This window comes from Ruditapes philippinarum, unplaced genomic scaffold, assembly GCF_026571515.1.
Source record: "Ruditapes philippinarum isolate M1 unplaced genomic scaffold, ASM2657151v2 ctg2301_1_1_1_1, whole genome shotgun sequence".
In the NCBI taxonomy this organism is placed as follows: Eukaryota; Metazoa; Mollusca; class Bivalvia; order Venerida; family Veneridae; genus Ruditapes; species Ruditapes philippinarum.
In genome coordinates, this window is record NW_026857389.1 from 1 (window position 1) to 143,086 (window position 143,086).

Consider the following 143,086-nt stretch of genomic DNA (forward strand, 5'->3'; position numbering starts at 1 on the left):
ATTACCTTTCCCAAAATTTTAAAAACAAACAGACTATATTCATGTTCTTCTGGGAGCCCTTCCTGTTAGCTTGCTAGGGGGATGAAAAGACTAGTAAACGGTAATAAGTTCTAAAACAGGACAGTATTTAAAGGGGTTTTAGAGGGCTGTTATTTAATATCAACAATATTAAAAATATCACCGGCTATTCCCAAAACCAGTGATGGAAATCGGATGAAATTTTGTCCCAATCGATCATCGGTTTCAGTCGAATAAGACAAAATCGGTAAACTTTTCGGATTAAAAGTCGAGTTAAAAAAAATAGGGAAGTAACGTTTCCCTTCCCAAGGCACTTTGGACTACAACTATATTCAGTAACCCATGAACTTCAATTTAGCAATTTTAAACAACAGTTTTTTAACCTTATATAGTCATAATTTAAAAACGAAATAGAATTTTATTTTGCAATGGATGTCAAATAATAACATTCACACAACAATTAATATTTTTTCCTATTGTTTTAAATCTCTTATTGATCCTGTTTTCAACTTCCAAATTTGTCTCTGAGATTATTTTTTGTGATCAGCGAGGTGTTTCCTAAAAAGAAAAATTACCGTCCAGAATTATTCTCTTTGATACTTTTAAAACATCTTCGAACGACGTCACAGAACAAATTTTTTTGTGAATCGATTATTGTCGCTTTTACATAACAGTAACTAATTTCATCGGCGACTTGCGACAATCGGAACATCACTTAATCCCAACATTTCAATTTAATATTGATTTAAACAACTGAAGAATATTCAATACAATTTAAAACTTCCCTAATTCCCTGCCTTCTGCAAATTTTCTCTCTATTTAGTCTCGAACAGGGGTCATTCTTCCGCCACTCTATCTCGATACTTGAACCCCTGAATGTCTTTTAGTAATCGTTAGTAATGTGATGACTTATACAAGCATCCACAACACCATGATGAAGAAGTTTATATCATATATTCAAATGATTTCCATTCAAATAATTTCCACTGCGCTATCTATTTTCATTTTCAAAGATTGATATTTCGTTGATATTTGGCTATCGATAAATCCATACAAAATTATCCATCAATGACAGCCCTTAGATATAAATACATATGGGGGAATAGAGAATATAAAAGTGCAGTGTAAGTATTATACGGTACCTCTTTCACTACTGATCTTAGCTAGTAGTTTCTCACAATGGTGAACCAACTAAGGACAAAATTTTCGTAAGCTGATCAATATCTGTTACAAGTTAAGGTACAAACAATCTTTAATCACACACCTGTGCCGATTTTGCGACTCCCTAAAAATGGTATTGCACGGCCGTCAATATATTTTGACGTGACATCATTAGCGATATACAAACATAGTGTAAAGACGCGCTAAATGTTAGGGTTATACTATAGGCCCGTGCAATAAATTCAGTATTGAACTTACACTCATTCAATATCCTCTATTTATCTTATCTTGGGTAATTACCTCTTTTTTAGTCTGACCATGCCATAGTCAGAGCTACATATGTTGACAATTACTTTATTTCTCAAGTGTCTTTTCAACAACCTCAGTGTTGTCAGTGATTTTTGCTGGTTTCTTGTGCTGTACCACAGCAGCAACAAACACATAGTTCATTTATGATCTCTAGAACAACATTTAATAGCTTAGCAGAGGAAAACACAAAATAATTTCTGAAACCATTAGCCAGCAAGATTCTACACATACAACCAGAGCATACCAAGATTAACATTCATGTTGTCTGATCACTGTCTGCACTGTTTGCTGTTCAGTCCATACTTATTTAAAAAGTTATTTTGAATTTCTCTCTAATTTGTGGTTTTTGATTGATTTAATTCTGTGTGATTATGTTTAATTTGATCATTAAGTGCTCAAATATTATTACAAAAAAAAATTATATTTGTATGTGAAGGTACTTTTCAGTGATAAACATTTGTGACATACTGATCCTAAACATATGTATAGTCAAATACGAGATCAAAAACAGTGTAACAGTCATGCTACATGCAATTTTTAAAAAGTCGGCCATTTTTTTTAATGGTTGTCACCTTTCTTATGAAATCATGACACACATATTTCTTTTTTCAGTTTTTAATGTTTATCACTTTGTTCAAGGGAATAAGCAATATGGTAAAATGGTCAATTTTGATTCCTTAATATTTCATTAAATTTGTCAATAATGATAAAACATTAAAAACAAAATTAATGTTGGCAAAAAATTGACAAATGAAAGTTTTCTTACAAGACATTACCTTGATAAATTAAGAAGCATGATCAAAATAAAATCAATATTTTCATAATTAATTTACAAGACTATATCAATGAAGCACAATGCTATCTGTTTGTTATGTTACAAATAAGGGGAGGTAAAATCAGTAAAGGGATGGACTTGAAAGTAACTTTGACATTAGTCAGTAATGTAATATGCAAGCTTATTGAAGGTTATTCAAATATTAAAACGGATAGAGACCTACTAAGTTATTATATATTGGGTGTGAATATACATTTATGAGATATAACAAGATTGCAGGTTATCTATACAATAACACTTCATTATTGATACAATGTTCTATTTTAAATTTAATAGAAATATTTAAAAAAATGTAGAAAAATAAAACCTTTTACTAAACATTGTTTTACCAGGATCATACTGTAAGATATTAGAATAATGAGAAGAAAGCTCACTAATAAACACTGAAATATCTTTTGCTTTGAAGGGAGTCGCCGTTATATCAATATTACAAAAGTTATGTCCTCTCTTTCAAACACCCTAAACGATCAGAACAAAAAATTCGAATAAACTTTATTTCTATCTTAAATCTTCTAAACTAAACATCTACACATGCAGATAATAAATTATAGATAAGTCAGAAAGCATTTCTATAGCCGCTAAAATCAGAAAATGGCACTCTATATCAAAAGTTTAGAAAAATACAGACAGTTTTAATTTTCTAGGACACTAATTCAAAGGCAACAGAAGTAAGAAGCTACCTTATAATACCCCCTGAACAAAAATAGTTGAAAAAAAGGTTCACAAATTCAGTAGATGAGTCCATTTCCAGATACTACAATCTTTACTTCTAGCTTTAATTGTGAAGGTAACAATAATTCTTTAACTTTAACTTATTCAGTACTTGTTACAAAGATCTTAATACTTATTCACTACTCTTTGCACATGATTGTAACTTGTGGACTAAAACATCTGCTGCAAAAATTACTACATCATGCCATATGCTTGAAATTAAAACATTTGTTTTGGTTTAACTAGAACAAATAAAACAGTAAAAGCTTTTTAATTGATATTAATTAAGCAATTTTTGGAAGTATTAATTTTGTACACAAGGAGCTGAGTTAGATCTAGTTGTGGTTTATGTGAGATATATTATTGTGTGGTAAGGAAGATGCTGACAGACATGTATATGTACTACAAGATTTACCTCAGTACTACTGATCTTGTCTAAGAGATTGTCAGATGGTGTGCCCACCAGTGATAGTATCCTAGTTAACTGATCTATGTCTTCACAGCATTAAGGAAATTGTTCAAATACCAATTAATCTATTTTCTTCCCTGTATAAGCTACTTTAAGTACTTATTTACATTATAAAGATATGCAGTACCAACTTGTTTTGAAATACATCACACAATAAAGTCCAAAATAATGAGGAAACCAAAAAGCCAATAGAGGAAGTATAACAAGTATTTGGAAGTTTTTTTTTCTAAAAAAAAAAAATGAATCACGATGCATTCTAAAATCTACGTGTGTATTATTCAAATCTTCTATTTCTTCATTAAAATTACTAAATGCAATTATCATAGTTGCAAGCAATCCATAAGTCCCCTAACCGGTTAGAACCCCAGCAACATTCTGATGGGCCATTGGCCATTCAATTTTTACCAGTGAATGAATGACATGAATGAACTTAAATCTTTTTTGAGTTCTAAGTTTGTCTATATCAACAGTAATGTGTTATGTTTCCCTGCCTAAGTAAGGAAATTATGTTTATACAACCTTGTTCATTTATTACCATGTGGGATTTTAAAGTAAATCCTATAAGGAATGAAGAAGTTGGAGTAAAAAAAAAACCAATTCTCGAAAAAAAAAATCTAAGTACAACGGGGACATAATTCTGGAAATAGTCTTGCTAGAGTATTTAACCTTCTCAAAAAAATGTTGAGTGATAATAAGAAACATATATATGAAGTTTGAAGTAGATACATTAGGAAATAAAGAAGTTATTTAAAAAAGACAACTTTTTTTTCATAAAAAATTCTAAGTTCAAGGGAGGTAATACTGATAATTTTTTTTGTGCCAGAAGTTGTAAACCTTGTCAACAAATGATGTGGGTTGATGACCAGAAACTACTGTTTATTTAAAGTTTGAAGTAAACACCTTAAGAAATAAAGAACTTATAGTGAAAAAGCTGAAAAATTTAAATCAGAAATCTTGAAATTCAGGCTATTTGTTGCCATAGCAACCAGAATTTTCAACATAGGAAGAAAAAGAAAAGGATGTGCATAATCTCCATACTGCCATCTATCCATATATCAAGTTTCATAAAAATATTTTTAGTACTTTTTGCGTTATCACGGGATCCAGTTTTGTGGACGGACAGACTGACGGACAGACAGACGGACGGTAAACCTAAAGTCCCCTCCGGTTAAACCGGTAGGGGACTAAAAACTAATTATCTAAATTCTTCAACAGGTAATCTTTATACTGTACTAAATTTTAAATATTTGATTTTCAAACTGATCCGTATGTTAAAAAACCTTGTGACATTTCATGAAATTCTAAAATCATATGCATATATATCAATGCGTGTATGACTATAATAAGTTTAAAATATAGTGTGTATAATAGGATACGATCTGTGCCAGGAAACAATGGTCTACCAGTCAACATCTCTGCCATTATACAACCCACTGACCATACATCAACTAAAAATATACAATACATATGTCCATTTCTCCCCAGTGTCATTTACAGACATAAAATGTGTTAGATAAAAATTCTACGTCCATGTATATAACCATCTGTTTACATTAACAGAACAATTCAATATTGCAGTATCTCTGTGTTATATAACAATTCTGAATATTCTCCATACATAACTTTCTCTTGACATATTCAAAATGATTGCATTTTACAAGAACTTTCCCAATTCAGGTGAACTTTACTACATGCCACTATAAATATATAAAAATATTAGGTTCTGTGGTAGAACAATGCCTTACTAAAAAACTTCAATGAAATAATTGTGATTAGTCTGAAACAGCCAGACAGACTATATCATTAAATAAGATGAACTAGAAGATACCTGTTTGATTATAATGCATCCAATTGAGCATTAATTTCTGGTGCTCGATACCAACGTGTAGCCACATACCCTGTCATCTGATCGTCTGTGTGAACGTGCCAGCCCAAAATCCAATATCTGTCCAACAAACATGTCATATTTGCATATTCTTAATAATATATATTTAAGACAATGAGGATATTTGTTCGTTTGAGTGAAATATGGAAAAATGTTTTCACGAAATATGAGCATGTGATTTCATTTATTTTTCATGAGTCAAATCAGCGAGTGAAATATATTCCATATTTCTCGAAAACAAAAAAACAACATCTAATTGTACCTTTGAGGAAAAAAATTCTTTACAAATACACGTATTTGCTACGCAGTTGCAATTGTACAGCATGCGGTAACACATTGGTTGAATATATGGTGTCATCCATGTTATGCGGTTTGAATTCAATACACAATTTATCACAGCCATCTTTAACCATATTGAAAACCATAAGCAGATAATTTCTGATGATGAAATGAATAGCTCAAGCCATTGATGGCAACAGAGAAACTTCAGAGGAAGTAGTCCCAAAATAAATACAAGTTCCCCGCTTTCATATTTATTTTTCATATTTGTTTTTTTCTCTCACAAATATGTTATATATTTTGCTGATATAGCACTTTATTTCATGAGTAAAATTAAATATTTGATAATATTCAATTTTATCACTTTTATTCAACATATATGCAGCATTTTTGATTGTGTTACCTGATGCAATTAACAAGTGACAGTGTTTAGTTTTTCATTAAAAACAACAAAGAATGTTGTGTAATTACCAATTATAATGTAAAGTAAATGTTGTCTGCCTCATACCATTTGTGTAAAAAAAGTCAATATTAACTTTACTTACAAGGACATATATTTTGACTGAAAACAACTAATCTATGTCACTATAAGCAAGATCATTACCTTTAATTCACAATCTTCATTCACAGCTATATTGGCTTGGTTTTAAAATCCTGAAAGTAAAAAGTTACTTATATCATAACAAATAGCCCGCTTTAATATGATAACAATTGTCTCTAATAGTCAGACCTGTAAAACCAACCATGATTTGATGCTTTTCACATTATTTTACTGCTATATACTACGCTTTTATTATAGATGTCTCAAGTTTCAAAAATGTAAAAATTCCTCTGGCCCTTGATCTACTTATCCATCAGACTGAAAACAATTTATACAACTTCTTGAGTGGACCACCTAAAAATAATTCCTGTGGTGCATGGTCAAAATCCATCTTTTTTGGTCAACCACTGTTTTATGTAACAAATGTGAAGAGAGCAAACTGGATCCAATTATGCAGAAGGAAAAAATTTAATTATTGTTGCTATAAGGCAGAGTTGAATAAACCCTGAGAAAGTAAGAAATATCAAAACATGTTGAGGAGCATAATTTTGCAAAGTACAATATCTTCAATCTTGTTTTCTTGACTTCTTTTCTATACATTTAAGTTCAAAAAATTAGTAAATGCTTACCCTGTGTAATAATTTTCCTGCTGAATGGATATACTGAAATAAAAAAAAAACTTTTGTTAACTTATCATACATAATGTAAAGCATCGTTTCATATTGTAAGAATTGAATTAATAATATTTTATGATGACGTGTTTAATCAGTGTATAAATCTTGTAATAATGACATCAACAAATAAATGCTGCCACACCTTATAACAAGCTTAATTGGGCCCGATTTGTTTCCAAACTTATCTTTAGTGTGTTGCATTTTTTATGGTTACTTCACCTACATTTTGTATCTAAATATAGAACATCAACAGTGATTTTATTGCATAATAACACATGCTTTGGATCCTTAGAGAAAAAATGCGGGTCATGTTTGAATGTTGCATTTTGTTCTTTATGGCATTTTTCTCTAATTCAAATGTCATCATTTAAAAAACAAAATTAATTAAAATGACACTGCTATATGGACTTTACACTTGGATTTTTTCCTCAATAACATTCACATAGCAATTGAAGGTATGATATCACCTTATTTATGTGTGCCTTATTTCTGGTGCCTCTCTGAAAAATGTATAAAGTTCCGGGGTTTTCTTATGAACTTGATCAATGCCAAATCAATTTGCATAATTTCAAATTTTTTATACAAGTTTCTGGCTATTGCCTCGGGTTATATTTATCTAATTAAGGCTCTATTCTCTCATATATCACCTCAGCAACTTTTATAACAACTTTTAATGTATTTCTTTCATACAGGTTTTTTGAATAATTCTTATTCAAAATTCAAACAATAATCACAGGCATCAGTTTTATATTGCTTTATACACTTAAAGCATTTTTCATAGATTAACTGTACAAAACAATATTGAATTTACCTTCATTGCTCGCAGCACTTGATAAATAAGAAATTGAACATGATCATCGCTAAGTCTCTGTGTTTTTATAATATTGTTCATATCTGCACCCATTAAAGCTGTCACCATGTACCTGAAAACATAGAAGCAATATTTTAATAGTAAGTTTAGGAACACACAACACTATTTCTCATATTCAAGCTAATAAAGAACCAAAATAGTATGTTTTTCTATGGACATATATAACATATATATGCAGGGTTGTCATTAACATTTTTTGCAGAAGGTTTGTTTTGAATTTGAGGCGGTCATTTCTGTCTTTATCATGCATAACAAAGAGTGTTTTCTTAGTTTTGAGGCGGCCCATAATGCATTTGAGACAGGCATTTTGGCCTCCTGCCGCCTCTTAATGACAACCCTGTATATGAATTAAAAATAGTTCACAAATACACACAAATCTCAATTTTATAAAGTAATGATGACTCAAAATTGCCCCATCTGAGATTCCACTGTTTCGAACAAAGTCGCAATCCTTCAAATTTGAAAATAGATCTGTGACTCATTCATGTTTAGAAGAATCCTACAGGCAATGCTACATACCAAATATCTGAGCTATAGGTTGAGCAGTTTCAGACAAGATTTAAAATTTATTTTTCCATTAGTTTCCAGTCTACGTACATGAAAACCAAGTGACCCGTAGGAAAATTCTATAAAAATTATGCAGTATCCTATATACATGTATTATGATTTATATCAAGCTTTTATTTCTTTTTAATTTCTTTTTCAAAAAAAAAAAGGTGTTTTTTTTCCTCCCCACTTCTCAATGTTGATGAAAATAAGATACATGCAAAAATCCTAAGCCTTGTTGATTCTGAGCAAAAGATGTTTTATTTCAGTTTCCTGAATAACTGATTAACTCAAGTGCCCATGGGTCAAAGTCATTTTTGATCCAAGGGCAAAGGTTCGTGTAATTTATTATTTAGTAGACAGTGCCACATACCAAGTATTTACACCCTAGGCCTTAAGCACACACAAGCAGATTTTTTTCTATACCTGTCTGAGTAAAAATAGTGACTGAAACCTAGTGCCGGATCAATTTTGGCTATTAAGACAAGGTTTATTTAACTCTTGAAGGTGATGCTACATGCAAAGTTTGCAAGTTCTATGTATTGCAGTTTTGGAGAAGAATTTTAATGTGTGTTCCTTATACAAGTCATTGTAACAATCAACCTTAGATTGAAATCATTGATATAACATTTGTAGAGGGCCACCCAAAAATATTCCAATGAAAATATTATTAAGTCAAAATTGATTCAGGAGACATTGTGAATTGTGGATAACAAGAAACGTATCATGGCAGACAGCATGCTATTACAAAACCTGACCTCTGGACACTATGTACTCAGGTGTGCTCTTTACAAGTACATTATTAAACTACTTGTTTAACTATTATGTATATCATACTAAGCAGAAGAGACTAACTTACACTTCATCAAAATCTTCAAAAGTCTCTGTTGGCGTGAAAACATCTAGCAATCCAATAACCTTGAATACAAAAAAAAAAATATAGAAAATTACTGGCTGAACATAGACCTTAAACTTTTGTCTTGATTAAGAAGTAGAGGACCTAAAATGTGAGTTATCCATCTCATGTTAATGGGATAAAGTTAAGTTGATCAAAAGATTCTAAGCAGAAACAACACTGCCAGTTGTAACATTCAACATTGGGCATATAGCTAGACCTTAAAGTTAGGCACTTCAAATTAGGTTTCTGCAAATCAAACAGATAACAAATATCCTTCATGAGGTTCAAAATATATGACAGAATAAAGAAGAAATTCTTAAAATGTATGTACAAGTTGTATTTTTTGAATTTTATATAAGAAGAAAAATTTATAAACACTGCCACCCCATTATGTCACACTAACTTAATTAAAACACTTATGAGGAGGGGGGGTTGGCTTCACAGAATATATTCAGTTACTCATTAATGATTAATGATTATAAAGTACCGAAAAGATACTCACATTTTCATGCTGGATACTCACATTTTCATGCTGCATATGTTTTAACATACGTAGTTCTCTGTATGTACGTTTTGCATGTATTGCAGATTGAAAGGGCCTTGACAACTTCTTTATAGCTACTTTATGGTTTGTCTTTTTGTCCACAGCAGAACTGTAAATGTATTATAAAAACATTTATATATCTAGTAAGTAAAGCATGAATGTTATGTTATGACATTTCTATGCTCTAATGGAAAAGACAACAATTTGAAATTTGAATCCCTTTAGCTACAAAAATGATAAGAGCAAAAGGTAGATCAAGTTTTTAAAGTAAAATTATAAGTTTATACAGGAAATTTTTACAAATTCAAAATTGGCTCCAAACTTCGAAGAATGGAACCAATATAATACGAATGGCTCCAACTATAGCCAGACTGCCTGGTGCTCATCTTATACGACACAGCTGGGGGCCAATTTTAATTTGTCAAAAGATTTTGTATATGGAGTAAATTAGAGCTAATTTTGATTTTTTTTTTTTCAAATCGGCTTATGTTAAGTTTTTTTTATATTTATGATATATGATAAGTACATGTGCTGGGATCATTGACAAATATGCATTTTATTTGGATTTTAGAGGCGTTTTAAGCTCCATACCCCTAGTGTCTGTGGTGGCATTCAGACGATTTGGCGTATTTTTACCCTTTGTCTATATATTATCTATACAGATTATATTTTGTTCTAGACTATCCCAACACTGTGCCAAGTCCCTGTGGTTGTACTCAGTAAGTTTATAACAAAGCATTCTCATCTTTCCTTTAGCTGATTAACGATTCAAATTGACATGCAACATGAAGGCACCTTGTTCAATTATTTAATCTTTCACTTATTTTTACAAAAAAATAAAAATCTGACAAGTAGACTTACCATACTTGTCCGTATGCGCCAGACCCTACTGGGCTGAGAAACTGGTAACGATTTGGAACCTCCCAAACAGTTTTGTTTAGTTCTACACGGTAAAACCCGTCCTTTAAATGTTGCCTACCGGCCATTTAGTCGTGAATTGTATACGCACAACACAATGACAGTTCAATGTTGCAGCAACACAGAGTAAAGTTGGTTTAAGTTTTAACTTAATTTTTGTTTCGCCTTTCCTTAAACTTCCGGATTTTGTTCAAGACGAACGGACAGATGTGGACTGGGTATTAATACTTTGTTTTATAACACCCTCTCGTTCTATCAAAATACACACCAGTCCAACAGGCTCTCTTGAAACACAGCAAATATAGAATAATACCACAAAGAATAGTAAAGACACAAAAAGTCTAGAAATATAGCTCTCATCCTTCTTATTTTTAGAGTTGGTATATTAACTTTTTTCAACATATCTTCATAAGTAGAATTAAAATCATGATAGACAAACCTAAGAGATCTTTCCTGCAGTTTTCCATCTTTTTAGTATTATTTTCTGAACAAAAATGCCATGACATAGGACAAAATTAAAGTTAGACAATATAAAAGAATGAAAGACTGTTAACCTATTTGTTTGGTCTAAGTTGTGGCCGATTCTTTTGAGGATGTTTAACTGATGAGCATTTTTTTTACATATATTGCTTATATGAAAATTAAAATTTAAATATTATACTTCATTTGCATACTCCATTCTATATTTAATATGACGTCATCCAGTCCATAAATCGCATAAAGACCGGTGTAACGTTGTAAAGTGACCCCATAAAATAATGAACCCCGGTCAATATTTTATATAAAATAAAACCCCCCTTGCGGTCATAATATTATGACTCCCCTACACGTTGAAAAATGACCATAATGTTCATAGAACAATGACCTCCGGTAGAATAACGACCCCAATTTATAAAGGACTCTTTCAAAGAAAAACTGTCAATATAATTATCCTCAGATGAGAAATATGGTAATGTCACTTGTCAGTGCGTGTGTCCGTGCAACCTTTTCCCTACTATTGGACGGAATTGTTTCTAGCTACTAAAATCGAAGCCTAGCCTCAGTGTGCATTTTCTACAAATGACAATTAACGGCTAGGGATATGTCATTCGACTGCAATCCTTATTTGTTCTTATTAGCTCGACTGTACGAAGTTTATTGACAGTTGCTCTGCGTCCAGATTTAAGATTAAAGTTTTGGTGCAGTAAATTATTTTTCACTATAACTTTTTCATTTCTTAAAGTATCAACTTCAAACTACAAATATATGTTCCTTTTATCATCAACCACATCTTACGTGACAAGGTTCATCATAACTCTAGTACCAATATTTTCAGATTTATCTCCCCTTGAACTTAGAATTTTCCTTAAAATATATTATTTTTAATGTTGCTTCTTTATTTCTTAAGGGATCAATTTCATACTTCAAATATATGTTCCTTGTCATTAACCACATCTTATGTAACCACGGATTTACATAACTCCGTGATGTAACAATGTTTATATAACTCTAGCACCTATATTGCAAGAATTATTTCCCCATGAATTTTAATATTCTATTTATCACACACCCAAAATAAAGACCGCTTAAAGTGAAAAAATAGTATTTTTTTTACTGATACGCGTATACTGTAATGCTAACATTTAGCGCGTCTTAAGGTAGTACACCCCTAATGGGCACTATAAGGAATTGTAAATTTGACAACATAGGACACTTATATGCCTTAAATGTCACCTGTATGCAAAATTTAAACAAAATTTACCGTGTGGTTAATGAGTTACGGACATTTTTATGAACTAAAACTTTGCCATTAGAAGGGATTTTTTTCAGACATGAGGAAACTCTAAATAATCTATAATATCATCATTATGAAAAATGTAATCCTTTTGCTCATTGTTAAGAAATAAATATTGACATTTAGGTAACAAATTAAACAAGCAGAATTATTGTTTTTAAACGAAATGTTTTTAATATGTATAAAAATGTAACCCTACCACCCACTTTTAACACTAATTTGACCATTTCCCTATATAAAAAGCCTTATTTAAAATATCCCTAAAATTTTCCAAAATGAGGGGCTATTTTCAAAGTTTGCCTAAATTTTCTTTAATGTATATTGGTTGGTCTTGCAAAATATAAAATACTTTTACCGTTTAGTTTTTATTTTATTAAACTTTGAAAATATCTGGTATCATATTTGCTATTAAATTTTGCATTATTTAGTAAATAAATACCTACAATAATTATATAATTAAAATAAAACACTTTTTTCTTCCATAGGGGGTCTGAGAGATTAATAAAAAATGTTAAAAAGAAAAAAAAGAAAGAAAAAAATTGCCTCTTCTGGGGTTTGAACCCACGCCCCCTCAGTTACAATACACTTTACAGTGATTTTAGCCTATTTGAATACTCTTCAAAGTGGAGACATTGCATTAGGGGTGTACTACCTTAACACGTACTATATGTTTGTATAACGCCAAGTCGTGCAATACCATATTTACGGAGTCGCAAAATCGGCACGGGTGTATGATAAATATTTCTTATAATTACCCGCATGTTGTGTGACAAGGTTTATGACTCTAGCGTGGCTATTTCCAGAATTATTGAATTTATATTAACAAATGTTATTTTTTTACTATAACTTCTTGTTATATGGATAAGAGTTATAAAACGCAAGCTCCTGCATTCCTAGAATTATCTCCATGCCATTTTTTAAACTAAGAATTCATTTGTAAATTGAGTTTTTAGTATTATCTTCTTTATTATAAATGTTATTTACTCTAGACTTAAGATAATTAATTGTTTTTTGTCATTACTCACATCATGCATGACTCATAACTCTAGCATCTTTTTAAAGAGCTATTTCCTTTTTGAACTTATATTTTTACTTTAAAATATTCAAAGTCTTTTTGCTCTTATCAACTTTTTGAAGGGATTGACTTCACATTTCAAATTGCTGTCTTTTCCATTAAAGTTTAATTTCCATTAAAGTTTAACATTTATTTTCAAGATCATATGCATATTATGTTGTGCAAAAATATAGAACATTTGAGTGCTTTCTTGATACTGATACAGAGGGATATTTCTATCATAATTGATTTTTCTTTCATAATGTTGTGTATAAAAGGTAGGAGGCAGTCACTTGTGATGCTTGTGACAGATGGCAACATAGGAAGTGTAATACCGGTGAGTTACTTTAATTGACAAAACTTATCAGGAGTTTAAGTTTAATTATTAACATACTTGAAAACATATTTGAAAAATTATTTTCTTGTTCCTTTTTTTTTCTACAAGTACTGTTTGATATGCAGGCTTCATAACCTCAGATCCCCTTTCAAAATTCCATTTTATTTAGTTCCGCCCATTGTTTTCTCGTTTAGGGCAAAAGCATTTTTTTACTTGGGGACCATACGCCGCTTTTCATGGAATGGCACTACTGTGTCACATTGAAGGTTCCATGATAACCGCCGTATGAACACATCTGCGGATGTTTCTAAATTCAAAATTTCACCATTTTCGTGTTAAATGTTGAATTCTGCTTAAGCCGGTGCTAGGGGGCGTGGACGGTAACTTGCACTTTCCAGTACCGTCCATGAACAAGCTCAATCAAACCGAGCCTGCAACATTTTCAATTTTGTTGTGTTGGGACTTTCTTTAGGGATTCTGTTTTTCTCTATGTTATTTGTGCCGTGTGGCGGCTGTAAAAAGTCTCCCCGTACATTTAATCAATGATGTTATATTTCCGATCCTTGAAGATCGTTCAGCACAACATTATTGTTGTGTATACATGTTATGTGGTACTTTTAATTTACTTTTCTTCTATTTGGCCATTTTCAACTTGGGTGGTTCCAGTATTCCTACTTGAATACTGTATAATCACCCTTACGATATGTTGCCTGCTTTTTAAATTATCTGTGATATATATATATCTCATAACCTCAGATCCCCTTTCAAAATTCCATTTTATTTAGTTCCGCCCATTGTTTTCTGCTAGGGGGCGTGGACGGTAACTTGCACGTTCCAGTACCGTCCATGAACAGGCTCAATCAAACCGAGCCTGCAACATTTTCAATTTTGTTGTGTTGGGACTTTCTTTAGGGATTCTGTTTTTTCTCTATCTTAAACAGTAATTGATCAGGTAATAAAACAGTTATTGCAAACGTGATTTGGGAACACTCAACCAGTTGCCTACGGCCTTGGGCAACAGTTCAAAACACTATCCCCTCCACCCCAGGCCAAAACCACATATGAAATAACTGTTTATTATAGTAGAATTCAATTAATTGATATTTCTACATGTGTATTTTCTACATTGTATTAATTTGCATAATATTGATGTTTGTACTATTCTTTGCACATGTTTTGTTTAAAATAATAAATAGAGGCCATACCTTATAGTATGGTATTGCCATTAAACACCATTTGATAGTTTGTTATTTCCCACGTGGCTAGATAATGCTAATATGCCCACTTAATGAGAAAGCAGGGAAAAACTTGGAAATATCAACAACAGCATCAACCGAAGTCTGTATGGCTCTATTTCATAAAAGATGCGTTATGTTACCGCAATTCAAAGAAAAGTGTATTAATTAAGGTATTTTGCTAGAACCGACATTATAATGATCAAAAAATAAAGAAATATATTGCACTGATGTTTTGTATTCATAAACAGGGACAACTTTCCTTTATTTTTATTAGCAAATGGCTTTTTTGTACAATGAATGACACATTTAAAAAGGCTTATTTTCTTAGGGCTTTAATTGTGAAAACAACATTCGAGAGCCCTTAACATAGATATTAAAGTAAAATGACTTGTAAGGCGAAATGTCATTACATGTATTTATGACGGACGTTAAATAGGTTTGAAAGTTCGTGATTCTTTTAAGTTTAGAGAAGTACCATTAACGATTTAATTGGCCGATGGAAAACTACAAACGACTAAAGCAGGTTGTTTTTGTTTTTTTTTGTCACATTGTTTGATTATATCATCCAGCTTATAAGAACAGTATTTAAATTTCGAACTTGCTTTTAAGTGCATTATTTATCTGAGTTTATATCAGAATCATTTTGAATAGCATGTATTAATTTCCTCTTTTTTAACAATATTGATTCACTTTTTTGGCTTGATAATTAAAGTCACTGCTTGTCGTTTGGATGCGCATATCGATCATTTCACTCGGTCTACGCACTCGTGATATAATTCCTCGCATTCGGACTCTAAACAATGATATTATTTAGCGATAAAATCATTGTTGGGGATATATTTTAGAAATAAGGTATATCACAAACAGTGATTTTATCGCTCAATATCGCAAAATCACTGCTTGGAGTGTGGATGCGAGGAATTTTATTACGAAGACGTAGCCCGGTTGATACAATGATGCGCAACCGAACGACAGTCATTTTATCAAGCGATAAACTCACCGATTTGGATATATTATTTCGATTTAGTTTAAACATATTTTATTGCATTAAATACATGTTTACAAACATATTATACAAATAATGAGTATACATGTATATCAAAATGCAAATGGGTTAGGCAACAAGTTCTTACAACATTAGATTGTAAGCCCTTCCCAGAAATTAAAATTACAGAAGAAAATACTATCAAGGCAACAATGATAACTTTTAACAGGCATATAAACTTTAAAATATGTATTTGACTTTAACAGTTCATTTATTCATTAAAATTTAATGTACACTTTTGATTTTGATGTGCGATCCAATGATCCATCCACTGGTTGCCATCCTGATCTCACTTTTGTGTAGTTTGGTTTTTGGGGAATATTGGTACATTACAGTAAGGTAGATTATCTAGAGCAAATAAGCCCATATAAATTAAGGTAGATTACAGCAAAGAAGCCAATATATAATTAAATGACAAATTTTAGAATAAAAACAAAATGAAAAGTAAAATGTTATTAAAAAGAAAAATATGTTTCACTTAGTGAAAAATAATTTTTTACAGTGAAAATACGGACAATTAAAATACGCATTTTATTTCAATAATATTTCACTCATAAGTATATAGTAAATGCATGTATTTATAATACTGCAAGGTTTTAATGTCGCTATTTATAATACTGCACGACTGTAACGTCGCTATTTATAATACTGTACGTTTGTGATGTCACTATTTGAGCTGTGTCATGACAAAACCAACATAGTGTGTTTGCGACCAGCATGGATCCAGACCAGTCTGCTCATCCGCGCAGTCTGATCAGGATCCATGCTGGTCGCAAACCTACTATGTTGGTTTTGTCATGACACGGCTCATTTATAATACTGCACGTACGTTTAATTGTGGTGTCGGTATTTATAATACTGCACGTTTGTAATGTCGGTATTTATAATACTGCACGTTTGTAACGTAACTATTTATAATACTGCACGTTTGAAACGTTGCTATTTATAATATTGCACGTACGTTTAATTGTGGTGTCGGTATTTATAATACTGCACGTTTGTAATGTCGGTATTTATAATACTGCACGTTTGTAACGTCGCTATTTATAATACTACACGTTTGTAACGTCGCTTTACATTGGATATTCATTACGTTTATATAGTTTTATTATTTGTTTTGGTCGTCAGACCAAACAAATAATGGTACCGAAATTTCAGAGTCTAATGCTGTTAATTGCAAATGCCTAAAGTAGTCCACTTTTTTGAAGCGGCTACTTCCCTTTATATGTACACTAACGCCGAAAAATTCAGGAGAGATCAATGTGTAACGATTGTCAAATGACAGGCGCATTAATTTTCAAGCAAAGTAGTTCCTGAATTGTCGAAGATTTCTAATATTGTTTCATTCTTTATAGATATACATGCTTACAGTAAGCTCCATGATTATTAACATCTGTGTTAAACATCTACAAACCCTAATATCTACAAACCCTAATTTAGAATAATATGGTTTTCTTATAACTTCACCGTGGCCGAGGGGTTTGCAGGCTCGCTTATGAATCGAGAGGTCTGGAGTTCAAATCCCATTTGAGGCAACTCATTTTTTTTTTTAAGTCAAATAAACATTGAATTGACCAATATCAGTGTTGCAATTAGTCTTATAGCCAATTTACTACAGTTAAAACACTGGAAAGCATTGATGGCACTTTACAAAAACAAATTGGTTTATAATCTCACAACCTTCACCTTTCTGACATTCTGAGATCCAAACAAATCCAGCGCCTTCTATGCTTTGATCTACAATGCTGTTGTCAGTTTATTAAGAAATCACATTTTCTCCATAAAAAAAGAGGTTTGCTGTATTATTGTTAAGTCCAAACTTCGAGATCAGTTCATCCAAAGATGGAAGATTGAAGTCCAATCTGTAAGCAAATGTTATATAAATCAGACTCTGTATTCGAAGACAATTTTAACATACTAGTACCTTCGGCAACTGTCTTCAGCTTTGTTAAAATTTTGATGAATCATAAAATGCCAATTGTGAAAGGTAGATTTCTAAATAAAGAGAGAAACTTACGTATATGTACTTTATGTGAGTCAAACATATGTGACGAATTTTACTATTTTTTTCAATGTTCACAATTTGTTAATAAATTTAATAAATTTATTAAACCGTATTATTATAGGTATCCTAATGCATTGAAATTTGAAAATCTTATGAATAGTAAAAACACATCACATTAAAAAAACCTTGCTTTGTTTTGTAAAAAATAATTACAACATGCAAATAATAAAGTATAATATTGTATCATAAGTAAATTTTGCCAAAGCATTTTTGGACATATCTACATCTAGAATAACATTTAAAAGAACATTGAATATTTCACTTGAAAGTTGTCCAATAGTTACTGACAATTTTATACTTTGACATATATATAGCAGCGTAGTAGATAAAGAAGAATCTCTCTTACTCAATTTTGCAATTCTCTTTAGTCTATCCACAAATATAAATCGGAATAATCCCACAACATATTAAATGGTTGTGTTGACATTTGCGCGAGCTCTTTCACATTTTCGACGGCGCAAGCACCATATCATTTCAATAAAACATGTTAGGCCGAGTGCTGAATGGGTAAATTTCTTTTCTGAACACATATATTATTTTTATGAGCATTTAATGAGTAGGTGAAAAAAGAGATTTATCATTTTGTTAAATATATTTTATTTATCTATTTCTGTATATAAATACATTCCTTGTTAACAAATATTTACAATATTAACAATTTGTCACATTATCACCATAGAGCCTGAACATATCAGTGAAAATAACAACTATAAACATTATAAGACAGAAAAAAAATTGTGAAAAAAATGCTATGCCACTGCATTAATATAACAGAAGTACAGTAGATTTTTTGTTTCTATACACTTGTTATAAAAAATTTGAATACCATGTATAAAAGACATTCAAATATAAATTGTTTCCCTTCAGACATGAGGATTTTTTTATGTTTTTACATTCTGTACATAATGAAAATCAAAGACCCCACCCCCCTGGGTATGGCCAATTTTGATCCCAGGGCTAAGCCTATGATTTGAACAATCTCGGAGTAGGTCTACTTCACAATTATTCCATGCCAAATATCTTACCTCTAGCCTTTGTCAACTCAAAGAAGAAGATTTTACTAAATATATATAAGGAAAACCAATGACCCACTGGGAGGACCTACAGATAATATTACATGTATATACCAAATATAAAAGCTCTATCTGGTGTGATTTCAATACAAGAGCTCTACTGAAGCAGGACAATATACTGTATGCCCAATGGCAAATTTACGAGCATAGACATAGTGTAAAGACAAAAATACATTTAAATGATAGACAGCAAATTTACTACATTTGTAGACATTGTAAATAACACAGATGATGTGTATTAAATTTAAAATATCTACAGTACATTGTACTGAAATGTTATCCTTACATATAATCTTTCAAAAAGCACAAAAAATACAGTAGTTTGTATCATTATTTTTAAAATATTTAGAGATAAAAGATAATTTATCTAACTTGATTTCATTTTCTCTGAACAAAAAATTAAACAAAAACACTAAAACTGTTCCAAGATCAAGATCAATTATTTCAAAAATTGCCTTCAAAGGACATAATTAGTAGTTATAATCTTTCAAAAGGCACATGTACTGCAAAAACCTAGGCAAGCAATAATTTCACAGAAAATTTTGCATTATTAGGGGCATTAACTCTACTGTTGACTGTGTAGAAAATAGAACTTCATTTAAGATATTATACAACATTATCATTGACATACCAAATACAAGCAGAATCCTTCAAAAGTTGTCATGTAGAAACAAGAATTTAACAAAATCAACATAAACACATTCATTGAAATCCTTTAAAGCTCCATGCCTCTAGATAAGTCAAAACATCTCAATAAAATCAAACTTGAGAAAAATGTACTAGAATTTTAGGAAATATTTTACATTTTATGTGTGATTAATGACAACTATACAACTTTATTTCTACTGCGTTACTTACACAGTAAGGGCTAGTCATGTATATTTTGACCACTTTTTGATGATTAACGCGGGTTGTAAGCGCCACTGATAATGTGTATATTACTTCCTTTTGGTTACTTCACAATATTATACATTCAAATACATTTTCAAAAATTTCATGAAAATTAGAATGAATCTGGAGGCATGCTGTTTTAATTTACAATGTATCTGGAGGCATGCTGTTTTAAGTTATCCAAATTCCAATATTGCAATTGTTTACAAACAGACAGACAACGTGACTGATGACAACACAATACTGTTATAATACAATTTAACAAATGTGTGTCCTTAGACACATCTCTGGATGCATAAAAAGAGTCTGTTAGGTTTATAGCTTTCATATATCTATACAACAATAATAAATACATGTATGTTGTTGTTTTTTTTTTAAATAAACTCTTTTCCACCTACAGTATATATATATAAAAACAGTAATGTTAAATGAACACAAGTAACATCTTCAATTCTATGTGTAAATTAAAGCTCTTCCACATTCTAATTAGTATAAGTAACTGATTACCAAGTTCATAAACAAGTAATAATGTACAAGAAATAACAGGTTAATAGGAGCTGGAACAAAATCACACATTAGCTCCAACATTATTATGTACAGCAGATTTTAGTTTGTTACATGGTTCTTGTTTTAAACAACACAATCTGATAAATCCGAGCACTTTTTTACGTAGCATTAAGCCAAGCAAACATATCACAAACACACTACAAAGTACAGTTAGTTTAGTTTGATAGTCATCTCCATAATGTGAACCACTCAATCCTAGGAATGATTCTAGGCCAAGAGAGTTTTCATTCTCTAACCATTTTTCACCCATCTCTCCTAAAGGGTTCGGAATAAACACTCTAGGTAAGTTAAATGGTCTATGATATGGCTGAATTATCCAAATTTGATCAACAAGTTTATTATTTGAACATTCTCTGACTTCCCAGTGAAGATGTGTAGCATTGAAAACTTTCAAGCGTCCAAAAGATTCTTTCCCCGTCTCAGACAAGACAAAGGCTGACCACTGACCACCTACATTTGTACTCTTGTCTGTCATGTACACAGAGCCCAGTGTTCCTATAGTGATGTGTATGGGAGCAGCTGGCTCCCTGTAGTTGTACTGCACAGCTTTCTTGTTATAAACTGGCCAAGTTCGTTCATAGTAATGTTCATGGCCAGAGATAATCAAATCTACACCTTCAGCATAAAACACATCTTCCAATGATGTTCTTACAATAGAATGATCACGTTTACAATCTTCATGGAAATTATCTACTGAGCAATACATAGGCCTGTGACCCATTGCAATTATCCAAGGTCGAGCTGAACGTTGAGTGTTAGCTTTGTCTAAATCTGCTTTTAACCATACAAGCATTTTTTCAATATTAACTTCATCATAGAAAAAAACTTCCGTTGAATATAACACAAAATGAATAGGTCCAACATCTAAACTGTACCATAAATTGTCGGACGGCATTGGCCATGGCAAGTTTGGCATTGAAAATCTGTAGCGATAATGCAAAAACTCATCATAACGTTCATGATCTCCTGGTACAGTCATATAAGGAGTTCTAGCAGCAACTTTTTCAATCTTTTGTAAAAATTTATCACCTATTTGTCCCTGTCCTCTGTTCAAGTCATATGCTATATCACCGATATGGAACACTGCTTCATATTTTTCATTCAATGCTTCCTGAAGCAAAAACTGTATATTATGTGTTTCAGTGCCCAAATCACCATACACCATGAAGGAATGCGTGTTACCTGCCATCACTGGAGGCATTGTGAAACTAAACTGATCACTTAAAGTGTCCATACTCTCACCATGAACATTGTAATAGTATTTAACTTGAGACTGCAAACCTTTTAAGCAGACTCTATGCAAGTATTTTGCTCCATCTTCATTAGTTGTCTCAAGTTTCATTGTTTCACCTTCAACTTTAACAGCTTTCTGTCTATCCCCAGTGTGATACTCAACGACGGATATATCATGTGCTCTTGTAGCCCACATTATAGTCATGTCTGTTGCCGTGTCACCTAAACTGATATGTATCTGTTGTGGTTTCAGACTTGCCTCAGACAACTTCAGGTTTTCTCGGTTAGCTCTTAGTTCCACTTTCTTTCCTATTTCTGCAGCTGAGGCAAACAAACATCCAAGATATAACAGGAATGCAAAGCACATACTGTGCCCAGGAGAAAAACTTTTCCATGCCATTTTTTTTGTTTCACTTATTGACTTTTTTGATGGTTCAACTCACTGAAAAAAAAAAATAAAAAAAAAATAAGACAATCAAATATATTGACCATGCTCAGCTCTCAAACAGCTAAACAAAAATTGTCAAACTATGAGGAATAGAAATATCAGTTTCAAATATTTTGCCTCAAAGACTTTCTCTCAATTGACCATTGACAGATCCAAGGACAGAGGTCAAAGTAAGGTACATGTAAATCAAAGTCAATCTTTCTCAACAAGTAGAAAATCTATTTCTCATCTCAGTGATCTAGACTCCATAAATAATTGAAGGATTCCCTTTAACTGAAGAAAACTATTCTTTTAGTATATTGATGCTATCCCCGCAAACCACAAACCATTTCTTTTTAGAGTTCATCAAGATCTGCAGTGTGGTTGAGGAGATATTGTTATAGTCTTGTTTCTATTTTACCTCTGATGGCCATCTTGTTTAGCAGATAAGAACAAATAAAGAAATGTTTCACTCAACGATAAATTCATTAAAACTGGATCATTTAAACACCAGTTAAAATTCAAAGAAAGAATTAATCTATTTGTGATTGGTAAATTCTTGTTTTGTGTACTTTACTCACAACTTTAATATCAAATATTTAAAGACAAATGATATACACATGTATACACATGTAATTAGGATTTAGATAAATGGAAAATAACATGCATTTTTGGAAATCATAATTTTTTATTTATTTATTTTGAAAAGACGGACCATTTTAAGTTCAAAGACTGACTTCAGTCCATTTATAAATGAATTTTAGTACGACCATATAAAGCAGAATTCTGGCAACAATCAGTACTTGAACATCTAACTAGGAATAAAATAACATGTCAAAATGAATTGTCTTCTTGTCATTGAAATATTTGGAATATGTCCTTTGTTTTACATCTAGTTATGTTGGACCACTGGAATCTGATATCAATCAGTAAAGCACAATTCTCGTGTATATAAGAAAATTGACTTGTTTATCTTAATAAAACACATTTTTATAAAATGTCATTTTATTAATTCATTATAGATACAGGTATAGGGGTGAATTTTTGTAAATACACCAGAATTGTGCTTTACTGATAAAATTTCAGATTCTTATGGTCAGACTTGAATATGTCTTGAAGATGTTATCAGACTTGAAGATGTTACACAACCAGCCAGTTAGCTCTGACAGTTGGCAGACCATAAGCTTGCAAGCCTGGGGAATCTGGGTTTTACAACTGCAATTTTTTCGCTTACCAACAGTCAATTCAGGAATTTCAGGATGAATATATGTGAATTTGAGCAGCTAGGCCTAAAGTAAAATTTTATTTGTTTCCCATTCCCTACCTACCCAACAAATTTGCCCCTACCCAAAAGATTTTTTCAGGTTCTTAGGGGATGTAAGTATTTTTTTACTTTCAGAGTACAATAGGTACAATCTAATCTGATATTTTAGACAGCTAGCATAGTTAATAAATTGTTGCATATGTCAGTTGTGAATATGGTAATGCATGTACATATACTATTGCACTTAATAAATTAATTTTAATAGTTCATTATACATATATGCAGATTATTTATTATTATGCACATATAAAAAAATGAATTTCTTACTGTTTTTCTGATATTGATAACATCTGACAATAAATCAAGTATGGCATTCCTGGAAGTGTTTAAGTTAATACAACAAGTGACTTTATGTACTTTAGTCAGACATGACATCAGCACCACAGAATTAAGAATGTGTTTGAATTTAGGTTGTGATTAAAAATTGGTTGTTTCGGGATATATACATTGTATATAGGCAAAAATAAATAAATTAAAAAAAAGAATAAAAATTTATGCCTCCCTACATACCCTTATTTTTAACAATGTCACTGGCAACATACAATAATCTTTAGGACTTATAACCTCTTGTCTTTGAATTTTGTTGTTACCACTTGATTCAATGATTGTTGACTAATTTGATTACTGCAACCACTTATCCAATCAAGCTGTAACAACATACTATAGGTCATGTCAAACATGAACACTGAATTATCCCTACAGTATATGATACTACAACAAAAAAGCTGCTGAATAGACAAAGACCGAAACGTCCAGGAGTTGAAAAGACCACGGCCGAAAATTATGTCATGAACGTGAAACGTTCTGATAGTGATACCCTATGATTATGAATCAATGAGTATGATAGTCCAATATATTAGACGTTACAGGCTTGTTATAGTTTTTGTCGGTCAAGCCTGACGTCTAATAGTTATTGCTCAAAAACGCATAGCATCATAAAAAATTCAAAAAATGTCTATTGTCTTGCCTTTCAAGCTTAATTCAAAAGCTTATCTTCTTTTCTTTCAATTTCATGCTCAATCATACACAAAAACTTTCAAACAATGTACTTATCAATTTGAAATAAAATATAAACATCAATCTATTTTTGTCTATCAGCCATACTGGTTAAGTAAGGTGCTTTACAGATTGATTCCAAATTTTTGAACGGAAAAATATATTCGAACACACTGACGGTGCATGGGCAATTATTTCGTTAAAAAAATATTCCGTTAGATTATTCCGACTCAGTTAAACGCTTGCATTTGAATTAGCCAATCAGATTTCGCGCACTTTACGGCCGCCATTTGTTTATCGGCTGTAAAAGGAATTTAAATACACGAGAGGTTTAATCATGATTTTTCGGATGTGACAGTTTAATTATTTTGACAAAAGGTTTAAATTTTTTAGTTTTGTTCATAAATACAAATAAAAATTATGCAAATACACACTGTCTTCATTGTTTTTCGTTCTGCCTGATTTTCTGGCGGAACATGCTATGGGTTTTTGAGCAATTTCGATATGACGTTGCTTTGCCCAGAAGCAAAAATATCTCAAAGCGACGTCATATTTATAGGACTATGAGTATGACAGCCCTACTTTTTTGTTGAATGATCTCATTTATTGATTCGATTCCTCTGATGTAACATGACTCTTAGTAATAAACAGGCGCGTAGCTAGCCTATAAAGAATGTGGATTCAAAATAATCTAGGGGGGTCAGGGGGCATGCCCCCCTGAAAATTTTGAAATAAATGGTGCAATTTGGTGCGTTTTGGGGCCTCCGGAGAGCTTTCTTGACCAACGAAAATCCATTTAGTTTAGCATAAAAATGGAGATGAATAGCTTTACTTTCGTTTATTTCAACTAGTCTACATTTCACAGCAAGTCTAACTTGCGGCCTTTGCTGGCCGCAAACTCGTTAATGATATTTTTTTTTTGGTCAAAATAATGTGGATTCAGCTGCGTACTCGCGTATAGGCAGCTACGCGCCTGATAAATATTATTTTGTTTTCAATTCATCCCATATGGCTTTAAAAATTATCTGGAGAACGGTAAATAATTATTTGTAAGTTTTCTGTTTTGCGATATCCGATAACTATAACACAATGAAGCTTTTGCGTCCATGCCGTTCACATGGTTCTCTAATATGAATTCTTAAAAAATTAACTAACCAAAACATAATTCTTCCATTCTCTTCTTCTAGTATTCTGCTATCGACTGTATACGAACAGAAAATTCAAATTAAGTGTTTTAATGACAACTGCGTAAACAGCCGCCATTGTTTTTATAAATTATTATCGAATAAGAATCATTTTATCGTTTTCGTCACCCAGGGAAACAAGTTTTAGTATTTTATTTTGTAACATCAAAGATCACAAGACAATAACATATGCATAAAAAATTTGCAATTTACAATAAGATCTATCTGTTTAAATTAATCAAATTGTAGAATATGCGTTGTTAATAACATGGATTACACACCTATGTTGTCTTTAAAGCAAACATGGATACATTTATGACGAGGGTAATATATAAAATTACAAGCAAGAAAAGCACATATATATTCTTAAATAAAGTAGAAAGGATATTTATATAAGAAACATTTTTTCCTTGTATTTACAAACATGCACAATTAACCAACATCGCTTTCTATTCTTTAATTTGACCGAAAAATGAGATATAGTATACACGGAGAACAAACCGCATTTCATTAAAGTTTCCTATTTAAAAAAATAAACCAGTGCTATATATCATGTCTAACAGATCAAATTTTTCATTTATGGAGAAATTAATTAGTCACAGGTGTATAAACCTTTTTATGTAAACGAGTATATGCGGTCACTTTTGATCTGTGTAACGAAAAATTGTTTTTGAACAAGGAAATATTTTCAATAACTTTTCAAAGAAACCATTATATACACGCAAAAAATGTGTCCAACATTGTACATACTAGTACATTGTATTATTTCCCATATATTGCACCATCTGTTAAATTACTAAAAGTTATTTACGGGTGTGCTATAATTCCTGACTCACTACGTGCATACGTATAGTTAGAAGGAATAAAATTTTACGATCGGATGATTCCCGTATAAATTAAAATTAGATGAATAAAAAAGCAAACCCATGTCCATGTTGTACTTTAAATTAAAAATGACCGGTATGTTTATATGGAGCATCGTCTTTTACAGCATACATTTACAATTCCTATTTGGAATAATACCTTATGTCAGATATGTAGATCTATATCTCTGTTTATATTAATTAATTATTAAAACAATCATGCTGAGATGTATATAGATTGATAGGCGGCTGGTTTCATGACCATCACAACGAGAGAAAATTGCCAGTGAATGATAATATAAATGAACTTACTTGCACAAATTACTACATACAATGATAATTCTAATAGAATAAGGGGTTACATCAGATTTACTTAATATCAATTTACATTTATACTAAGATATAAAAAAACACATTTTTAAGAACAATTCAATACTGAAGAGAAACGATTGCTTAAATGGATATAACGGGAATTTAGTCCACAAAAATATAGTCGAAATAAACAAAAAATCATCACATTTTGATATTTGTCAATGTCTTACCCATACCTTACTTACCTCTGTTTTAAAGGCAATGAACAGTCGGGCATACTTCCTGATCGGGAAACAAGGGGATTCCCCTTCAAGGTTTCCTGATCAGGCAACAAACGTCAAAATCTTTCCCGATCGGGAAGTTTTTTAGGCCTTTTTTACGTAGTTCAAGAAAAATGGCCGGTGCATAAAAATTTTCAATCCACTTCAATATGAATATTACATTTTAGTTCAGAAAAGATACATCTAAAATCCTACCGAGTCATTTTCTTTTTAAATGTTTACAAGTAAAATAATCTGAAAGTGAACTTAAGTAAAGTTTTTAGATTTTACCAAAAACTAGCCACTTCCCGTTTTGGGAACATTGCTTCCTGATCAGGCATCTAGCAAAATATTCATCACTAAAAGTTTAAGATACATTGCTTCCCAATCAGGAAGTACCTTATATTTGTAGTAGTACCTGGCCTTGATGATTAGAAATTTCCAAGCCATGGTCAGTTTTTAAAGACATGTGGCACATAATTCAATCACGGCGAGTAGAATATATCTGGCGAAACTTATGTTCTTGTTAGGCGTAATAATACCTATCAAAACATTAGCTATACTTGACGGACAGTACAAAAATCATCATTACAATACAAACTTTTTAAAAAGTTTCAACTTTTAAAGTTTTTTAAAGCACATTTTTGAACAACATTGAAAGAGGTGAAAATTTTTTCAAAAACAATTAACCTTTGCACCCCCAAAAATTAAAGGGTTAAAAATTTTTGGACTAGAGCTCACATAAAAAAAATTTTTTTGGCTATAGCTAAAGCCCTTGTTTCCCATACTAAATGTGTTTGTAGTAAAACTGTGTCATATTTTCCTAAAAATTTTAGGGGGTTTTTTAAGCTATATATTTTTGATGCAAAATTTTTAATTTTTTTTTTTAAAAATTTTTAAAAAAAAATTATATTTTTTCAAAAAGTTTTTTATGAAAAAAATAGGGAAAACGAAAAAATGGGAAAGCAAAAAAAGGTTCTTTTTCCCCTAAAAAAAACCATAAAAAAACCCTAATTAATATACCCAAAACGTTTTAAATTGTTTTTCCTTTTTTACTTACAATTTTTTCATTTGTATTTAAAAAACAGAGATATTTTATGTAACATTACTTTTTCAGGAGTCAACCATATAATGGAACCAGCATAATTTTGCTGTTAATAAATTAAAATTTTATTTAAATATTTCATAAGATATAGAACATACCCTTTAAGCCACTTTAATTTAAAAAAAATGAATAAAATATAAGATAAAATAAATAAATAAAACAAGAAATATCATAATGACATATATGCCCCCCTGTCTAGCTGAAATTGAATGAAATCTATCATTAGTAAGTTAAACAAAATGGAGAGTAGCTTGAATAAATTATATACTATCATGTAAATGTAACTATGAGCATCTACTTTGAACATTCAAGGTTATTGTAACCTTGTCATCTGACCAAGTGACCTCAAAATCAATAGGGGGCCATCTACTAGTTATGAACAATTAAAATGTGAAACACGAAAACTTGATAACGGGTACTTTTGAAGATAATGAGTAGAAACCATTCTGACATTTAACGTCCTTATTACCTTTGACCTAAATACCTCAAAATCGACAGGGGTCATCTACTTATTATAACCAATCAATATGTGGAATATAAAAGATTTAGTGATAAATAGTTCTCAAAATAGTGATTAATAGTGTTCAAAATAATGAACGCAAACCATTCTGACATTTAAGGACCCTGTTACCTTTAAACTGGTGACCCCAAAATCAATAAGGGTCATTTACTACATATGACTAATCAACACATGAAATAAAAAAACTTTGTGAAAAATACTTTTCAAGATATTGTGCGGAAACTATTTTGACATTCAAGTCACTGTGACCTTGACCTTTGACCTAGTGACTCCAAAATCAAAACGGGTCATCTTTTAGTTACGACCAATCAATATGTGAAATATGAAGACTTTCTAATAAATAGTTTTCAAGATAATGAGCGGAAACCATTCCGAAATTTAAAACACCTGTAACTTTGACCTTTAAGCTAGTTACCCCAAAATCAATATAGGTTATCTAATAGTTATGACCAATCAATATATGAAATATGAAGCCTTTTTGATAAATTGTTTTTAAGATAATCAGCAGAAACAATGTGGTCTAACGACGGATAAACAAACATACTTAAGGTCCCTGTGATATTGACCTAAAGACCCCAAAATAAATAGGGTCATCTATTACTTACGACCAATCAATATGTGAAATATAATGACTTAGTGATAGATAGTTTTCAAGATAACGGGTTAAGACCATTCCGACATTTAAGGCCCCTGTGACCTTGACCTTTGACAAAGTGACCCTGAAATCAATAAGTTTCATCTACTATAGTTATGACCAATTAGTATGTAAAATATGAAGACTCTGTGATAAATAGTTTTTAATATAATAACTGAGGTCTACCGATGGACTGACCGACTAATATTAACATATAAACATAGCATAACATATATTTAATTCAACATACAATTGTATACATACAATTTATAGTCATACATATATTGTGTGGACATTAGCAAATCAATACACACACTCTTCTTCGAAGTGGGGCATAATAAAAATAACTAGGGCCGGGAGCGAATAAGAACATTGATGTTCGAATATTCGTTTTTCCATATTCGAATATATTCAAATATTCATTTTTACAATATTTGAGAATACACCACCTATGATGCTATCATTTGTATCTGAACTGCTGGACACTCCAGACTTCAAAACATTCACACCATGACTCACATGTTGATTTGTTGCACAGATAAATTTATTTGCTGGTGTTGTCCCAAGCAATAATTCCAGAATAGAACGCGCTAACTTAAAGAATAAAACTTCCCAAACGGGAAACATTTAATGGTGAATATTATGCTAGATGCCTGATCAGGAAACAGTGTTTCCAAAACGGGAAGCCGCTACTTCTTAGTAAAATCGTAAAACTTCACTCAAATTCACTTTCAGATTATTTTAATTTTAGACATTTTAAAAGAAAATGACTCGGTAGGATTTTAGATGTATCTTTTCTGCACTTAAGTGTGATATTCATATTGAAGTGGGTTGAAAACTTTTATGCACCGGCCATTTTTCCTGAACTACGTAAAAAAAGGCCAAAAAACTTCCCGATCGGGAAGGATTTTGACGTTTGCTGCCTGATCGGGAAGCCTTGAAGGGGAACCCCCTTGTTTCCCGATCAGGAAGTATGCCCGACTGATGAATAAACCGAACAACGCGCCTTTGCCGTTAATGGAACGTAAACTATTTTGATCTTTTATGAAATATCGACAAAGAGCAAAAATGCTTATTTACTGCACACGTTTTTAATTGTTTGGAAAGAAGCATTTCTTCTTGAATATTTAATTTGTCTTTGCCGTGCTTGTAAAGATGATGTATAACCTTTAAGAGTACTATACTTGTATATTCTAAGAAATTCGAAAAATATATTTGTCCATAAGACCAACATGGCATGTACTCGTACATTAAATTATCAACGTCATAACTAGAATTAATAATAATAAAACATTTCTTTTTCAACTAATCAAATACGTCTCCCAAGAATTTTTTTTTTTAAATGCATTGCTGTGGCATTCTTCACAAAATTATTAGACTTATTTTTTTTCTGATGGTATATAATTATCTTGCTTTAGTAACTGCCCAGTAAAATCATAAGGACATGATTTATGAAATTAACACGCACGCTTATAGTAAGTAGGCTTTGTTCTTAGCTGTTTTTTCTCATTGTCTACTTTCGTGCAATAATGGCTTGGCAACATACATGTAGCTTGTTCACTTTTTCTGATGTTTAAGAATCATATATAAGTCACTGCCATTGCTTACAAGTCACAATATACTGCGACTGATCTAGCTAGGCTGTTTGATTTAACACGTATCACGACTGTGAGTTTTTCATCTATTGTATAATTGGTCATGGATTGTAAACCACTGAATCCATTTATTGAAACAAAGGTCCGAATGTGGTACCGCTTGCATAATAAGAAAAGAAACGGTTTCATGAGTAGAAAGGACTTTATAGAAATGGCTGACTCATTCATTGCAGAATTTAAACTAGACGCTGAAATGGCACATGAAATTCGCTCCTGGCTTGTGGATGGATGGTCAGGACTGATCAAGTTCATGAAAACAATCGGTGAAGGTACGAAACCTAATATTCCAATTGATAAAATACCAACGGTTTTAATGGTAGCTGAAAAACTGTCAAAAGATGGCACCATAACAGAAGATGAATATACTAAAGCCTACGCGGAGTCGTTACAAATTCAGCCAAGTCCATTTCCTGCATGTTTTTCTGAGATGCTTTCATTCTTCTTCAAGATATTTGATACCGATAAAGACGGATTTGTTACCGAAAAGGACTTTGCAAGGGGATGGAGATGTTTTGGCATAGAAAATTCCAAAGCAGTAAAAGCAATATTTGCAGAACTAGATCCATCTGGAACTGGCAAGGTTGACAGGGATACCTACGTTGGCGCTTGGTTGGAATACATGACAGGAATGGATAAAAACGCTCCACTCGCCAAATATTTTACCCCTGACATTTTGTAAGGTGGATTGAAGAGAACACAGCGTTCGTTGGTTTTCGTGTTTTATGTTGTCGGAGGTCTTCTATGAACAAAATATTGGAAAAGCAAACGTATTATTTTGTGTGACATTTTAAGAATGTGTTAATGATTTTACAAACTTTGCTATGATATTTCATTCAGGTACAGTTGTTTAGTGGCAAGAATTCATATTTTTATATGACTTAATTCTTTTTGATGTTTAGGCGAAATGTAATTTAGATTTTGCAATTAAGAATTTGAAAAGACAAAGAAAAGCTAGTAATTGATATATTAAAGTTAACGAAGCTAAATTTAAACTTGATGAATATATGTGCAATAGATTTATAGCCTTTATGTATGTTTATATGTTGTGACTAGAATGTAACAGTAAAACTTGAAAAGTCATTTCTTTACATTTTATATGATAATTATTATGATACATAGTATTTAGTGTGTTGGATAGGTTATAGTGATGTTAATTGCCAGATCAGTATCAAGTCATTATATGGATTGTTATAAATGTAAGTTGACAGTCAACACATAATAATTACAGAATGGTGAGATTATTTTAAATTATTTTATCTCATCTGTTTTGCATCAAAGCTCCGGCCTTGTGTATACAGTATGTATGGGAAAAGAAAAAAACAAAACAAAATTATTGAATGAAAAAGGGCAAATTTATTTATTTAAAAAGTTAATAAGTATATATATGATATATTTGTCCGTATCTGGTCGACGAGAACCGCCTCAAAGGACCAGGGAAACTGGTCTGCCGTCCAGATACAGTAACACACCGGCAGAAGGTGTGATGAACTGTACATAACCCTTAAGAGGGAATGAAAGATCGATGAATTTCTTAAAGTAATGAATAGTTATGCCACATTGACTTAAGGAAATAAGTTTTTGTTCTTTCCCCTATAACACTTGTTACGTTTTTGGGTGGAGCATTAGTCTGATCAGGGTCTTTCAAATGTAGATTCTATTCTGATCACTCTAAGTAATTATTAAGTTATGATATATTAAGATATAATATAAACAAGTTTTAAGATGTGCAGATGGCGAACTCATTGTTCTGATATATAAAAGACGTCTTCATTACTATGTCGGAAACATCTGACTCCCAATTATTTAAAGTGAATCTCACCTCTGCGCCATAGAATGTACATGTCGGTACATGCGGTAGAAACGTGGGAGGAAGCTACATAGGTAGGGGAAAATTCGTGCGATTTCTCCACCTTCCTCTTAAATAATGGACAAAGGGCTTTTTGACGAACACTTTAACGATCATTTTAACATTTTCTATTACTTTTACAATTTCATCTAATTTGTATGGTGAAAATTCTAGAAAATTCAATCGTCCCGCTATATTTTTATCTTATTTTTTTTTTTTTTTTTTGGAAAATCGAAGCTTCTTTTACATGTCGCTTACCCATCCCTAAGTACACGTTTGGTGTATGGAATGCCTTCTAAGCGATTAGGCTAACGTGAATCGTGTATTACATATTTGTTTAAACTCGATTTCTAGCAACTTATATTAATCAATTTCGAGTTCGCTTTCCTCGAACCAACCAGTACTGGTGTCATATGAAGAAACATGATCGTGCTCCAATTAGAGCTCGAACCCATGATACCTGAGTTAAGAGGCAGACACCTTAACCATTAGGCCACCACTCCCCTGAGATAATATTTAATTTGCAGTTATTGATTTTCATTTTCAGTCGTTATTTTTAACAAACAATACACTAGAACGAAAGTTGGCGAAACCAGAACAGTTATGATGACAGAGATATATAATTTTTATAATGATTTAGTTGTTGTCATGCCAAAGAAGAACACAATCTGCACCCATTAGTAGTGATTTAAACTTTTCATTAATGTTGACTTCATTGCTTTTAAAGAACTGGCAGTTTTCATTCACAACAGCAGGATATGGAGCGGCAAAATGTTGCACCGAACTCTTCTCAGTTTTTCCCTTTATCCTCCGGAATCATTAGTGCCAATACTTACCATGCAGTGTTTACGGTACTTAGGGGCGTTAAAGACGTTGCACCTTTCAATTACTACAAGTCTAGCTGCGATGGCCTCCATCTCCCTTTACCGTATAATAGTTTGAAATGCTGAGACTGCTTTTTATTCACTGCATAAAACCGAGGAGATGCTGAACTTTTCTTTTCCTATAAGCTTGATTTTCAAAGCATGGTTTATTCACATTAAAAGTGTTACATTCTATTTCAAAATGTTCTCAAACAGTTAAAGTTATTTGGCGATGATTTTACTCCAGGGGCTTCCCCTGAAATATAAAATAGCAGTTAGGGTATGGTATGTCTTGTTGAATGTAACGTATCTTATTTCATGTAATTCGGTGTAAGCCTACACAAATTACGTTTTTGCTAATTTTATCAACGTTTTAAGAATTATATCATGCGTATCATCGTTGAAAACTGACTCATTCCAGATTTTAAGAAATATCTCTAAGCATTTCGCTTTACAAAATAGTGAATTAACTTTGGTCGGATAAAGCACACATTACATATATTAGTATATACTACTGTACAGTAACAGGTATGTTATATGTGGTTATGTTTAATCGTATAACGTTCAACTTACTTATATTATCGTAAATTTTGTATGTTTAGACAATGTTATAGTTAAAAAAGGCTTTTGTAAAGTATTTTCTAACAAAGAAGCGGCGTATACAAAATTGTACATAAGGTTAGCCTATTACGAATTACAATGCCACAGTGACTAATAGGTTTTTAAAATAAACGGAATCATAATTTGTCATATGTTAAAACTTTGTTATAGTGAAACTTGCTCCATATAAGACTTGGTAAGTCATGAATCGCATTTTCTTTTTTACAAATGACACGAAACAACATCGTCTTTTATTATAGTTAAAATCACACTGCCATTTACCTTTTCTCGACATTTTTTTCCGCTTTCGATGAAGAACAATTTAAAAGACGTTATTATTTGAATGCTGACCAACATTGAAATATTTGACATTAAAGGGCACACTTATTATACAATATATTAAATAGTATACATGTAGGTAAGTTTAGAGTACATATGGCATTATGTGACCTCTCAATGGGAAAGTTGATATATTGAATAGATTCCTATGTTTCCGTCGAGGGTAAAAACAGAGTCTTACTTAAGATAACCATCATTCGTTCTTAACAACGTACATATCTATCTATCCCAGAGGGATTCGGAGTTCACCGTCTATCAAAACTTCCGTCTATTTCAGACCATCCTTATATATACAATACAATGTATATATATATTGTTAAGATCTTTTTTGTATATATTTAAGTAAAAAGAAGAGAATCTAGGCTCGGCAATAAATGAAGGAAGTAGACAAGGAGACAAAACATTTTGTTTAAAGAAACAACTATCCTTTCAGCTAAAACATCTTTTTTTCAGTACAAATTGATTAAGTTTATATAAAGTTGTACATTACAAATATTCAGCAAATAAAATTTTATCTGATAAGATTTTTTTACAATGGGATGGCTTTTAATCAGTATATTCAGTTTTCGATTCTTTCATAGTTATAGTTTTCTATATACACTAAATCATTAATTTCATTTGAATATAAGTATTTAAGCCGTGTCGCGACAAAACCAACATAGTGCGTTTGCGACCAGCACGGATCCAGACCAGCCTGCGCATCCGCGCAGTCTGATCAGGATCCATGCTGTTCACTATCAGTTTCTTTACTTGTAATAGGGTTGGTAAGCGAACAGCATGGATCCTGATCAGACTGCGCGGATGCGCAGGCTGGTCTGGATCCATGCTGGTCGCAAACCCATTATGTTGGTTTTGTCATGGCACGGCTCATTTCTTTCTGTCGGGTTTTGAATTACCAGTCCCTGTGGTTATCACTTTCAGAAAACATGATGCGAGGTTACCCGAGTTGACTTATATGATCCTTTTTTGCATTTTCACGGTGTCTGTATGGCAAAAAAGGAATTGGATTAATTTGTTAAGTTTCAGTGTATGGTCACGCCTATATCTTGCGTGCTTGATATCTTAAACTTATTAGTGTCGTCGGAAAATAAAATTAATGTGTCCAATTTTGATGAGGTTGACATAAAACTGTTAAAGAAACACGCAAGTTTTCAGCACTTGCAACGGAATTTCTCTTGTTCTTTATTATAAAGAAGGATTGTATCAAATTAACAAGTAAGAACATCATAATTATAATATGATTTATATGAAAAATCATCACACTTTTATATATTTTATTAATATAATATGCCTTGCTTCTGTTGTTGTTTCATACAAGCACGCCCTTTATCGTGTAACAACGGTATGAGGATGAAATTTATATGATTTTTACATGTTATAACATTGAAGTTTTTTGTCCTGACTCTGACGTCATGCCAACCGGGTAACTGACACTGACGTCATGCTAACCGGGTAACTGACACTGACGTCATGCCAACCGGTTAACTGACACTGACGTCATGCCAAACGGGTAACTGACACGTCATGTCAACCGGGTAACTGACACTGACTTTTTGCCAACCGGGTAACTGACACTGACGTCATGCTAACATGTTATGTTGACACTGACGTCATACCAACCGGGTAACTGACACTGACGTCATGCCAACCTGGTAACCGTATGTATATACTTTTGTAATAATTGTTGGTCTCGTTTTATCCGTATTTTTCAAGGGGGATCATTTTAATAATATGATAATTAACTTTAAGATATGAAAATCATATAAATATTATTTCTTAAAACAAAGAGGTCATTATACAACATTTATAAGACAGCAAAAATATACTTAGTTGTCTTATATTACGAGGTTATCATTGATCATTGTTGAGTACCTGAGTACAATACTGAATTCTATTGGACGAGGCGCTAGCCGATTCTGATATAGGTTTGGCAGCTGTGTACAAGCCCGATAAAATCAATATTGTAATCAACAATGTAAAATAACCTCTTCACTTTATTTTGACATTCTACAGAACTTTGTTACCTTATAGGAATCGATATGAATAATTTTAACCTGAAAATGTTAATGAGGCTAGATGGTGTATGATTTGCATTTGATATAGATATTTTGAACTCTGTAAATATAAAAAAAGCTTTATGAGGTGCGATATGCATTTGATATAGATATTTTGGACTCTGAAAAAAATGTAAACGAGGCTATATTTGATACGATATGCATTTGATAATTTATCATTTGATATAGATTTTTTTGGATTCTAGAAATGGAAATTTCTATTGAAACATCACGTGAGTCAAACGCTGAATGTTCATTGGTTATATATTTTATAAGGTGTAAAATAATATAAGTGATATAATTTTTTACTGTGAATAAAAAAAGACTATTAGTTGTATATGTGTTGTTTTTTTACAATATTTACAATTCAACAAGTCATTAGTTGTTATATAACCTTTAACCTACTCGCGGTAACCAGTGCGGACCACTGTCACCTGGTACCGCGTCGCTTCTCGGTCAGTAAATGTTCCCTAAAATGATGAATAGTTTTGTCCAAACTAAAAAGTGGACAAGTCCATTTAAGATATTAAGCGTGGTAAAGCTTGTTTTGTAACATTATATCAGATACTGAATACAAACGACTCAAGCATTAAATTAATTCCGTTTTAAATTACAAACATGAAGTACAGCTTTCAATGGTTTCCATGGAAACTGATAAACTATATGATAAAGATATTGTGTAGGAAGTAAACGGAAAATGAAATTTAAAAGAAACACATGCAATTTATAGATATATTATGCTCATATTTGATATTTGAAAATATTGAAAATTGCTACACTGTCTCTTTTGTAAATATAAAATTAACAAGTCAATGTATATATATTTTATGCTTCAAACGTATGAATCTAAAGTGTCATTAAAAACTGGCAGTTTTTTAGGACCGACTTTACTTGACTTGTAATAGGAAATGCAACTTCTCAAACATAGTTTTTAAATCATATTATTTAATTTTACCCATGAAATATGGTGCTATATCAGTCAAATATATTTCATATTTTTTAAAAATAAATATGAAATATAAATATGAAAGTGGGCGGAGTCAAAACTCATATTTATTTTAAGGGACTTCTTTCGCCGTTTTGTTTGAAAAATCTGATAAATACAAAACAACTTTTTCTTGAATATTGTTTTGAAAACTATCTAGCATGATAGAAAATGGTCTAACTAAGAAAATTAATTCGAACACCAATATCTTTAATTCAGTAATTAACGTTGTACAGACGTTTGAAGAGTTGTTTACATGACGTCACAATGTAGCGCCAAACAGCGCGTGCTTACGCATAAATTACTGCGCTCTGTACAGTTGCAGTTGGTAGCAAGCAAGGGGATTCGTTACCATTTTCTTTGATAATGAAATTAAATAAAAAGGTTATTTTTTCGTTTTTCGTGAAATATGGTATATATTTTCACTCAACATGATAAAATGCCACATATTTTCACTCGCCGTACCGGCTCGTGAAAATATGTGGCATTTTATCATGTTTCGTGAAAATATATTCCATATTTTACGCAAACGAAAAAATATCTTCTTTTTATTCAAATAAGACATATTCAGTAAAAGCTTCATAGATATCGGTCAAATCATTTTACTCATCGATGAGCATATAGTAGATCTATATCTTTAATCATGAAAACACATACAAGTTAAACAATATCATGACAATCATGATTACATTTGTACAAAAATCATCTAAACGCATACAATAAACATGACTAAACACATACAATTATCAAGAGTAAACACATATAATACTAGTAATCATGTCTAAACACATATGATAATCATTGCTTAGTACATACATGTGTAAATATCATGACTTTAAACACGTGTAATAGTCATGTATAAACGCCTTTGTAATCATGGCTTAACACACATGATAATTATGACTGAACACATGTCTGATCCCATGCAGTAATCATGACTAAACACATACAATTATCAAGAGTAAACACATATAAAACTAGTAATCATGTCTAAACACATATGGTAATCATTGCTTAATACATACATGTGTAATAATCATGACTAAACACATGTAATAATCATTTATAAACGCACATGATAATCATGGCTTAACGCACATGATAATTATGACTGAACACATGCAATAATCATTGCTTTATAAGTGGATTATGTTCCCAAAGGACTGCCATCGGCAGCCGAACTGTATTTGTGTAAACTATAACAGATCACAAGCACGAGTATCGGACATGGGAAGAAAAAATATGACCAGATTGATAAAAAAAACCTTTGTTCATCCCCCCCAAAAGAAGCTAAATATAAAAAAGAATATAAAAAATAATTGTGAAATATGAACCCACTTATGTTAACTAATAGTATATTTATAAGGTGGCTCATATTTCACCTTTTTTGTGTTTGTAACATTTAAGATGAACACAGGGTGTTTTTTATCAATCTGCTCATATTTTCATCCCAGGTGCCTATGTAACAGTTTTGCCTATATTGCCTAGTCTCACAATGTATCAATACGTTACAAAGGTTCACGTACTTTTACGTTTATAATTTCCGAGAGTCACTTCCTTTATGATATCTGCAGCTTAGTAACGTGACAATCCTTACACTATGTTATATATTATGACTGAACACATGCAATAATCATGGCTAAACACCTAAAGAAATAATGATTAAACCACGGATTTATATTACATGTAATATAAATCCGTGATTAAACACAAAAAATAATGAATAAACACATACATGTCAGATTAAAGACATATAATAATCATTATTGAACACATACAATAATCATTAATGGACAAATGCAGTAATGATAATAAAACACATACAATTAGTCAATAATCATTATTAAAGACATACATTTATCATGACTGAAAACATACAATAATCATGAATTCCATTCTGAATTATAAAATCGCATTGATTTTGATTACCAATGTCGATTTAAAGTTTTACATTCTTATATATTTCTTATATATGTTTTTTCATTTTTTTTATTATTTTTTTTTATTTTTATCTTTTTGAGATGTATACAAGGGTCAAGGATGGGTGACCGTAAGTGTGTAGTCATCGCCCACTTAATGTTAACTGTCAGAAGATACTTGAATATGATATTGAGCGATCATCGCTGCTTTTTCTACTTTTTAAGTGGATTATGCTTCCAAAAGACTGTCATCCCAAAATTTCTCCAGACCCTTGGTGGAGCATTACCTCATCCTCGGCAGCCGGGCTGTATTTGTGTAAATTATAACAGATATTGCATATTCTCACCATGTATCAATACGTTACAAAGGTTCACGTACTTTTACGTTTATAATTTCCGAGTCCCTTCCTGTATGATATCTGCAATTAGTAACGAGACAATCCTTACATTATGTTATATATTTATCTTAATTATGGAGAACATGGGATAAACATAATGGTTTATTCAATATAAAAAAATAAATGGGAGTTTCACAATTTGATGTTAACATCACTTATGTTATATACTACTTAGGGCTGAACTAGACTGTTAAAAATGTGGAAAAATTTAAAGGTGTATATTTCGTAACACCTTGATCTCATAAATTATAAAATTCTTATTATAATTATGTCACCCAGGATTGAATGCTTTTATTTTTTATACATCTTTATTCTATTTATCTTTTATTTATTTTGGCAAATCTTGTTGCTAAGTTGTGACTGGTGTTTTGATGTTGATGCCTCATGATCATCTATTGATCTTTTATTGTTGACCTTTTGTTGTTAATGATCACTTGGTGACCGTTATAATTGATCTATCATCATTATCATCATCATCATCAGCAGCAGCAGCAGCAGCAGCATCATCATCATCATCATAATCATCATCATCTTCTTCTTCTTCTTCTTCTTCTTCATCATCATCATCATCATCATCATCATCATCATCATCATCATCATCATCATCGTCATCGTCATCGTCATCATCATCATCATCATCATTATTATTCCTAAATTAGAAATAAAATATACGGACATGAAAATGATATATATTGTAGCAGCGAGGAGTTTTGTGAAACATTTTCAACATTTGCCACCGTACCTTCACAACAACCGTCAACAGTTTTAAGTCATTGTTTGAAACCCAGTCATAAATCCTTATCACAAATATATGATATAGATGTATCTTCATTTGATATCAATTTAAATTATAGGCTAATGGTGTATGGATGATGTAGGATTTTGTTAACAACTTCATGACGTCGTACAGAAAACGTGAAGTGTCTTGTTTATAATACGCTAGGTCGGCTGCCGAAATTGAGCAGACGATAAACATGGCCGAGGACAGCCAGTTAATATTCAGAAGTATGTATTTATAATTATACATGTATATTTTCATTTGAACCAAAGACTGGACAAATCAGTCATAAATCGCACATTATAAGCAAACTATTACTTGAATCTTGAAACTTTTCACTTTTCCTTACATCTTAGTAATTTTTTCTCAAATTTGATTTTATTGAAATATTTTGACTCATCTGGAGGCATGTAGCTTTAACAAGTGATAGTCTGAGAGCTACCCCACCTAAAGCGACTCTGTTTATAGCCGGGTTGCATAATCTGTAAACTATTTATAAAACATCAAAATTTTCATAAATAAAATCTACATGTTTTATAAATATAAAAAACAAAATATGCATGCATGTTTTAAACTATAATTAAAGTTTCAAGTAAAATAATAGGCTTATTTAGAAATCTCATGTATTTGTAGGAGATTAGGAAAGATCTAAATTTATCATACCTGGTCTTCACTATATTATTTACAGCTACATAACTCCAGATGAGCCAAAACAAACAAAAATAACCTTAAGAAATATGAACATGTACTTGGTAGATTTTATAAAAAGTAAAATATTTACAATTCATGTAATAATTTACATTATACATGCAATGGAGATCTGACTTTGTATTATTATCATTATATTCCTACTTCGTGACCAACGCAGTAAGAACGCTGTTTTTGCATATTCTGACATTTATTTGTAATTTACGCGGATTGACAGTGCCTTTCTTTGTTCTTTTGAAAATATTTTACTTTTTGATACTTTTCATGAAATTTATCATTGAAACATTCTGCTATAAGGGCATTGTCATGTTTGTACATTTTTGTATTTTGGTCGCTTAAAGTTTGCAGATTTATTCAAGTTTGATGTTTAATGGTTGCAGGAACATGTGAGGTATTTGAGTTGAGGACATGTAGAAACGTCACGATCCTGAATCAAAGGTTTATGGACCCGTGTGATTGTCAAAACTATTACCAATGTAGTAATAATTATGAAATGCTTCATCAAACATGCGCCGAAGGGACAGCCTGGGACTCTGAGAAGTGTATACATTCCGAAGATGTTTTTTTTAACCAGAATTGTTCACCTTCCAATGTGTGGACTAGATGCAATGTCACAGGTATACACTTCTTATATCACTCATTCTCTGAACTCTTTGAACATAAAATATATATTAAAATACATCATGAGGATCAATAAATTGTAACTATGTCATTATGCTATACTATTTTATCATGCAAGTACAATGGTTAACTTAGTAGTTAGTGGAAATTGATTCAGTGGAGTTTGTTATCTACATGATGTCACGCTGTATTTTCACGTGCCATATTATTATTATTATTATTATTATTATTATCATCATTATTATTATCATTATTATTATTATTATTATTATCATTATTATTATCATTATTATTATTATTATTATCATTATTATTATTGAGATTGAGCTAATAATGGCCCTTTGTTTTTTTTCCCTTATGTAGAATATATAGTGAACAATTTCTTCTGTGCGCAACTCCTCCTACATTTCTCAACGGATTTTGACGAAACATTCACAGAAGTTTTTTTCATAAATTGTCCTGACGCATAATGTCTGGGTTTTGTGATTCCATATTTTTTTACCTAATTATGGCTCATTGGTTTTTCCTTAAATGAAATATATAGTAAACAATTTCATCTGTTCTTTTCAAGGGATTTTGACAAAACTTTCATAGATGCTTTGTCATCAAGTCCGTCCGGGTTTTGTGATTCAATAATTTTTTACCTTATTATCGCCCTTTGTGTTTTTTTTCTTATATGGCATTATATTGAACAATATTTCTATGCAAAACTCCCCCTATATTTTCAAGGGATTTTGACCAAACTTTTACAGAAAATTTGTCACGCGCATATTGTAGCAGTTTATGATTCCATATGGTTTGATCCAATAATTAATGACCCTTTGTGTTTTTTTCATAAATGTATTATATAGTGTAATATTCTTTTAATCACAATTACTATATTTAATCCAACTTTATATAGTTATTGAATGGAATCCATATGTCTTTTCACATAGTGTTCTGGCCCTATAAAATTCTGACCCAAATTTTTAGTGTTTTACGATTTAAACAGATTTTACAGAGTTATGGCCCTTGAAAACCTGGTTTCCTCGCATTGCGATCATACTTGTTGTTATTATTATTATTATTACTTGTTATTATTATTATTATTATTTTGTTCCTTGTTAAGGGCCTAATGGAAGATTGATATGTTGTTCAAATGAGTTCTCTTGTTAAATGAAGTCTTTATTATTATTATTATTATTATTATTATTTTGTTGTTGTTGTTGTTGCTGTTCTCGAATTATTGTCCGGCTAATTGGGCATCAATCTTATATAAACATATGTGTGTTGTGTTGTTTTTGTTTAAGAATCGCGCCTGCTTGAACTTCAGTCAATCTGCACAAATTCAACAACGACCACGCCGACTGTAACACCATCCAGTCAGCGCACTCCAAGTTCAGACAGTAAAGTTTCCGGTAATACCAGTCCCGGTGTTATAGTTGGATCCATTATAGGTGGCGCTGTTATAGCGGTAATAATTCTAATAGCAGCGTTCTGTCTTTATAAAAGGAGAAAACAAAAAAATAGGTATGTAAATTTAATGATATAATATACTTAATATGACATATCATCAGGTCTTATTTCCATTTTGTCCCCATTTCCATTTGTTCTAATTTGCATTTTCTCGGAAATAACTTTTTTTCTCTTTTTCATCTTTATGTCTTATATTTAAAGGATCTCCACTGAGGCCCAAATGCCTAAACACATTGAATTTGAATTTCCTATATAGATCAACTGGGATACTTTATACAGAATGATATGCAAAATGTAATTAAAAGATATTCTCAAAATCAAATTGAAAACATATTTTTGTGATATTTTTATCCAAATTTGTGCGAAAAGCGTTGCAACTCGTTTCAATTTTGGGTCATTATAGAATAATTCTCCGGAAAAATACAACGGAGTCAGCGAATGATCTGGAATTTTACACACAAATTATTGGTCTAGACCATCATATGAAACATTAATCTCCAAAATATATTTCCAGTCATGTCAAAAACCTCAGTGGAGTCCCTTTAAAATATACCAATGAGAAAATTAAAAACTTCAAATGTAAAATTATCACTGCTTATATGTAAAATACCGCACATGTCACAATACAACAAATATACAGTCAAACACTTGCAAACAACAACAAACGTTCCTATTTTGTTCTATAGTTCTATAGTTTTATCATGTAATATTCGTTATATTCAAGGTGTCTTTTTTTCAAATGCATTTTCGTAAGGAAATACTTTTTACCTGACAAAATACTTAAAAGACCTGTGATTAGGGTATGTAACACCGCACATTGGGGTCCAATTTTGACCCCAAAGTGCGTTAAACAGGTACATATGCATTTTTTAACATCAGACAAACGACCGCACTTTGGGGTCATAAAAAGTCAATCAATAAAAATGAATGTTCATGATGTTTTAAAATTTAAATGATATACATGTATTGTAATCAAAATGGTAAACAAAAGTCAAGGTATTAAATAGACGCAAAACATGTGCTCTGAATTATAGTATAATCAAAGGGATTTTAAATTATCTTGATCACAGTTATTGAAGAACTTTCATCAAATAAAGAATTTGTTTCAATCAATAATTCTCACATTTTCCATTTATTTTAAAAGAATGTACACCTTTCACTAACTCCATTGTTTTTACACATTTTATAGAAATATGAGAGTCTTAGCAAAGACAAAGGTATAATCCTTGATGTGACTTAATATACTAACAAATCTAAATAAGACATTTCAGTAAAAAATTGTGCCCGATAAAATGTTGAAAAGTATTTAGCTTATCTATATGTGATATAAATATTTAAACAATATACGGGAAATCTAAATAAGCCATTTCAGTAAAAAATTGTGCCCGATAAAATGTTGAAAAGACCATCTATTTAGCTTATCTATATGTGACATTTAAGAAACTTGACTAGGTGTAGATGCGGCCTTAAGTATAGTAGTAGTAGTAGTCCGTGCAAGAGTAAAACTTTGTTAGTATATTAAGTCACATCAAGGAACATCATAAACTTGTAAAGTTCTCATTGAGGGGTCTAGAATGGATGGTGAGGTGTCAATCGCCTCGAGATTATAAAATTAACGTTTTAAAGGCCCATTATGCTTTTATTTGTATTTCTTAAAAGCTTTTTAAGTTTGGTGTACTTCTATAGTATCCAAAAAGTTACTCATTGGCCAATTACCTGAACCATCTTTTCCATCTGCTGTTTTTTTTTTTTTTGGCAATGAGTAGAGTTATAATGAATAAGTATTTTATATGGAAGTACAATTCTACATTGTTTACATTTTGTTACTTTTATGACAAATTATTTCACATTTATCGTTAAATTATTCAGGTAACAAGCATCTTACATTTCTCTGATACCATTATTTAAACATTATAAAATTCATGTTTGCCCTTTGTAAAGAAGTATGTAAGATTTCCCATTTAAAAAGCCTCTGGCGAACGGTTGTTACGAAACTTACAAACAAACTTAAGTTTGTTGATAAGCTTAATAATGTATTTGTAAAAATCACTATCGAGAAACTTGATATTTCACCAGAACATTGAAATAGAGTATATTTATAGTTCTTTGGAAAAAATATTAACTGCATTTTATTTAATTGCATCATATTTAAATAATATCAAGGTATTAAATAGACGCAAAACATGTGCCCTGCATGAATTATAGAAGAATCAATAGGGATTTTAAATGACCTTGATCAGTTAGTGAAGAACTTTCATACTTAAAATGGGGCTCAATGTGGCACCAAAAGTTATCAAGTAAATGACTGACAGAACATGATATTTTTCGCAGCATCTTTTAATTTTAGGAATTCATTCACAATTTAAGTACTAGAGTACTTTGTTATATGGACACAATTTTCAGAGTGGTAAAATTAATGTAACTTTTATCACTTAAGCATCAAACAAAGTATCGACCGTCATCTTGAACTCCTTCTTAAATATTTCAACGGTTAAGGTCGAAAATAAGTCAGTACTTAGTATCCAAGCAGTACTCAGTTGACACCTTCAGAACTCTGGAACCCAAAGTGCGTTAATATATAGCAAAGTGCGTTTGACCCCAAAGTGCGGTGTTACACGGGTACTTTTTCTGCTTAACATTTGCTACATACTATTGTTATGCGCTAAATTTGTAGTTCTACTGAAGGTGGATTGAATTACAACACAATGTTCCGTTTTATGTTTTAATGTTTCTTTCTTGGTGGAATACCACAGATAATATATAACATATACACAGGCTATCCTGATGTTTACAAATTAATATTAAAAACAGTAACAAATATTGCTAGTGGAAAGCCACAATACAATGTAATCACTTGGAAATCCAAAATCTAACTGACCCTAAATTTTCTACATGTATCTTTACAATATTTCTAAAATTGATTTCGTTTTAAACTGACCAATAGAATTTTAACATTTTTGTGTCTTAAACAAAATCACCAATCAGGTTTCAATACAAAATAATGTAACATAGCAACATAGAATTTATAACAACAATCATCACCTGGATATTTTATCAGTCATAGGGCTTAACAACATGATAAGTACAGACAGCTTAATTGACCTTATCACCTATATATTATAAAACTTTTAGCACAGTTGATTGAACAAAGAGGAAAAGTCGCATTTTAATCTTCCAGTTACATAATTTTAAATTTGACATCTGTTTTAGAAACATATACTATTTGTAACTTAACATATTTGAAATTTCACAAATTTTGTTTTGAAAATATGACCTTTTAGAAAATGATTATATATATAAATATTTGTGTTTAAAAGAAAATCATCATGCATATTTATTCATTTTTTTTTTTGTAAATGAATTGTATCATTATTCGGCTGCACAACACTCAGTTACATTATTTTAAATTTGACATCTGTTTTAGAAACATATACTATTTGTAACTTAACATATTTGAAATTTCACAAATTTTGTTTTGAAAATATGACCTTTTAGAAAATGATTATATATATAAATATTTGTGTTTAAAAGAAAATCATCATGCATATTTATTCATTTTTTTTTTTTGTAAATGAATTTTATCATTATTCGGCTGCACAACACTATTATAATTGTCGAAGAAATAATTTATTTACAGCCAGGGCCAAAAAACCCTTTTTTGTAGAGGCCGAATAAAGGCTGCTTCCCCAACCAAACTAGCCTCTTTTTTCCGCAGTTAGGTCCTCAAAATTCCCCAGTCTTTTGAAATTTCCCATATAATTTAAAACAAAATTAAATGATGGTGTTGAATTAAGGTCTTTTACTGCCTTATTAGTATTTCCCAGTGCTTTTTGCTTTTCTATTTTGAAGAACTTGTTATAAGTTTGTGTTAAATTTGAGACCCCTTTTCCCAAAGTATGCCAAAATCACGCATATTTTCCCCAAGAAAAAGGCTGAGGCCCCTTCCCCAAAAATGGTGTTTTGGCCATGACAGCCGAATCCTTCATGCTTCTTGCAGCACCATAATTATAATTATAATGTTACATGGCATGGCGACATTGATGGCAACGTAACACTGAATATGTCAACAAATATCGACTCAGGTTAAATAATCAATAAACTTAACACCGGCCATGTCAGTAAACAACCGTCACGTTAATTACTGAACAGCGATCATGTTACTAAACACCGAACAAATCAATAGACACCGGTTATGTAAATAACAACGACCATGTTAATAAACTAAACACTGGCCATGTCAATGAACACCGGTTACGTCAATTACTATAAACACCGGTCATGTCAATAAACACCGGCCATATCAATAAACACCGGTCATGTCAATAAACACCGGTCATGTCAATAAACACCGGCCATATCAATAAACACCGGTCATGTCAATAAACACCGGCCATATCAATAAACACCGGTCATGTCAATAAACACCGGCCATGTCAATAAACACCGGTCATGTCAACAAACACCGGTCATGTCAATAAACACCGGTCATGTCAATAAACACCGGCCATGTCAATAAACATCGGTCATGTCAATAAACACCGGTCATGTCAATAAACACCGGTCATGTCAATAAACATCGGTCATGTCAATAAACACCGGTCATGTCAATAAACACCGGTCATGTCAATAAACACCGGTCATGTCCATTACTAAACAACGACCATGTTAAAAAACTTAACACCGGCCTTGTCAAACACCGGTTATGTCAATTAAGGAACATCGGTAATATCAATCCAGCAGCACATAATTATCTTGATCATAATCACAATACTATGATAAAGCCTTTCCGTCAGTCTTCTTATGAATAATAGCCGAGTCGTTCCGATTGAATACTATGTAGAATAAACGTAATGTTTATTCTACATAGTATTCAATCGGAACTTATAGTTCTTATAAGTTGATCTATGTTATATAGATCAATCACATTTGGCTCGGCTTTGCCTTATTAAAATTGTTCAAAAATTAAAGTCAGACTCAGTTTATACTTTTTTGATTGGCATGTTATCATTCTTTAATATTTGGAAAATTGGTATTTATTTTAGCATTGACAAGAAAAGAGGTGGAACGAATGCTCATAATCCTGAATATTTTGAAGGTGGTCACCTGGACGACCCATACGCTGTTATAAATGACGCCCACGTGACACACGATGCGCAGATGGTAAGATATGTTTGTTTAAACTAACACAAGCTTTTCTTATCTAATAATATGGTTTTAAAATTTGAAACATTGAAATTACCTTAATTTTTTAGGTATATTATATAACCTTGTACTTTCAAGAGATACATTTCAATGCGATAGTAAAATAAAGTCATGGAAGAGCCTTGTTAAAAAAACACATTGTCTCATAACATACTATCTAATACAGCTTTGAAGTTGTGATCAAATAGACAAGTAAACATTAATTTCTTATACATACTAACATATGTAAGCACTATTTTGGTATCATTTAAAGCAGCACATCAAGACTTGGTAAGGTAAATGAAAGCTACCGCCCTCGCCACCTAGTATACACCGTGAAACATGAAATTTCCACCCCGTTGAAAATTGACCACATAGGTCATTTTTCAATATTGAAAACTGAACCTTGGTCATTTTTCAACGTTGAGAATTGAAATGCCAAGAATTCAACATTAAAATGTTGATAAAAAAAGTCTGCATAAAGTAGCGTTAAATGTACAATAATATGTTGTTAAGGTTGCAAAATATAAACAAAGTAATATTTTGGCTTCCATACAAATTATTAATTCACTATAATTATAAATACTGTATATTTTTGTAACAAGATATCAAGGAAAAACGTTTAGAAAAATGAAATGACAGCATATCATTGCACAATTGTTGTCTTGCAGAACACTTTATTATTTCAAGGCGTGTAGATAAACTTGTAAAACGGTTTTCAAAGATGACATTATTCGGTTTGGTGACTTTCATTCAAGTTTGTATGAAATGATTTGTGTTGAATCATATACATTTATACAAAGGAATCGATGCTGACAACGAGTTGCTTTAAACATAAGCTGCTTTGTCGTTGAACTACTTTTTTTTATTAAACTATTATCTCTTTTAATATCACAGTCTGACCCCACATATAACGGTTCAGCATTAGGATTAGGAGGGACGATGAGTCAACAAAGTGGAGTTTTCACAAACGCTGGATTTGATGAAACCGCTGAAGAAACCGTGTATGACAATTCTAGAGCACCAGTTGTCCGAGACGGATATACAAGCACCTTACGCCGCTCTGCATTAGGAGGGACGATGAGTCAACAAAGTGGAATTTTCACAAACGCTGGATTTGATGGAACCGCTGAAGAAACCGTGTATGACAATTCTAGAGCACCAGTTGTCCGAGACGGATATACAAGCACCTTACGCCGCTCTGATCGCGAATATGAAACCCCTTTTCGAGCCCAATCAAGTAATGAATATATAGAGTTCGGTGGAATCCAGACTGATGAGATGTCTGATAATCGGACGGATCTAAATGGGAACCAAGCAAAGATGCTTGAACATGCCACCGCTGCATCGGGTACAAACGTTGATAATACAGAAAATTCCCCGCATGATTATTATACCTTAACAGAGGAGGACCACAAATTGTAAAACTTGTGAAATACTATGCTTGAAAACATGCAATGGTAATATTATGTTATAGATATAAAAACAGTGTAAATATGCTTTTAGTGTCAGCATACTGTGTGTATTCAAAAATGTTTAGTTATTGCCGAACATGGCCTTCAATATTGTGTACGTTTAATCAGTTAATGTGTTGTATTTGTGACATCACCAGGTGTCTAAACAGCTCTGTATACAGTAATGATACACTTTTATGTGTCTGAAGTTCATAAACTACAAGTGTTACTATTATAATGGGTGAAGAGCTTTGTAAAATATAAATTAAAAAGCAGCCTGCATTGATAATAACGTCTTTACCGGAACAGAATAACTCAAACTCCAACGTTTAGTAGATATTCTTTTATGCTATTCCTATAAAACTGTGCTTTTTTGTTGTGATATTTTAGAATGAGATTATAATAAAATTGTATTTCAATGCTTTTGTAGATCTTTCTCAAAACATTTTAATGAACATTCAACGTATATTCAAAATGCCTGATTACTTGGCCTCACTACCATCTCATGATATTTTGTCCCTCTTCGACTGTATGTCCCCGTTCAACTGTATGTCACCTGTTCAACTGTCTGTCCCCGTTCGACGGTATGTCCCCCGTTTGACTATTCGTTCCTGTTCGACAGTTAGTTTCTTCTCCTGAAAATCTCGACTGTATGTCCTGTTAGAACTATAATCTCCTGTTTTACTGTACGTTCCCAGTTCGACTGTACGTTCTTGATCAACTTTGGTCCCCCTGTTTAATAGTACATCATCTTTGTTTAGCTGTATGTCTCTGTTCCGCTATTGACTGTACATATAAGCCCCTATCCGAGTATATGTCATTGTTTGACTGCATGTCCCTGTTCGACTACATACGTCCCTTTTTGACTGTATATTTCTGTCCGACTTTTATTACGGAATCCTTTGTTATACATAACTGCTAACAATATGAACATTACTTTTTCATACACATGTGCACGTAATACATTTATTTCAAATGATTCAATGCCAAGAGTGAGACGAAAAAACTTTTGCAGTTGCAAATTCGATTTACCTTTTCTTCTGCATCAAAATATGCCAACTGTTGCATGGTTGTTGATAAATTACTGAAATAAAAGATGTCGTGGCCAAACTGTTTGAATGTTGAAAATAATTAATTTGTATGATAAAGAAACAAAGTAGACATCGTCAGTAAGTATAAATGCATATAAAAACATTAAGAAAAGTTTCAGATAAAAAAGAAAACGTTTTGTGTTTGTTTTGTAATGTAAAAGTTTTACATGCTGAGAAGCAATGGAGAAAAATGGCCGTTTGTTGTCGGTAAGTTTATAAGTATACAATGTATTTTACTTTATGTTTTACTGGAAACACCTAGTGAGACAAGAGCCCACATATGTATTCTTCCTCTGGGAAGAGCTTAATCTAATGTTTTAAGAACTTGTAGCCCAACCCATTTGCATTTTGATATATACTCATTATTTGTATGATATGTTTGTAAACATGTAATTAAAGTGACATTATGCCCATCCGTGGGTAGATATAGAGTGAACAGTTCATAATTCCTTTCAATTTTTATAATTTACTTCACATGAACGATAAATAACTCACTAGGTCCTGTGAAATGTGTGTAATTATCCGTCGGAATGTATCTAACTTTCAATTAATAAAAATAGTGGGGCAGTCTTTTATATATTAACTAGGTATATTTATTTTTTTACCCTTAACTTTTCCAAATATCATGTGTTGGTCAACCACCATTATAACAACCAGTTTGTTGAAATATACAGTCAATTAAAGTCAATTTGACATTGAAAAAATGAGCATAATGTCACTTTAATGCAATAAAATATGTTTAAACTAATATGTATTCTTCCAACTTATTATACGCACATGGTCCAATTCAATTTGCTATTTATGCAAACACTTCTGAACAGTTTGACGAAAGGACGCCACTTTTGCCTTTAATTAAAACACGTACAGTCGTGTGAAAAACGACCCCTAAATACATCGGCATAACATTTAAGTTTTAAGTTTAATAATATTTCATTGCATATATATAAATATACATTAATTATTTTACATCAATATAATTACACAATATATACATGTACAAAAGGGTTGGGCGAAAAGTTTCAAAATATGGCATTATGGAAGTGGCATCATTCATACGATGCATTTATTGTTTTGCACGATAAAGTCTAGCAGTTATTTATATTCCATATAAGCGCGATAAAATATTTAAACGAAGCGCGATAAAATATTTAAACGAAAGGTGTATGAATTAAAATATGGAAAATAATAAGGTTTTATATATGTACACATGTAGTATTTCAAAAGGCTTCCTGCTATGGACCATCTTATTTATCATGAATTTTGATTGACCAATCAGTCACAGAATGTTACGTATCAAGTTATTATGTTTCGAAATTACAGTAAATAAATCCAAAGGAATATGAAAATGTTGCCTATATATAGTGTTAGCCTTTAATCGTAACATATGTGCATGTTCTGACGGACGTAATCTGTATTTTATAAATGCTGGCTTATTGAATATGCTTATATCACAATTTATCGGATGTAGTTTTTTCTAGCGCATGCGCAACCTACTTAAAGTTAAAGGATTGTTACCCTACACAAAAATATATGACACTGCAAAAGTTCTGTTTCATGTGAATGCTTTCATTAAAGCGCGTTGTGCCCTAGCTAGACAGTGCCCGAGCCCTAAAAATTGAAAATTTGGGAAATAATATTTTTAGATATCCACCACGCAATTCCGTCATACTTGAAACTCATTGAGATAGATCTTTGTAAATAAGTCTTGATGAATTTATAAGCGAGAAAAAATTATAACTTGTGTACTTAAAAATCAGCAAAATATTTAAATAATGGTCATATCATTATAAAATGACTTATACGTCATTTTGTTGCTATAGAGTGGCTTCGAATTTTGCTATGTGTTAAGTCTAAGGGACAAAACTCTTGCTTTACTGTTGAATTTCATAATTTTGCAAAGGGAGACAAATCCGCCGGTCTTATACGATACTTTTCAAGGGAGATTACTCTGTTGGTTTTAACTGTGGTCCGTATTCTAAGAAATCAAATGATTGGTTCACGGATCATTGATTCTAAGCCATTTTTATTTCATGTAATTTCTTGGTGGAAAAAGATTACGTTGGCATTGAGGTGACATTTGCAGTTTTATTTGATCTCGTGGCCACGACTAATTATCTTCAGGCCTCAAGATATTATCTCGTGGCCACGAGTTATTATCTTGTGGCAACGACTTATTATCTCGTGGCCACGAGTTATTATCTTGTGGCCACGACTTATTATCTTGTGGCCACGACTTATTATCTCGTGGCCTCAAGATATTATCTCGTGGCCACGACTTATCATCTCGTGGCCACGACTTATTATCTTGTGGCCTCAATGTATTATCTCGTGGTCACGAGTTATTATCTTGTGGCCACGACTTATTATTTCGTGGCCACGACTTATTATCTTGTGGCCACGACTTATTACAGCCAATTGAAATGGTCGTTTCATCTTGATCACAACGACCGTATATCACACTGGCCAAAGTGTCACAAGAGCGGCGGATCAAACGCTGCAGCGGTGAATATGGGGGACGTTTTATAGTTATTAGTGTACCCCTTTTTTCTCATTTGTATGGTCAGGTGTTTCTTTCATTCATCTTTTAAGATATACTTTGCTTAAATTTGATATCAGAAAATATTGATAATTGTTACACTGTCTACACTGTCTCTTTGTAAACATAAAATAAACATGTTTCGACTTCACAGAAAGTAGACGTGTTATGTTTAAAATGGTGGTCACCATGAATATATATAGTGTCAGTTTTTTTTAAGAAAAGATCAACTTCCGGTACATAGTTTATTGATTCCTTTATTCAAGTTAAACACATTAAGTTAGAATTTAAAAGATTTAAATAAATTTCTGTGGTTAAAATATTTTACTCAAGGATCAGCACAGTATATCTTTAAAAGATCTAATTAATATAAAAAGATATATAACTCAAGGATGAGCACAGTATATCTATAGGATTTAATTAAGAAATATAAGCGGTTGATGTATACTTTTAAGGTCGCTCATTCAATAACTTGCACCATTTCCCTGTGGATTCGAATCACGTGAAAGACGATAATTATTATATTGAAGATATATCACGATGTCTTAATGATAAATGGCTAGCTTTGATGTGCTTTCTGAGTCTCTTTCTTTTTTGTTATCAAAAGTGACGTATAAATGTTTCAAAGACCAATGTCAATTCTTTTAAGATCTCCTTTTTGATTGCTACTAGTTGCTATTGCTCTGCTACTGTTACTACCAATTTTACGTTTATAATTTTGCTACTGTTACAGCTGTGCTTCTGCCAACTTCATGTTTTATAATTGTGTTACTGCTACTGTTCACTGCTACTGCTAACTTCCTACCGGTGATTATCACTTATAAAAGTGAGTGTATTTTATGAAAAACTGCATCTATATAAACTTGATCCTTTAACGTTAGGACTATTAGATAAGAATACAGAGAACAAATAAGTGATGACAAGACTCTAATCAGTCGATGTGTTACTGGGATATATACAGTTTATAGCGATACAAACTGACAAGCCCTTACTGAAATTCAGCACATCTCTGGGTAAATGCGTAGGAAACTACTAAAGTGAATCTACGGTGGTGCGTTTGACCTGCCCCTCATGTGAAAGTTAATGTCAGTGTGATATTAACTTTTGTTCGAGATGAAACGACCATTTTCATTGGCTGAAATAAGTCGTGGCCATCAGATAATAATTCGTAGTCACGATATAATAAGTCGTGGCCACAAGATAATAACTCGTGGCCACGAGATAATAAGTCGTGGTCTCAAGATAATAACTCGATCGTGGCCATGAGATAATAAGTCGTGGCCACAAGATAATAACTCGTGGCCACGAGATAATAAGTCGTGGCCACAAGATAATAAGTCGTGGCCACAAGATAATATCTTGAGGCCACGAGATAATAAGTCGTGGCCAAAAGATAATAAGTCGTGGCCACAAAATAATAACTCGTGGCCACGAGATAATATCTTGAGGCCACAAGATAATAAATCGTGGCCACGAGATAATAAGTCGTTGCCACGAGATAATATCTTGAGGCCTCAATATAATATGTCGTGGCCACAAGATAAAATAAAACTGCAAATGTCACCTCTATGCCAAAAGTCATTGTGTCTTTGTTGTTGTGTAGAAGAGATTTTAGAAAATTAGTGTTTGATGGTCAAGTTCTTTATTTCTTAAGTTATTAACAGTCACTGGTGTTAGATGTGTGTTGTTTTGTGTAACAACCTTAATTCAAGATGGATCAGTACAGTATATAAACATGATAGAACTTTAGAGCTGTTGTTGAATTAATTTAACAATCCCGAAATTACTTGGCCCTCAGGGGCTCGGATATTATTTTAAATTGGCCGAACCACCCCTATTACATAAGTATGTTAAGTAAGCACTCCTATGGAGGTAATACGTGGATTCCCAGGTCGAGGTGAGTCCATGGCGTTACTCGTAGTTTGTAATGTGTTCAACTTTGGTGTAACACGAATCTTGGTAACATATTCTGGCTGTGCAGCTTGATGAACGTTTCCCCATGAACGCTGCTTCCTAATTACTCTGTGTATATGTTCTGTCCTCCGAACAACTGTTGGTTCCTCGTTGTCACTGCTCACTGAAGTTCGAGTCTCTGAAGTGATTGTATGCACTTCTTCATGATGAACCGTCGTTTCTATTAAATCTTCATCGTCTGCTGACACTGTTAAAATATGTTATAAAAATTGTTCTTTTTTTTTCTCTCAATGTTAAAAAATCGTTAACTTGAAAAATAATATAAAAATACCTTCAAAGAGCCAGTTATTATTAACAGAGTTCATCTATAATAGTTTTAGGCTAGACTAACTGTCTATAGATAGCATTGCATGTAGATAGAAGTATCACGCATGCGCGATTTCTGCCGTACAAAGTTTATGTATTAATGAGAATACAATTTTAATGTTTTTATTTTTAAGAAGAAGAGTTGCACTTACTACAGAATTTTGGATTTCTGGAGAAACACATGAAGTATACAAGAAAGACAGTAACAACACATAACAATGACAGGCCGCCAAGTATACCCCAAAATCTGAAGAAAAAAAATAGTTCTCGATATTTCAGGCAGATCAAACATATGAAATAATACGTGCAGTAACATATCTCTTGAAAACTAAACTAAAAAAATGTACTGTCGTATTAAGTGAAAGGAATTCATCATTTGTAGAAAATTTGAATACGAGGGGTGTTCAAATATGAATGCAATAAGGTCAATATCTCGCTTTTAACCACGTTTTGCGCGAACTATGTACATGTATCGCTTAGATGGTTGAGTAAGCTCTCAATTGTGCAAATCAGATCAGTCTAGCTTTGACAATAGCTCGGTTAACGCTATCTACTCGTGTATACTAAAGCTAAAATGGTTTGTAAAAGGTCTCCTTTCACCTAATAAATACGGTCCTATATCAAGAACCGCTGTATTCTTGGCATACAGGAGAAAGACATATTCAATGAAATATGTCATGTTTATAAGAACAATGATTTTTCTTTTTCATCTGTCACACGGTGGTGTAAGAAAATTACAAAAGAGCAACAATTTTTGAAACAATACAACAATCGATCTTTCGCAAATATGGGCAACCACGGAAGTCAAAGACCTTGCATAGTAAAACGCACCAAGAGCGTCAAAAAGGTCATGATGTATGTAATTTTTTTTACCATTCAATGTCCTGCTATTCAAATTGCCGTACCAAAGTTTTGCAAAGGCAAGGTCCAATATTTGAAAACCCGTCGACCAGAAACTTGTCACCATGGTGTAAGGTTGATGCATGATAATGCTTCGTCACAAAAAGAGGCTATTGTTCGTGCATATCTGAAACACGAAAAGGTTGTTGAGCTTCTCACCCTCCTTATTCGCCAGATCTTTCCCCCTGTGACTTTTCCTATTTTCGAGGTTCAAAAAACACTTTGCTGGAAGAAAATATCAAACGCGGTTCGGCTATTTTCCAGTGTCTGAACAGTATACCTCGAAAAGATTATGAAAATGCAACTAAAAATTGGATTAAAAGACTAAAACTAAAACTGGTTTAAACATATTTATTTAAGCTCGATTGCGAAACAAGTTCTTGCAGCTTATTTTAATCACTTTCGAGTCCGCTTCCTGGAACAAACCAGTACTGGTGTCATATGGAGAAAATGGTCGTGACCCGAGTAGGGCTCGAACCCATGATCTCTAGGTTGAGAGGCAGACACCTCAACCACTAGGCCACCGCTCCCCACTAAAACTAAAAACTCACATAATGGTGAGTATTTTCAAAGATTGAGATAATTATTTTGGCACTGTTTGTTAAGCACTTCTGAAAATTGACAAAGTTGCTTTCATATTTGAACACCCTCGTATCATGTATAAAATATATAGAATACATATAAGAACGTTTGATTGTTTTGTGTAAAATAATTACATTAAGAACAAAATTCGCCCGACAGAGTGAAGCAAATACAACTTGGTTGCGTCCGTACATTCTTCTGTCCGTCCGTTCCCTGTGTCTTGTGAGTATGTCTACCACTAAATGTTAAACTGCAAGACTAAGCAAGAACATTAACTCTATTTCCTTCATTATTTTCTTTCTATACAGACTATGTCTGATCTGTATCTTCCATTTACGGAATAACTCAACACTTCATGACGGTGTGTGGTATGCAAGCAACATAACCATATATCCTATCTTAAACATCTTTATTATCTTTACTATTTATGATAAGTTCTTTATGTCTTAAACTTCTTTATTATCTTTACCATTTACAATACGTTCTTTATGTCTTAAACTTCTTTACTATCTATACCATTTACAATACGTTCTTTATGTCTTAAACTTCTTTACTATCTATACCATTTACAATACGTTCTTTATATCTTAAACTTCTTTATTATCTATACCATTTACAATACGTTCTTTATATCTTAAACTTCTTTATTATCTATACCATTTACAATACGTTCTTTATGTCTTAAACTTCTTTATTATCTATACCATTTACAATACGTTCTTTATATCTTAAACTTCTTTATTATCTATAACATTTACAATACGTTCTTTATATCTTAAACTTCTTTATTATCTATACCATTTACAATACGTTCTTTATGTCTTAACTTCTTTATTATCTTTACCATTTACAGTACGTTCTTTATATCTTAAACTTCTTTATTATCTTTACCATTTACAATACGTTCTTTATATCTTAAATTTCTTTATTATCTTTATCATTTACAATACGTTCTTTATATCTTAAATTTCTTTGTTATCTTTACCATTTACAATACGTTCTTTATATCTTAAACTTCTTTACTATCTATACCATTTACAATACGTTCTTTATATCTTAAACTTCTTTACTATCTACATCATTTACAATACGTTCTTTATATCTGAAACTTCTTTATCATCTATACCATTTACCTTACGTTCTTTAGATCTTAAACTTCTTTATTATCTTTACCATTTACAATACGTTCTTTTAATAATCATTTTAAATATTAAGTAGATTTATGATTTTTTTGTTTTCTTGGATTAAATTTACGGTAGTAGAAATGCGTATCTGTCGGGGAAAGGAATTTGGTAAGTAGATATATATATTGGATTTAGTTGATATTTTACCTGAAAAAAAAAAGATACATGACCGGCGATGTACCCTATTTGGACAGCTTGCCTAGCGAAAATTAAGTACAAAATAAAAGGATATATCGTCAATTTGAAGAAGTTTCTCATAGTACCCAAATTAAATTTATGGTTTATCTTTGAAAATTAAGCAGTCATTGCTTAAATCATGTGGTGGGATCATCAGCAAGCTTGAATATCGGAGAAATAATAATTAATGTCGCGGCGTCTTCATTTAATTAATTAAAGCAATTCAGTTCCATATGATGTTTTCATAAATAATATATAATGTACGCAATAAAATTAATAAGTTCTTCATCAAGATATATTTCAGTTGTACCAGCGTGTACACCTGTACCGGAAGTGGGTATTACACGTCACAATCTCGGTCTCGTCTGTCTCGCGAGAATGACAGAACGCCAAAATGGCGGCGCCCATGAACTTATTTCTCAAGTAAAAAATAGTGTCTTAAAACACAAATTTCTCTCTTATAGGGTTGATGTCAATAGGAAAACTGTCATGGTTCCTCTTTTTAAATGATGCATATTTATATTAGACAGACATCAAGCCATCCATTCCTATTCCTTTAACTTCTTTATTATGTATACCATTTACAAAACGTTCTCTATATCTTAACTTCTTTATTATTTTTACCATTTACAAAACGTTCTTTATGTCTTAACTTCCTTATTATCTATACCATTTACAATACGTTCTTTATATCTTAAACTTCTTTATTATCTTTACCATTTACAATATGATCTTTATATCTTAACTCCTTTATTATCTATACCATTTACAATACGTTCTTTATATCTTAAACTTCTTTTTTTATCTTTACCATTTACAATATGATCTTTATATCTTAACTTCATTATTATCTATACCATTTACACTACGTTCTTTATGTCTTAACTTCTTTATTATCTATACCATTTACATTACGTTCTTTATATCTTATTTGTTCCTTGTATTGTCTATTTTAATGATAAAAGAACACAACATTGACTGTAGGATTTAAAAAAAAAAGTAATATAAATTACAAAAGAATCATACGCTATAGAGGTTGTATCCACCATGTCACCATGGACACCCTTTTTGTATTTGATCAGTGTGATGTTTGTCTTACTGTCATCAATGTCATAAATAACACACCATGCAGCAATCAAAGTTATCCTTTAAACTCATTAGAAATCCAATTTAATAACTGTATCGAACTCAACTAAGAACGTAAAACCCTCAAATATACAAATAATTCATTCAATGATTAAATACTCGTATAAACTATTTTGAATACTTTTTGAACTCATGAAAAGAGCAGTTTGCAATAAATTAATCCTCACATAGTCATGATCAAACAATACATTGATTTTCTAGTTTTCTGAAACAACATGCTCTCTAAATATTTTTTTTTAAAAAGAGAACGCGAATTGATAACTAGCTTGTTCTCAAACTACGCCACGTATAACCAACACCCTAATCAATTTGTCATTAAATACTTAAATTCTAGCACTCGAACATGTCTTATTTAACTTGCCATTGTCATTCCAATAATTCCAGATGCTTTATAATTGATTTATAATACACTGAAGCAGAGCATCATAAAATATACTTTTAAAACTTTCAAATCTGGTAAATATACGGAGAACCCTTTTGTTTTTAAGTATTAAAGATTTTTAAGAAATGTTTTAGGATTAAAACTTCGGTCTTAGAAATTAGCACAAACTGCTGAAACGCGTCAGAAACTGTGAGCATGCAGTATTGCTGTCATTTCCAAAATGACATAGATAGAACGCTCTTACAGATATGTTGAAGACATTAATAAAGGAACTAAATATGTTGGTATGGCCGGGTATATATGTATTGATATATAGAAAAACATGTATATAAACATTGGCTTTCATTATTTTATACATTAAACACATGTTGTATTCTTTAATTAAGCTTTAATCAACTGAAAGAGTTTAACCGCGCATCGTTTCCTTCTCGGCTTACTATATATCAATATCTAAAACACATTTAATCCATACAGCAAAGAGCAAGTTGTTTTGATGTGCGGACTTTATCACGGAAGTTCTATGAAAAGATATCCGGTTTATACAGCACTTGAAGACTTAATAAACCACAGCGGGATTCAATCAAAGAAAACGATCATCAATTATCAAAATGAACTACATTTAAATTGTGTTTGATTTTAACTATGCGTCCCTATAATCATTCAATAATTTAAAAAAAAGACATCGGTGGTTCAACACAGAGCTTGCGAAGCACAAAGAACACAAATTTCATTTTATACAATAAATCATCAAATATTAATATGGGTAAATGTCAATAATTTACCCTATAAGGATGAATGTAGGTTGATTTGCGAACACTACATATAATTATGTTTGCAGTCATAGAGTAGAACAGTACAATAATGGTCAACAAAAGCGACAATGACATAAGATTTTATAAGCATTAAGCATTGTACAATGTTTATAGCAACATAATTATTATGAAAAATTTCCGATACACATCCCATATATACAAATGGTTAGCATTAGTGCAAAGGCAATGATAAGTCCTCTATCTTCCTTAACATTAGTAAATGAAATGAATTTTCAGTAAGCAGGACAAAAAAGTAATGAATACAGTAACAAGTTGTATAAGACTAATGGACAGTTTTTTCTCTTTTAGTTGGCTAAGTATGCATTTTGCCAAATTCAATGACGTGCATATTAAGTAAGCATTGAAGTATTTTTGGTACAAAAACAAAGTTGAATATAATAATAAACTGTCTAAGACCATTGAACAACTTGTCCCTTGAAGCAAGCCAAGTGTATAATTTGCCAAACTCAATGAAATAATTATTCAGTAAACATGTATTATGTTGGTACCAAAAATATATTAGAGGTTAATACTTGGTTGCTGCTCACCATCATGTGATAATGCCATCATAATGGCCCGATGATGTGCGTTATGGCCTAAGGGCCGCAGGACATTATAGACTCTGGGTTCATTGTCGCATAATACCTATGTCCAAAATAGCAACGGACTGGCAGTATAAACAAATATCTGTCATTCAGTTTAACTCTCTGATTAACTTAGAAAACACGACGACACAAAATAAATATGAGAAAATGTTTTTATTGTTATTTATATAGATAAATACTTTTTATATTTTTGTAAGAATATTGTTTAGTTCCAGTTTTTATGGACTTTTGTGTTTTTAAGAAAGGCTCTAAATGCCCCCGATCTATTTTTCAACTGTCAGTCTGAAATCATTTTCGGAATATCTGAGTGTTATGTTTTGTCATGGGTAGAGTGATTGTATTTTTTCTCGAGTGTATAAATCTTCAATGTAAGCTTTGTTGATTGCGATTAATTATGTCTTCTAAACTTCAAATTTTATGTGCAAGTGACTAAAGTTCATTCAACGGCAACAGCCATCTTGAAAGTCACGCCATTTTGCACGTGCGCTCATTCACTCGCCAATTAAGTAGCAAGGCGGCTAAAATTGCATAATGACCCAGATCTTGCCATAATGGCCTTGAAATACCCTAGATTTTGTTATTATATATAGTAACACAGGCATTAACCTCTAAATAACGAGTCGGACATTACAAGTTAGCTGTTAGCTCAATAGGTAGAGCGTTGGACTGTGAATGGGGCGACCTGGGTTTCATTCCCGGTAGGTCACCTTCGTTGTGATTGGTCATAAAATCTTTTCTACGGTAATTCACTCTGGCATATCCAGAAGTTTCAGTTCCTTACAAAAGTGGAGGCAACTAATACTGGTAAACTGCTTCACAGCCTGCCCTGGAACGATGCAGTGGCTGAACTGTGCTCTGTTAAATTCAATGTGGCTCACTGCCGTAATACGGAGTGAAAACTACCAATACTAATACCACCAGGACATTACAACCTACCTTCATGTTCAAATGCATCAGAATACACACACACACAAATGACTTTAGGAATGGCGGCATGTCCGAGCTGTGAACGCGTAAGACTAGTAATCACGGACTAGTAATTTAAGGAATCTTGCCTCGTGGGTTCAACCTCCGTCAAGGGGCAAGCCGTTGTTTCATAATTCTGATACCTTTTAAAGGACACAAGCTGTAGTTACAAAATAAAGGAGTTACATTTAACATTTTTTTTATCATTTACTGTCAGGTTTTATCTAAATGATATTTGGTTTATTCCTGGAGGAATAAGTTCTAAAGAAACGGTAGTTTTCTGTATAATCAATGACATGTTAGTTGCCCGTACAACGCGGACCATTGGCTCTGCTCCCTGTCTTCTAGCACCACGTGCCCTCTTTCCAGGCCGTGTTGCTATAGCCTGACTGATTTGACGCCCCTCAATACCAGGCAAGCGTCTCCACAACTTTATTCTAATATGGGTATAATCAGTGGGTAGCAATAAAATGTCATCGGTAAAAACAATTTCTTCATTTTCTTGACAACCTGATTTATAGGGAATAGGCACCCATATGTCACGTGATTCCAGTAATAACATCCGGTTATCATATGTCAAACAAGTGACGTCAACGCGACGCTGTTTATGTATTTCAATAGCTTCAATGTATCTAATTAAAGGACCTTTCAAAGAATGTAAATGTATATCTTCATTTGTCATTATAGTCATCAAATAAGCCTGATCACACCCACCAGGAACGCATGTAGGGTTTGGGTAACAATTAAATATTTGTTCCGTTAAAACTCCTCCGTTTCGCGGACTGGCACTAAACTTTCCTTCAAATAAGGTGTCACCTTCCTGTTTCTGTGATATGTATTGATGCAACAACAAATTATGCTCGTCCGAGAGTACTCCACTAGGTTGCACCTCCTCTATGAAATCTTCAATACTCATCAGCGGAAAGCGAACTTTATAAACTGTATCCCCAACGAATGATTGAATATTTTCCGGTGTTGTTTGTTTCTCATGTAAAACACATTGATGTTCTGCCCATTTCTTGACTGCCTTAAATATCTCAATTTCTTTCCCAGTTAGTATGTCACTGTCTAATATTGCGGATAATGTATCCCTGGTGATATTAAGAAATTTTCCAGTCTTAAACACTTTCCATGCATGACGCCTTATATATTCTAAACACGTTAATGACACGATATTGTCGAGGTCATAACCTTTTACTTTCTCGTATATATCACACACGTTTTCGGCGTCCACCTGATTTACCAAATACTTGGCGCATTGTTCATGTAGGCCATCTAACATATACTTGTTTGCCGCATACAGAATATTGAATGCATTGTCAGGACTCAGATAAAGTTCGTCAGTGTAAAGAAATCTATAGGGATAAATAAATACGTTTCATTAAAGATAAAATTCCTGTATATATGGTAGATGTTAACGTGATATGGTAACTCAGATGTCAATGTGATGGTAATTTAAGGTAGATCTAGTTTACAGTAATTCTTATAAATACTAACAATTGTTATTAATAGCTCATGGCATACAATACAACATAGCCGTCATGGATATCATAAGGATATATAGCAATCTCCTACGCAGTGAACTCCCCTTATCAGTACATCTCCTAGGCAGTGATCTCCCTTTATCAGTACGGAGATCAACCTGCAAAGGGAGGCAATATCTGTGAGAAGTTTGCATATAGACTGATTCTATACATATATGTGCACCTAACAATAGATAGTATATGTATTGATGGCATAATTTATATGCATTAACCATTACCTCAGTAGAAGTTCCATTACATCTCTGCTGACATCATCAACAGTGATGTCAGTGATGACCTCAGATGTCTGGTAAGCTCTACTAAACATCTTTTCAAACACTTCACTGCGCATCTGCAGAATAAATCTGTGTGCCGGAAGTCTGGCGTCAGAATCATCTTTAAAGGTAAACCAGACATCTGCTAAATTTTCAGACAAACAAAGATAACTTAAACATCCGGCAGCACTCATTTTGCCTCTCCATTTTCCTTGTCCAGATGACGTCATCTTTCTCTGAAAAATACGATATGAGAAATATCTTAATGCACATTATATGCCTTAGAAATGAATAAATATTTACCTTTTTTAGAAAGGTCAAACATAGGGTTAATAAAGTTTAAACAAAGGTTTAAGAGCATGTTAGATGCTTGTTACCTGAGCAAAATAGCGCTGAATGTAAAGTAAGAACAAAATATAAACTATTTCTATATAGTTTCTTACTTTTTCGCATCTTTATTTTTTCCAAAATATTTATATTCCCCAGTCGTCCTACTTTTGATATACAAAACTCGCCACATTATAGAAACACACTAAACAGGAAAAGAATTTTAGACTCATCCTTTTCCTGAATATACTCGTACATGTATTTGTATTGTATATGTATATATGTAACTGTATATATTTGGGAAATAAATATGTTTTAAAACTAAAATATAAACAAAGTACATTATAGTACTAGTATTTGTCTTCTATACAAAATACTAAATCACTTTAAATGTACATGTACTAATTGTCAACAAAAGAAACAGTTTGTTCAGGCCAATGAGCAACTTTTAAGAAACTGTAAAAAATACACCAAAACTAAAGAGCTTTTGAAAACATTTGTTGGGCATAATAAGTCTTTTATAATAAATATTGATAATGTGGGCAAAAAAATCAAAAATATGATTTGTCGCAGATACACGTGACCGTCATTTTTTGCGTCATTTCCAAGACAAATATCACTCACTTCGAAAGAGAAAATAGTCGTCTGCACCAATTTCGTTGGGATATGCGACAGTCTACGGGGAAAATGATAGCTTTCTACGGAATATTGGATCCCCTTCAATAGATATTGACAGTTTTATCACTAAGATATGCATTTTAATAAAAAAAATATTTTGTCCCATTATAGAGGGCTTCATTGAACGCACTTCTCGCGTTTATTGGTTTTAAAAGTTCTTTCAAATTTGCAGTCTGTAAATATTTATATAACAATTAGGCCTAAGATTCGCCGAGTTGATCATCAATATTCCATTGGTGTATTTATAGAAAACACTCAGTCACCCATGTGATAACTGATAACCATTATCAGGCCTGCTATATAAAACAAGAGGGCCATGGTGGACTCAGTTTGCTAACCAAGAACACATTTCTTCACAAAATGCAATTTTACATTGCAAAGGTCAACTTGATGCCTACATTTAAATGAACTGTTAAATTCGGTTATGTTTTAATAAGACTTAAATGATATTGATAATTCTTCATTTGGGCATCAAATTTGTACGGAAGAGCATTAATGCCAGGTGTATGTTTTTTATTAACTCGAAATTTTGAGTTACTAACTCGAAATTTCGACTTAATCATCTCGAAATTTCGACTTACTAACTCGAAATTACAACATACTAACCCGAAATTTTGAGTTACTTATCTCGAAATTTCGACTAAGTAACTCGAAATTTCGACTTAGTAACTCGAAATTTCGACTTAGTTACAATACTAGAATGGCCAAAGTTATGAGTTGCCAAGAGTTAAGATAATACAAGATATAGTAAGGAGTACGGTTGAACGATGGAGATGGAGAAGCGGGTACCTGGACAAACTATTAAAGTTAAACTTAAACTTATTAGTGTGGTAACTTTTTACAATGGTATGTACACGCCCGACCTAAAAAACACAAGGCTTCCTTTAATTTGTACTTTCAGGCGTTTTTCAGACGTTGTATTGTGAACATATCTTTTCACTAATCATATTTACCGCCTCCGTGGTCGAGGGGTTAGAGTCGATGACTTCTAACCCAGTTACCTCTCTGGCGTGGGTTCGACTTGGGTTCGACTTGGACTTTTTTATCTTCACAAGATGGTTGTATGTGTGCTTTAGACACAAGAAACACCCGGTTAACACGGAAATGTGGAAAGTGTGATTCTACACCACTACACAAAAATCAAGAAAATGGGAAGGATATGTTCGGTATGTGTGGACAAATGACCGTATTGAATTGTTATGTTAAATACATAGTTGCTCTGTCAATGTGCAACAGCTACACATGAAAGAAAGTACCTTGAATTCAATCCTTGCTTTCACAGGCAACCAATGTAAGTCGTGCAATGTAAGTCGAAATTTCGAGTTAATAAGTCGAAATTTCGGGTTAGTAAGTCGAAATTTCGAGTAAGTGAGCCAATATTTCGAGTAAATCGAAATTTTGAGATAAGGAAGTCGAAATTTCGAGTTAGTAACTCGAAAGTTCGAGTTAGTAAACTCGAAAGTTCGAGTTAGTAACTCGAAATTTCGAGTTAATTTAAAACATACACCTGGCACTAATGCTCTTCCGTAGATTTGTCATATAATTAAGACAGTAAGTTTTTGAGGTAGATCTACAGCTAAATTACTTGCATTCGGCTCATTGTCAATTGTAAATTATAAAAAAAAACTCCCCGTGATCATGGAGAACAAGCGTTTTATATTTGAAAAGGTATTATATATGCCTTTATCTAAAATTATCTATATATACATGTAATATGCATGTGCATTTCGCTTACATGTAGGTGCTGCCCATCGAGATAATTTTGGACGGGCGATGTCATTTTACTGTTTGACAGTTTAAAAAAGTTGTAAAATGGAACCGTTCACGCCGGATTAATAAGGCTAGTGTACCCTTTATTATACAGGCATTTCAATGGTAGATTAATTAACCTGAACGTTATATTTCATGACCTAGTCGAAATGGCCATTAACCCCGATTAATTAAAATATTTAAATAAATGTCACAGTATATAAACGATTTGAACCCCAACCGGATCTTGTGAGAAGATGTCAGTGTCAGCCATTTTCTGACGCTTAACTTGTTTAATATATTGGTATTTATATTGATGCTTATGGACGTTAGGTTAGTAAATCTTTATTTATATCGTAGAAGAGAAACTTTATTAAGCGTTTAAGTTATGCAAAATATAAATGTTAGTATTAAAGCTATAAAATAATCGAAACTCACGAACTGCTTTCGGGTGATCAACACTGAACACTAGCAAAAATCCGTCTTATTTCAAGGTTTATTTAGTTAAACATTGAATTGTGATATCGAACTACTAAAATAATCAATAACAAATGATAATTTAGTCATCTGCAAAAAATATTGCTGTATTTTGAACATTAAATTAAGAGTTTAACCAAGGAGGTCAATTCCGTAAACTGAACGTTACTTGCTGGTGATTGTGAACCCTACTTGTGAGTTTACAAATTTTATCTGTACCCTGACTTGTGAGTATTTTAAAGATTTAATGGAGAGAACGTTAATTATTTAATTTTTTTATTTGTTTATTGACAGGCAAAATGGAAGAATTCAGTTGTCTTCATTGCCCCCTTTCTCTTCAAAAAAAAAATTAGGAAATATTATTGTTCATAATTAGGACATCAGAACAAAAGCTTGCTTATAATAACAATTTCTCAGTTTGACAACAATAACAGAAACATTAAAATCATACTCAAAAGACTTTATAATTATTACAAAAGAACTGAAGAAAGTAAAACGGACTTAAAAAGCAAATGATATTACAAAAACAGTAAAAATTTCAAGACAAGAAGGACTTGAAAAATAATCTCCAATCAAGAAATGTCAAAAAACCAAAACGCATGTTAAACACATCGACAAATACGATACGTTTTTGTAGTACAGATGACGAAGAGTTTAAGTTTAAACGTGTCAACTTATTCCACAGATCCCACATTTATGTTGTGTTTTCAGGGGAGTGTTTGTTACACGAAAGCTACTGTCAAGACCCTCAACTACAAATGATTCATCCAAATCCATCGGAAATACATGTATATAGCAATTTATAGAAAGGAACTGGATTAACATATATCTTTTGACTTAAGATAACTTATGATAGCCAATGATAAACTTTTTAAGTTGTGTGAAAATAAAACTAACAAGTTATCTTAGACACTGGCAAGACTGTAAACTATTTAAAAATAAGTGGAAATAAACTTGAAAGAGTAAAAACTACCTTTTAGACGTTCAGCAACAATATTTAGGAAACTCTTTAAAATGATGTATTAAGAGTGATCCTAGTCGTGCATGTCAGAAAAAGAAAGTCAATATAATAAGAAACCGTGCTTCAAAAAGCATATTGAAATCAACGGTAGATGTAAAGCTTTGTTGAAATACTAGTAAGTAATCTGCCAAAAATAATCCTGTGATGATCTTTCGAGGAGGATGGATTGATATGAGACGTTATACAACGGTCACGTCAAAACCAACAACAATGCCGTTGAACTTAATAGTAGAAACGTTTATAGTACTTATGTTATATCTTAGCTTTATATCTTTTCAAAGAAAAATGAGTGATAAATGAAGATAAGATTTTTTGGTTGATATAATTCCTGTCAAGAAATAATTTTCTTCCTAATTCGTATCACCAGCTACTTCATGCTGGTATCGCCATGGAAAGTGAAAACATGATGAAGGTCCATTCATGTGCAGTATTGGTTACTTATACAGAACTAAAAGATGTGTCATGCTCTTGTGACACAATAACTTCATATTCTGCAAGATATAATTTGGAACATAGGACAAAAACAATAAAAATCATCAAAAGTGACTCGCAAGTTATGGTTCAGTGAAAACACAAGTAGGGTACAGATCATTAAAATTGTTTTAGCAAGACGGGTACAGTTATCAGAATGTTCGCCTCTATTATTTACTATGTTTTTATCAATATTCAAAGATATCTACACAAGTGTCTGTGCGGTAACACGAGGTAAGACAATAAAGTTAAGATTCAGATATGAGTTATAGTGAAATAAAACAATTTTAGTCATAAATTTGCTTGTGTAATCGGCGTGTGTTGACATAAACAAAACAAGAAGCGAAGAGCACAGCGTTTTATGCGCATAAATTTAAAGAAGCTGGTTATAGATGTATCTATAAGCAAAGAAAAAATATTTCTTTATATGATTCAAATGTTTACATACCGTTACAGATTAAATGCAAGCCGTCTTAAAAAGTTTTATGGGTCACCCCGCCTGTTTGTACGGAACTGATGTTGAGATCTTCTCACAAGATCCGGTTCGGGTACAAATCGTTTATATACTGTGAATGTGAACACTTACTTATTTTATACACGGATCAGAAACACTATGTCTAAAAGCATGGGCGCTATGTATTTCGATGGTATCATAAAAAGAAGCTAATCCGTAAATTTAAACTATAGACCTACATGTACTTTCGGTTTGTCAGAATAACGTCGTGCCAGAAATACAGAACACCGGACGCAAACTTGCAAATTTATTTTATTTCTATACTTTATTTTAAATAAATGCACGGAGCTTTGTGAAAAAAAAATATTGATTTTGGTAAAAAAAATAAGACATCGATTTATAATATTTCATTGTAATATAGCTCTATATATTTAAACACATTTATTTCAGGTTAAAAAAATCTGTTGCTTTTTAGCTTACTTCGGTATCAGACCACTAAATATATTTTCGACAACTATAGAATCCGCAGGCGCAAGTCACATAATCAAATATTTTACATAATCGTTCTATATATGTATATTAATATATCTTATTATAGTATATAGCCCATATAAAAGCTTTAAAAGTTTGTTTCAAGCACCTTTGATAGAATCATTGAGAAAAGTTGCACTGTCCTTCGGAGAATAATAACAATGTATATTATAAGTTCAACTATAAGCTTATTTAATAAAGTCAACTATATTTTACTTAATAACTATTTTAACATTTCATACACTTGTTGTGTTTTATAGACAGGAACATGGTGGATTGGAAAACTGATAGTAAGAAGTTTGATAAGATGACAAAAGAAGAGTTAGATAAATATCATCATACACCTGAGACAGAACTCTCACTCCTTGTATGCCGAGCTACAGATAGAAATGATTATGCTCAACTCAAAGAATATCTTCAGGTAGCTTATTGTCTCAGTTGTTGATTTATTACACTCTATAATTATATCTATTACACTATATAATTATAACTTATAACTATATCGGTATAATTGGCCTTATTCAATTACACATTGTTCAATAATGTTTATAATACTTCTTATTCTTTTATTATTTAATCTTCAACATAGCCTGAATACTTGTACCATTCAAATGTTTACACACTCCACCTCATGGCTTAGGATAAAACATAACCGAATGCGTATGTATGAAACATTGTCGAATGCTGCTGTTGTTACGGAATCGATTCAGCATACGCATTCGGTAAAGTTTTATACTTAGTCATAAGGTCAGTTCCCTGTTTTCGGTTGACAATGTTTCGATTGAAATGGCGTCTGATTTGATTTTTTTAATGAATAACTTCATTTATATTCGATATTTAGAGAAGCATCATTTGGATCTGGAGAATCTGACTCGCCCTGTTGGGTGAGTTTGATCAAGTTTTTACTCGCCCGACCGAAACTTTTACTCGCAAATGCAAGCGGATGAGTGGATTTGTAGAGGCCTGACCTGTATATTCTTTTAATATCATTTATTATAACCCCTTAGAAAAATGGGGCATGTTGTTTTGCAGCATTATGTTGGTCAGTCTGTGGGTCCTTTCCTATGTCCAGTATTGTTCCCAATCAGTAACTCGAGCACACATGGGCCCATTACCCTAAAACTTTAGTTTGATTGGTCTTGGGAAGAGGATGAGGCCTTTTGATTTTGAGGTCTAATGTCAGGGTCACATTGTACTCGTATGCCAAATCAGTTTCTGACCAATAACTCAACAATCAATTAGCCCTTTGCCCTCAAACTTTATACATTTAGATGCATTGGTCTTGGCCATTAGATGACCCCTATTACTTTTGAGGTTATTGCTTTTGAGGTTGCAGGATTAAAAGGTCAACTGTTAATAAGTTTTGCATGCAGCATCAAAATTTGGATCTACTGAAGGTTTCCAATTGAAATTTAAAGCATATCATTTGGATCATAATTTGAGAACACCATTCAATTTCAAAGGCCTTAAAGATGTCTTCAGGATAATAATTGGAGTTCACTATCCAAGGCCCACAACTGTGACTTAATTCCTATGTTATGCAGACCTTGTCATACTATCAAGCTCTGAGAATAGTCAAGGTGCTACTGACAACTGTCAGCCCTTGTTTACTTGACAAATGGTTAAGTGATGAGATGATTAGATTGTCAATTCTGATAAAACAAAATTTCACTAAATACCTAGTTTACTGGACACTCTAAAAGGAATTCAAGATACATGTATCATCCTTGTGGAATGATTTAAATATTGAAGGTAAAACTACTGCTCCATTTATTGAAAAATGAGCCGCGCCATGACAAAACCAACGTAATGTGTTTGCGACCAGCATGGCATCTGCGCAGTCTGATCAGGATCCATGCTGTTCGCTTACAAACCCTATTACAAGTAGAGATACTGATAGCGAACAGCATGGATCCTGATCAGTCTGCGCGGATGCGCTTTGTATTGACGCGGCTCAAATGTTTTTTTGTTGTTTTTTACCAGGTATTATCAGAGAGGGAGCCTGATAGGATTCATACTAGAGACACGGCAGGAATGACAGCTCTTCATTGTGCCGTTGCCTGCTCATCTGTAAGAACTTAATTTTTATTCCTTGGCTCATAAAATCTTATGAAATGTGGAAATGGTGCTTTCCCTCCTTGTGTAAGTTTGTCCGCACCCACAAATGAATACTTCAGTACATGGCTGTAGAAATAATTGGTAACAGTAAATATTCTTTGATGTTTTTATATGGCTAAAAACTTTTATATAGCTAAAAGAACACTGGGGTCTGGAAAAGTAATAGCCACATACGTAAGTACTCATTTGAAGAGAAATGTCAGTCAGTCAGTCAAGATTACTTTTTTAGAATTGGTTTGTTCATTTAAAGTTTGCAGGAATGTATGTATTAATTGATAAAATTAGGCTTACCAGATGATATTAAATTAGACTTTTGTTTTGAGTTAAAAATCATATGATATTAGATTAACTAATAAAACTTCCTTTTTCATCAAAACTCTTTCCAGGACTTTGTGTTGTAAAAGGTAGCTGGTTTAGATAACACAAGATTGAAAGGTTTTTATGTAAATTAGGAGAGAATTATGGAGGTATTAAATTTAGTGGTGGTAAGATTGATATATTAATAGAAAGTAATGATATTCTCCATTATGATTTGAAGTATGAAGTATTTGAAATCATGTCATCTATTAGGTCACCTTTGACTGAAGAAGTGGTTGGTAATTGTATTGGTAGAGAATACAGGAAAAATTTAATGATTTACAAATGTATGTTATCTACTAGCAAGTACATGTATCTGATAAATTAATATAATTATCATAAACAAACAGAAATAAGTCTTTACTTAGTTTAGGTTTTCTGTTATAACATGGATAATTGCTGATCTGTTTTATTTATTTACAGCTACCAGCAGTGAAATTGTTGTCGAAGTATGGAGCAGTTGTTGATGCTAAAGATATGTTAGGGTTCACACCACTGTTCCTGGCTACAGGTTTGTTTTATTCTATGAAAACTAGTGACGTTTTCAAGTTGTTACTGGTGTTAACCAATATTATACTGTACTCATCAAAAGTAATAAATATAATCAAAACTAGAACAATTTTCATGACTGAATATTGATGATTATATTGTTTCTTTGCTATAAAGTTGTGCAGGATACAAGAATCAAAATGCCCACTTGTCTGCTCGTATTTATGAGTAGAAAATTCTCAGAGCAGGATAAGTAGAAAAATGAAGCTTACCAGTACTATAAGAATTTAGCAGCTATTTTTCATACAGGATGAATTGCTCTGAAAATATTTTTCAATCCTTGACACAGTAGAAATCTATTAAGTACAATAAAGGTGTGGGCAAGTATGTCCTTGTTAATATGTTGAATAAGTATGTGGAGGTAAAGAAAGTAAAGTATCCCATTAGACTTTAACTGTGCTGTTGTGACTTTTATTAATACACTTATTACTATAAAAAGTAAGATAATTCATCATGATTTCAACAGATTATTAGTGTCACAGTATCCAATATGAGATTGCTCCTGGGGCTGAAAAGTAATACATCATAATCAGCCTGCTGTCAGCGTGTAATAAACACATGATGTCACATGTAACCTCATTCAAACAAACTATATGAAAAAGTGAAAGTGAAATTGCTTGCTTATACACTGTATCAATAAGCCGGTCATGTGACTACAGTGGGTTAACAAACACATAGCTGTTGTTGTAAATACAGAGAATGCAGGAATAAACATCTTGACCGCATTTTACTGATAAGCCAAGGTAACAGATAACTTTACAAAGATATCTGTTAGTTGTAATTATCCTTAAATAATGTTTATTTGGAAAGGCCCTTAAGAAATTTTAGTACATGTACTAGAAATGGTAATACCTTTTCAGGAATGATCATCTGATTTATTCCAAAAATAAAATGTTCTTATTTAAAGTTACCATATAAATTATTGATATTCAAATTTTAGACAAAAAATTTATGATATTAGGTAGTGGATATTAACAGATTTTGACTCATTATTATATTATTATATATATTATATTATAATCTCTTTATCAGATAACCAAGTTGCTTTATACAGCTTCAGATTGTATTTGATTACTCTGATGTGTTTAAAATGTACTACAAGTTCTTTTTATTTCTTAAGGTTTAAATACAATATTAATTCATCTTTTGTATGTTTCAAAGGAAATTCATGCATTTAAACATTATTTGTCAATAAAACACCATACTTCTGTTGACAGCTAGTATGAATTTGTAGCAAGTTTAGAAGTGTATTTGAAACACAAAGAAATGCTGGGCAGTGGGAATTTTTAAATTTTTACCTACTAGAGGTCACATGACTGCCTTAGTTGATACAGTGTATATGATTACAACTGAAGCAAAACTTGCAGAAACACATTTTTTTAAGGGCAAAAGGAACACACATTTGTAGTTTTATTTGGTGCAACTTACTTTTTCCATTAAAGAAAGCAACTATGTGTTGGGGCTCTGCTCTAGTAATAAGATTTTTAACAACAGAAAGTGATATTTAGCTGGTCGAACAAATATATAATGTCTTGTCAGGTGAGTATTCTGTATCGTGTATACTGGCTGATAATCACTTTCCTGCTTTACTTTAATGTGCATTAATCTCTTAATCCAAGAAATAAAATATTTATAATTACAGGTCGGTATCCCAACACTGATATAGCAAGTTTCCTGATTACAGAGGGTCATGCAAATGTTGGTGCCAAGACAAATACAGGTGCTACAGCTTTACATGGTGCTGCTCTACAGGGTAACCATGGTAACTATCTTATCTTTTCTTGCTGTGAAATAGACAACAGTTTGTGTATATTATTTGTAAATTTTCCCCCTGCTTCACCCCTTAACTTTGTTTTTAGATCTGGCTTTTCTTAGCCATGTGATGTCCAGTCATTTATGCAGACAATTATTGACACACTTGCTCAGCAGCAGCATTATGCAATCTTTTTATTGATGGAGGAAGGTCACACATGTATATTTATCAATCATTGGTTTAGTGTAAACAGTTCTTGTGTATTATTAAAAAGTTTGGGAAAATTTATCAGATCAGTATCCTAGGATAATTAACATGCAAATATAATTACATAATATTGGAATTGTTCTTGCTGCAAATAAGTTCCAAATTTTTATTTTCACCCTGAAAAATCTTTTTCGGGACAGTTGGCTAATTTCCATGACAATCCTGGACGTGCGGAACATTATGGCATGTATGTCCAAAAGAATCACCAGCTGCAGACATAAAGTCTGGTGTATACACAGGGAACTCATTAATATGAAAGGACACTTTTACCATTTATTAGCTTTCATTAAAACATATTGCCAATATATTGTTTTTTTGGTATGGACAAGTAAAGTTTAGCTGCAGACAAGTAAAAAATTCTGCCCAACTTGTGCATGGGCAAGTGGCAAAAGTTCATATTTCCCCACCATTTCAGGTACCTATGACCAAGGTCAAGGTCACATGCATAGGTCAATGATCAGATAAAAAATACAAAGAATTTGTGAATGGTGATGACTATGTGATTCTTGTGTAAATGTTATTCATCATAAAATTGTGCATTTGTGACAGACATATTTATGACAGTGACACTTGTGGTTATTATTTATGATCATACTTTATTATTAAGTTAGCTTTTATGAAGGTAAAAGATTGACATCTTGTTTTCACATTAGCAACAATTCTTAATTTCTTACCCCAGTGACCTTAAACAACTGTATCATTGTATTCAAGACTATTTCAGATTTGTTAATTGTATTGGAATCTCAAATACTTTACTGTACATAAATTACATCATGTTCATAACATTCATATGACAACTAAAATTACCTCTCAATAAGGCTAGCATTGATATATTACTCCCTGTGTAAAAAAAATATAATTTATAAAATACTAAAAAATTATACTATTCACCATTCCTAGAAGTTATAGATATGGTAAGTAGATGACTGTGAAAGACTGGCAATGTGTCTTTATCAAGGGTGTTAGCTATGTTTTCAGTTTGTAGTATGGTGCTCTTAAGATTTGCTTAAGATTTAGGAATTGAAATTATGAACTCTCTTATATTTTACTCCTAGCATTTTCCAATTTTTTTGCATCAAATTTACATTATAGACTGTGTGAAACTTTTGCTAAAGCATGGCGGTGAACCCCGAACAGAAGACAATGAAGGTACTACAGCTTTCGAGTTGGCTAAGAATCAGGAGATAAGATCTCTGCTGCATGATGCAGTCATAGATATTGACAGTAAGAAGGAAATCTCAGGTAACCATAGAAATCTGTTACTGTTTTTCAGTTTATTTAGTTTATTTACTATTCTAACATAACATATGATTTAGTCTCACATATGATTTTGATTATGATACAAAGAAGAAACTTACCAATGTTTATTTACCTATAATAACCACTAAAAGTCTACATGTATATTTGCGGCTGTTCTTTTTATACATGAAGTCATAGGTTTTGATAGAATTATAGCCCTTTTTTGACTGAAAATTTCCACCCCATTGTTTAAGTATATTGTATAGTCTTAATTATGTTGTATTTTTCCTAACATAATTTATGTTTAACTTCACCAGACTTATTCAATCTTATTAAATAGACTTGTCCCTGTGCTTTGTTCATGTATAGTTTAAATCTGTTCTAATTACCTATGATGTAGGACTATTTAAGACCTGTACTTACTTAAACCTCTATCAAGTACTTGGTGGTGGTGTTGGTAGTTTCACTCCGGATCACGGCAGTAAGCCATATTGAATTCACCAGAGCACAGTTCAACCGCTGCATTGTTCCTGGGCAGGCTGTCAAGCAGTTTAACAATACTAGTTGCCTTCACTTTCGCAAGGAACTGAAAGTTCTGTACATACCAGTGCAGAGCTAAAGTGCGAATAACAGTAGAAAGGATTTCATGATCAATCACAACAAAAGTGACCTGCGCCATCTGGAATCAAACCCGGGTCGCCAAATTCGCAGTCCAACACTCTACCTATTGAGCTAAGGGGACAACTATATCAAGTACTTAGAATAAGGGCACTGTTTTATGGAATAAGGGCACTGTTTTATGGATAAAAAAATGACCCTTATCTGTTGGTAACTTTTATTTAGTAGACTTATATAGAAACAGCATTTCTAAACCTGAAAGGTGGAGAAATTAAAATATTTAAAATGATAATTCATCAAAGTGAGCAAAATAGGCCCATTTTGGCCCTCGTGTTAACTTGGTTGTTTGTTTCAATTATATCGAGTTGGACATTCTTAATGCAGTGCTTCATTGACATTCATTTACATAAACATAGTCTATCAGTCCAGTAAAATTTCCTGGTAACTCTTATTAACATTATTGCATTCTTTAGCTATAGGAAGCAGTCATTTTAAGTGATTTGTTTATATAATATAATTTTCAATTACTTACTGTGTAAAATATTATTTCTTCTGGCCTGTTGTATTTCTTTATGTATAGACCAAGTATTTCGGCCTGTTGTATTTGTTTATATGTAGACCAAGTATTTCAGCCTGTTGTATTTCTTGATATATAGACCAAGTATTTCGGCCTGTTGTATTTGTTTATATGTAGACCAAGTATTTCAGCCTGTTGTATTTCTTGATATATAGACCAAGTATTTCGGCCTGTTTTATTTTTTTATATGAAGACCAAGTATTTCAGTCTGTTGTATTTCTGGATATATAGACCAAGTATTTCGGCCTGTTGTATTTGTTTATATGTAGACCAAGTATTTCGGCCTGTTGTATTTCTGGATATATAGGCCAAGTATTTTGGCCTGTTGTATTTCTTGATATATAGACCAAGTATTTCGGCCTGTTTTATTTTTTTATATGAAGACCAAGTATTTCAGTCTGTTGTATTTCTGGATATGTAGACCAAGTATTTCGGCCTGTTTTATTTTTTTATATGTAGACCAAGTATTTCGGCCTGTTGTATTTCTGGATATATAGGCCAAGTATTTTGGTCTGTTGTATTTCTTGATATATAGACCAAGTATTTCGGCCTGTTTTATTTTTTTATATGAAGACCAAGTATTTCAGTCTGTTGTATTTCTGGATATATAGACCAAGTATTTCGGCCTGTTGTATTTGTTTATATGTAGACCAAGTATTTCAGCCTGTTGTATTTCTTGATATATAGACCAAGTATTTCGGCCTGTTGTATTTGTTTATATGTAGACCAAGTATTTCAGCCTGTTGTATTTCTTGATATATATATAGACCAAGTATTTCGGCCTGTTTTATTTTTTTATATTAAGACCAAGTATTTTCAGTCTGTTGTATTTCTGGATATATAGACCAAGTATTTCGGCCTGTTGTATTTGTTTATATGTAGACCAAGTATTTCGGCCTGTTGTATTTCTGGATATATAGGCCAAGTATTTGGCCTGTTGTATTTCTTGATATATAGACCAAGTATTTCGGCCTGTTTTATTTTTTTATATGAAGACCAAGTATTTCAGTCTGTTGTATTTCTGGATATGTAGACCAAGTATTTCGGCCTGTTTTATTTTTTTATATGTAGACCAAGTATTTCGGCCTGTTGTATTTCTGGATATATAGGCCAAGTATTTTGGTCTGTTGTATTTCTTGATATATAGACCAAGTATTTCGGCCTGTTTTATTTTTTTATATGAAGACCAAGTATTTCAGTCTGTTGTATTTCTGGATATATAGACCAAGTATTTTGGTCTGTTGTATTTGTTTATATGTAGACCAAGTATTTCAGCCTGTTGTATTTGTTTATATGTAGACCAAGTATTTCAGCCTGTTGTATTTCTGGATATATAGGCCAAGTATTTTGGTCTGTTGTATTTCTTGATATATAGACCAAGTATTTCGGCCTGTTTTATTTTTTTATATGTAGACCAAGTATTTTGGCCTGTTGTATTTCTGGATATATAGGCCAAGTATTTTTGTCTGTTGTATTTCTTGATATATAGACCAAGTATTTCGGCCTGTTTTATTTTTTTATATGTAGACCAAGTATTTCGGCCTGTTGTATTTCTGGATATAAAGTTTCAAAGTTTCAAAGTTTTATTTCATAAAATATCCTGAAGGCCAAAAGCCCATGAGGACAACATTTTAAACAGTGTACAATCATGTTGAAAATTATTACTACATACAATGTACTAACATATTGTTATAATCGTGTATGCTTCTAACTCTCTAAGTAAAAGTATAGTTATAAACATGATCTAATTTTTTTAATACTGATTATGACTCACTCTATCTATTCGCATTACTTACAAAGTGTGCTATTGATTGCACAAATTAATAACACCAGTGACTAGAACTTCATGACATAATAAGAATATCCATATGCTTTGCAAAGACCAAAAAAGGAAAATTATATCTGACATATCACAATGTCATATATCATTTATATTTTTCATTATACCTGATGTTTGCTTGAATGCGAATGAGAAAAATATATCACAAACAAATTCCAAAAAATTTTTTTTTTTCTAGGAGCTAGTGTTACATAAGAAAATGGATATTATTTTTAACACTTAACAATATTCAGAGAAATTTTCAGATAACATACATATAATGCCAATGTTACTTCATAATGTAATGTAATATTTTTCAAATATTTGACATTACATCGCAAAGATCAGTCTTTCAGACCTAACACACAAGCACAAAAGCAGTAGTAAACTTGTTTATCTTACATGTAAGGGAAAAGCACATTCTGTCCGCCCGCACCAGCTGTTATATTTACACTTTTGTCTTAACAACTCGTGTAAATATCACATCCAGCGCTACAGCACACAACCCGCCCCAATCCAACAAATAAGACATACAAATATCTTTATGTATTATTAGTACAAGCACAGTATAATACATCTACATTCATATAATGCCTGTTTCGGGCAAGTTTCATAAATGCTAAAAAAAAAAAATAAAAAATATTACTAATTGAAATAACTAGTTGACAATAAGTATGCATATTGATATTTGCTCTATAGAACATATTTAACTAACAAACATTTTTGTATGTCCATTACTTAAATATATATTGTACACATCATTTGTATATAGTAAGACGGACAAATATCCTTTATTAGGTCAATGCATCAACATTTATATAATGCCTGTTATGAGCGAGTTTCATATATTCTAATTGTAATATAAAATTGTCATAACAAGTATACATACATATATATATATTTTTTTATGTTCCATAAAACATATCTGATTAAACTTATTTTTCTTTATTTAATATTATACACACTACTATAGAGTAAACGTTCAACATTTGTTTTACTTATCATTGTAGATTTATAATTCTAAATTACCCTATATCAATCTGTTACTGTCTATATACATGCAACGCTATCAAAGACTCTAATTTTCTTAGCATTGTATATTAGCTTACATTATTACTATATAAATTAGCAGAACGAATCATAAATGCCTTGTATACATACACACTTAACTTTGTCAATAAAACTTCATTATCAGATGTAATTAGTTGAATAAATTTACACATATTGGGTCTATATCTATAAAAGCTAGGAATATAAATGTTTCTTATATCTGTATATGCTTGGCACTGTAACACAAAATGAAATTCATCTTCTAACACTTGGCATATGCTACATTTTCGCTGCTCTAAAGGAATCGCAGTTGGCCAAGACCAATATAGACCAAGTATTTCGGTCTGTTGTATTTGTTTATATGTAGACCAAGTATTTCGGCCTGTTGTATTTCTGGATATATAGACCAAGTATTTCGGTCTGTTGTATTTGTTTATATGTAGACCAAGTATTTCGGTCTGTTGTATTTGTTTATATGTAGACCAAGTATTTCGGTCTGTTGTATTTGTTTATATGTAGACCATGTATAATCACCATTATGAAGACCGGTTTTAACATTTATTCTAGTGTATATTAATGTATTTAAAATTTCACTTGATATATGATTAGTATTTACCCTTCAATATATTGACACAAAATTTTCTATAACAGCCAGACCTAGTAATCCTGTATGTAGGTTATCAAATAATTTGAAACAATTGTTCACCATCAGGTCACATTTTATATAGTGTAATCTGTACTTCACACCATACTTAAAAATAAGATTGTAAAGTAATAGATAGAATTATTTATTTCACATTTGCAGGTCTGGCATGTAATTATGTTTGACTAAAAACTTATTGTCAAATAAATTATGAGTGTGCATCTAAAATCAGTGATTGTAGACATCTATTTATTATTGACAGATGTTGTATGTGCACAATGTAAGAAGCCAGCAAGTGAAGCAGGTACTCTTAAAAGATGTGGACAATGTCATGTGACCTTATACTGTAGTAAAGAATGTCAGATAGCTCACTGGAAACAAGGAGATCACAAAAATAAATGTGAAGGTACACTTACCTGTCTTTATATGTTTTAGTTTAGAATTTCGATTAATTTATTTTCCCATCTGAGTATTTGTGTTAAGGATAGATGATTGTAATAATTTGTCCATTCTTTATCTGCTTATAAAAGGTATTATGTCCATGGTATAAAATTGTGTTGTCATATAGTAATAAAACTGTAATACCCTTTGTCCCTGCATTTGTTGGCCAAATATTATTATAAATAGTGACATTTAAATTAATGTTTGTGCAACCAATTTTTTCATTAATTTTAGAATGCAGTTGATGGTCATTGGTATAAGTGTTTATCCAAGTAGTAAGTAAATAATAGACCTTTTTTTATGTTTTTTAATTGAACTGGGCCATGATAATTGCGTTGGGTCATGAAGGTCACAGTGTAAAGTTTTATGTTTGCTCATGCAATTTATTATTAACTTCTCTTTCATACTATTTGGGAGTACTAAACTTTTAGGTTGAGTTAAGGTAACTTTGACTGGATTTAGTGGACATCAATGCCAAGGTCACTGGTGCTAAAATAGATATTTACAATCTTGTTCATATAAACCAATATCCATTGCAGTAAATTGAGAAATATGTGTGTTCAAGGAGCATCCATTGTCTTTTATAATATATTTGTTTAATCAACTGATCTTGGTTTTTTTGTTACACTTGCAACATTATGATAAGTTCTAGAGGTTTGACCCTTTAAATGACCAAGGAAGATGTTCGTATAACTAGGACCACAAGGAGGAGTGGTAATGGTCAAAATTACTTTGTTTTGTTATTCTTCTTGTTTTTTTTTTTGTTTTTTTTGTTTTTTTGTTTTTTTTGTAAACTTTATTCCGAATCTGGAAACCTTTAGAGAAAATGTTCTATATGTACCCTTGTCTCTACATAGTGTAACATTGCCCTGGAGTCATTATGATCTTCCAGAACAGGTAATTCATCTTAGAAGTTAGATTTGTAGGATCTGTGAGTAGACCTCTACTTGTATGTGAAATTTTGGTTAATGTTGTGAGATGCTAAAAATAGTTGTTGTTTTTTTTTCCTCCATAGATTATTTCACAGACATAAATTATGGATATTGATAATGTTTATTGAGATGAGCTACTAGAACTTTTTACTTGCGTTTGTAATGGATCACTTATGATAATTAAGTAACAATTTGTTGGATTTCAGGATTTGTGATAGCTAGACCAGTACTTAAGAATAAAGATGGGCCAGACCTTTTCATGACCAGCTTCTATCATGTTATGGGTTCGCAGAAAAAAAACGTGAAAATTTTCAACCGCAGATCAGGAGAGTCTGCAGAAAAGATGGAGTTTCTAAGGAACAAAAGATTTATTGTAAAAGTTCAAGTACCACTAAGTAGGTGAAAGTTTAGAAATGAATCATTAAACAGTGATACATATAGAAAATATATGGTTGATGTCAGGATGGAGAAGGTTTATCCAGTGAGCGAGAAAGTGTATCTTGGCGAGCTTTAGCGGGCCAAGATTCACTTCCGCAGCGAACCGGATAAACCTTCTCCATCCCGACATCAACCATGTATTTGATTTTTCCTGATTTTTATCATGATTTTAGAATAATTAAATGGTTTCATTCTTCTTTTCCTCGATAACATAGCATCTATATATGCAGTTTTGTTTTGCTGCTAAACATGTGACGTCATCATGTGACGTAATAACTGGAGATAGATAAGTTTATCTGGCAAGGCTTTATCCAGCTGATGTTATAGACAGTAGCAGGATAAATAGAATTATATGCCACAAGGTACAAAGGGAGAGGTTTAACAAGCTCCCTAGAATAAGGCTTTAATTGAAAATTTGTAAAAAAAAACTGCATTTCAGACAAATTCAAAATATGTACCACATTTCTTTGAACAACATCAAGTAAACCACAAGGTCAATAATATACTTTCTAGGAATGATACTTTGTTGATCTTTTTAGCTCACCTGTCACAAAGTGACAGGGTGAGCTTTTGTGATCGCTTTTCGTCCGGCGTCCGGCCGTTGTCCGTCCGTCCGTAAACTTTTACTTTAAATGACATCTCATAAACCACTGAGCCAATTTCATCCAAACTTCACAGGAATGTTCCTTTGGTGGTCACCTTTAAAAATTGTTCAAAGAATTTAATTCCATGCAGAACTCTGGTTGCCATGGCAACCGAAAGAAAAAACTTTAAATATCTTCTTCTAAAAAACCCAAAGAGCTAGACCCAGGGGGTCATTGCTTTTCTCTATAAGCATATAGTAAAAACTTAAAAAATCTTTTAAAGAACCCAAAGAGCTAGAGCCAAGATATTTAGCATGAAACATGTTCTTATGGATGTCTACCAAGTTTGTTCAAATTAGAGCCCTGGGGTCAAAATTGGCCCCGCCCCGGGGGTCATTGATTTTCCTTATATGTGTATAGCAAAAACTTAAATAATCTTCTTTGAAAAAAACCAAATAGCTAGAGTTTAGATACTAAGCATGAAACATCTTCTAGTGAGTGTCTACCAAGTTTGTTCAAATAAAAGCCCTGGGGTCAAAATTGGCCCTGCCTGGGGGGTCATTCATTTTCCTTATATGTGTATAACAAAAACTTAAAAAATCTTCTTTGAAAAAACTCAAATAGCTAGAGTTTAGATATTAAGCACGAAGCATCTTCTAGTGAGTGTCTACAAAGTTTGTTCAAATAAAAGTCCCTGGCAAAATTGGCCCCGCCCCGGGGGACATTGATTTTCCTTATATGTGTATAGCAAAAAACTTAAAAATCTTCTTTGAAAAAACCCGAATAGCTAGAGTTCAGATATTAAGCATGAAACATTTTCTAGTAAGTGTCTACAAAGATTGTTCAAATAAAAGCCATTGGGTCAAAACTGGCCCTGTCCCAGGTGTGTCATTGTTTTTAAGTATATGTGTAAGGAAAAAACTTGACCAGCTAGACCTTAGATGTTTAGCATGAAACATCTTCTAATGGGTGTCTACCAAGTTTGTTCAAATAAAAGCCCTGGGGTTTAAACTGGGCCCGCTCCGGGGGCCTATATACAGGTGAGCGACTTCAGGGCCATCATGGCCCTCTTGTTTTAAAGTTATTCAAAAACATATATTCCCTGCAGATGTTGTGTTGTAGTAATCACTTATGAGTTATACATAACTAAATCAGTATTGTTATGTTTACTTTTCTTGTATACACTGATATTTTACACTGGTATTAACCATGTTGTAGGTGGTTTTGCTATGCAAGGTGGAGATATGATGGTCTATAATGCTGATAGAACATGTGAGGGATTTATACATAGCACAGAAAAAGGTGAGATATGTAAGGGATTTTTATGATAGCATAGGATAAGGTGAGAAATGTGAGGGATTTACATGATAGCACAGGAAAAGGTGAGAAATGTGAGGGATTTACATAATAGCACAGGAAAAGGTGAGATATATATGAGGGATTTACATGATATCATAGGAAAAGGTTAGATATATGAGGGATTTATATGAAAGAACAGGAAAAGGTGAGATATGTGAGGGATTTACATGATAGCACAGAAAAAGGTGAGATATATGAGGGATTTACATGATAGCACAGGAAAAGGTGAGGTATGTGAGGGATTTACATGATATCACAGGAAAAGGTTAGATATGTGAGGGATTTATATGAAAGCACAGGAAAAGGTGAGATATGTGAGGGATGTACATGATAGCACAGAAAAAGGTGAGATATGTGAGGGTACATGATAGCACAGAAAAAGGTGAGATATGTGAGGGATTTACATGATAGCACAGGAGAAGGTGAGGTATGTGAGGGATTGACATGATAGCACAGGGTAAGGTGAGATATGTGAGGGATTTACATGATAACACAGGAAATGGTGAGAAATGTGAGGGATTTACATGATAGCACTGGAAAAAGGTAAGAAATGTGAGGGATTTACATGATAGCGTAGGAAAAGATAAGAAATGTGAGGGATTTACATGATAGCACACAAAAAGGTGATATATTTGAGGGATTTACATGATAGCACAGGAAAAGGTGAGATACTTGAATTTGTTATTCTCATAAAAAATGGTTAAAAAGGTCTTGAAAACCTGTTTAAAAATGAAAAAGAATGACAGAGTGCTTTGTTTAAAGTTGAAAGTTTTCTACAAAAGATCCCATTCTTTTCAGTACCAACATCAATAAAAATGTTTGCTTAATCATATTGTAAAATATAACATAATCTGTTGTTAAAAGTGAGAAGCTGCTGTAGTCAAAGTAAAGTCTTACAATATTTTGTCATTATGACTGAGTTACTTGCAGAGAAGAGATATATGTGCTACAAAAAGGGCTTGAATTTGGGCATTGAATGTCTTTATGAACCCTACTTTAGAAAAGACCTGATCTTGAATGTCATGTGACATAGAATGCACAAATTGAAGTCTTTAAAATGCTTGATTAAAGTGACATTATGCCCATTTTTTCATTGTCAAATTGACTTTGATTGACTATATATTTGAATAAACTGGTCGTTATAATGGTGATTGACCATCACATGATATTTGAAAATGTGTAGGGTAAAAAATAAATCTACCTAAGTATATAAAAAGACTGCCCCAATCTTTTTAGCTCACCTGTCACAAAGTGACAGGGTGAGCTTTTGTGATCGCTTTTCGTCCGGCGTCCGTCCGTCGTCCGTCCGTCCGTAAACTTTTACTTTAAATGACATCTCCTCATAAACCACTAAGCCAATTTCATCCAAACTTCACAGGAATGTTCCTTTGGTGGTCACCTTTAAAAATTGTTCAAAGAATTTAATTCCATGCAGAATTCTGGTTGCCATGGCAACCGAAAGAAAAAACTTTAAATATCTTCTTTTAAAAAACCCTAAGAGCTAGAGCTTAGATATTTGGCATGGAACATCTTCTAGTGAGTGTCTACCAAGTTTGTTCAAAAAAAATCCCTGGGGTCAAAATTGGCCCCGCCCCAGGGGGTCATTGATTTTCCCTATATGCATATAGTAAAAACTTAAAAATTCTTCTTTTAAAGAACCCAAAGAGCTAGAGCTAAGATATTCAGCATGAAACATCTTCTAATGAGTGTGTACCAAGTTTGTTCAAATAAAAGCCCTGGGGTCAAAATTGGCCCCGCCCCAGGGGGTCATTGATTTTCCCTATATGCATATAGTAAAAACTTACAAAATCTTCTTTGAAAGAACTCAAAGAGCTAGAGCTAAGATATTCAGCATGAAACATCTTCTAATGAGTGTCTACCAAGTTTGTTCAAATAAAAGCCCTGGGGTCAAAATTGGCCCCGCCCCAGGGGGTCATTGATTTTCCCTATATGCATATAGTAAAAACTTAAAAATTCTTCTTTTAAAGAACCCAAAGAGCTAGAGCTAAGATATTCAGCATGAAACATCTTCTAATGAGTGTGTACCAAGTTTGTTCAAATAAAAGCCCTGGGGTCAAAATTGGCCCCACCCCAGGGGGTCATTGATTTTCCCTATATGCATATAGTAAAAACTTACAAAATCTTCTTTGAAAGAACTCAAAGAGCTAGAGCTAAGATATTCAGCAGGAAACATCTTCTAATGTGTGTCTACTTAGTTTGTTCAAATAAAAGCCCTTGGGTCAAAATTGGCCCCGCCCAGGGGGTCATTGATTTTCCTTATATGTGTATAGCAAAAACTTAAATAATCTTCTTTGAAAAAACCCAAATAGCTAGAGTTTAGATATTAAGCATGAAACATCTTCTAGTGAGTGTCTACCAAGTTTGTTCAAATAAAATCCCTGGGGTCAAAATTGGCCCCGCCCCAGGGGGTCATTGATTTTCCCTATATGCATATAGTAAAAACTTAAAAATTCTTCTTTTAAAGAACCCAAAGAGCTAGAGCTAAGATATTCAGCATGAAACATCTTCTAATGAGTGTGTACCAAGTTTGTTCAAATAAAAGCCCTGGGGTCAAAATTGGCCCCGCCCCAGGGGGTCATTGATTTTCCCTATATGCATATAGTAAAAACTTAAAAATTCTTCTTTTAAAGAACCGAAAGAGCTAGAGCTAAGATATTCAGCAGGAAACATCTTCTAATGAGTGTCTACCAAGTTTGTTCAAATAAAAGCCCTGGGGTCAAAATTGGCCCCGCCCCGGGGGTCTTGATTTTCCCTATATGCATATAGTAAAAACTTAAAAATTCTTCTTTTAAAGAACCCAAAGAGCTAGAGCTAAGATATTCAGCATGAAACATCTTCTAATGAGTGTGTACCAAGTTTGTTCAAATAAAAGCCCTGGGGTCAAAAATGGCCCCGCCCCAGGGGGTCATTGATTTTCCCTATATGCATATAGTAAAAACTTACAAAATCTTCTTTGAAAGAACTCAAAGAGCTAGAGCTAAGATATTCAGCAGGAAACATCTTCTAATGTGTGTCTACTTAGTTTGTTCAAATAAAAGCCCTTGGGTCAAAATTGGCCCCGCCCAGGGGGTCATTGATTTTCCTTATATGTGTATAGCAAAAACTTAAATAATCTTCTTTGAAAAAACCCAAATAGCTAGAGTTTAGATATTAAACATGAAACATCTTCTAGTGAGTGTCTACAAAGTTTGTTCAAATAATAGTCCTGTGGTCAAAATTGGCCCCGCCCCGGGGGGTCTTGATTTTCCCTATATATGCATATAGTAACAAACTTAAAAAGTCTTCTTAGAAAAAACCCAAATAGCTAGAGTTAGATATTAAGCTTGAAACATCTTCTAATAAGTGTCTACAAAGTTTGTTCAAATAAAAGCCCCGGGGTCAAAACTGGCCCCGCCCCAGGGGTGTCACTGTTTTTAACTATATGTGTGTAGTAAAAACTTACAAAATCTTCTTTTAAAAAACCCAATGAACTAGAGCTTACAGGGGGATGAGATCATTGTTTTTCATTACATGTGTGTAGTAAAAGCTTAACATTGTGAAACATCTTCTAATGAGTGTCTTCCAAGTTTGTTCAAATAAAAGCCCTGGGGTTTAAACTGGCCCTGCTCCGGGGCCTATATACAGGTGAGCGACCTCAGGGCCATCATGGCCCTCTTATTATAAATTGAAAGCTACAGATACATTCGGACGGATAATTTCACTCATTTCACAGGGCCTAGTGAGTTATTTATCATTCATGTGGAGTAAATTGGAAACTTGAAAGGACTTAATAGAAAATATTAACTTATTTTGACTTTCACCTGTTCAGTCTATATCTACCCATGGATGGGCATAATGTCACTTTAAGGTTTTGCTGTCAGGTCTATATCTCATATACAACAAATGTTATTCACTTGAAATGCTTGAAAAATTCTTAGGATTCTAATTATAGGTCCATATCTGAATTTTACAACTATATTCAAGTCTAAAGAATTATACTACTTCGGTCTTTTGAATTACATATTCCTAGACAAGTTTTTGCATACAAGTTCTATCTCTACAACTACTAGAGATGTTCATTGTAAACTTTATCCATGTCTTTAAAATGTGAATTTAGGTTATTATACCCCCGCACAACAAAGTTGTAATGGAGGTATACTGGAATCAGATTGTCCGTCCTGCCGTCCGGCTGTCCGTCGGTTTTTCTTGTCCGCCCAATAACTTTAGATTCCTTTGACCCTTAGTCTTCATATTTGGCATGGAGGTTAGTCATGATTAGTAGATGACCTGTATTGATTTTGAGGTCACCAGGTCAAAGGTCAAGGTCACGGGGGCCTTTACTTCAAAAAGCTTGTCAGCCCAATAACTTAAGATTCCTTTGACCTACAGTTTTCATATTTGGCATGGAGGCTAGTCATGATTAGTAGATGACCCCTATTGATTTTGAGGTCAAAGGTCAAGGTCACAGGGGCCTTGACTTCAAAAAGCTTGTCTGCCAAATAACTTAAGATTGCTTTGACCCATAGTCTTCATATTTGGCATTGAGGTTAGTCATGATTAGTAAATGACCCCTATTGACTATGAGGTCACCAGGTCAAAGGTCAAGGTCACAGGGGTCTTGACTTCAAAAAGCTTGTCCCCTCAATAAATTAAGATTCCTTTGACCCACAGTTCTTATATTTGGCATGGAGGTTAGTCATGATTAGTAGATGACCCCTATTGACTTTGAGGTCACCAGGTCAAAGGTCAAGGTTACAGGGGCCTTGACTTCAAAAAGCTTGTCCGCTCAATAAATTAAGACATGATTAGTAGATGACCCCTATTGACTTTGAGGTCACCAGGTCAAAGTTCAACGTCACAGGGGCCTTGACTTCTAAAAGCTTGTCTGCGCAATTACTTAAGATTCCTTTGACCCACAGTCTTCATATTTGGCATGGAGGTTAGTCATGATTAGTAGATGACCTCTATTGACTTTGAGGTCACCTGGTCAAAGGTCAAGGTCACAGGGGCCTTGACTTCAAAAAGCTTGTCCGCCCAATAACTTAAGATTCCTTTGACCCACAGTCTTCATATTTGGCATGGAGGTTAGTCATGATTAGTAGATGACCCCTATTGATTTTGAGGTTACCAGGTCAAAGGTCAAGGTCACAGGGGCCTTGACTTCAAAAAGCTTGTCCGCCCAATAACTTTGGATTCCTTTGACGCACAGTCTTCATATTTGGCATGAAGGTTAGTCATGATTAGTAGATGACCCCTATTGACTTTGAGGTCACCATGTCAAAGGTCAAGGTCACAGGGGCCTTGACTATAAAAAGATTGTCTGCCCAATAACTTGAGATTCCTTTGGCCCACAGTCTTCATATTTGGAATGGAGGTTAGTCATGATTAGTAGATGACCCCTTTTGATTTTTAGGTCACTGGATCAAAGGTCAAGGTCACAGGGACTTTGACTTCAAAAAGCTTGTCCACAAATTAACTTAAGATTCCTTTGACCCACAGTCTTCATATTTGGCATGGATGTTGATCATGACCATAAGGTGACCCCTATTGATTTTGAGGTCACTGGGTCAAAGGTCAAGGTCACAGGGACCTTGACAAACAAAGCTTTTCTTCTCAATTGCTAAAGAATGCCTGTCCGCAGTGTATTGATTTTGACATTTTCACATTTGAAGCATGTAGATTACATAACTTAGCAATGCACTGGCTAAGTAACCTCAGATTTGGCAGGGAGGTTGTCCTTGAGCTCTAAATGGCCACTGTTGATTCTGACAAAGTGGTATGCGGGGGTATTCACGCCATGATAGTGGCAGTTCTAGTTATCCAAGACCCATAACCCAAGTATTGAATGATTTTGCCTTCTGAATTTAGAAAATATCTGTTGGACCTTTTGTTTACTATCAAGCACTTAGAATATTTGTTCTTGCATAGCAGACTGGCGTTTCTGTGAGTTTAACCTATGCCGGAAATTTCATCTGGCATGGGGGTGCCAGATGAGTCGTGTGCCAAACAACAACATCACTTTAGTGCATTTTATGAATGAACAGCGTTAAAATGACATCATTTTAGAAGGCAACTATGTGCTAAGGATGACATCATTTGGCTGTTGTAATTTAAGTTTAAAAATTCATACACTATTCTAAGAAAATAGTTATGGATGAAATGACATTAATTTCAATGACCAAATACATTATTGAGGTAAACCATTTTAAATATGAAATAATATGGCAGAATATGCAAGAAAAAATATCTGACATGTTTGCAGTTCGGATAGGAATATCCATCCCTCAGGAACCCGCCCATGGGCGGTAACTCGGCAAAACTAGTTACGGTCAAATGGGAGTGGCCCCTTTGGGACAGATATTCCGATCTAAACGGCAACATATGACAGATATTATTAAGAATGTTGTCAGACTAATGCCTCTGATTTATCTTTAAAGTTGAAGGAAAACAAGATAAGAATTTTGTCAAACATTAATATATTTATCTGTGAATTACAGGATACAAGCCTCTTGCTGCCAGGATCAGAAAAGAAGGATTTAAGGGAATTAAAGCATTTTTCTGGGCAGAGTTAGGTGATAAAAGTGATGGAACATTCAAAGTGTTCCCAGGAAAAACGGCACCATACCAGGACTGGTAATTGTTATCATGGTCAATCACATCAACATCTCGTTCATTATGACGTACTTTTTTACATTGAATAGAATATGATGTTACTTTAACAGTTACATGTTGTTAAAAATTTTGTATTGTTTATTATTCAAAGGTGCAGTAATGTATACCTTCACCTAATGTTTAAACTTAAGCTATTTGTATAGGAGATTTGATACCCTAGTGTCAATAGTAAATTATCCTACTGTATAAGTGAATATTTATATGTTACAAAAGTTTTGCAAATGTGTGCGTGTGGAAATATTTGCGAAAATAGGATTTATTGAATTTGATACTGTTGTTGTGGTATCATTAATTAAGCAGGTACATGTTAAAAATATGCTGCTATTGTATTCTATTCCATTGTTTAATACCTTTATTATTTATATATAATTGATGTAAGTTTGATAAAGGACATGATCACACATTTCTTTGCCATATTTTGAAACCTTCTTTATTTATATTAATACCCTATTGTGTTATTTACATATTTATTGTTTCATCAATACATTTATGATTTGTTAAGACCAAAATTAAACAAACAAACAATGAGAAAATTAATCTCAGTATGCGAAGATTAAAACATATTCATGTAAGATGCTGTATGAAAACATGTGTTCAAATGATAAAAGAAAGTCTGCCTAAACAGAAATACTTTTTGCACAATCAAATATTTGCGAATAATTTCAATAAACAACGCAAAATTAACCACGTAAACAGTATATCACTTATTTTCTCTAAACTATAGCTAGAATGACTTATCCACAGATAAATCATCAGCATACTTTATCACTAGTATTATACATGTATATAGTTTGATTATCTTATTTCAAAATTGGTGAAATGAATTAGAAATACCTTTATAAACAACTTCTGCTCATCAGCAAGCCTTCTCTGTTACATTCTTGGATGGTAATCTTTATAGTTTGTTTTAAATACATTTAATGAGCAAATTTTTTTGTTGGACCGGATCCTAGGTTAAAAAGAAATTGATAAAGCATGACATGCATGAAGTTCTTCCAAATGTGTTCAAGTGGTTGCATTCCCTTGCATTCCTTGGTCACAGCAACTACAAGTGCCATCTTAACAAATCTTTTTTCTCTGAAACTATAAGGCCCATATCTAAGATATTTGTTGGGTTTCAAATTCTAATAATCATCACTACAGAGTTTTTTCCAAATCATGACTCTGAGGTCTAAATTTGCTCAACTGTGGGAACTGTTGATTTTGCATACTTACATAAGAAAATACTTTGTTAATCGTTTTTTCTCAAAGGACACTAACAATTGTCTAATAACCTATTTAGTTTGTTCAAATTATGACCCTGTTGTCCAAATTGTTCCTGTTGTGGGTGTCATTTGATTTTGCATAGACTTGTATAGCAAACGAGCTTCAACTAAAATTGTATGTGCAGAATACACAATGACCATGCTTAGATACTTGGTATGTATCTTTGTCTGGGGACCTTTACAAAAGTTATATAGTCATGCAGCAACTCTCTGCCAGTGGGCCCTTTTCAGAAATAATTTTCTGATTTTTTAAAAAATGATTCAGAGGAATACAATGTTGAAACAAAGTTTGCAGGTTTAATGACAGAATCAGTTGGGAAAAGATTATGGAAAGTCGAGAGCGACTTAACTCATGACAAAATGTTTTCCATGTGGGGCTTTATACATTTCATAGAATGAAAGAATATTTTCAGTATTAAAAAAAATGAAAATGAAATATCAACCAGAATAAGGAGTTTATTAGAATTTTCAGACATGAATTTGTCTAAAAGTGGTAGAAAACAAAAATCCATTGAAAGGAAGGAATTCTGTTTAATGGTAACAAAGATGATAGTGTATAACAGGGTTGTGATTGTAATATATTTTCAATATTATGTAAATATTTTCACTATGGTGCTGTTAAAAAGGTGTTATTTGTTATTCATTATACATGTATATTTTTGAACAGTATTATGTTATCATGTATTATAAAATATGCAATATTTTGAACATGTTCTGAAGGTGCTGACAGTTTTTTTTATGTTCTTAGTTGTTGAATTTTGTTTGTTTGTTTGTTCTTATTTTGCATTGGAATCTCATTCTTAGTTGTTACTCATCTTTATATTTATGTAAATTTAGTTTCATATTGTTACACAAGAACAAGGCATTAGTATTAAGTGTTCAAACAGATGTTTTATCATATTCTAGTCACACATTTTCATATTTTTGTAATAAAATCTTTCACTTGTTATCATTTATGAAAGTTAGGATTTATGTAGTGAAGAATATAATATATAGTACCAAATTTTGTTCTATTTTTGTGATACAGTGCAATTGCCATTTGTGACACATGCGATTGCCATTTGTGATATATGTGTGATTATCATTTGTGACACACGTTGTGACACACATGCGATTTCCATTTGTGACGACCATGCAATTGCCATTTGTGACACACATGCAATTGCCATTTGTGATACACATCACACAGTTTCATCTATTAACAAGTTCATTATGTTTGTAAAGCTAAAGATATGCTTCATGTAGTGTTCATACTATCACAAAATATTTCTTGTGAAATGTATAAAAGGGTATACTGACTTTCTGGTAGGCTTATAGATTCATTAAAGAACTTTCAGGTTAACCGATATCGGTACAGCTATATGCATTGTTTAAAGGTATCACCTGCGAAGAATATCTTTTCTTTTTACAAGAATACTTTCAAGCTCTTTGGAGCAAACTTCAAATAAATTTAGTATGAACCTATTGTACTTTATTGAATGACAGAATGACAACATTAAAAATTCAAATATTGTTTATATACTTTTATTTGAAATAAATGACTTTATTATGTCTGTTATTAATGTTTGTTATTATTGAATTTGTTTAAAGGTAACTTTGCTTCTCTCTGTTTCAATAGATGTAAATCATGAGAAGACTTTACCCAAATCGAACATCAGTGTATACGTAACTTCTTAATTCCGGAAATTCCAAAATGCGGAAATTTCTGAAATCTGAACATTTCTCAGGGACCCGAATATTCTCCTTTTTACTATATAATTAAAACCTCTCAATTACGGAACTTCTAAATTCTGAATTTCGAACGATTTTCTGGTAAAATATGGGTTATATCTTCCAAAATCCGAAAATAAAAAGGTGTGAAGTGAAGGAATATGATACTTGTGATTTTGAAATCTTTAAAATGTCAGAATCTTCAAATTGGCAATAACCATTTATCTTGATCTTGGTACAATGTATCAACAAATTCAGTTAGAGATTATAAAGAAATTTAATATAGTTATAAAAAAATTAAAAGTCATATAATTTGGCCATTAATTATGAATTTAATCAGCTTCATATATTTTTCATCATGTTTTACTTAAACAAATTGACAAATATCCTTGAAATTGGTTGATGATTATTAGGTCAAGTTAGAATCTGGGTTGCCTGGGGTCAAAAAGTTGGTCACACAGCCCAAATATAGTAAATTCTTGTTAACACTCTAGAGGCTACTGTTTTGGTCCAAATATTGAAATTGGTCAGAAAGGTTGTTTGATGATTTCTAGGCCACGTTGAATATGGATCGCCTGTAAAAAACTGGGTTACACAGCCCAAATATATAAGCCCCATGTTAACACTCTCATCTGGTGTTATACTTTACATGTGGATGAGTGGAAATTCACATATACTTTAATTATACCGATGCTAAACTTTGAGATCCATATGGTGTCCCCGTGTTGTTGCTATCACGTAATGAAAGCTAAGGTAAGTGAAAACAGACAACGATGCATGTTGAGCATAGTAAGGATAACGAGGAGGTTATAAGGCTAAAATATAGTGTTCCTACAAGAAAAATATGTAAATAAAACGTTAAAGACTAACTTTATGGTATTTATCCTGTATATGATCATATTAGCCTACGCAGAAGTATCAAATTGCATATCTTGATAAAATAATACATTATGAGAGTTATTATGAGAAAAGCAATCTATTTGGCATTTTCTTCAGATATGTGATTTTTATATTATTCCCTAACATATGCTGACAATGTAAGCAAGTAGTCTTTAATAGCATATTTGACAAATACATATTTGTACTGAAGGTATTCATTTGAAACTAAATACACGTCTTCGGGATCATAATTGGATGTCACGTTCCAAAACAAATTTTCACTGAATTATGGCCCTTTGTGAACTTACTGAATATTTACTTTAACCTTAATGCATGTTTTCACTTGCCCCTCGCCGCTGTGGGTTTGAATCCCGACAGGGACTTTGGATTCTTTCATCTGAGGAAGCTATCCAGCTAGCTTACGGAACGTGGGTGGTTCTACTCAGGTGCCCGTTCATGCCTGAAATAATGTAAGGAAGGGCACCTGAGGTCTTCCTCGAACGTCGCCATAAATGACGTATACTGTGTCGGTATGACGTAAAACCCAATCAAACAAACAAACAAAAATTCATGTTTTCGTGAATAGAGGTCACTATCTAAGGATCTTTACTATGACATTGATTTTGACTGATCATTAGACCTCTGTGAGCTCGGAAAATTCTTAGCCACAGGGAGTTCACTGAGGACCAAAAACCTAAAAAAAAACTAAATTTCTTCCATAAATCAGCTGGGGCACTTAAAACAGAAATTTAAGCAAAAGATAATTTAGAAACATACTCATACATAAATTGAAAATCATACTTTATGCTTTTCTTAACCTGATTTGAGTGAATAGCGACTTGTACATAATGCTTTTCAATTTTGGGTCATTTTCCACAATTAGAATAATTATTCTGGGAAAACATAGAGGGCGCATGATCTTCACCAGCATAAATTTGCCTGTTTGATAGTATGACCATCTTATCAACAAATATATGAAATAGGGATCTTCTTATTTTATTTATTTATTTATTTTTACCATTCTTACAATCTTAGAAAGCTTTCCGTCTTAAAATATTTTGACTCATCTGGAGACATGCAGCTTTAAAGGTTCATGTCACACTCTGATTTCAAAGGAAATTTTTCTTAAAATGCACAGATGTTTGTGTCCGGTTAGCAATGCTGCCATTCCAGGATGGATTTAAAAATTACTACCCACAAATGTTTTGACCATGTGTTGTGGGCAAGAATCAGGACCCTATCTTAAAGTCGCACTTGAATTCCAAAGTCATGATATGGTTTTTTTTTTTCATAAAAGTGTGCTGATGTTCATCATACTTTGATGGATTCTAAAATAACTAAGCATAAGTTACTTATGCATGATGACTACATGTCACATGTAAGAATCTGGTTTTCTGCTCGGTCAATGTCACACTTGTATTCCAAAGTCCTTAGATTGACTTTGATATAACTAGGCAGTGACTACACATGATGATGATATGTTGAGCTCCAGTTAAAAGGTCAAGGACTCACTTGTAAGTCAAATGTCATTAATAGATGTTCTTCTTTGTTATTTATGGATGGACTTTGAAGTAAATTTGCTGCTTTTTAAGATGACAAGCAATGAACAAAATTAAGTTCAGCAGGCAAAAAGGTCAAATTCCTATTTGAATTTCCAAATTCGTGTTACGATATTGTATTGACAGTCATGTCCAGTTCATATCTTTGTCATTCATTGACAGATTTTGTAATTATTTGGCTTAAAACAATTTGTTAGAGTGAGAGTATGTTTGAAGGTTTAACTAAGACTATAAGGTATAATTTAATAAAAGTACATCAATTGTCTTATCCAGTCATCAATTCTGTAATTCATTAATGGATTTCAAGATTACTAGGTATACTTTTGTGGCACATTAGAAAAACTTGTCACAAACAAATAACACAGGTTAACAGCTAGAAAGGTGAAGGTTATATAACTGGATACCAAAAACAATACATTGTTTCTAGTCATTTCTTTGACATTTATTCATGAATGCTTCTTAAATACTTGGGCACACTGAGAATATGAGAAAGTTTTTATTAATGTTTCTATATTCTTGTAATACTCTTTTTATGTTAATCATGTCTTTGTTGCAAGTCAAAGGTCATGCTTTATTTAAGCATTTGTTTGCATCCAATGACATGTCTTGTTTTCATTTAATCTATTATCACTTTTAATTTGTTATGCAAAAGGGAGTAGTTGGAGGTTTTTGGTAGAAAAAATAGGAAGGTAATAAAAAAGTAGGAAACAGTAGGAAAATTAGGAAAAAGTAGGAACGGTTGAAGGCCTGCATAACTCACTTATATAAGGATTTTGAATGAGTCAGTGTGACCTTGACCTTTATCAGGTAGTCCAAAACTGCGCTCTGCACATCATTTCAGTGATATAAATATTTCTGCCAAAATGATTTAATTTCACACTATTGGTTTAAAAGAAAAAGAGCAGACAAACAATTTTGAAATTGATACAAAATGAATTAATGTAACATTGGCATTGACATGAGGAATGTCAAACCTGCGCTCTGCCAATGTTTTATTATGGTTAACATTTCTGTCAAGTAGTTTCAATTTCATCCCGCCCGTTCAAAAGATACAGACCAGACACGGAAACTCATATATAAGTCTATATAAATCAATTAGTCCCCGGGGCAAGGCAAATTTGGTCTTTGTGTTCTGCACATCTTCGTAAAATCTCGGTCAAAAAGTTTTAATTTCTTTCCATGGGTTCAAAAAATACAGAGCGGACACACAATTTTGACATTGATACAAAATGACTAAGCGTGACGTTGACCTGAGAAAGGTCAAACCTGCGCTCTGCACATTGTCTCATTATGGTTAACATTTTTACAATTAATAAATATTTTATTTCACTTTACTCATTATTTGCATATTTTTTGTTTCATTTGTGAAATTAGATCTATAATAAAGTCAACATTCACAATTGTAAATTGATTTTGAAGTTCTTTCGATCTGTCAATATTATTCCATGTTAAATAATGTAGATTTCGCCATCTTGCCATTGACTTGAAATGTGTATTTGCATTAGACCAGTATGTTGGGTACAACTCTATCAATCCTGCATGTTGAGGTAGGAATAATGTATGAGTTAACCCAGCTCCATGCATTCCGATCAGAATGTCTACATTGGCTATCACTTTTAGCTGATCCTGCATGTTTAATTTGTCAATCTGAAGTCCAGTAACATTGTCGTGAGGAAAATGTTTCTTCGTCTTTTCTAATAATTCATCTTCATTAGCTATTTTTCGCGACACAGACCCAGAAGGGTTTCTAGGATGCGCTACGTAATCTCGTCTCCAAAGAAACATCATTTTAAGGTTAGTACAATTCAGTTCAGTCTTTGTTGAAACAGCATGTCTTGTAAGAAAAAAGTCTCTGAATTCTTCCAAATATGGCACATTTTCTCTCTCAAATTGACTTAATAAACTGTCATATCCCATTATTCCCCAAATCATTTGATTAAACTTGGATGGTTGTACAATATATCCTGCGCGTAACACATGTCCAAATAAGGTTTCCCACGTTGAATCTAGAGTTCCAGAGGGATGACCGTCTATCCACAATATCGTTATATTTCCTAGTGACATATTAAATGCTTTATAAACTAAAAATGCATTGTAAAAGTCCGTCATCGTATGATATAGGTTGACATATTCATACCGCTTCACGGCTATGGTCCATTCCTTAATGGTAGTTTCATATACAATTTTCTCTGGGGTTGTTTCCAAGACATCTAACCATAATCTTACATGAGATTTTGAATTAAACGTATAGCGAATCTTCTCACTGCACCTCTGTTTAAAATACCCAAAGTTTAAAATATAGTACTCATTCGCTTCCGGCTGTTTTTAAAAAAATCCTTAAATATTTCTCCCCCTCGCCTTCCCTTTGTTTTTTGCTGGGGTTTCAATGATGCCCCGGGTAATAATTTTGAAAAATGTTTGTCATACCTAAAAAACCCAAACCAAATTAAACAAAATGATTGACCTTTCATATGCTATCAAAAAATTTCTATCTTGGTCTTTTTCGTTTCCTTTTGAAAAAGTTATTAAATGTTCAACATTTTTTCTTGTTGCAGAACGATGAAATAGTTTGTTTTGATCCGGAATTATTTTTTTAAACTAGGGGCCAATTTTGGTGAAATTCAAAGTAATTGAGGGGTTTAAATTTTCCGTTTGGTAGACTCTTTTGGAAAAAAGTTTTTAAAATCAAAAAAACAATTTTCCACCAAAGTTTGACCCTCCCAAATGCAAAATCAAACATAAAAAAAACACTGTGCCCTTTAAAAATACACTTTCTCATTTCGTGTGCATGTATGTTCTATCAATCATTACGTACTGAGACTTTTTCACATACAATCTCTATTCACTTTGGCAATTCAGTAAAAGAATACTTTTTGGAGTGAACATTTTATTCGTTGGTTTATATTTTTATTGTTGAGATCCTTGAAATCCTTCTGTCTAATGTTTTTGTCATTAGAATACAGAATGTAAGTAATGAAATATGTAAGGATGTTCAAATGTCTGTTATCGAACTCTCTGTATTGAGAAGTAGTACAACGTTCAATAAGACATGATAAATTATCATCATATTATACCATCAGTCTTTTAGCCTTAGGAAATTTTTATATCTATATGTGTGTATATATATCAGTAGTTATTAAACTTCCAGCTGTAGTACGCTATCATCAAGTTTTCCGGAGTTTGTATATCAGAAACACATCTGAAATAAATGAAATAGATTTAATTAGGACCCTTGTCTTAATATGAACAAGATTATGTTGCTAAAATTGAATGACAAATGATAAGATCTACATGTATTGATATCTGAGTAGTTGACATTATGCCTATATATAACAATCTCCATTTGCTTATGTCAATGATTGTAACGAGACATTATAACAAAAAAAATAACACTTGCAATATAAGTTCACGTATTGATGGTCATTTTTTTCGTTTTTATTTTTTTATTTTTTTTATTTTTTAGAAGAATGTTCCATAAGCAGACGATGTGTATTCTGATGTAATGGCACGTCTAGACAAAATTACATACACTTTTGGATGATATGTTTTACAAAAATGCATATGAACTTTTCATATTGATACAGAAAAACAAAAAAAACGTTGTATAACTATGCACATTTTAGGCGTAGAAAACGGTTTAAACATAACTGCATTAGTACGAAAAAATAGAGAGAAATAAAGAATTCCTAAAGATAGCCCAACAAGGCAAAATTGAAAATGTTGTAGGCTCGTTTTGATTGCGCCTGTTTATAGACGGTAATGGAAAGTGCAAGTTACCGTGCCCACGCCCCCTAGTACCGGCTTAAGCAGAATGCAACATTTAATCATGGAAATTGTGAAATTTTGAATTTAGAAACTTCCGCAGAAGTGGTGGTGACCGCGAATTCGTGTTCTTGTTTCACGTATTTACTATGTAAAATTTACGAATTAACAACGTTTGCACAGTTTCAGTAATATTTGAAATAGGGAAATTCTTGAATTTGAAATTGAGAAGTCATTTTATTCTTAAATATTGAAATCATGATTAGTTGAAATCGTGAATTCAATATGTTGAAATCACGAATTTATTTCACGTTCAAATCGTCTATTTGTTCATTAAGTCGAAGTTTGACATAAACTGACCAAAGCAGTAACATATAAATATCATGTATTAAAAATAAGTTAACAATAAATTGAGTATGTTAAATGAATAATACATTTGATATACTATAGTATTGTCATTAACTGAGATTGTCGCATAAATATTTCATTTGATATTTTGTAAATTATCAATTTTATTGTTAGAGTAGCCTTAGTAGTAGATCTCTTCAGTCTCTCGTATGTGAGAAGTTAGCAGTGAACAGTGAGCTAAGCAAAAAGGCATTTCAATTTATATAGGGAAGGTAATGATCTGCTGTAATGCTCAGCTGTTTTGGGCATCTAGCAGGGCATTCCTAAATATAGTGTAAAAATGCTCTGCTGCAATACTCAGCTGTCTTGGCAATCTAGCAGAGCATTCCTACCTTTAGTGAAAAAATGCTCTGCTGGAACGCTCAGCTGACTAGGCAATCTAGCAGTGCATTACTAAATATAGTGTTAAAATGCTCTGCTGGAATGCCCAGCTGGCTAGCTAAGCTGGCTAGGCAATCTAGCAGGGCATTACTAAATATAGTGAGAAAATGCTCTGCTCGAATGCTAAGCTGGCTGGGCAATCTAGCAGGTCATTACTAAATATAGTGTAAAAATGCTCTGCTGGAATGCTAAGCTGGCTAGGCAATCTAGCAGGACATTACTAAATATAGTGTACAAATGCTATTCTGGAATTCTAAGCTGGCTAGGCAATCTAGCAGGACATTACTAAATATAGTGTAAAAATGCTCTGCTGGAATGCTAAGCTGGCTAGGCAATCTAGCAGGACATTACTAAATATAGTGTACAAATGCTATTCTGGAATGCTAAGCTGGCTAGGCAATCTAGCAGGACATTACTAAATATAGTGTAAAAATGCTCTGCTCGAATGCTAAGCTAGCTAGGCAATCTAGCAGGTCATTGCTAAATATAGTGTAAAAATGCTCTGCTGGAATGCTAAGCTGGCTAGGCAATCTGGCAGGACATTACTAAATATAGTGTACAAATGCTATTCTGGAATGCTAAGCTGGCTAGGCAATCTAGCAGGACATTACTAAATATAGTGTAAAAATGCTCTGCTGGAATGCTAAGCTGGCTAGGCAATCTAGCAGGGCATTCCTAAATATAGTTAAAAAATGCTCTGGTGGAATGCTAAGCTGGCTAGGCAATCTAGCAGAGCATTACTAAATATAGTGTAAAAATGCTCTGCTGGAATGCTAAGCTGGCTAGGCAATCTAGCAGGGCATTCCGAAATATAGTTAAAAAATGCTCTGGTGGAATGCTCAGTTGGAAGACTAATTCTGAGTTCCAGGATTTATTGTTGCCAAAGTTTTATTGACATTTTCGACTTCTAGGCAATTCTGAGGCACTCGCCAGACTTTCAGGAATTTTCGGTGCCAAATAGAAAATATGATATTTTTTGACTTCTAAGGACCTTTTAAGAGACTATTTCATTGTCCTGCGACTTTTTGAAGGACACTCGCAGACTTTCAGGAATTTTGGTGCCAATGCTGATATTGACAATTAAGAACTTCTAGGGACCCTCAAGAGTCCATTTTTGGTCGTCTGCGACTGATTCTTTGACACTCACAGACTTTCAGGAATGGTTGGTGCCAATGGAAATAATCAAAATTTTTGACTTCTAGGGACCTTTAGGGATCCATTTGCCTGCAGCGTATTGTTGGACGCTCCAAGACTTTCAGGAAAGTTTGGTGCCAATAGAGATGATGGCAACTTTTACTTCAAGGGACCTGCCAGAGTCCATTTTTATGGTCTGCGACTGATTCTGGACATTCGCAGACTTTCGGGAATCTCTGGTGCAATGGAGATAATGACATTTTTGACTTCTAGCGACCCACCAGAGTTCATTTCGCTGGTCTGCGACTGATTTTGGGCCACTTGCAGACTTTCAGGAATTTTGATGCCAATGGAGATAATGACATTTCTGACTTTAAGGGAATCGCCAGAGTACATTTCTTGGGTCTGCGACTGATTCCTTGAGACTCGCAGACTTTCAGGATGTTTAGTGCCATTGCAGATCATGACTTTTTTACTTTTAAGGACCCCTTAGTCATAAGCAGAGCATTTTTACCCTAAAATGTCATTATCTGCATTAGCACCAAAAATTCCTGAAAGTCTGCAAGTGCCCAATAATCAGTCGCAGACCAACGAAATAGACACTGGATGGTCCAAAAATGTCATAAATTGTAATTATCTCTATTGGCACCAACAATTCCTGAAAGTCTGTGACTGTCCAAGATTAAGTCGCAGACCAAAAAAAATGGATCCTGGATGGTCCCTAGAAGTAAAAATGTCATTATCTGCCTTGACATCAAAAATTCCTGAAAGTCTGTGAGTGCCTCAGAATCAGTCGTAGACCAAAAAATGGATTCAGAAGGTCCAATAAGTCAGAAATATCATTTTCTGCATTGACACCAAAATTCCTGAAAGTCTGCGAGTGACTCAGAATCAGTCGAAGACCAACGAAATAGACTCAGGAGGGTCCTCTTGAAGTAAAAATGTCATTATCTCCATTGGCACCGAAAATTTCTGAAAGTCTGCGAGTGTTCCAGAAACATTCGCAGACCAACGAAATGGACTCTGGATGGCTCTAAAAATTCACAAATGTCATTATCTGCATTAACACCAAAAATTCCTGAAAGTCTGCGATCGTCCCAGAATCAGTCGGAGACCAAAAGAAATAGACACTTGAGGGTCCCGTAGAAGTCAAAAAATGTCATTATCTGCATTGGCACCAAATATTTCAGAAAGTCTACGAGTGACAAATAATCAGTTGCAGACCAACGAAATTTATACTTTATTTAAGAATGCCCTGCTAGTTTGCCTAGACAGCTCAGCATTCCGGCAAAACATTTTTACACTAATTTTCAGAATGCTTTGCTGGATTGCCTAGCCAGCTGAGCATTTTTAACACTATATTTAGGGATGCCCTGCTAGATTGCTTAGCTAGCTGAGCATACCAGCAGAGCATTTTTCGCACTATATTTTGGAACGCTCTGCTAGATTGCTTAGCCAGCTGAGCTTGCCAGCAGAACATTTTTACACTATATTTAGGAATGCTCTGCTGGATTGCCTAGCCAGCTGAGCATTTTTAACACTATATTTAGGAATGCCCTTCTAGATTGCCTAGCCAGCTGAGCATACCAGCAGAGCATTTTTACACTATATTTTGGAATGCTCCGCTAGATTGCTTAGCCAGCTGAGCATAACAGCAGAGTATTTTTTACACTATATTTAGGAATGCCCTGCTAGATTGCCTAGCCAGCTGAGCATACCAGCAGATCATGTTAACACTATATTTTTGGAATGCCCCGCTAGATTTGCTTACCAAGCTGAGCATAACAGCAGAGCATTTTTACACTTTATTTTGGAATGCCCCGCTAGATTGCTTAGCCAGCTGAGCATAACAGCAGAGCATTTTTACACTATATTTTGGAATGCCCCGCTAGATTGCTTAGCCAGCTGAGCATAACAGCAGAGCTTTTTACACTATATTTTGGAATGCCCCGCTAGATTGCTTAGCCAGCTGAGTATAACAGCAGAGTATTTTTTACACTATATTTAGGAATGCCCTACTAGATTGCCTAGCCAGCTGAGCATACCAGCAGAGCATTTTTACGCTATATTTTGGAACGCCCCGCTAGATTGCTTAGCCAACTGAGCATACCAGCAGAGCATTTTTACACTATATTTAGTAATGGCCTGCTAGATTGCTTACCCAGCTGAGCATACCAGCAAAGCATTTCTACACTTTATTTTGGAATGATCTGCTAGATTGCTTACCCAGCTGAGCATAACAGCAGATCATTGATTTCCCTATATAAATCGTAATGCCTTTTTGCTTAGCTCACTGGTAACTGCTAACTTCTCATATACCAGTCTCTCCCCTGTGCAAATTTTTAATTTGATGGTCAATATTGGCTTTGACCTGAAAGTCAGTTGATTTTAGTCAGACTTTCAATGGTGAGTCAATATGAAATGCAATATGGTCAATAGATTTGACAAAAGAGAAATATTTTACAATTTTCTATTTGAAACCCTCTACATAAATACAAAGTTTCTATTTTGGTCGGCATCGTCTTACTTTGTGAATTACTAAACCAATGTTTTTAATATTATATGTGGTAATTATCAGTATCTTAAAAGTATTCTTTCCGTCAAAACTTTCACACTGTTAAACCAACATATGCGCAAAGAAAACCAAAAAACATCTTTGAAGAATTGAGCCAAAGGATTAAAGTCATGCAGCAAATGACCAAAAAAGACGTTTTATACTTAATTATCCTAAAATTGAAACTTTTCTTTTGAAATATGTATACATAGACCTAAATGTACATTATATAACGTCAATGAAAAATTTATTGAACGATTAAAATCTCAGTTATTGATTTCAAATCCTACAGGTACTTAACATAATGTTACAAGTTTAAAATTATATGCAAATATTTGTTATACGTCTACTTATTTAAACAAAGTTTCATGTGTTTAATGTTAGTTTGAACATATCACGAGGGAATATTTATTGTTTTTTCTGTCAAGAGGACAATATCTCAAAGTATCTAAAAGTAAACATTCTGTCATGTAGATCTATGAAATGTTGCTAATTAACTTGTAAAGATCAATTTCAACAAATATTTATGAAACGCCAAAACGCCTGTTGTTTAGAGTAAATGTTATGTCTGATAGTTCGAATTAAGTTGAGTTAAGAAGGCATTATGTTGGGTCAAATGTGAAAAATGTTGAGTCCGGTTTTTATTACGTTGAGTCAAGTTTGAATTTGTTGAGTCAATAAAGCGGTTGGTTGAAATTGGCATTAGAATTAAGTTGACTTAATTAACGTTAAATCAAGTTTGGCAATTGGATGTGCCAAACTGGCATAAGGTATAGTCTTTTTAGAATATGGATTCTAGCTCGATTTAATTTGTCATAAAGTTCGGTCAAACCAGCTTTATGTTAGGCAACTTTCACAGGATTTTTGGACAATAACAATATGCTAAGTCAACACGATTTAAGCTAGAGTCACAAAGTGGCATCATGTTTAAAACTTACATTAAATAGAATCTACTTGTCTGCATATACATATATAAATTATTTTTTATATAACCTAAAATTTATCAATACTTTTGAGATGTTAAAGGGACTCCACTGAGTTTTTTTTATATGCTGGGACTAGAAATCATTGTTCAGGATTAATGTTCCATTTGGTGTAGGTCTAGATTGACAGCTTGTATGCAAAGTTTCAGATCATTTGCTGTCTTCGTTTTTTTCCTGAATGATTATTGTAATTGTGAAAAATGACCCGAAATTGAAAAACGTTGCAATGCTTTTCCCTAACAACGGGTTAAGAATAGCATTAAAAAATACGAGTTTCAATTTCTTGAAAATTGCAGACTCGGTTTAGTTTTCTTTCAAATGTTTTTATTGTTTTGTTAGTTTGTATTGAAATGTTTTTAAATCGTACTGAGTACTTATAAAGCCAAATTAAAGTCTTCACGTACTTCAGACACAATTTTGCGGATCCTAATATTGAGTTATTAGGGGGCAGGAGACATATCCGAGGGATGGCCTCGGTCAACTCAGACATAGTGTTTTGAAGGTACTTGAAACTTTTGATATTTCTCTGTCATTGTAATTCTTTCTTATATGAGCAGTATTTTTGGGTTTTTACCCGAAACTAAGCATTTTGGTAGCTTTGTATGTATTTGTGACTCTCCAAATGGAGGTGAAAAAGTTAAAATCAAGCTTTGACAGATGGCGCCAAACAAGTAAGAAATTTTGGTTAAATTTTGTGAAGAATCTAAACGTATGACATACATTTTATTAGTTATTTTTGAAAATGCTATTGATTGCACTGTGTTAACGTTAGTGATATTTTTAAAGGAATCGGGCGGATTCTGGAGTATGCTGTACCTTCAAGAAGATTGCCCATATTGGTATTTTAGGTGTGATTTTTGCTAGGTGGGGGGTAAATATAAATTGCTGTCGGTCATTATTTTTAGGACCAATGCATGCAATGTATGTCATTTGTATCATAGTTTGGGGACTTTTCTGTTGAAAATGTGTCAGAGTTAAATCGTATACATATACATGTACAGTGCGTTAACTGGAGTGCGGGTATTAGTTACCCGCACTCCAGAGCGTGCACATTGATTGGTTCAATTTTGCTGGGGTTTACATATTGTGACGGAAGAGAAAGGGAAAGCGACAGAAATATCATATTCAGATGCTCGTTCATTGGTTACTTTTTCCCGGGGTTTCATATTGTGACAGCAGGGAACGTGTTTTTATGTTTGACTATGATACAAAAGAGAAAGAACACCAAAACACTCGGCAATCTGATTTATACTCGGGGGCTACGCCCCCTCGTACAAATCAGATAGCCTCGTGTTTCGGTGCTCTTTCTATTACTTATCCTTAAATAATGCTGTGCAACAGGTTATCTGCCTGTGAAACAGATTTTGCAATATTTGGAATTGTTTTTCTGGCCACACTGAAGTACAAAAGTTTCATTTTAGGTCCCCTGCCCCCTTTCGGCGCCATGATTTTGCACGGCTGACGTATTAAAAATGGCGCCGCGATATGATCTTTTGTGCTCTCTCGGACAACATCCGACTTTTTTTCAGAATAAGATCGATACGTAGCAAAGATTAGTATATAACTTGATATGCTCTTACTAGAAACCATATTTTAACTAAATGTGTAAATGTTTATGTGTTTCAAGTGATTTTGTATTTTTTTCTTTTCCCCCGTTGGGCGCCAAATGTCACAGGGTGAGAAAAATGTGCAGCTTGACCGAGACTCGAACCCGGGACCCTCGGAATACCGTACCGCGGCTCTACCGACTGAGCTATCGGGTCGCTTACACATCTTGTCCCCTAAAAAGTGAACAGTTCTGAACCGTGACACAAAAGATGAGATTTCTCCTGAAATTTACTTGATAGAATTTATATCCATGTTTTCCACCGAGTTTGGCCATATATTTTATAATCACTGTGAAGAAATCAAAATATTATTATCTTGTATTTGAGTTATTCAACTGTTTGTATTTTTTTTTTCAAATATGGCCTCATCATTGTGACTATTAAGCTAGCAGTATAAAAGCTTGCCATGTTTATATTTTAGCAAGATGGAGGTGGGGCTCCATACAGTTCAGAAGTACAGGTCCCCATAAATTGAAGTGGGCTATTTTGCCTAATATAATGAATAATGTATCATTTGCTATGAACTCTAGTCTAATATCTCAGGTTTCACATAAACGAAGCATAAAGGATTTAATTTTAGAATTATACTGCAGCTGGTGACAAATGGCAAATGTATGTTGTTTTAATTAAACAGTTATCATATAGATTTTGCAATTTATTACCACGCACGTGAAGTCCGTCAAGAAATAAAAGATGTATTTTAAAATACACAATGTATATAAGTAAACAGGAAACGGTTTATTTTTACATCAAACGGAATAAACCTGCAACTTGAAGAAGCTTTTATCAAATTTAGAATATTGACCTATTACCTTTTAATCATTATAATTTAGAATATGAAGATAACGTTTCAAGTTTCAATTCCATTCCATTCAATTCCATTCTGTTGGAATCACACAAATATCGCGTTTTAATATTTGAAATGTTATATCGAAGAAATGTATGAGTTATAAAAATAACTACTTTTTAATTTATATAATTATGTAAAAAGTAAAAAAGAAATTTTTATTGACTTAACAATATGTTTTTCAGAATATTCACGTCTAGGAAGGGGTAATGTAATGTTTTAAGAACTTGTTGCCATTTGCTTTTGAAAAATACTTACCATTTGTAGATTTTACATGTTTTAAAGATCAGACTTACATTACCTGGGTCATTTGTTTGTTGTTGTTTTCCCGACGAACACGCGCATGCGAGCACATACGCACACACGCACGAACAGATACCATATATTATGAACAATCCCTTTGGATTACTACTTCGCATTGCAAATAATCTCGCGATAAGAATACTGGTCCCTTTTTCGGACAAATTTAAGATTCGCACACATTTAATCATCTGTCAGACGAAAATCAGTATCGGATGAAATATTTTTGAAAATTGATAAATTTTGATCCAAAGATCAATATAAACATTTTGATCACTTCAAAATAAGAAAAGATAAGACTGGTTAAATGATGTTTTAAGCAATCAAAAAACTAGGGAGACCAGAAGTCAACAATGAAATTTAATGTTTTCAAAGTGATTGTCAATATTGCCTACCAGTACAAAACAAATTTAGAAAAATATTATTACAAAAGTGAAACATACCTTTGGGCAACACAATCCTAAGGAATATAGGGTGTTTGTTTTATATCCTGGATGTTTAACTCGTTGTCGGGCACCATATTGACAGTGTTTTAGCTAGACTAGGTTTATCAACGTTGTATAAATTTTGTTATCAGTAACTTTATAACTTGAGTCATAAACTGATGTCCTTGCTTGTTGGGCGACAAATTAACTGATATGTTTAAACAGTTGTAATAATCTCAATGGATTTACAATCAGTTTGCAATACGGTTTGCAAGAGTAAATCAATGGAGTCTGCTTGTCACTCAGTGTATATAAATATGTTATAAGTATAGTTTATAGAGAATATTCGACTTATTCGTTTGTTTTACATGTATGATAATAAAGATAATGATAAATCTGCAGTTCAAGAAGGATAATAATTTTGAGAGTACAAAAGTTTGAAAGAATTTATTTTGATATGGCCTTCCACAATGACAAAAATTAAAAGGCCCATATACCTCAGAAATGAATAACATGTTTCATCTTTAGAAGGGGCAAACACATGCTTAGTAACGTTTTAAAGATGGGTTTAAAGCATGAAATTATATACGATGCTGATCATCTTAAATTAGCAGTGATGAATGTGAAAAAGGTAACCATAGACCAAGCGGAACCATTTTGACTTCAATATAAAGTATTCACTCACTTACGACGAAAAAGCAAAAGCGCCTCAAGTTGGTCAGTGAGTACTTTTTCAGATACTGTAATAGAACACCAAAATGAGTAAGTTATTGAGATATCCAACACCGCATGTAACACCACTTAATGGGCTTTTAACAATAGTAATAATAGAGAAATGTTAGAAAATAAAACACTCGTTTGTGTAAGAAGCATTTTATCAAGCAACTGTGAGTTAAATAAAGTGTATTAAATACAGATAGATAGATACTTTAATTTCCTCATTGAACAAACAATAACAGCAAGTAAATACAATGTATATGTGATGTAACAATATAGAAGTTCGTGTTATCTTAATACAAATGTATATGTATATTTTTACATTGTATGTTCATCTTTAGACGAAACGGAAACTCCAGATACTACTCTATGGTAACTGATTGATTGATCACTAGTTCACTAGTTCACTTAGATACAAAACGTGTCCATTGTTCGAGAAGTTAGACATGTTATCTGAATATAAGTAAAAGAAAACTGTTATTATCAAATAACTTATTTAATGTTTAGCGAACTATGGTGGCATATTTCTGCCACCAGATAACCTGGTACCTAACTAGTTAATTAAGAGGTTAACTAGTTACGTAACTAGTTAACCTGATAACTAACTAGTTAATTAAGAGGTTAACTAGTTACGTAACTAGTTAACCTCTTAATTAACTAGTTAGTTATATAGTTATCTGGTGGCAGAAATATGCCACCATATCGAACAGTCACTCGACATTGTTAGATAACGAATATAATTCTTGCTTCTAATGAGAAGGTAGAAACTCACTGAGACGTGGTCTCCTAGAAATCCGAAGCATTCAGAATGTATATGGAGCCGCCATATTAATTGTTCTATGGACATTAAGAAGTTTTACATTGAGTTTAGAGGTAAACACAGTTACTAGCAGCAGACGACAAACAAGCGGTATAATTGATGTGATCAGTGAACAAAAGAAGCAAAGTTTAGTAAAAACAAGAGTCACAAAATGAATGACTATATCGAAAATTCGGTTTCATATTAGGACATCTGGCTCCATATATGGCTACTTTGGTACAATATTTCTCAGATATATAAACTTATATTTAGCTCCATGAATATATTGAAGAATTGGTATCATAAAAAGTGATAATCAACTTATATATTGCTACTTCGGTTCCATATATTGATTAAATAGTTTCATATCTTGTAAAATGAATTAATATATTGATTACTGTATGCGTAGAAATATTCGCGGGCTTTAAATTTTCGCGATCTTCGCGGTGACATTCGATCCGCGAATTCATGTTCAGCACGAATATTTCTACACCAATCAGTTCTTAAAAGTCATATTTTCGCGCATCTATAGAACAATGTATATCAGAATGTTCACGGCTGTCTGGTATCCGTGGCACTTTCAAAGAGTGATTTTACTGTTGTTTAAACTGTACATGTAACATTCAGCCCTGTATATAAATCAGTTTGCTAGTGTATTATTGTTTGGCTGATATGATTATCGGATTCGTGTATAAGTATATACATGTTTGAACAATACCATTGCATCATGCTATTTATTTCAGAGTCTGAGTCATAAACGTTTTGACATATGATCATATTATATTTTGTTTTTTTTAAACAAACACTACAACTAATACAAAAATTAACGATTCTAACTGATGAAAACATGGAAAACAAAACACAATTACTCAGTCAACATTTTAACAAAATTGGTGAAAAGATTATGGTCTCATTCAGTGCTGTTTAGTATTGGTTCAATAAATGGATATCTGGTTCTATATATGGCTACTTTGGTACCATATATTGAGGAATTGGTATCATATATATAATGTGATAACCAACTTATATATTGCTACTTCGGTTCCATATATTGTAAAATGAATTACTATATTGATAATTCGATTTCATATAAGGACATCTGGTTCCTTATATGGCTATTTTTGCTACCATATATTGAAGAATTGATATCTTATATTATTTTCTCCCTCGCTACGCTTGTCCGAAAATAAAGCATTTCTTAATTAAGTAGTTGGTAAAAGAACAACAAGACGTTTGACGTTTACAGAAGGCGGTGCATATATATAAATGAACAACTTTCAGCATATGAACCAACAATGTAAACATATTATAACACATCTATGATGAAATAATGTTATTTTAACACTGAATACATTTTTATATGTATTTGATTTTTATATCACCTAACGCTAAAAGTACCACATGAAATCCGTCATAGAACACAAAAGCCGCACAGGAAACAAACCATTTTAATGGATAAACAAGAACGTGTTTGTTAAACACAAATGCCCCCGGCTCCGATTCTTGTCAGTAGCAATATTTCAAAAAAATTTACCCATTCACTCAGTTATGGACAGAAACATTGCCAAAAAATTGTATACACAAGTTTTATAGCTTTACAGAGTCATGGCATTTTGTAATTGTGAAATATATAAGTTGCCAAGTCATTGCTATGACTTGTGAAGTGATAAATATTCAACTTTATCAAATATATATAAATGTAAGAAATTTATACTTGGCATCCTTGACCTTCACCCCATGACACCTATAGAATGTCATGCAAGTTATCTTCCTACCAAATATGAAATACACCTGTCAATAAATAAAGGCTGTATGGGCAAAAATGTTAAAGTCTATTTTGAGCATTGATGACCTTGACCAAACTGACCCCTAACTCCATCCACAGGAAGAATACCATGCAAGTTATCTTCCAACCAAATATGAAATAAATCTGTCAATAAATAAAGGCTGTATGGGCAAAAGTGTAAAAATCTATCTTTAGCACTTGTGACATTGACCCAACTGACCCCTAACTCCATCCAAAGTAAGAATAACATGCAAGTTATCTTCCTACCAAATATGAAATATATCTGTCAATAAATAAAGGCTGTATGGGCAAAAGTGTAAAAATCTATTTTAGCACAAGTGACCTTGACACACTGATCCCTAACTCAATCAAAAGGAAGAATACCATGCAAGTTATCTTCCTATCAAATGTGAAATACACCTGTCAATAAATAAAGCCTGTATGGGCAAAAGTGTAAAAATCTATTTTTAGCACAAGTGACCTTGACCCACTGATCCCTACCCCAATCAAAAGGATGAATACCATGCAAGTTATCTTCCTACCAAATATGAAATATATCTGTCAATAAATAAAGGCTGTATGAGCAAAAGTGTAAAAATCTATTTTTAGCACTGGTGCCCTTGACCCAACTGACCTCTAACTCCATCAAATTTTATGTTCCTATCAATTATAAATGACATATTTCTATAGAATATGGTTAATACACCTGTAAAAATCTATTTTTAACATTGGTGACCTTGACATTGGTGACATTGATCTTGACCCAGATGACCCCTTACTATACCCAAAGAAGGAGGACCTCCCTTGGCATGTTTGAAAGACATCAACCAAAAAATAAAGGCTGAATGAGCAAAAATGTTTAAATTTATTTTCTAAACCAGTGACCTTGACCTTGATATCAATATTATAGAGAATCTGTGGCTTCTGATAAAAAGAAAACTCCAGGGACGAGTAGGCCGAATAGAAAGTAGAGAAGATCTTTTCCGGGAAATTCAGTGTATATGGACAGATATTACTCCGGCATACATTCGAACCCTCTACCGGTCAATCCCAAGACGATTATTGAGTGTAATTCGACTGTAAGGTCATCTATCCAAGTACTAGGTAAGTTACAATAGAATACAGTAAGAATTAACCGTAATATTTATCGTAAAATTTTCCTTCGCCTCCGTTATTTTTTAAGCGCGCCGCCATTTTGTCCGAATATATATTGCACTATATTGTTATCGCCTTTTGGTCTATCATCTTGTCGTCGAAGCGCGGAAAACGGCGCGTTGTCTCTATGTCGCCCTGTCGCTTGGCTTATATATATATATACAAATAGCCAATCCATTTTTGCCGAGCGACAATCTGACATTGTGACAACACGCCGCACGACAACGCGCCGTAAGCGACAAGACGAAAGTCCAACTACGCCCCGTTTGGCGCTTTGTCCTACTGTCGCTAGCGACGACACGACGCACAAGTGTTCCAAATCAGCCAACATTCAAGACAAACTTTTCATATTTGAAGGAAACGAGAAAAAAGAGAGGTTTAACAAGGCACATATTTCGACACGAAATGTAGTAGAGAGAGTTGTCTGAGTTTGGAAGAGAACCTGACTGTCATATCTCACATGGTGAAGTATGTCATATTTAATACACGTACTTGAGTATAACAACCGACCTTCTTTAAGCTAGCTGGATACCTTCCTCACATGAAAGAATTCAAAGTCCTGCGCTTCTAACCCACAGGAGTGGGAGGCAAGTCCAGATTTAAAGTCGGCGACCTTAACCACTCCTCGAAAAATGCGCCTGAAAGGAATAATCTCAAAATTCTATTAAATCGGACTAATATCAACATGCTTCAGAATGCCAACATTTAGAGGTAGAAGATAGATGTAATTTTATAGGATAAATTGATTCATTGGTCTGACACACATACATCTAAGTTTATTGAATTGGGTACATGTGATACGAAATGTATCCTCAAGAGTGGTAAGAAAACATATTTAATCAGTCGATTTATCGGCATCAGAGATGTATTGAATGTAACGGACTTTTGAGCGATGCAGGACACACGACACGTCAAAAATCGAAGTAACGTCCAGTGACGTCGCTGTCATCGTGACAAGGGGCGCTGGCATTCGGCGGCAATGCCTTATGTATCAAATACAGACAGTTTGTCATACGCGGTTGAAATTCATGTACAAGTGTATACAAGAAAATCATTGATGCAAAGCATCAAAGGGCGTCCAAGCAAGAAATGCAGCAAGTGAAGATGAACTAGTACACATATGATGACAAGATATTCTTATAAACTACCAGAAATGTATATCACTTATGAATGAGCGGACGAAAGACATTGTTCATTATGAACTTTGATTGGCATGCTAGAGATTAGAATATTACTTGTTATTTCTTTATGATCGTGGTTATTAATAGCAACGGATATACATGTATGCAATCATTTATAATCCATATATGTAACGCATGATCAACACGTACCACACCTTTGTAATTGTCCCTTATTATGTTATCGCTATTAGCGAAGACCCCCTCTTAAGGTATCTGTCCACACTTTAAGTTAGTAAAAATATGACACTGGTTATATTACCATGTTGATCATGTTGAGCATAATTGTTTATTATACAATAATTGTAATATCTATTAATTTTAATAAAAAAAAAATACAAATTTTATGAATATTGTTTTCTTTTCTTTTTTGTGTTTTATGTGCTATTTTAATACTGAGTTTTTACTACTCTTTTTTATTAAAATTGTAAAATAAATTTTAAGAATTCAATATTGACCGACGATTATAAGTCAAAGCTTAACTGGAAAAGTCAGTAAATTATGGTTTATCTTTTAATATATAATATTGTTTATTTTTAATCCATGTACATGTACATTTGTATTTTTCTTTATCAGTTTTTAAATTATCAATCAATTGAATAATTCATAAAATCTAATTTGTAACTTTGAATATTTCCTCGGCATCTTTACTAAACACGGATAACAAATTAAATAAAATGTTTCAAAGTTGATAATGTCATTTTAATACCATAAAATGGACCTTTTTCTCAATTATTGTACATATCACGGATTTATATTACATATCAATCCGTGTACATATTTATTGTTTTTATCACATATAGATAAAATGAAACATGCTATTGTTGTTGTTTTTTTTTTCTAATTGTAACGATATCAAACATCTACTCCAAAACCGGGAGAGACCGGGTACTATTCGCCGGTCACTAGTAAATCCCGGTCAAAATGGACCGGGCGAGACCGGTAATTACCGATAGGAGTGATAAATAGATATATCTATAAATAGATTTTTGGAATATTTAGGTCATCAACTGATCTTTCTAGGATACATGTACAACGATAACATACCATGATAACCCACTGTATACTACAAAATGATAAATAAAAAACCCCGAAGAGCGCGATTTATTGACGGAAAAGGTTATTTCATTTGAAAATGTTTGCATTGCGAAATTCTCCAGTTCGCTATTCGCGACATTTCAATCTTAATTAATAATCAAGCACCCTCATACCGATCGGAATGATCGGCTTTTATTATGACCGACTAAAAGGCTCGAGAAGTTGCTGTCGCCCTTTCACAAAATCTGATTTCATTCCATAAGAGCGCCGCGCTTCGGCGCGGAGGCCAATTAAATTGCCGTTTCCGGTCGTGTAATTATTATGAATTATATTTGCCTAACAAAAAAGTTATAAACAAAGTCTACGAATATATTGAACGCCCATCGCAATAAATATTTATAAGAAGAGCAGCATTAAACAAGAGCTGTCACAGAAAGTGACAAATGCCCCCGCAGGATTCTAGTTATAAACCACATATTACATGCTATGTGTGGTGGTAAAAATTGACAAAGTCCGAACTCCAGCAGTGACCTTAAAGACAAAGAAACCTGGGTCTTGTTCACAACACATTGTCCATCCATGGTGACTTTATATTTTTTTAAATAAAAATTGAAACTTTCATGTATATGGAAGTTACAGAGCAGACACAACAACCACCATTTATATGTAAATAACAAAAATATTGAAAAAGTTTAAATCCAAGCAGTGACCTTGAACTAAAGCGTAGGAACACGGGTCTTAAGGGCAACACATCATACATTTATGATAATTTCATATGTGAAATAAAAAAATAAAATCCTTTCATGCATATTAGTTTCAGAGCAGACAAGACCATCTCTGCCTTTATGTATATTAACATCAAAATTGTCAAAGTTTGAACCCCCACAGTGACCTTCACCAAAGTCATAGAAACCAGAGTCTTGTTCGCGACACACCATACATCTATGGTTATTTCATATATGAAAGAAAAATAAAATCCTTTCATGCATACTGAAGTTTCTGAGCGGACACGACCACCACCATCTATATTTATATAACATAAAAAATGACAAAGTTTGAACCCCCACAGTGACCTTGACCTTAGTTGTAGAAACCTGAGTCTTGTTCGTGACACACCATACATCTATTGTTATTTCATATGTGAAAGAAAAATTACAATCCTTTCATGCATACTGAGCTTTCAGAGCGGACACGACCACCACCATCTATATTTATATAACATAAAAAATGACAAAGTTTGAACCCCACAGTGACCTTGACCTTAGTTGTAGAAACCCGAGTCTTGTCCGCGACACACCATACATCTTTGGTTTTTTCATATATGAAAAAAACATTAAAATCCTTTCGAGCATACTGAAGTTTCAGAGCGGACACGACCACCACTGTCTATATGTATAAAACGGGACGGACTGACGGACGGACTGACAGACGGTTCGATTTTAATATGCCCCCCTTCGGGGGCATAAAAATAATCACGTGAAGCAGTTTGGCTTGGAGCATTTGTTACAGACCCTTCTGGATAACTTGACTGTGTGATAGATTCGTCGGCTGTCACCGATACCGTGGTGGTGGTAGTTTTCGCTCCGTATCACGGCAGTAAGCCATATTGAATTCACCAGAGCACAGTTCTGCCACCGCATCGTTCCTGGGCAGGCTTACAGTTTACTAGTTGCCTTCACTTTCGCAAGGAACTGAAACTTCTGTACATACCAGAGCAGAGGTACAGTGCGAATGACCGTAGAAAAGATTTCATGATCAATCGTAACGAAAGTGACCTGCACCGTCCGGAAATCGAACCTTGGTCGCCCGGTTCACAGTCAAACGCTCTACCTATTGAGCTAACCAGACGGCTCTCACCGATACCGATGGCATGTTCATTTTATCTGGCGATGGCATGTTCATTTCATCTGGAAGATCTGCAACATTTCATTGCAAAAAGAAACAGTTTTGAATATTGAACATTTTTGGAACGCTTATTATGATCATGTATACCATTGGGAATTCGAATCTCAAATGAGACAATCATGTTCTTTTGCTTGAGAATCTTTTTTTTTACAAGAACCGATTTTTATAAAAGTTTTATGAGAACTGGGAAAAGCATGTGTTGATGAAACTTTATGGTTTAATTTCCAGCATAATGTGTATAGACGATATTAGTTTTAAATGAAAAACAATACTAAACAAAAAACAATCGATAAGAAGATATATAAAATGAAGTTTGGCCAAACCAGCATTGACTGCTTAAAGGTGAGAATTATTGTTAGCGCTTTTTCCCAAAGCTTTATGTTTGACCAATTCCCATGACAACCTTGCATGAAGAAAATGAGCTTTATTTGTTTTACATGGCGTGCCAGGTATTAACAGAGATCTGTTTTAAAGAGATATTAAATTTTATTAAATCTGAGTGAAGACGAAATATATAATCATGGAGCAAATGTCGGATCTCAAGTAAGTTGTAGCTAAATTTTCCCTTGCTAATGTCTTTAAATTACAAACTGTTTATCTAAATATTTTCATCAAGCATTTCCGGAGAGAAAAAGATTTTTTATCCCTTTTTCTCGTATTTAGGTAACAACGTGTTTTTTAAAGCAACCAATTGTATGAAAAGTGATGGTAGATTTGGAAACAGTTCCAGATATTCAGTTTAGATGGTGTGAACTTAATATATATATTACGTAAGGCCACTGTTTTTAAAACAAAATACTTTTAATATGACAAAAAACAAACAAACACATATAATTTATATTATGATTCACTCGTTAGGGAAACAGGAAACGTCATAAGTGATCTTACCGATATTCTAGATTCAATAATCTTACTGTGGGGTCAAACAGACCCCAAAAGTCCATTTTCGTCGTATTTTAAAAGGAGGGGATGCATGAGAGTTAAAACTTATGTGATTTTAAAAAAAAATAGAATTTTTATATAATTATGAAAGTTTTTTTTTAGTCAATGATGCGAAGCAATTGTTGTTTTCTTTCCGAATGAAGCACTACAAATATGTTCAATTTTTCTTTTCATTTACATTTATAGATAAAGAAAACATATCAAGTGTTATATTTAATGAGCACACCAAGTAGCCTTAGATACTTGACTTGACTTATTCGTCAACTGTAGGGAAAATGAAACGTTTTGTAAAATTGTATCTGATTTATGTTCCTAATCTTTTATGCTTACGGAATACTTGCAAGGTCGATAATTAAAAAACATAAATATATAATGTTAAGTAATTGTTGCGCTTAAATTCTGTAATTTAATATAATTATCTAATGAAACGCACATTAATTGGGATAACGTACAATTAAAGGTATTCGTTTTAGCTAAGTTTTAAGATTGCTAAAGTTACAACTTAACTAATACAGGGGAACAAATTTTCATTGATTTACATATTAACACTATATTATTTACAGATCTGAGAACTTAAAGAAAGGTGCAGTACCTGTGAACAAAGATGAGATAGTGGATCTTATACAAATGAATCTATTCGGCAGGGTTGGCTATGGTACGGTATTTTATTAAAAAATAGGTCACTATTATACCAGAATGTTAGATGTTACTAAAAACACCAATTTACATTTAAAGGGACTCCACTGAGGTTTTTTGACATGAGAGGACTGGAAATAAATGATCCATTTGATGTAGATCTAGACCAATAATTTGTGTTGAAAATTTCAGATCATTTGCTCACTCCGTTTTCCAAGAATAATTATTTTAATTGTGAACAAACCCAAACTTGAAAAACGTTATAACGCTTTTCACTCAAATCGGACTAAGAATAGCACAAACATATGATTTTCAAAGTATTTCTTGTATATTTCTTAATTATCTGTTGCGCATCTTTCTAATTCAGTACACCAGCCGATCTGTGTAAGCATTAAAAATTTTGTGTTTTATGCTTTTAAACCTCTGTGGAGTTCCTTTAACTGCTCATTGTCTCATTTAATGTATTTATTCTCAATAGTCATGTTTGGCCGAGAGCAAACTATCGCTTGGCATGCAAGCATTATGACAAGTAAAATGGTTTCCTGCGGTGAACATTTTAATGATATAAGGATATTTCATTTAACTATTTTCAACATTGTTTGTTGGGGGGATAAATAAACGTTTGTATCAGGAATATCGTTGACAATTAAATAAACGATCAATATAGAAGAAGGTCTTTGAAAACTGGTGACCGTTGAAGACCGGAGAAGGTCGATCATAAAACAATTATTTCTTTTTATGAAAATGATTAAATAGGCCTACCATTTTATGAATTATTCCGAGCCAAAAAAAATAAAGTAAACACACAAGTTAACGCAGAAAATATCTCGATGCCACTACGAATATTTTAATTTTGTAGATTTTCAGTATAAACAATTTATTGTTAGTAAAATTTGAGATACATATTAAAGACACATTGATAATTTTCAAACACATCATTCAAGTTTTTCCACCTTAAACGGTAAAATAATTATAGAAAATTAAAAATATCACGTAATAGTTTTTTGTTCTTAATTATAGGTGTAATTCGGACTAATTCCCTACAGGTAAATCCGTAACGTAACGGCAAACGTTATTTAGCTAGGTTTTCGAAAAGGTCAATTAACCAATCATGTACGGTTTACAGATCACATGCTCCTCCATGTACCGAAAACAGGTCACGTGCTCCTCCATGCCTCAAAAGTTAAACGCGTACCAATACCCTGCGGTCAGACCGCAGGGAATAATAAAAGTCATTGGATCAGTCAGAGCAATGCACACATTTTGTACCTTTAATGAAGAAAATATTTCTATAATAAAACTTTTCTTTCATGCTGTTCATTACTAATTCCAAATATAGATAAGAACTTACCGTTTAAGAATTTACCAACCTACATAAGCAATCAGAGACCGGTCTATTATATAATGATAAAATGGCATCTAAACTAGCATTTATTACACACCGTGTATATCAATTAACGCAGGAATTGCCCAAAAGTAACGCAGAATTTTGCAATTATATTGAAACATACGGTATTTTAAACCTCGTCAAAAATGTTTCCATGAAATTGTTTATTTAAGATCATTTACCTCGCTACCGAATTAGATTCGACTTTTTATGATTCGGTGTATCAATGTAAAGAGCCATTTGACAAACTACTTATGGCCGCAGATAAAACGTGACTTGGTTAATTTTTACGAGGTAACGCCGAATTCTTGAATGATTCGTCGAAGCACGGCTAGTTACCAAATAAAAAGTATCTGAATCATAATTTACCTGCTTTCTCCTATTACATGTATTATATGACATCAATAGATTTGCAAATGTCTAAGGTATACAGAAAATTAAGAAAATATAGTACGTATTAATATGCGTCTTTGTAGTACGGTACTTACTTCTAGTAATATCGACGTAATACAAAGGTGATCTTTAAAAGTAAACATATCTGTAATGATTGTACAGTATAATGCCATATCAGCCAAATGCGCTAATCTTACTGAGAGTGTTATTCGTTTTTACCATAGCGTTGCACAGTTTCGGTGCTACTTTTTCGTTGCTTGCACGTACTGCGTTACTGGATATACACCGTGTTACGGGTATAATGACTATTTTCAGGATGTTGTCGAGGAGATCCTCTCACAAACAAAGGAAAACGAATACAGCTTTTCAAAATACTGTGTCTAACTGTTATACCTATATTAGGTGTATGGGGGTTCACCATGCATTCACTAACAGTGAGTGTAGAGACAAAGGCCGACATTGAGACGGTAAGAAAATGTGATGTGTGCGTTAAGAGTGATTTACTAAACATAAGAGTACAAACAAACATTTCGTTTTAAAAGATGCTCCAAACAATTAATTTTTATTTCAATTCCTCCAAAATTACGGACAAAATTAAAAGTATCATACATCATTTTTTCAGAGAGAAAAGTCATTTAAAGTTGTGCGAAATTTCAGCTTAAATACTGTAATGACTGTAAAAATGTTTCTTACTATCAGAAGTCCATTATTTTCAAAATTTGAACTTGTATATGATAAGATCACATTAGAATAGCTGGGGGTGTTATTACAAACCGTATTTCAAGCTACATTTTTCACAATCTATATGTGAACGAAAATACTATACTGTAGTAAACTAAGAGAACAACAAAATTGAAAGAAATATGCATATAAATACTGTTTTATAAATGGATATATCAATAGTTTGATCAGAATAACCTCAGAACTATTGTCGTGAAACACTTGTACAAAATATCAGTCATATAATTATATATTTAGGCAAAAACATCGATGTCTGTAGTTGTGATGCTGGGAGAATTGATTCATCACATACAACGTGAACGTGACATGAGCGTTCTTTACCTTAGTGATTTAGGACCGGGAACCAAAACTTTCCTACTTGCAGAATACATGGCGACTGATGACGCTTTACAGAAGTTAACCACATGGCCTAGAGGACTGCAGGTACCACGTTAATAAGAACAATTATTTCTCATATAAAGAAGTGTTGCACCTTTGGGAATATAACTAAACAAGTATTAGGCTATTTTTACGTCTTTGCTCCATAGTTCTTTCTTCTGAAAAGCTTTGTCTCCGGGAAAGCATATGAGTAAAAGCGGTGCCTCCGGGAAACCATACAGTCTGATTCAAATCACACAATTTGATTGGTTTATTTGCGAAATAATAAAACATAAATGTGTGTATGGATGAGTATAATTTAAAAGTTCACACATATGGTCAACATAAAATCGCATGAAGAATGACAAAGCTTCTATTTTTCTCGCAAAATCATGTCATGCCGTTACATAACCAACCCTAAAATATTCATCATATTCATGACATACTCAACAAAATAGTTGTCAAACGTGCGGAGAACTATATGGGCTTATAAAATATTCGAGTATTTGTAAATAATCTTTATCCTTTTCTGATGAGGTATCTATCTTCTTCAGAGTAACCCACGTGAGGAGTTCCGAAGTAAAGCAAACTTGATGTCATTTATCACCCAGCATCGAGCATCGTTAAATCCAACAACCGTAGATATATATGCCGAGATTAATTTTTACAGTGGCATAACCAGTGAATTTCTTTTATGGTATGTACAAATTTAAGGCTTCAGCTCAAGGTAATTGGCTAAAGAAATTCTTTAATTTTACAATTTCAACACAGTTTGATATATTAGTTAGTGAAATAAACATTATATAGCGGTATTACAAGTTATGAATAGAGAATAAGTTTTTTTTCTATAAAAACAGGATTTATTTTCATTGAGTAGTATGAACATAAATATTTCATGAGTGGCGATAGCCACGAGTGAAATATGATAATTTTCATAGCACAAGATAAAAAAAATCCTGTATTTATAGAAAAAAACTTGAATTTTCTGTTTATTATGTACATTTTTCTCTTTTTTAACACCACAGTTTGAAAGACTTTCCCTTAAATATTGTATATTGGCTGAATTTAGAAGAAAGTAGTCCGGCAAGACACCAGTGACAATACGGAAAATATGTTTCACTGCAGTGAAAATACGGAAAATGAAAATACGCATTTTATTTCATCAACATTTCTCAATATTTCATATTTAATTAAGTATATAATAAAGTTATGATATAAACGTACTCGTAGTTGCATTTGAAAATAATGTGTTGGCTTAAATTTTATGACTATCAACAAACAGGTCAAATTTGTTTTACTGCTTTGCCTTGTAATTTAGTATTAAGAGTTTGAAGCACGACATTAAAATGAACGGAAAAAACATGAGTTATTCTTTTAATGACTTGTCAAAACATAAAACAACTGAACATATCAGTTTGAAAATAAACAGATACTAGTAATGTGCAATTTTGCAAAGCTTTAGTTTTAAAGACTGCTTATCATTCTCGGGAATATTTAATATAAGAATAAACATTTATTTATTTTCATTAGATGGATAACAAACTTCATTTTGACCATTTACTGATTCTTAATAATCAACATCTGGTGTCTAAGTAATGAGCTGTTGGTTCTGAAATTTGAATTTCAAACTTAATAAATTAAATATTATATGTTTTTCTAATACGATAATATATCAACTTCACAATCAGACGATAGACGTGTTAAATTTTGATTACGGAATAACGAATTTAACTGAAAATGACAAACAGCTGTAATATTCAATTTAGAAATACTATTCTCTTAAACTGTATACTGTTGTTATATGACATAACTTTGTTTCCTAGGTTAGTTGAGAATATTAAAGGATCAGGTTTTGGTTCTATATGGAAAACTTTGGTCGCCTACCAGAAGATAACACGGTGTAAAGAAGACATAGGGGTAGAACGAGCATATGGTGCCATGTTCTATGCTACCGGCCACTTCGAAAAATGGACAGACTATGAATTCTACAATGAAAAAATTCACGACTTTAAATACAATTATAAAACTGCCGTGTTTTATTCGGACGCCGTTGTCCCACTACACACGGAGGAAGTAAATGAGATCAAGTCAACAGGTCTTAACATTACAGAAATCATTTTCGGTTACCGTTTCGAAATTCAAAATAACGAAATGAATGTGTCATACAAATCTATTGAGAAAGCAAAATGGTTTTTTGATAATATTACAATATATCTAGACTCCCTCCTACAAATACAGCTAAAGGTGGCAGCTAGAATTACATCAGAGGTAAAGGACGTCCTGTCAGAGGTCATCATTAAGGTGAGTTGGTATATTTCTAATGGTATTTATATTTGTGAAAAGTAATCTGTACCTCTTTCAATAGGTTAAAGTATGAAAACCAACATAGTAAGTAAAGTACTTAAATATATGAATTAAAATATGTTTCACCTATAAAATGTATGATAATAAAGAATTATTACGCCGGACTTAAGCATACCATTTAATGGCTGGAAATATTATACATGTAATAGCTGCGGCATTGCAAATTGTTGAGCATTAAAGTTTTATTTATCAGATTGATTTGTATATTTATATTTCTGTTACAGACGTTTGTGTACGCACTGATGGTAGTGGTGGTGATAGCCATGTGCCCGGTGATAATGTTCACAGCTAACGGATTGTCTACAGATATCCAGCTCTATACAGTAACACTAGTTGAAAAATCTAAGGAGCTGAATATGGAGAAATATAAAACAGAAACTCTCCTTTATCAGATGGTACCCAAAACTGTCGCCGACAAACTAAAGAGTAGTGGCTCGGTCAGTATCTTACATTGACAACATTTCTATGTTACTGTTGATTGATAACTAAACACCAGGGCTTGTTTTTCCTTCTTTAGCAGGGGCAGTAATAGAGCTGCTTACCCAAAAGAAAAATTCTTTAAAATCATGTAGTTTTCCCCAAAAATTGAAATTACATCAAGCTTTTCTTTCCCTTTTCGAAATATACCGTGTATTTTTATTTCCAAACATTAATGGCAGGGCTGCTTCCCCAACCTGTGGGAAAAAAAGCCCTGTAAACGCCAATACACATACATTATAATTATATATGTTTAGAACTATATCTATATGTTTATCATAATTTGGAATAGTTTAAACATTAAATTCTAACTGATCATTATTGATTAAGAAAATACCATTCAGTTTCTAACTTAAGCTTACTTTGTTCGTTCTTGCCGCAATATTCGAGTATGTGTATACATACATTACTGGTAAATTATAAAAAAAAAAAAATGACGTTGACGCTATATATAGATAGCATCCGTTTACTAATCTACTTTCAGGTGAGGCATTTCTTTCTTGTAAAAGTATTTTTACATGATTTTATAACGAATCAATGTTTGAATAGAAGGAAAACCCATCATCGTGTATATGACACAGTGTGACCTATCAAGTTAAACTAACGTCATTCAATGACGTATTGTGAAATGTGTCTTAAATTCAAACTAGACCTATTTTCGTGTAACGACATGACATATAATTAGAATCGTGAAAGAAAAAAATACTTTTTTACTATAAGCTGTTCTAGTTTTAGTTATAGATGATTAATATAACTCTATATTCGTAAAGCTTCATTGTCAGGAGAGGTCAAGAACTAAAAACAATATTCAATTTAGTAACTAGACTAGGTCTATTTAGTATGGTGGCATATTTCTGCCACCAGACAACCATATAAGACTAAAGTAACTAGTTAATTAAGCGGTTAAAACTTGTAGGTAGTAAACACGGACATAAAAATTAGTATTGAAAGTTTTTTCATCTATTTAGTTATGATTTGTTCGATTAAGAGTTTGGTATTATTTAAAACAAAAGTATCAAGGTGAAATGACTTGACGTTTGGTAGTTAGGAGAAGTTAATTCATGTGCATATATTTCATAACTAACAGCAAATTTGCCATAACAAAAACATACATTTCTTTTCAAATATATATTTTATAATAATCTTAACATTAAAATAGAAATTAGCATGGTTTAATTGCTGAATAAGTTGTGTGACCTACACAGCCACGTACATGTATTTACATTTTCGTCTGCACTCCCCAGGGAGAGGTTGGTGTGCAAGATCCCAGATTATGTCATATCCTGTTGAGGACATGCCAGTTCAGTGAAACACAAATGAAAACTGAATAAATTCATTTGAATTTTCAAGAAAAAATGAAAAATGGAAGTGTGCGGGGCCGGGTCCTGTGCGGAACCGGGTACACTGACTCTAGTTAGTTATATGGTTATCTGGTGGCAGAAATATGCCACCACAATTTAGTAACTAGACTAGATCTTTATCATTTATTTAATCAAAGATGTAATCTTTAAATTTATTAATTCTTTATGAACTTTATGTTACTGTGTCTACTAGAATCTAGAGCTAGATCTAATCATTTTATGTAAGAAAGTAGATCTACATGACAAATAGTAGCTCTATGCAATTAGTGTCCAGTTTTATTTGTCATCCAATGAAAAACGCTGTATTTCTTCAAAATTCTGAGCGTTAATTTTCATAGAAGAAAAAAGCCGATACTGTATTGAAATCCGTTCATAGTCGCCTTCTATTTTCATAGTGTTTCATAAAACCGTGTAGTGACGTAATCAAGGGCCAAATAAAGCTTGACACTAAATCAAAATAAATGTAAATATGTAAATATGTTAGTGTTCATCCGTAGCTGTTCTACAGAAATTAGAAACATTCTCCTGTCGCTATCGCTCCCGTTCTGTAGAACAGCACGGATAAACACTAACATAATTATACTTAGCCTCTTTGTTTTGAATGGATTGGACATGGCTGAAACGAAAATAAAACATAGTCCGTAAAATCGGAACAATAACATGAATAATGAAAAGTAACATGCCGTAAAATCGAACATAACAAAGATACTAATTTTTACTGACCTGTTCAGCGCTGTCAAAGAGAACGCTGTGACGTGAACACTATAATTAATTGCGTCACTATCAAAGACTAGACAAGACCACACGAGTTGTCTCCCCTTCTGACAATGGTGACACATTTCAAGACAAGCTTCAAAATATATATAATCAAATTCAATATTGAACCTACCTTCATTTAATACTGACAGTACCCTGTATTTTGTTGTTCTATTTATTTATAACTTACTAAATTTTTCAATATAAATTTACGTTAAATCATTACAACAATTGTATGTTGTTAGACAAACATACAAGTATACAGTATAGAGGATATTCAAGTTTTTTCTATAAATACATGATTTATTTTCATCGAGTGGTATGAAAATAAATATTTCATGAGTGGCGGTAGCCACGAGTGAAATATGGTAATTTTCATGCCACAAGATGAAAATAAATCATGTAGGCCCTATTTATAGAAAAAACTTGAATTTTCTGTTTATTATATACATTTTTCTCTTTTTTGAAATTAAAATTTGAAAGACTTTCCATTAAATTTTGTGTACTGGCAGAATTTAAAAGAAAGTAGTCCGGCAAGAAACCAGTGAAAATACGGAAAATATGTTTCACTGCAGTGAAAAATAAATTTTTACAGTGAAAATACGGAAAATGAAAATACGCATTTTATTTCATCAATATTTCTCAATATTTCATTTATAAGTATATAATAAAAATATTTATTCCATGCTTTCCAGTGTTTTATTGTAATATATCAGATGATTATATTCTGATAAACCACTAGTGAAATTTATAAAATATAATTTTCACTGTAGCCGGACTATATCTGAATGCGGATGAAAAGAAAATCAAAACTACATGGAATAACAGGCAGAAATAAATGCCGCCATGCGTAAATTTTGCTTTTTTAAGAAAAGGAAGTCGGAGTCATCATACATCTTGTTAAAAATGTAGCACAATTAGAGAAATATAACAGACCTATGTTTCAAAATTGATGATGTGACGTCATGATGTGATGACGTCACAAAGGAGAATGCGCAACGTTACGCGGCAAAATCAGTTAAGAATACTTAAAATCACTTAAAAAGCATGAAATAAAAAGAAAATTTATTTGTTTTACATATAAGATTGAAAAAAAATTCATTCGTGAACACCAGCTATTATATTTTCACTCGTGGCTACGCCACTCGTGAAAATATTGCATCTGGTGTTCACTCAGTGAAATTATATTTCAATCTTACATGCAAAATAAACAAATATCCTCTATAGAATCTATACGAGTATAATTTTATACTGACAACTATATAACCCCTAGTTTCTTCTTTTATTCTACAGATGGATTCCGAATTTTTCAAGTCGGTCACCATATTTTTCTCAGATATAGCTGGTTTTCATAGAATAACATTGACACTGGCACCAATGGAACTCGTTCGAATCCTGAACAGTCTGTACACGTCCATGGATGAGATTATTGACAATTTTGATGTTTATAAAGTTGAAACTATAAATGACTCGTATATGGTAGCTTCTGGTACTTATTTTCATATTTAACATTCTGTGTTGCAGCATTTCAACTCATTTAAACTAGATATTAGTATAATACTTTAATGTATTGTGTTTTATTTAAAACACTCCATGATGTAAATTCATTTATAATTCTCTGTTTGAAGGCACAATATACCCCAGAAATGATTTTATTTTTATTCCCTGAATTAGATCTACCTGAGCCATCTTTCTTCTTGCTTTTTAGCAATACAGTTATTAAGCTTCTAGCTTCCAACACAATCGAACTAAAATTTTAAAACTAAAGATAAGGGACATACCGATATAAGAGTAGAGAACAGATCATTCTGTACAACAGGAAATCTCATACTGTCATTCATAATTTCAGGACTACCAAGCAGGAACGGTGACAAACATGCGCCGGAAATAGCAACGTTAGCATTGGCCATCTTGAGTATGATTAGAACAAAGAAATTCCCGTGTTCTACACAAGTTGAAGTGCAGCTTCGAATAGGAATTAATACAGGTACAATTATACAAAATATATCACATCATTGATTTCAAAAAGCACCTGTTCATTGTTGTTTGCATGCCATACTGAAAACCTAAAAGTCGAGGTTTTGGCGTTGCTAACAATTCTTCAGTAAAGAACACACATCGTTTGAAAGTACGGAAAATATGCATTTTAGCAGCATTTCTTAATATTTCATTTATAAGTTTATAATAAATGCAACGTCTCATATAATTACGATTAATGCAAAGTAAGAAAGCGATATCTTAGTAAATGGTATAAATTTACATCAAAATTTTGTTAGTAAATGGTATAAATTTATATCAAAATTATATCAAAATTTTATAAGAAAATGGTATAAATTTATATCAAAATTTTATTACTAAGTAATTAATAGTATAAATTTGCATCAACATTTTATTTCAATATATATGCATTTGAATATTTCTGGGTATGAAGGCTCGTGCATGGCGGGAATTGTGGGTACAGTTATGTTACGATATTGTCTGTTTGGAGACACCATAAACACAGCCTCTAGAATGAAGACATACGGAATGGGTAAGTGTGTTACAAGTGCTGTTAATGTTTCTTTATTTTCATTATAATTATTTTACAGTACAATATAAGGTATATGTATTAATAACCTGTTGTTTATTAATCATAATGACTGGTACTGATACATTATTCTGTAGTCTCGTAAGTGTACTGATTTGCTCTTTCTAAAATCACTAAATACTATATGTATATATGTGTGTATTGTCTTTCAGCCAACAGAATTCACATCAGTGAACATACACATCGAGCACTAGCAAAATTTGGAGGTTTTCGTATGAAGTTAAGAGGTACACTTGATATAAAGGTAAGCATTTCTGGTATCTTAAATAAAGATCAATTGAGAGCGTTTACACATAAAAGAAGACAGGATTTATAATTAGAAAGGAATAATGTTGCTGCTTCTCATTATTGTATGCAGAAAAGAATAAAATACAGTCAGTTCCCAACATTCATTACTAACTCATACCCGAATAACTTGTTTCTTATTACAGGGTAAAGGTCTAATGAAAACATATTGGATTCTAAATCGCTGGGATGACGGCGATTGTTTTGATGAACAGAACGAAGAAAGTTTAAACTTGCCCGGGGAACTGATGACGTACTCTGACGTCAAGATCAGTAGTGCCAATAGCTGCCCTTACGACATGAGAGACTCTGGAATATCTGAGCGGCGAGTGTGGCGTGAGGAGGACGTTTTTGTAGGAGACATGCAGAAACAGAATATACAAAGGCATGGCGGTATAAACAAATGCTGAACATAATAACGGCGATGTTTCCATGTGACTTTAATATAGAAAATTATACACAACAAAAGAATTGTTCCAAGGAGACAATTCTCAATCAAACATATTTTACATTTGTTTGTAATAGTGTTTTCTGTATAAATTGATGGAACTAGAGTATAGTTTTCTTCATAATTCAAAAACATGTATAAGAGGTTTAGGAGAGCAAAGAACTTTTTCAAGAACAATGTGTTAACATTCATAAATGTAATGTTTGAAAATGTCCAATACAAATTCTAAGAAAATACACTATATGACTGATTTACAGGTGCCTCAGATGTAAAATAAATTTAGGTAAACATCCAAAACTACAACACTGAAAATAAAACTCTTTTTTTTTTTCAAGAGAACATTACTAAAAATCTAACAAAGATTCGTCTATTTTATATAATGAAAAAAATCTATATTGGTTTCCTGATTATATATTTCGAGAGGATCAAAATATCGGAATATAAAGTACTTGTATTTGAAAAGTTACATACCTCTCAATAAATTCCATTAATTCAATATTTATTTTATCTGATAAAAATCTTTTGCGATAGAAATGTCCAATATATAGACGATTGTATCACTGCTTTTGAAATAGTTTTTAACACCAATGAATAACTGTTTACAATTAAATCAATAATATCACTGTCCAAGGAAAAAAGAGCTAACAAAATTTTTTACCACCTACTTTCTAAGATTTTATTCGGTATGTCTTAAATGTTTTGTTTTCTAATAAAAAGAGTAGTTTTGTTGTTTTGTTTCACAGTATGTTTTTGCGGACGACAAAATAAATGATTGGTGTTGTTGAATTATGTTTTTATCTTCCCTACCGCATGTCTTTATGAATTGCCGTTCTATGTTGAGTTTGCTTACTATGCTCAAAACTTGAGGGTTTTTTTTTCAAGAAAGACGGTACTAGATGCAGTCAATAAAAACTGTTGACCTCTCGTACACATAGACAAACTTATTTCCATCATAATAGTTATATTATGTGAAGATGGCCTAGGAAATATTCATTGTATATTGTTTGATTTTATTAACATGTCATTGGCATACTGATTTTGCGGTCAATGGCAGAGTAGTTAAGGTCGATGACTTCAAACTACTTGTCCCTCACCGCTGTGGGTTCGAATCCCGACAGGGACTTTGGATTCTTTCATGTGAGAAAGCTAACCAGCTATCTTATGGAACGTCAGTGGTTCTACTCAGGTGCCAGTTCGCGCCTGAAATAATGCACGAAAGGGCACTTAGCTAAGGTCTTCTTCCACCAGTAGAGCTTGAACGTCGCCGTATGACCTATACTGTGAAACCCAATCAAACAAACAAATACGGTCAATGCACTCACTATCTTAATCTTCGATTCATTTCCGGCAAGTTCCGTAAAATGTGATTTCAATAAAATAATTATAGCGTTAAACTACGGGTTGATAATTCTACATGACCCCCAGACCATGTGTGTACATGTTTTTTTGTTGTTTTTTTTTGTTTGTTTGTTTTTTTTTAACATTATTGAAGCTATGATTGTTTTTTATCTTGTTCGTTTTGTTTTAATATGTTTAGCATTTATTTTTGTAGAGTTTATACTTTTTTTTGAAATAACATTGTTTAAGAATTGATATTTAAAATTCATTCGGATTACAATGGATAAATGTCATTTCAATACCGTACAACACATACAAATCGAGACAAAACAGTGTTTCTAAGTGATTCATACCCGTGTAGAAAATTATGCAAGCACTCGACCATTACCAAAAAAATACTGCAAAAATAAGAGAGTAGGTTTAAAAACAATGGCAACAGTAGGGATCGTACCACAAACCTCTGATATATCAGACAATCATTCAACCGAGTGTGCTACTGCGGACTTGACTACGACCTATACTTTAAGCTGGTTTGACATGTGAAAACATTACTTATATACTCCATGTTAATTCTTGTAAACTACACGGATAGAACCGAAATGGGATCGAACGTTTAAATGAGTGTTATAATATATATAACTATAATATGTATGTTTTAAACAAACAGTTAGTAAAGTTAGTCAAATGTTTAGATTTTTAATTCAAACATCCCATTGGAAATAACTTCTAAATTGTAATTTATGAATTTTTAAAATATATTTAATAAATTATCAAAGATTCTCAAAAATAATGAATAAATCATAAAAAAAATCTAAATAATAATGAATAAAATAATTTACAACACATTCCAAGAAAGAAATTTGACTTCCTTTTGAAACCTGTATTGTATCATTTTGTTGTGCATACATTGTATATGATATAACTACTGTTTAAACCACACTCATTCCAATGCATAATGAAAAAATACCTTCCTGAACATTAAAAATATCTTCCAAAACATATGATGAATAAAATCATTAAAAATATCTTCCAAAACATATGATGAATAAAATCATTAAAAATATCTTCCAAAACATATGATGAATAAAGTCATTAAAAATATCTTCCAAAACATATGATGAATAAAGTCATTAAAAATTTCTTCCAAAACATATGATGAATAAAATCATTAAAAATATATTCTAAAACATATGATGAATAAAATCATTGAAAATATATTCCAAAACATATGATGAATAAAATCATTAAAAAATACCTTTCAAAATAGAATGAATTTAAATCATGAAAAATACTTTTCAAAAACATAGTGAAAAAAAAACAAACAATAAAATACCTTCCAAAACATATTGAATAAATCATTAAAAATACCTTCCAAACAGAATGAATAAATCATTAAAAATAACGTTACCTTTCAAACAGAATGAATAAATCATTAAAATACCTTCCAAAACAGAATGAATAAATCATTAAAATACATTTTAGAATATAATGGATAAATCAAGCATAAAGTATATAAAACACTGGTGTGTTGAAAACGGTAAATGTGAAAAATACTTTGACTCTATTAATACTACTGTCACAAAAACAACATAGGTGTAGAAGTACATATGATGGTGTTCAAACTATGTGTTATAATTGTGGACAATTGGACATGTTGACCAGTGAAGGTTTGACCGAGGTAACACCCATTCATAGCCAAACTCAAAAAAGTGTTTGTATATTAAATAGTGTTGTTTTGATTCTGTTTAAGGAAGATTTCTTTATCATTTAACAATTCTGAACACAACGACAAAAATTTCTTGAAGAACACTGCATCAAATTGTAGTTCATGAACGGGTTACTTTCGTGGGAATAGAAAATGGTCCAATAGCATTTCTATCATTTCTATCATTATTTGATATATAACAACAAATAGTTGAAATACCCGTAATGAAGATTCTGTTTGTTTAATAAAGTAAATTTAGTGTATAGATAAGGCGACATAAGCTATTTTCATGTGTACGTTTTCATCACCTGCGAAACTTTATGCATTACAAAAACTCAATATTCACAAATGAACTTATTTAAGGCAACACAATTGTTATTGTTAAATCTGTACATGTCCCCATCATCGGTAAGTAATAGACAATGAGAATTGCATCCGCTAGGTGCATTCAATTTCCACAATGTCGTCTGCGTCATAGGGATGTCCTGCCCGTCTGTAAATTTCCATACCGGTAAGTTGGAACCAGTGTCACAGAAACCATCTGCCCAGTAGTGATCAGATGTAGTGTAACCTGTCAAAATATTGTATGACTTTATGAATAACTATGTGAATTTAATCATTTAACATGTGTGGTAAAGAACAATAAGAATAAACTTCTGCTCATTTAGATTTGAATTCATCTTACAGATATGTGTATCTGATTTATTCTTTATTGTCGAGTGTTTTATTCAATTACATTTTCTTGATAAAATAATGTATACTTGTTATCAAAGGGAACACATACAATAGGCGTACTTATATTTTGGAAATATTACAAATCAATTTTGCTGATAAGATATGGTTTTAAGTTTCTACCATGTTCGTAACTATTACCAGAGCAGGACATCAACATGTTTGAAATTGTTTTCAGTTTCCATTCTGCATCAATGACCGCAAGGCGTCCATTCAACGCATTTCCACACACATACTGAGCGTCTTCTTGTGAAAATGTCCCGTCATAGAATTTCAGTCGAAATGTCATTTCCGGTTGGATAAAACCATCAGCATCAGGACACCCTGGAGGAGGCATAACAGTATATTATTAGACATCTGTGATTATAAAACAGGGGTGTGTTTCATAGAAAATACTAAGTCTAAAACATAAGACTAAAATTAGGTCAGGAATAAGAATTCTTAGGTAAAAAAAACCGATTCATTAGCTTTATGGAAAATGATGCCAATATTATAGCGTTATGTTCTGCAATCATAGATATACCGGAAGAACAAGCCAGGCATTCCCATACGTTCCCACAGATAACAAGCACATTCAATTTTTGGCATATACGGATTTATGAAAATTATAGTAACTTTGTATTTCGTTTAATAACTTTGCAGTTAGTTGCCGATGTCCTGACTGAAAGTTAGGGGAGTGGCCCGTGGACGTCAAGGAAGGGTAAAATGGTGCATGGCATCGCACCAACAGCCGTTATCAGGACTACATCCTTTTTAAGGTGTCCATTGACCGCCGTACAGAGACCTAAAATCAAAGCTTAAGCTAATTCTCTGTGGAAATTAAATTGAGGTAAATTATCACCATTTTGTGCTTCAAATTTAACTTTTTAACCTAATTCAAAGTTTAGGGGTATGACTGGTGGCATGTCCGGGTCCGTGCTGCATTTTGTGTGTACGTGTATTTTAGCTTATTTATACTCGCTACCGGTTGCCCATATGGGCGATATGGGCGAGTCCTCAAGAATAATATGTAATTTTAGATTTTAGAAGATAGTGCAGAAAGATGCCACAATTCCAGAAGCTTCTCCTGGTTCGTAAGTGTGCCAAGTATTAAAGTACTCATACTCGGGACCTCGGTTCAAAGTCTAATCCGAAAGACTGATTACTAGTGGCCAGCATGGGAATCGAACCCACAATGTCGAGATTACAAGTGTCGCGCTCTAACCGATTGAGCTATGCGGACTGGCTGAAAGTATCATGACTGATGCCATAAGGTGTCAAGATAGAATTGCATGCCACTTTTTAAATATTTAATTACGAATATAATTATTGAAATGCGATCGTATAGCGTAGAAAGATGTTGACAATCACATAATTTGTATTTTTATTACTAGTCAATTAAAGATGTGACTTACTTTCTTTTTTGTAGAACTCGGAACCATCAAAAATGTCCATTACACTGTTATTAATAATCTGGTTGTCACATCCGATACATTGTAACGTAGACTGCTTAAACGATATGCTCTCACATTCCCCACGGCTAGAACATAATAAGGAACATTCACCAATGCTTTTAATGTTCTTTACATCAAACATAATGTTGCCCGCCTGACATATCTGATTATCTAGTGATTCAATTCTTTTGTATTTAGTAATGAATGAAAGACAGAGTCCATTTCTGAAAGAAATAAACAAAACTAAAATTATCAGATACATGTTATTTCGTGCACCTTTTCTTAGTAAATCCTATTTCAACTTTACCCAACGTCACTTTATATTTACCGACAAAAGTACAAAAAAACTTGTTGTGGTCAGTAAGGGAGGTGATTTACATTAGTTAAATCGATATTGGACAAAAAGCATTTTAAAAAATAATAGCCTAACTTTCCCTGTATAAATATGGATAATAGGTTGACAATCATGAAAACAATGAAGCTGTCAGGAAAGCAGGCGAGAATCAATTAACTTTGACTGAAAGAATAATAGAATAATATAAAATAATTATAAAAGAATAATATAAAATGGAAGAGCCATTATATTTGGACTTCTGTTTATTTTATGATATTTCTGGAATTTTCATTTTTGATGATAAATTATTAAGGCATTTTAGAATGAAACAGAATAAGCAATATATCAAACTCCTTTTATTTCGGAAAGATCAATTTTGTTTAATGTTTTGTTTGTTTAATTGAGTTTTACGTCACACCGACAGATTATAGGTCACATGGCGACGTTCCAGCTTAACTGATGGAGGAAGATTATTATTTCAGGCACGAACGGGCACCTGGGTAGAACCATCGTCGTTCCGTAAGCTAGCTGGATAGCTTCCTCACATGAAAGAATTAAAAGTTCCTTTAATCATATCTAAACAGACGCGGAAGAGATCAACTACGGTAACGCTACAAGCTTTATAATATTGAAATTAGTTTTCCCTTAGCCACTACATCCGATAGGAATAAACAAGACAACTAACTTCATTGTATTTTTGGTCTGGCAGTGACCGGCAATTAATGTATTTAAATTCCATACTATACATTCTATACAATTACATATACACGAATTCATATATTTATACATTCAAAATTAGCAATTATCTTTAAATGTAATAACACATTATCAAACGAGATATACATGTAAGTGCATCTTCAACATATATATATTCATACATTACTCACTAGCATTTCTAAAGGCAGCCACGCCTATCATCAGACAAAGACCGCCCAATGTGGGCATTATCTCAGGAACATGTACACTTCAATACTCTTCATTAGTGATATCTTTCTAAATACACTTTCAGAAAAAATAAATGTACCAGGCAACAACACAAACAAAAATACGTAGTACCGTGCCGCTATTAAAATGTAAGAGTGATGTAGCACTTTTTTTACAATTGATCTTTGTCTGAATAGGTAAAACAGGTTTCTTAGAAACCAACATAGTTAAATGTTCATAACATTCGTATTTAAGGTTTATTTGCATCGAAGCCAAATACAAAAATACGAAATGATGATGTTATGTGCCTGAGTTATCGACCCTTTTTTTATTAGATTCTGTAAATGCCATTTTCTTCGGATAAGATTACGAGCAATGACATCCATATGACGGAAATTTCTAGAAAAGGAATAATGCCTAAAAGACCAAGAACAAGTGATGTCGTCTAATGTAGTTCTGACATTGTAAAATTGATTTAAATCAAGTAGAAAATGGTGCTTTAGTGTTAATATAATTTGATAATTACACCAGTGTCGACATTACCCGAAGTTGCTCTAGTACAAGATAAAAGGAGAATTTTATATGTCTTAATGGCAAAGTTGGTAAAGTCATTTGCATAGATTACAATTTTTTTCACGAGTTCGAGCATCACAAAACTCTTTCTCTCATTTGATAATATCACGTGCATAGTCTTGTAGCTTGAGCTCTTAATTTGGGAATATCTGATACATGCTTTGTTTTTATAGTTTTTATAGTGGAGAATAAAAGAAGAAGGAAAAAACATAACGCCTCAAAAAGGAATAAATTATTGCATCTTTAGGAATGGCAAAAATCAGTTTATAACGTTCAAATTATGGTTTTTGGAGCCTCTTGTAACATATGCTAATATATTACCTGATGAAAGTAGCACTGTTTGTGAAATTATTTATCATAAAAGGAGGAAAATGTAAACATATCAGTATTTTGACTTCCATACAAAAAAGGACTCCAAAAAATAAAAACTTTTGAAAAAGTATATCTCTGCATAATTATATAAATAAACATAAACAATTAATATACATATATCTGTAAACAATATACATAAGTATTTGCAAGAAGATATTTCAACATTGTCTTTGTTCCTGCTTTAATATTGAATTATACAGTTATGTAGGTATCTTGGTATTGTTTAAAAATATTTTTTTATTATTTTACAGGATGCGTATTGCCCGGTAAAGGATGCTGAAATGGATTTCGGATACACTTTCTTTTCTATTTTGAATTTGTAAAATTAAATAGATAAATGAAAAAAAAGGAAAATAATTGCGTTCTTGTACTTAAAAATATTTAAGTCAAATATCGTTTAATTAACATGGCAACAACAAAACTGTGGAGCATGCTACATGTACATTATTTGGCAAGAAAAGTGTGACAGAAATTCTGGTACTGGAGTTTGGTATGGTACTTTGTAGTGGGGATTGGAAACTGTAGTGGGAGTTGGGAAATTTGGGTGGCTACAAAAATAAATAGAAATATTAAATAGTGTTCATTCATTTTGTTTGAGAAGACTATCTGGTCTTCCAAGATACAGTCAGGTGATAAAGGTGCTCAACATCAATACGGGCAAAAACAAGACGAAAGCCCCTTGCATATTTTCCAAAAGCAAGATTGTTCAATAATATTGGTTCACAGAGGTCATTTACGTTTTTTTTTTTGTTTTTTTTTTTGGGGGGGGGGGGAGAGAGGGGTGGGGGTGAATTAGCTTCAAGTAAAAACTGTGCATCATCACGTTATTGGCGTCCGCGCCGAAGCACGATGGAAAGGCAATTGCAACTTCTCGGGCCTTTTCGTTGGTCATAATAGCCGATCATTCCGATTGGTATGAGTGTTTATCAAAAATGAAATGTCGCGATATGCACAATGAATAGCGAACTGGATAATTTTATTATAGCTAACACGACATTATCAAAGCGATGGTGTGTAATAAAAATGCACCGCCCGCGAATCTGGGATACTTTGGCTGGTGTTGGAATTCGAGCTATTCTGCTGCGACGGCCAAGGTGATTACTCACAGAACACGACTTGTTATATTATTGGTCAATCAAGATTATAAAAGTCATTCTTTTGAAACATATTACTAATTCAGCTTAGCTTGACAACGAGAAAATGAGCATAATGTCACTTTAATAATTTCTCGTTATCATATGTTTTACTTTTTGAGGCTATCAATCTTTAAAAAAGAAACATGCTATATTATTACTTTCTTTTATCATATACATTAGTAAAACTTACAGGAGGGCTACAGATTTTCACTAATCAAATCAATTTAAAAAGTATATTTCCTAACAATTAATGAATGAGTACCGTGCGATCATAAAAAAAAACCATAATATTTTATTTCAAAACTCAATAACTTCGACAAAACGATGGATTTGAAGCATATAGGACCCCCATTTAAACAACATTTTCCTTACGCATGTACTATCACGGCTGTGGCGGCAACGCTATTGGCAGGCGATAGTTTTAATTTATAAATGAGTAAATAAACAAAATAAATGAAAAATATTGAACTCAAACCTTTTTTAGGATGTACATTTTAAATATTTTAAGGGAGCATACTTTATCACAAGATTTGAATCTTATTTTTTTATTTTAATTATCTTTTTATTTTTATTTTTGTTATCCATTTGATCCCATTATGAACTGCTTCGAAGAAAGTGTAGGCAAAATCAATAACATATAAATGTGTACGCAGTATCTTGATTTTTTGAGAGTGTACGCAGTATCATAATGTCTATTTCCTGTAAATAGTTCGTTTTAAGACATTTTCGTACAAAGGAAAAATAACAAAGATTGAAAATATATTTATGAAACAGGTTCTACAATAAACTAACTTCCAGTTGTGTGAAACTTTCAGTTTAATCGACAATTTCTCAATTTCTGTAACATTTCAACGCCGGGTGTACGCAGTATCCAGAATCAAAATCGCATTCAACGCGAAATACTGACAAGAAAGGGAAGACTTGTGTCAAGGCATTTGGAATATTAAAACTAGAAGTAAGGACATCTTCTTTGCAAAAGAAATTAAATTCAAATCTATTCTGATTGCTTTACATGACTCGTTTTTGTTCAAAATAACGGTTGAAAAAGTGTTCGCGGTATCAGAATTTTGAGGATGCGCGCGCATGGTATGACCCCCTTGTTTTAAGTGGGGCTAGAATGCTTAAAAACAAAGCATTCTTAAGCTTTGGACCCAAACCCATTCTGCACCTTTATAAGTAGCAACTGTTTTAACAATATATTAATTTAAGAATGATAATAGCGTGAAAATTTTGAATAAGTTCAGTGAATGTTTTGGCCTGTTAAATATTTCATTACATTAAAATATATAAAAATTACCGCGTTATATTACAGATATTTCAAAATCTCCTTTTAGAAATGTCAGTAAATTGATGGCTCATTTTTTCACATTTGAATAATTATTCTGGAAAAACGAAGTGCGCGAATAATCTTAGATTTTGCACATAGATTAGTGGTCTAAACCTACATCAAATGGCACATTCATCTTGAAAAATATTTTCAGTCCCATCATGTCAAAAATCCCCAGTGGAGTCCCTTTAAGACGTTTTGATTGGTTTATTTGTCTTAATTTAGGATAATAAAGAATTTAACTGACATTATGTTATGGTGCATTCGTTTTATTATCTGACCGTTTATTCACTGAATATTTAGGCCAATGAGAGCTCACAGGATGATAATGGTAAATCATCTAATATCATCAAGAAGAAAAAATCAACTCGTCACCAAGCCCAGTCAAAAGATGCGGTGATGGCTAAATTAACCGAGCAAATGACTGCTAACACACAGCTACAAGTCTATTGTCGCCAGCGCAAGTGTCTGCACAGCAATTGTTGGGATCCTGGATTGGAACTGTCTCTGAGTCTTTTCAGATAGCTCTTTGATTGACAATTTCTACCAGGAAAGCGTTGACCTTGTACAGAGATTTCAAAGAAGAGTAAAGAGCTTTCAAAGACGCAACAACAACAACAACGACCAACACAGCAGAATTCCACCAATCAAACCGCTAATGGTAACATGAGTACGCAACAACGTAACTTGCAACACGGAAACACCTATGTTGATCTTCAACCATTGTCATCGGCTCGAAACACAAATATGCCAATGTGGAATGCATCACAATCTGAGTCTATTCAACCAAACTACAACAACATGTGGCACACTGCTACGCCCGTCAGTGGTATGAGGAAAGCAACGCTGGTTCAACAAGGCACAGGCAAGGACTGTCACTAGCTTACAAATGTCAGAAATTCAGAAAATGTCTTATGATTAAGTAATCATGTATATGTAAAACAGGTTTGGTGGTGAGTGTTATATCGTATGCACAGACAGTTATTGTACACGTTAACGTTTATTTTCTCTTTTAAATGAAGATTTCTGAAAACCGATTGCGACATTTTTAAAGGCATGATTTTGATTATAATCTGTGTTGGTCAATGTTTTTAATGATTAACATATCTGATGTACATAAGTTATAGTAAATGTTTCCATTGATTTTCTTTTTAAAATATTTGCTTTTCGGCAGTGCAATTTTTATGTATCTAAAATTACTGATTTTATTCGATAAAACCCACTGATATAATTGATACTAGTCATTATCAATATATACAATTTTTAACGCAAACCTTTCATTGTTTGACTTGAGGATATTTTCATTTTATCTTATTGTAGGGGGGCACCCAAAGTAAAAAGGTATTTCGTTTTTTGCTTCTTCTGTTTTATTTTGTGTTTTTGATAGTCAATAACCAGGATAATAATTACAAGCCATTATATTGGGTAATATATATATATATATATATATATATATAATGCATATTAAATCTGGATACATCATACAATTGGCTAGAACCATCATAATATATATATATATATATATATATATATATATATATATATATATATATATATATATATATATATATATATATATATATATATATATATATATGATGGTTCTAGCCAATTGTCCAATTATATATATATATATGATGGTTCTAGCCAATTGTCCAATTATATATATATATATATATATATATATATATATATATATATATATTATATATATATATATATATATATATATATATATATATATATATATATATATATATATATATATATGATGGTTCTAGCCAATTGTCCAATTATATATATATATATGATGGTTCTAGCCAATTGTCCAATTATATATATATATATATATATATGATGGTTCTAGCCAATTGTCCAATTATATATATAATATATATATATATATATGATGGTTCTAGCCAATTGTATGATGTATCCAGATTTAATATGCAAAGAGGTTACTTCACCATACAAGCTAGCAAAAAAAACTTAAATTGTTTGGCCTTCAGTACAGTGTTTTACAAGCCAACTCTCAAAATGACATTTTGTTTGTAAATTATGATTTTGTTTTAAACGTTTTTGCAAG

General features: G+C 32.6%; 9 protein-coding genes and 1 long non-coding RNA gene across 14 annotated transcripts; 5 read left to right on the top strand and 5 right to left on the bottom strand.

Annotated features, from left to right (window-relative positions):
* Positions 1-3,449: 3,449 nt before the first annotated feature.
* On the bottom strand, positions 3,450-10,885 carry LOC132749566 (mitogen-activated protein kinase 14-like; the record flags this gene model as incomplete). Its single annotated transcript, XM_060739377.1, has 8 exons — positions 10,603-10,885; positions 9,721-9,850; positions 9,159-9,217; positions 7,694-7,805; positions 6,838-6,870; positions 5,332-5,401; positions 4,880-4,951; positions 3,450-3,529 (listed from the first exon to the last, which is right to left on the bottom strand). Coding segments are annotated over exons 1-8 (681 nt in total), but the record flags the coding sequence as incomplete, so codon positions are not given.
* Positions 10,886-18,775: 7,890 nt separating this feature from the next.
* Positions 18,776-25,963, bottom strand: LOC132749567 (acid phosphatase type 7-like). Its single transcript, XM_060739378.1, has 2 exons — positions 25,839-25,963; positions 18,776-22,378 (listed from the first exon to the last, which is right to left on the bottom strand). Exon 2 carries the CDS (start codon positions 22,334-22,336, stop codon positions 20,705-20,707), a length of 1,632 nt encoding a protein of 543 aa, XP_060595361.1. The 5' UTR covers positions 22,337-22,378; positions 25,839-25,963; the 3' UTR covers positions 18,776-20,704.
* Positions 25,964-31,206: 5,243 nt separating this feature from the next.
* On the top strand, positions 31,207-32,289 carry LOC132749564 (uncharacterized). Its single transcript, XM_060739375.1, has one exon. It carries the CDS (start codon positions 31,260-31,262, stop codon positions 31,893-31,895), a length of 636 nt encoding a protein of 211 aa, XP_060595358.1. The 5' UTR covers positions 31,207-31,259; the 3' UTR covers positions 31,896-32,289.
* Positions 32,290-34,297: 2,008 nt separating this feature from the next.
* Positions 34,298-50,836, top strand: LOC132749568 (uncharacterized). 3 transcript variants are annotated; one of them, XM_060739381.1, is made up of 7 exons: positions 34,298-34,453; positions 41,075-41,225; positions 42,087-42,323; positions 43,617-43,836; positions 48,825-48,942; positions 49,861-49,884; positions 50,029-50,836. In XM_060739381.1, the coding sequence occupies exons 2-7, from the start codon at positions 41,195-41,197 to the stop codon at positions 50,386-50,388; spliced, it is 990 nt and encodes a 329-aa protein (XP_060595364.1). In that variant the 5' UTR covers positions 34,298-34,453; positions 41,075-41,194; the 3' UTR covers positions 50,389-50,836. The 3 variants fall into 3 exon arrangements, with proteins under 3 accessions (XP_060595364.1, XP_060595362.1, XP_060595363.1); XM_060739379.1 differs by having other exon boundaries at positions 49,861-50,836; XM_060739380.1 differs by lacking the exon at positions 34,298-34,453 and adding an exon at positions 35,853-36,079 and having other exon boundaries at positions 49,861-50,836.
* Positions 50,837-55,633: 4,797 nt separating this feature from the next.
* On the bottom strand, positions 55,634-70,309 carry LOC132749571 (BTB/POZ domain-containing protein 2-like). 2 transcript variants are annotated; one of them, XM_060739383.1, is made up of 4 exons: positions 70,186-70,309; positions 64,841-65,112; positions 56,477-56,571; positions 55,634-56,205 (listed from the first exon to the last, which is right to left on the bottom strand). In XM_060739383.1, exons 2-4 carry the CDS (start codon positions 65,104-65,106, stop codon positions 55,895-55,897), a joined length of 672 nt encoding a protein of 223 aa, XP_060595366.1. In that variant the 5' UTR covers positions 65,107-65,112; positions 70,186-70,309; the 3' UTR covers positions 55,634-55,894. The 2 variants fall into 2 exon arrangements, with proteins under 2 accessions (XP_060595366.1, XP_060595365.1); XM_060739382.1 differs by lacking the exons at positions 55,634-56,205; positions 56,477-56,571 and adding an exon at positions 62,223-64,433.
* LOC132749572 (uncharacterized) lies at positions 70,291-94,619 on the top strand. Of its 2 annotated transcripts, none has more exons than XM_060739385.1 (10): positions 70,291-70,354; positions 70,845-71,005; positions 72,568-72,654; positions 73,483-73,570; positions 75,251-75,370; positions 76,721-76,870; positions 81,837-81,980; positions 83,154-83,342; positions 85,188-85,271; positions 91,826-94,619. In XM_060739385.1, the coding sequence occupies exons 2-10, from the start codon at positions 70,853-70,855 to the stop codon at positions 91,963-91,965; spliced, it is 1,155 nt and encodes a 384-aa protein (XP_060595368.1). In that variant the 5' UTR covers positions 70,291-70,354; positions 70,845-70,852; the 3' UTR covers positions 91,966-94,619. The 2 variants fall into 2 exon arrangements, with proteins under 2 accessions (XP_060595368.1, XP_060595369.1); XM_060739386.1 differs by having other exon boundaries at positions 70,326-70,428.
* Positions 85,281-87,353, top strand: LOC132749573 (uncharacterized). Its single transcript, XR_009628437.1, has 2 exons — positions 85,281-86,719; positions 86,828-87,353. It is a non-coding gene; the product is annotated as an uncharacterized LOC132749573 (long non-coding RNA).
* A 4,109-nt stretch (positions 94,620-98,728) lies between the features above and the next one.
* Positions 98,729-99,738, bottom strand: LOC132749575 (uncharacterized; the record flags this gene model as incomplete). Its single annotated transcript, XM_060739388.1, has 1 exon — positions 98,729-99,738. A coding segment is annotated over one exon (987 nt), but the record flags the coding sequence as incomplete, so codon positions are not given.
* Positions 99,739-118,822: 19,084 nt separating this feature from the next.
* On the top strand, positions 118,823-131,961 carry LOC132749574 (uncharacterized). Its single transcript, XM_060739387.1, has 12 exons — positions 118,823-118,935; positions 119,898-119,989; positions 122,066-122,217; positions 122,729-122,914; positions 123,403-123,545; positions 124,672-125,149; positions 125,437-125,649; positions 129,100-129,295; positions 129,656-129,793; positions 130,238-130,336; positions 130,546-130,637; positions 130,825-131,961. The coding sequence occupies exons 1-12, from the start codon at positions 118,913-118,915 to the stop codon at positions 131,086-131,088; spliced, it is 2,076 nt and encodes a 691-aa protein (XP_060595370.1). The 5' UTR covers positions 118,823-118,912; the 3' UTR covers positions 131,089-131,961.
* A 1,996-nt stretch (positions 131,962-133,957) lies between these two features.
* Positions 133,958-136,601, bottom strand: LOC132749565 (uncharacterized). The gene is made up of 3 exons (XM_060739376.1): positions 136,296-136,601; positions 135,043-135,225; positions 133,958-134,740 (listed from the first exon to the last, which is right to left on the bottom strand). Exons 1-3 carry the CDS (start codon positions 136,594-136,596, stop codon positions 134,505-134,507), a joined length of 720 nt encoding a protein of 239 aa, XP_060595359.1. The 5' UTR covers positions 136,597-136,601; the 3' UTR covers positions 133,958-134,504.
* Positions 136,602-143,086: the final 6,485 nt, after the last annotated feature.

What these genes read in the sequence shown, in the direction of transcription:
- LOC132749568 (XM_060739379.1), top strand. Translation starts at nt 41,195, where the DNA reads ATGGCCGAGGACAGCCAGTTAATATTCAGAA. An exon ending in GACTAGATGCAATGTCACAG is followed by an intron (nt 42,324 to 43,616) that starts GTATACACTTCT and finishes TTTTTGTTTAAG; the next exon opens with AATCGCGCCTGCTTGAACTT. An exon ending in TGACACACGATGCGCAGATG is followed by an intron (nt 48,943 to 49,860) that starts GTAAGATATGTT and finishes TTAATATCACAG; the next exon opens with TCTGACCCCACATATAACGG.
- LOC132749572 (XM_060739385.1), top strand. Translation starts at nt 70,853, where the DNA reads ATGGTGGATTGGAAAACTGATAGTAAGAAGTTTGATAAGATGACAAAA. An exon ending in TGCTCTACAGGGTAACCATG is followed by an intron (nt 75,371 to 76,720) that starts GTAACTATCTTA and finishes TTTACATTATAG; the next exon opens with ACTGTGTGAAACTTTTGCTA. An exon ending in AAAAGTTCAAGTACCACTAA is followed by an intron (nt 83,343 to 85,187) that starts GTAGGTGAAAGT and finishes ACCATGTTGTAG; the next exon opens with GTGGTTTTGCTATGCAAGGT.
- LOC132749565 (XM_060739376.1), bottom strand. Translation starts at nt 136,596, where the DNA reads ATGTATCTGATAATTTTAGTTTTGTTTATTTCTTTCAGAAATGGACTC. An exon ending in CGAGTTCTACAAAAAAGAAA is followed by an intron (nt 135,226 to 136,295) that starts GTAAGTCACATC and finishes TGCCTCCTCCAG; the next exon opens with GGTGTCCTGATGCTGATGGT. An exon ending in CATGTTGATGTCCTGCTCTG is followed by an intron (nt 134,741 to 135,042) that starts GTAATAGTTACG and finishes ATATTTTGACAG; the next exon opens with GTTACACTACATCTGATCAC.
- LOC132749571 (XM_060739382.1), bottom strand. Translation starts at nt 65,106, where the DNA reads ATGACGTCATCTGGACAAGGAAAATGGAGAGGCAAAATGAGTGCTGCC. An exon ending in GTAATGGAACTTCTACTGAG is followed by an intron (nt 64,434 to 64,840) that starts GTAATGGTTAAT and finishes TTATCCCTATAG; the next exon opens with ATTTCTTTACACTGACGAAC.
- LOC132749564 (XM_060739375.1), top strand. Translation starts at nt 31,260, where the DNA reads ATGGATTGTAAACCACTGAATCCATTTATTGAAACAAAGGTCCGAATG.
- LOC132749567 (XM_060739378.1), bottom strand. Translation starts at nt 22,336, where the DNA reads ATGGCATGGAAAAGTTTTTCTCCTGGGCACAGTATGTGCTTTGCATTC.
- LOC132749574 (XM_060739387.1), top strand. Translation starts at nt 118,913, where the DNA reads ATGGAGCAAATGTCGGATCTCAA. An exon ending in CAAAGGCCGACATTGAGACG is followed by an intron (nt 122,218 to 122,728) that starts GTAAGAAAATGT and finishes TTATATATTTAG; the next exon opens with GCAAAAACATCGATGTCTGT. An exon ending in ACCAGTGAATTTCTTTTATG is followed by an intron (nt 123,546 to 124,671) that starts GTATGTACAAAT and finishes TTTGTTTCCTAG; the next exon opens with GTTAGTTGAGAATATTAAAG.